We start from the raw sequence: 115,993 nt of genomic DNA on the forward strand, positions 1-115,993 counted from the left end.
CTGTGATGTGCCGTCTAGTAACTGGCTTTTAAATCTTTCGGATTTACATAAGATACACTGCGAGTGTGTGAACAATGCCGCTTGCATTACTTCTGCTTCTGCACCTGCACGCAAAATCATGCATCAGGCTATGCGTTGGGCCGTATATCACACCACCCCGGTGTGTATTATTTTCCAGTAACAACACAACACTTCCCATTAGACTGTCGGTGCAAGGAATATTCCTTTGGTTTTCAGTCACTTATGTTACACATACATGTGTTACTAACGTAATAAAATGTTCAAATGTTACTGTACTCCTTTATTTTAAATCTGGAATTTTAGAAAATGTAGGGTGTCAAAGGTTGGGGTCACTGGAAATTCATAATGTCTGTGTGGGGTCGTTTGTTCAAAAAGTTTGGGAACCCCTGGCTGACATAATATCCTTAGAGGCAGTGGTGTAAATTACGGGTAGATTTTCAGAGTGGTAGCAGCACCCTTATGTAGCAACTAGGATGCACTGATACACATAAAGAAAGTGAAAATTCATTTGTGGAAAAAAAAAAATTGTGTATCAGTAAGCCTGATTGTACAGAACTATATTATAGACTACACAGATTGGTTTGGCTCAAAAATACACAAATTAAATTTCAAAACAAAAGATTCCACAGCAGCATGTAGGTTTTTTTTTAAACAGTGCAAAAACCATGCAATTAAACTATAAATAATACAAAACCTAAATTGCCTCATGTAATTCCTCAAGCCTCAGGACAATTAGCACTGAAGTGCTCTTTTCCTCAACCACTTTGGCCTTTCTGTTCTTATATAGCAAGAATACAACTTTATTTCTGAAATGAGGTTTACGTGGCATCTCGTATTTTGGATTACACTAATTAGAAACCTTGTGTTCTTTACTACAGAAAACAGCTGGAGATTAGTAATGATATAAACACTGATTTGGGATTGGGCTTGCTTGAGCAGACCTGGCTGGCAGTTTTAGGATAAATGCAGCAGCTATATAAAGGTCTTCTTTGGCAGAGGATTTTGTGGTGCCCATGTATTTGTGTTAGAACATGTGTTGCCAGTTGTATATGGAAAGAGCATGTAGGACAGATGGCACACTTTTCTCTGAACTGACACTAGAAAAACATAAGACACTGGAAAAGCAAATACCAGAGACTCTAAAGTAGCCGAGGACTTTCTTGTGGGCTGGTCTTTGGCAGCCATTATAGCGCCGAAGTGAGAGAGTGATTTTGACCTTCTTTTACTTGAAAGATGGCATGGAACTGATGCAGAATTTTGAAGCACTGTTTAAATGTCTATTTGTTCTGGAGTCTGATAATGTATTGAAAGGTTTCAATAATCAGCAGGAAAATCACCAGTTTATGACATGATTTTAGTCTGCATTTTATAATATTTTTTTTTGTTAAGTTTACTTACCCTTGACAAACATTGTCATAAATATATGCAGCACAATGTCAAAACTATTTTTATTATGCCCCCCATGAAATTACTTCCACCTGTGTGCCTGTCCTGTTTGGCATTCTGTTTGAAGAACCTTAAATGAATAAGCCTCAAAAGAATAAACTGTTTTTCTCCCAGCATAAAGCCAGTCAATACATTTATAGAACAGCATTTTAAAGAAATTGCTGTTATGCTTTTCAGTCATTTATGCAAGTCATCATAGTTTTTCTAAGACCTCTTAATTTTTTCTAAGTATACTTAAGAAGCTTTTTGCATTTAAGACCATTGCTATTGATCACTGATGTATTAAATGATATATTAAAATGAGTCCAAGCCTTGGAGCTCCTGGTTTATGACCTGGTTTATGAAATGACTGTCTCATGTTTCACTGCGAAGAATGGATAAAAGAAGTGAAGTACTTACTTCACCATCGATCACTGCTTACTTTTGTGTGCTAACATGATACTGTGCCATTAGATATTAAAGCAAATGGTCAGAAATGACAAAAACATTGTAGTGTTTGGAGGGAATTTTGTATTTTTTACACATATTAAATGAGAAGATAACTTGTATCAGACCCCACCTTGCCAGAAATTATTATTATATGAAGTAATATCCAGCTGTAGCCTTGCACACCAAAACGTCAGCCAAAAGAAGCCTCTACACCATGCTGCCTAGATACAGTAACTCACATTAACTGAAACAGTTGAACAGTTATATAACACATAAAATTAAATATAGTTCTGTTCCACCAGGGCAGTGAGAATCACCTGAATATCTTCTTGTGCATGTGCACCATTACATTGATCTACAATGTAGTATTTACAATAAATATTGCACTTCACCCATTTTTCCCTTACTTCTTGCTTATACACTTCATATACATTTCTTCATTTTCTTTTGTTAGAGAAAGAGGGCAACAACGTTAATACCACTGTGTCATCTTTTCATCTCTGATGTTTATAGGCAAACTCAAGAACAAACCACTTTTGTGACTAGTGGACTACTAATTTCCTCAGTTTACCTTAATCATCTGATATAATATACTGTACAATATATTGGCATGAAGATCAGAATCCTATTCAGAGGCACCTATCTTTACAATCTGAGGCATGTAGGTCTGCATCCTCTTAAATTCCAATGCCTTTGTTTTCAGAGATGAGGGAAGAAAATTAATGAGTCTTCTGTTGACTGGACATCCTTGGAAAGTCCACACAGGGCTTCACACCTGCTGGCAATCCTGTGCGCGTGGCTCCGGAGGATGCATCGTTTGGAAAGTATGCATGCTGCTAAAGACTTAAGATACAGAATTCTTAGGGGATCTGCCAAGAATGTCAACTTCCATGTCCATCTACCAAGCCAAGAATGTGACTATTGTTTGTGCAGTTGAAGGCTTTCGGATTGGTATGAACATCTGTAGAGTTCAAGTGATTCCACAGGTCTATTGTGTCTAGTTTTCCTTTTATTATGACAGGCTCTTGGAGGTCACAAGGTGTGTGCAGTAATAACTGGACTGTGACACTCAGGTGGCTGCAGTTTATATATTATTCTGTTTATATTTCAGCTATTAAGAATGAAGACAGGGACACTGTAAGGGTCAGTGAGTAGAACAGGAGTGTGACGGCTACCTCTATTTGACAGGTAGAGGACTGGAAATGTCCTTGACAGTTAGACTTCTCTGCCCATGATACTGCACAGCACATTTAATTTGTACAAAATACAAAGAATAGAAAAAGCAAAAAGACTCTTCCCTCAAAAAAATGCAGCAATAATTCCAGTACCCTTGTCAGACACAGAGATTGCTGTTCAGCAAAGGGAGTTTTGCTGTGAATTTTAAACAATGAAGCTGTGCAGGAGCTGAATTTTTTAACCAAAGTGAATTGGTTTAAAAATCTGAAGGAAAACATCCTGCCTGTGTACATTCTGAAGGATTGTAGATGGAGCAGTATGTTAATTAATGTCTTTACTAACCAGACTATGATCACTCACTGCCAAGCCTTCATCTTTCCAAACTTTGGCCAGTTCTAGAAGTACTGTAAGTAGGTTGCCAGATTGATCTGGCAAAATGTTCATAAATACCAGGCAAAATGAAAGCAAAACCTAGTGCCAGACCAAGAAAAAAACAATGTATGAAAGAGTTGGAAACATGATTTTTGTAAAATTATTTTATTGTTTATTAAATCAGCTGCCTTTCAACTGTAAAAAAAAATCCATAATCTTAGCAACAACATAACGGCAGCATCGGACATTTTTAATTTTGTTGTCTTTGCTTTTAAGAGCTTAACATTGATCTGTTATCAAATAGTCTGAAGAGGGTCGCAAGGCTGAATCCAATATAGCTATACAAACTTTTCAATACATCTAATCTTATTTAACATAGTGGCCAGTTTGGGAGATCTGCCAGATAACTGGATCTTAGTCACAGAAAGTAGTTGTATCAACTGTTAAATTTTGCTTCCACCATGAAAAAGGCTTGTCTGTGTTTATCTTGCATATGCAGGTTCATAACGTGCACACATCCTTCAGGCCTGACAACTAGCTGTGGTCAGTGTGCAATATGGCACGTCTTTGTCCCCTGCAGGCAGCTCAGTGGCACACAGGAGGAGGTGCTGAAAGGTTAGATGTATAATCAGGAAATTCTCAGAGCTGGCCTCAAATGCTCTTCAACAGGCATTTGATTCCTATGAGAGGGGTCATCAAACCTTTTCTTTCCTACCACATCCCAGGGTCAATGTTGCACCCTATGGTGCTCTCACTGCATCCCATTATCTGATTTATGAGTGTGCTGCTTTGTTTGGCTTTGGGCTTACTCTTGTTTTGCTTTGCTTTTTAGAGACTGTGGGTTCAGATAATGAATCAACAAGTGGAAGGGAAAGTTCACATATCTTAGAGAGCCTTCTCTTGACCGGTCATCTGGTTTGACCGTTTGTCTGACGCCAGGAGACCTTTGAATGTTGATCCCTGCTGAGTCTTCTGTTTGATGAACTTGGTGAAACACTCTGGAAGCAGGGACGCACTCATTAACTTTTTCACCCCAGGTGTATGGGTCTGGAAATGTGTAGGACAGACACACACAAAGTGTTATTTAGAGAGTTCTGCAACTTTATTCTGAAAGGCTTTAATCATCTTTAATCAAAATTTAGCACTTACAACTCCCCAAGAATCACAGAAGGAGCAGAGCAGCAATTTCTCCATGCCCCATTTGTAGCACAGTTTTCTTTAGGCCAGCGAGTTCTGAGGAGGCCTTAAACCCACAAAGATAATGTATCATTTTGAAGTAAACACAACATACATGAGTATGGGATTGTTATATATATTTAAAATGGCAGTTTAAACTCTGGCTCCAATCCCAAAAATGTACACTGCTGGTTTGAAAATGTAAAAAAAAAAAAAAAAAATGCTATAACCACCACATCTGCATTCTGAGAAATGAGACAGCAGTTAGAAGAGATTGGGTGCTGATTTAATGCCTCTTCAAATGTTAAATGTGGGGGGACAGAGAAAGGTGATCTCAGAGGAATAAGTACTGCAAGGGATATAATGACCTAAAAATAGCAGGTGTCACTAGAGCAGTGAAAGGAACGTGTTTGCAGGGGTCAAAGCTAACAGCCTGCCTGTATGTTTGAGACGCAAGATAGGTGAGAAGGTACATGCCAACTATAGTAGGTCCTTTTTTCCACTGGTCAGCTGGAAGAGTCTGAAAAACTCAGCATATGACAGGACTGTATTGAAATTGGCTGCATGATAAAATCAATAAAGTCAAAGTCCCATTTGCCTCAGAGGTCTCAGCTTTACAAGAAACTGAGTGGAGAACGTGTGCATCTGCTGTATTGTATAATTGCACAGCACAAAGAATTTAATATTATTTAAGCCATGGCCACAAAATACTCATTTTTGATTGGCTGGCATGTATGCATTAATTACTTATATTGGGCCACCTCTTAAGTAGATCTTGTCAGGGTTTAATCAGAGTTCTAAATCAATGCCCATCATACAATAAGCATGTTGGAATGTAGCAATGACCATGACCATAAACAGTTTAGGCTATGTTTGTTCATTACACTACTGCCTTAATAAAAATGAATGACAGAAGAGGCAGCAGCACTAGAGAAGCCTGACAGATGGTCTGTCCACATCACATGAACCATGAAAGTTCTCTGTCTCTATCCTGATGCAGACAGAGATAACCCCCCCAAAAAATAAAAACATCATTTCCATGCTTTGTTATAGAATTTGAATGTCTATGGAAATCCTGAAATTGATTTTCTTTAATTGGGTATTTTAATGAAATGTGCAAGAGTTAATGTGCACATACAATTAAATGTATGTGACACTGATCGTAATGATGATTGTAGTCAGTAGCTTATTGTTTGTTTTTATTTTCTTTTTCCAATTCTTTTCTTTCATTGTTTATGTTATAGACCAATATTAATGTTGCAATTAAACAATTAACTTGCATCCATTGATGCACAGTCCCATCCATCCTGCTGCATTTTTTAAGGGCCAAAAAATGTTATGATTGTGCAACCAGTAGCTGCAAAACAAAGTGTTTTAGACAGCAATAGTCATAACACCAACACAGGGAACAGAAATATGTTGTGTATTGACGTATTGACAGTGACTGTCTCACTGTTTCATCTCCATTGGACTTTAGTTTCTCATAAAAGAAAAATCAGAGAGCAATCTCTTTTTGCCAAAATTGTACAATTTCTCTCTGCATCAGTGGGTAGCACTGAACAGGAGAAAAGTTCTGTGGTTCGTTGAATGTTTTGGATTTTGATTTTTCTGCATCTTAATTTTCTGGGTGGACATTTTTGCATGTGTGGTGCTGATACTGTCTGAAGTAACAGGCATTTCATTGGGAGTCAAATTACTGCTTTCACTGCTTTGTGATTGCTCTCCAACATACTTGACCTTACGGAAATGCAGGCACTTATTCAGGATTAGGACTTTGGGGGAAAAGAGGAATTTAGAAATATCCAGTTTTAATCAAGGTCCAATTGCCCATCTCGGCAGCATGACTCTCCATACACTCCAATTTATGTACGTGTGTGAGTGTGTGTGCGTGCATTTGAACACTTGGCCCGATCAGGTTCACTCTTTGGAATTCCTCTGCACTCAGTACAGTAACATCCTCCATGATTAAAGTGGAAAACTTCCAGCGGCAAATTAAGTCTCAATAATAGGCATCATTGAGCAAAACAAAGGCACAGACATACACAAACACTTAAACACACACATTCAAGCCAACAGACAGGATGCCAGGAAGAGAGAGGAAGCAGGCCAGTAGTCACAGAGACAGCAGTGACCGGAGTGAGGCCCTGTCCCTGAAACCAGTGTGCACTTCATTCTCTTTCTTCCTTTCTGTATGTTCCTGTTTATCACCAAACTCCACTGTGTGTTTTTCTTCACTTCCTAAAGTCTGTATCCTCCTGTGGCATGTGAGGTATTTCATTGAAACGCACATTGGATGTGAGACCTCATGAAACATGGACTATTTGTGGAGGTTCCAACAACCCCATCCATTACATTATTGCCTCATTTCCGCTTTCCACTGCCTGCAATTTCAAGTCTGGTTGAAGATATAAAGCATTGCTATTTCCTGGGGAACTGGATAATTCCTCTTGCAACTGACTTTGACAAAAATGTTTTTCACACTGTTGCAGATATAATAAAGTTACGACAAAATTCTATTCAAGTGCAGGCAGCATTTACCTTCTTTTTGAACATCCCTCTATTATGTGTGATCTTTATTCACAACATTCAGCCTGAGTACCCTTCAGACTGCTCACACCCATCCTCATGAATCGTCCTCCCCCCGGGATCACCTCCTGACCCCAGTGTCTGGGAGACAGCTCAGATATGCATTGGTTTAACCCTAAACAGGGTCAAGCATCAGTGGTCTCTCCATCTGAGTGTTTGATCTGAGCTTTTGCACATGCCATGGTCCTCAAAACTGTGAAGTATAAAGGGAAATAGAGCTTGCAGTCAAACAAAACAAAAAGTGTGCCCCCACTGCATGAGTGCCGTCTCCAGCTCTGACTCTCTATTTGTTGAAGGACCCCAGTTTCGTGCTTTTCACCCTGGCCCAAGATCAACCAACACATGCAGCATGTGCAAGCAAGGTTCATCCAAGGCAACAACCTGAATCCACTAAACAATCCTCTAAAGTCTAATGCACTGCAGTTGAAAAACTGTGACCAATATAAAGGCAAATTCATTTCATGCTTTAGACAAGGTGGCTCTCAATGTGGATAAAAAATATTTGAAAGCTAAGGAATGGAAATCCAAGTCAGTGTCTATAACCTAGCTGTTTTGCTAGCTATGTATTTCAGAAGATCACGCAGTGTTTTAATATCCTACTCCGGTCTTTTCTGTATTTTAAATAACGGGCTGGGAAGTTTGCAGTGGGTCCATTCAAAGTCCTTTCAAAAAGCGTAAACTGCACTATAAGTGCGTGTGTATATGGTCAGTGATACACATACAAAGGTCTTGTCTCCCTCTCAGTGTGCTGGAATGTGTCACTCTAAGTGTGACACAGAGACACTCACACACTTTGAGTTGTCAGTGCTGGACTGCAGTGGAACAGACATGAATAGACAGGAGGTAAAAGTCCACCATATTAACATGTTAATATACATTTAGACATAGACATTTAACATTGACGTCTGCCATCTAAACTGTGTGAATGTAAATAACTTACCACAGAGATTGCACAGATTTCCATCAGCTTGAACATTCATGTCTTCAAAGAAAACCTCTCATCTGTTTACCTTGAGCTTTTAACGATAGATAAATTACCGTAAAAGACAAAAAATTGGGAAATTCAGCTTAATTAGATTCTCAGAGAGCAAAAGCAGCTTCCTATCACCCAAAGCTAATATCCGGACTCTCCATCTGCCCCTGTTCCTGTGTTCACAGATCTACCAAAGTTCTGGTTTTCATTTGTTGGCTGATATTAGTCTCTGGCAGTCATAGTTTGGTCTTGGCTTATGCTGGAGAATTGGGAGGCTTTTTGAAATCATTGACCTTCATTCAGAATCTGGAAGCTTGAAGTGCTGAGTCTGCTGTCAAGCTCTCTGGTGTGAAAAAGTGACTCAATTCATATATATTTAATATAATATTCAGTTCCACCTATCCTACTACAGAGTACTATCTTACTACCTCTCTTTCTGTTATGTGAATGTTTAAAACGTATAAGAAACACTTCTACATTAATTAAAGCAGATTAGAGACATTAGTGAGTGGCAAAGAACGCAGTGAGTGGCACTGAGCCCAGAGTTCTTTATTATTCTGCAATATAATTCAGAGTATATAATTGCACACATCTTGATTAATTTGGTGGAATGGTACATGCCCAGTGTGATCTCTTCTTCAGGTGCAGGCAACATGGTGTTTATGAGAACTAGACTGTGAAAGTCTATCTGAAAGAGGGAGTGCTTTGTGTGTGTGTTTGTGTGTGAGTGCGCAAATGTGTGTGCTTTGTGACCACACACTGATTATGTAAAATTCCACCACCTCTGAGCATCTAAGCACTGCCGAGAGGGTTTAACATCGATCTCTTCTGACCCTGTCTGACCCACTTAATTCCACCATTTCTCAGGTTCTCATTATGCACCGCCTCTCATCGTCCGGCTGGGCAACACAAGCATCCACATCAAATACTGTGACTCACACAGAGACTGGAAGTTGATGGCACTCAGATTCTGCTGAATAACTCTCCTTATCCATGCTCCCTATACTCCTTATGTGGGAGAAACACTTCAAAGTCTCACATACAAGCTGTTACAGTCTCATCTCACTCCCTTAGAGCTGGCTTATCTGCTATTGTGTCAGGATTAATCAAGGTATTTGACCTGAGATAAGCCGTGATCAGATAATAGAGATCATATATGTTGTAGGATTTGTGCTATTGAGACACTTAGTGTAGAGAGGCATGAATATCTAAACTCTATCTTACACCAATCATGGAAGAGCTCAAACAAGTAAATTAGTGTAAAATGTAATGATTGATTGCATTCTCAGATTTCAAACCTTCAGGGAAGTCTGGTTTGAATTACAACAAAAATTATAATAGCTTTTGGCTACGCAGTTAGATTGTCCTGTCTAAAACTAACCTTCAAAAGTTCTGTATTATTTTGGGAAAAGATTTAACACAACTTGCTTTCCATTTTAATGTTATCACAAATGTAATCAGCTGGAAATATTTGAACAGTACAGAGCTACAGCCCAAGCCTTTGAGGCCTGTACTTCAAACATGGAAATGACCACATCTTTTAAATCAAACACTCAGCAATTAGATTGTAGAGAAAGAGAGAAACCAACCCATGCCTGTAACACATAATAATCACTCTAATCTGAAGGTAAATTGTTCATTCATACATCTGAGAGACTCAATAATGAAAGGGAAAACATTCAATATGCGAAAACATTCACATATTGGGTGCTACATGCAACAATATGTGACCCAACCCACAATACTTTCAGGCCAGTTTCAAACAGTACACAGAACAGAACAAACATGCAAGCCCAAAATGATTTAAGCAGTGGTCATATTCAAACCAGACATGACATTGTGGTGTTTACAGCAGGTGAATGAGTCATGTGATTATTTTTCAGCCATGTTGGTTGGTAGCAGTGCATTCTGGGAAATGGCATTCATGGCATTCAACTTCCCCTGAAGAGCTCATCCTAGGTGATGAATTCTTTCTTGGTCTACCTCTGGGAGGTGCACCTGGATGATTGGGATGTCTGGCATGGAATCCTTGTCATGGGTCGAGGACATCTTGGGCCAGAACTCAACTCTGTTCCTCTGGTCCATAGCCCTCCCAGTCAATGAGATTACCATCTCTTCGTCACAAGTCCAGGATTTCCCTGATAATGTACCACTGCTGGCCCTCCACCTCTAGAGGAGATAGGGGTTATATAGATAACTTTTAAGAGGCTTGTCTGGCTTGATAGCTCAGTGGATAAGACGTTGGACTTCTGATTGGAAGGTTGAGAGTCCAAATCCCAGTGCCACCAAGCTGCCACTGCTGGGCCCTTGAGCAAGGCCTTTAACCCTCAACTGCTCAGGTGTATAAATGGGATAATTGTAAGTCACTCTGGATAAGGGCGTCTGCCAAATGCCGTAAATGTTGTCTGAGGTCCCTGGTGGAGAGCCACACCGGCCTGCAACAGTTTTGTTGTGTTGAGCAGTTTGTTCCCACTGTTGCTGGGTGCTCAGACCTGTTTGCTCCTTTGGAAACACACATCTACTGCAGATGAGTATGTGATGTGAAAATGCATGCTTCCTTCAGTTGTTCAATTGACATTGGGAAGAGGGGCAATAGTATATTACAGTCATTTGACATAACCTCCAGTAATCAATGCAGGCTCTCAGTCCACCCCCTTTTTTTCTGAACAAAGAAGAACCCCACTGAGGCTGGTGAGGTGGACAGACAAACATAGCCCAGTGGGAATAAGGGAGACTGATAACTAAGAATGCACTGGAAGAGAGTGAGTTGAGTGCTAGAGGGAACAATTTTCAGGAGAAAAATGCTCCCGGGTGGCACTTCATTTTCTGACCCAGTCTCTGAGACAAGGTAGTCCCTACTCCAGTCTCTGATGCATCCACTTCAGAAAAACAATGAATAGTTTTGACGAGTTTGTGTGTTTCAGAATGGGAGCCATTGCAATGCCTCCTTCAGGCAGTTGAACACTTGCTGGGCTGATGTGTTCCATGCAAGATTTCATGAGCCCTTTTTAAGCAGAGGTGTGAGGGGAGCAGCTGTGGACTCTGTGGACTGAAGACTCTAATGAGCCTTCTATAAAAGTTTGCAAAGCCAAGATATTGTTGGAGCTCTTTGCTGGTGCTGGGGACAACTTACATTTTTTATCTTAAATATAAAGCTGATATAGTTTGGCCAGCACTTGTTTGACATGGGTCACATGACTTTCCAGAGAAGGGGATTAAATAAGGATATGGTCTATATGTGCAATATTGAATTTTCCCAGCAAGTGGCACAAGATCACTTATCAGTGACACAGGACACATTAGAGAGCCCACACAGCATGATGCAATACTCAAAGTGGCTCGAGGTGGTGCTAAAAACCCTTTACATTCATCGTCTTTGCCAGTGTGGATAAGGTTATACATGCTTCCTTCAGTTGTTTAAGTGACATTGGGACAAGGGGCTAGGGATAATGGTATATTACAGTCACTTGATTTAACCCCCAGTAATCAATGCAAGCTTTCAATCCACCCTTTTTTTCTGGACAAAGAAGAAGCCAGCTGAGGCTGGTGAGGTGGACAAACATAGCACAAGTTTTAGTGCTTCTCTAAAATCTTCTTCCAAATCATTGTGCTCCTTGGCTGAAAAAGAGTAGACACAATTGCATGGAGGTGTTGTGTCAGAGAGTAGGTCAATGGCACAGTCACAGGGATGATGTGGGGGTAAACCTGAGGCCTTGGTTTTGCTGAATACCTCCTAAAACTAGGCATAAATGGGAGGAATGGTTATCTTGACATTGGGTTCTGAGCTTTCTATGGTTGTGGCAACCACAATGGGACACTGATGACATGGTACGATTTGTGACAAAAGCGTGACCATTACATGACCTCAACCTGATTCCAGAAAATGTGGGAATTTTGAAGTTGGATCAAATGGAGGCTGAGGACAATGGGGAATTTAGCAAAGGACACTACAGAACAGTAGTGAGATCTGGTCTGAAAGCAATGTGCTGACTTGCAACATGATTTCTGAAGTGAGGTGAGTTATAGCTCCTCCTCCTCCTATGGGGCCCCATACAGCGCCTGCACTTGTAGAGGTGTGGGAAGTAGCTGGATTTTTATTTGGAGTTGCTCAATAAGGTCATAGTCAATGAAGTTCCCCATGGCTCAAGACTAGTTTCTAAAAAAAGGTGAAGGTGCTTGCATGGCCTAGCCAATCTCCTGACTTTATTTATGGGGAATTTTGAAATTGAGAGTAAATCAGAGGGATCCTTGTAACATTGGGGAATTGAAGATGATTTGCTAAGAGTAATGGGCCAAAACTGAACCACAATACTACAAAAGGCTAAATACTTCTACTGTAGCTGTAATTTCTTTGCAACAATGTACTAATGTTAATAATTTGTGGTGTCAGATTACTTTTTACCCCTATCAGTTTTCTTTTTTAAACATATCTTTGTTTATGCTTGTCAGTCCATACTTTTTGTTGATAAGTAAAAAGTCAAAAGACATTATGTGTTTAAATCTGAAGTGGGTATAAGCACTGGAAGTACTTATACATATACATATATATGTTTATATATGTGTGTGTATAATTGTATATATGTTGCATATATTGTATATATATGTACATAAAACATTAATTAACTTTTGCAGAAAAAAGTCACATAGAACCTAATAATTCCAAGATCTCTTCATACTGAATGGCATGGCATGGAATGGTATGGGCTCTGATTTATAATATGTTTTTCTGGCATTCTGTCTTAAATAAGGGACAGATTTTAGACTTTGCATTTTTCTATACTGCTGTCTGTTCTTTCTTTCTCTGCCTTTGCAACTCCCTGTCTGCCTGTGTCTCTGCTGTCTCTGTATGTCATGTTTTCAAGTGGCTGTGTTGAATAGTGCAGTCCAAGATGTCCTTGGTGTCTTCTATGGGATCTTAGTTTAAGTTTATGATTTATACAATACTTTCGCTATGGACTTCAGCAGGCAGAGCCATAAATATGCAGTCATAAACATGTAATTTCCTGAAATAAAGAAATCATTTCAGTAAAGTGATTTGGGGTGATGAGAATTTGTCCTTTGACATATCTAAGGGAGGTGGGAGTGGGATCTGTGTAAGACAATCCTGTCTAGATTCAGTCTGAAGTATTTATATCTAACTATGAAAAAGGCCCTGCGCAATCAGGCTTGTGTCTGTATCAGAGAAACTGCATTTCCACAGTTTCTGTGAGTGTGTGTGAGTGAGTTCACCATGATTAAGTCTACTCAGCTTATTGCAGTGTGGTCAGTGAACCTTATCAGTGATTGAGTGTCCACACTGGGCTTGGCTCCCTGGTGTCAGCCCCGGTGAAGCTAGTGGTTTTACAGGCTGCTCCACATTACCAGGAAACGGTTGCCAGGGCTACCACTTATTAATATCTATCATTAACTTTGAGCACTGGGCTCATTTGAGCAAATAATGAAGGCATACACTGGCTCCTGGGAAGAATATGCTGACATTTGAGCACTGGAGTATGTGTAGCCTGTGTGTGCATGTGTACTCTGTTTTGCTTCCTGGGACTGAAGGTCATCAATGTCATATCTCGGCATTATGTAAACATTTAACTGGTCTCCCTGAAAACGAAATATGCAAATTCTGTATTTATAGATAAACTAATTTACATTCAGGTGTATCGCAGAATCCAGCTACATACTATAGCAATACTTTCTAAAGATTCTACTTGGATCCATCTCTTATGGGGAAACATGGTCACTCCCATGTAGAGTTCTACATAGACCCTTAAGGTTGTTCCCAAAAACACAATGCTTATAGGTGCTAGATATAACAGTGTTGTTTTCTTCTAGGTGTAATGCTAATCTTATCCTCAGTTATGAAAGAAAGCTTTTGCCTCTCTTAGTTTTGCATGAAAGCTGCAGGGTGGCACGGTGGGTAGTGTAAGGTCCCCGGTTGGATCCTGACCTCAGGTTACTGTCTGTGTTGAGTTTTGCATGTTCTCCCCATGTCTGTGGTTCCTCTGCCCAAAAAGCAAAGCTGGTAGGTGGACTGGCAACTCTAGGTGTGAATGGTGCATGGTGCCCTGTGATGTGTCCAAGGGTGTGTTGCCAGGATAGGCTTTGGATCCACCCCAACCCTGACCCGGATAAAGTGGTTACTGAAGATGAATGAATGAATGAATGAATGAATGAATGAAAGCTGCATTCTCCTCATAGAAACACACAAAACATCCCTTGGGCAGAATTTTGCTGATTTCTTATGAATGGAGACAATGAGTCTCCCAAAATTTATAAAACACTGGGCACATACAAAGCCTTAGCAGCTACATTAAGACACAGGACAGTGGAGTGTACTATATCTCAGTGTAGACTGCCTTTAATGCCTTATTGAAAACATTGTCAATGTCTCTCCCTGTTGTTTCCCTGTGTGTACTGCACCTTCACCATTCCTCCTGTTATTGTATTTGCCCTAATGTCATCTTCCAAAACTCATGAAAATCAGACCACTACCCATGTTTATATCCTTATACATAACATTTTATAAACCTTTTCATGGTGTCTTTTTTTTTTATTTATTTATTTATAATACCTGACCGTATCCTTTCATTCTTGGTCAAGATTATGTACGTGACTATATAGACCATATTATAATCAGATGACAGACAAATACAGTGGAATATTTATGGAACAAGTCTGTCCCCTGCTGGTGGATCCATGACACATTTGTGATGAGAGTTTAAATCAGTTGTGTAATGTGATAAAACAGTCATAGGTGTTCAGTCTTAATGGTTTGTACAATAACTAAAGGGTAAAATGAATAGAGAGTGGTTTGTTTATTTGGTTAAGTTTCCTTCTGCAGATTTTAAGTAAACTGATAGATTAGTCAGATCATTCCAAGATTCGTCCCAACCTCCCGTAGGAAAATATTTACAGCAGGACCCAGTCCTGTCAGAGGTCACATGTTGAGTCATACAGAGAAATCTCCTAGTCACCTAGCAAAACTTTATAGAGAGGTGAATGCAACCTTAATGATCTCCTCTTAAGTTCCTGACTCAATAACAAGCCACTCTTCTCTGTGCTGGCACGACTCTGTTCAGCACTACTCTGAGTTATGGCTGTGGAAAACCCATACTTATGTCTCAGCTGTTCGGCAGCTATTATTGTAATCTGCTTGTGCCTCTCCAGTAATCTCTCCTGAGGCAATCATCTCTCAGCAAAATATAGAGTCTAGATGTATAGATGAAAAAAATTGTTATTGCACTGCCTTTCTTTTGACAGTAATCACAGATCCTCGGATACATTTTATATTCAATTAGCCTGTTAACAATAGGTCTGTAAGTGTTTCCTTTAGACTCTTACTGAGTGTGTTAGATAAGATAAGCACTGCATCTTATTTATCTAAGGCCACATCATGACACTTGCATCATGATCATCAAGATATAGCAGTTGTAGGTTCTGCAGTGGACGCAATAACACTGGTTTATTGCATCCTAGACCAAAGCCCGATGAAATATATGAGGCTATAGGGCAAATCTGGTACAGCGGGACAAAGTCCAGCATAATTTGGTGATTCAACATTTCAACGACTAGAGCAAAGAAGAGATTAAGGACATCACCAAACTACAGTGGACTGCAGACATGCAAGGCCACTGTTGGGCACTCCTTGTAGCATGAAATCATGAAACAAGAGTCTGAGTGAAAGTCACTGTGTTGCATGCAGATATTTTGCTACACCCTCAGGCACTGTTAAACCTGGCAGCAGAGTGAGAGAAAGAGAGAGAGAGAGAGAGAGAGAGAGAGAGAGCGCATGCTTTTATTGCAGAAGTGAAGAGACAAAGTTCCGCCCCCTCATCTATTACACATTATTCCTATCATAAGACTCCTCCGAGTACAGATAATGTGTGTGGTGTCAATAGTATATAAATATATACACACTCACACTCTCACACACAGAGACACTCCTGCCCCGCTGTCACTCTGTGTGTGGATTTGCTTGGAGCAGATGGTCAAATATGACATTCTCTGGGTGGATTCTGGCTTTATGTCTGGTGGCTTTAAAAGGTAAAAAAGAAAGTTTGGATGATTATAGTTTTTCAATGGTTTAGGAATGACTATTAATATTGCCACTAAGAAAAGAGTGATTTTGCACAGTATAGTTAATGCTTTCATTAAGGCATCATTTAAATTTGCCATCTGTTGTCTTATATTTTTTATTTATTCATGGAAACATATTTGCATGCCATTAGCTAGAGGTTTTGTTTTTTCACTACTTGAAGCTAAATGCTCAGCACAGTGATCAATGTTTATTAACAAATTCCACACATTTTCATCCAAGACAGCAGATTTTAAGACTTAAACTTAATTTGAAAATTGCAAATATGTAATATGAAGGCTTTTGAGATTTTCTGTTCTGCCATGACATGGTTTGTTCACTGAAAAGTGTCTTGTCTTTGTTTAATGAATAACGGTGTAACAGTGCAGCTGTCTGTATATGTCACTGTGCTTCACTACACTGCAGGCCACTGGAGGTCCCTACTGAACCAATCTGAGATCTTTTTGTGCATAAACCTGCAAAGGGAAAAGAAGAAAAAATAATTGAAAGGGTATAACTAATTACATTAGATGTCAGGATCATTTACATAATGATTTGACATAAAAGAGTGCAGCTGCTCAGAGGCGGACAGTGGAATGGACAAACTGGTGGGTGGAGCCCTCAAATGGCCTGGACAAAAAATTTGCATTTTTAAGAGATAGGAAGGGACTGTATTTGTACATTCCAGATGTTTGTGGAACCCCTTGATTATGGTAGGAAAAGTATGAAATTTTAATGAGAAATTGAGTTCACAGTGAAGTCCACTAAGTCTGTCATAAATCTACTTACATGTGCTGTAGGTTACAATCACTATACAGTACAAACCTTTTCTAAATACAGAGCTGTACTGACCCCACATTTCATTTTTGGTCAGCAGTTCCCAATCACTGTTTTTGCTATATCAATAAAGACACACTGACCACATCTATTCAACTATTATTTGATCCATCAGTAGGCTTTCAGCAATGATGAGTGCATCATTGCTGAAAGCCTACTGATGGATGAAGTAATGACTGAATAGATGAGTTGCAGGCAATAAATGCAATGCATTTCATTGTCATATTTTCATAAACATTAGGGGGAAAAAATGAAAACTTAGTTGTGTATTACAATTTAATTGCTTTTATGCACTACTGAAAAAAATCAATAGGCCTGTACAGAGTTACTGAAATGTTCTATGACGAGAGTGTTATATTTCCTTTTTTATCCTGTTGTTTTCTCCCCTAAAAACCTGAGAGTGAAAATATATACTGGACCAGCTGTCCAGACTAGAAAACCATTGCAGTCTCAATCGTCAAATATTGCATCAACTACAGGAAGTTATTCTTGAATTCCAGCTGTAGTACACTTCCATTTCTGTGGCTAAATATAGCAATACATTAAAGATCAGTTAAAAAGAGGGCACAGTACCTGATTATGTGTGAAGATTGTTAACTTTGTTGAAAAAACTAAGACCACTTACTAAATACTACTTAACTTACTAAAATACTAAAAAAAAATCCTCTAACATTATCCTAAACAAATAAAAGCAGTATTAAAAGATCTGAAACAGTCAACTGGACCGAGGTGCGTGTAACAGTGTAGGTTTTCACATGTGGATGCAGCTCATGATACTGGATAATAAGTTTGATGTTAACTACAGTGGTTATTCTGAACTGGCTCCGTATTCCACATAGTGCACTGTAAAAGGTGTACTGGTCAGTAATGTAGTTAATTGCAGTTTCTCTGATAATGTTATACTTTAACATTATATACAGTATTTAGTATATAATGTTCAGTAAATTTTTGAACCCCTGTCAGTCCTATTTTCACCTACATGATACAGACCATCAACAGTAGCATTTACACCAACCACTACAAGTCATTAGCACTTTTAGTTCAGATCAAATATCACTTTTATCCAGATCAGCAAACCTTAAAAACTTTACTGAATGGTCATCCAAGAATTATACATCTGTTAGGATCCAAACTTTTTTATTTATGGAGGGTGTTAGTGCTTTCTAAGTGTCAGTAAGTAACAGTCAGCGGACGATCCGCAACATTAAATGTAACTATTCATGGTCAAAAGTATGAAGTGTTGTTGTTGAATAAATTCAATATTGTAATCATCAACAAATTGCTGTGGTATAAGAGGAATAAAACACGAAGGGGCACGCTTTTATTAGAAAATAATCAACTTTGGAGTAGTAATGTCTCATAATCACCCAAGTGTTGATTATTTTCCTGCAACAGCTCTCATGTTTTATTCCTTACTTGCAAAGTACAAAAACCTGAAGTCAGAAATACTGCTGCATTTTTAAAACAGAGATTGACTAAAGGATACAGAAATTTGGTTAAATTATTTTTCCCAAATTTTGCCAAGCTTTAGAAAGTTACAATTTCAAGTTTATCTGGGAAGGTTTACTGGAATATTTGTTTATAGAAAAGAAACTAAAAATATCTGTTGTTGGTGTGTGTCCCTCTTCATCTCATCATAGGACAAAGCCATGCAACACAGGCAGAGGAAGGAGCAGGCAGCGAAAGAAATTGCACCATAGTGCCTCCAGTATGCTTTCTCTCTCTTTCTTCCCTAACCATCTATCATCACACCCTGTCTTTACCAGTGAAGCTGAATCTGACACAGTGAAGATCAGATCAATGCACAATTTAAGCATCCAGCTGTATGGTTTCTCGGCTGTCACTATAGTGTTTAGGGGTCTTCCTACACTGAAGCTCTGCATCCTACTGGCCATTGTCAGGCAATTCCTGACAACACATAGAAAACACATTTACACAATACTTATAATAAAATTTTAAGCGAAGTTCTGAATTCCAAACACTGTTTTTGGGGGAAAAAATATGGATGGATTTAGGGCACAAAAATATGTGTTCTACTTTACCCTTTCTAAATGCCAGGGCCATTGTTGTGCACTCCTTGTACACCTGAATACCTTCTTGTATGCATGCACACACATGTCGAGAACTTGTGACATGTGGTGATCATATTATAAAAAGCCATCAGTAATGGTAGCCATTCCCTCTACTCCCTCTTGCCTCATACACATCATGCATTTCAGGCTATCTGCATAACAGCTTCTGACTATGGTCAGAGCTCCAAGTGAACCTGTCCTCTAAAGCTGGACACCTCGCTCAGTGTCCCGGGCATGGCTGGTGAGGAAACTCGCAAAGTGTGGTTGAGTGGTGTTGCCCTTGCAATTCCACAGTCATAACACTGAGTTGTCATGAGTGGTTGACTAGGGTTCCCCTCGTAAGTCCACTTTCATAACACAGATTAGCCAAGCATGTTTGAGGGGGTTACCCTCATAATTCCATGGATTATCCTCAGTTTAGTGCTCCTAGTGGTGAGACATAATATAACCTTCCCCAGTGTATAGTGTAGTACACTGTAATGTTAGAGGTGGCTCAGCTAAAATCAGTGTGAAGCAGAATCTACGTAAAGTGAGAGATGATGCCTGTGAGAGAGGTTCTCAATATAGCAGGAGCCATTCTTTTACCTGTTCCTCATCCAATCATTCTGCTGAGCCATTCTTCTAGTGCAAGTGGGACTTGTACTCATCGTAGTTATCCACCAGATAAGGTGGTTTCCACTGTATACACAACTTTTGTTCTGAGTGATCATGAGCCACTCTACAGGATTGTGCTCAGGCAACAGATGTCTAGCCTCTGTGGAGACAGAGGATGGGCACCAGTGAGGTAACTTGGTACTGACCGTGGCAGATAAACTGTCTTCAGTCCGGACTTTTCCTGTGCTAATCATATAGCATTGCCGAGCTGAGAAAACTAGAGAAAACAAAGCCTTTCCCAAGGCACGTTATGTCAATAGCCGCTGTGCTCCATCATTATCTGGGAGCAAACTGCATTTAGCCTTTACCAGCCACAGAGGGTGCTGGCAGGCTCCAAACTGTCTATGATGCCCCCACCCTGCAAAGCCTTTAAGGAACAACAAAGACCTGCTGATGGGACACTTATGGTCAAAAAAAATTTTCTAGCAGTGTATGAATCAGACAGGGTTTCTGATGACTAAGCTGCAGGGAAATAAACTTCAATTCTGCCGTGGATCTAGCCTTTGGCTAGATGGACAAAAGTATGAGCAGAAAGATGGATCCCATGTTAAGAACAAGGAATTCTACTTCATATGCTTCCAGAAGGACAATGGGCCCCATCTGGCATCCCCATCTTTTAATTATGTGTGACCCCATGTGTTGCACCATTTGTGCACAAACTTCTCCAGAACAAAGTTCCATTGCAGCAGCCTTCTTCACCAACAGGCATTTCAAGTCAATGTCTTTCCCTCTACCTTCTCTCTAGGACAGAGGGTGTAGACAGACAGCAATATTTGGATGAGGGGTCCCAGTGGGCCTCCACTAAGAAGTAGGCTACCTAAGATGTGTCCACCTTCCTCACACACACAGTGGCTTACCCATTGGTTTTGCCCCTCGATGCAGCGGGCAGACTGGTGGCTATGGTATAGAACTTAAGGAGCGCTAGCATGACAGCTTTGCACACTGGAAATCTTAGGCGTATACCTTTGTTCTGGAAGGCTTTTGTGCACAGTGTTAAACTAGATAACTCTCTAACCCATTTCTTGTAGAATCCGGTGTTAGACAGGGATGCATACAATCTCCAATTCTGTTCTTGGTGGCCATAGACTGGACAATAGATCCATCAACGCCGTCTGAGTTGGTTGGGCCATGTCCTAAGGATGCCAACTGAGAGTATTCAAAAGGAGGCACTACGTTAGAGACCAGGCCACGCTGAACAACATGGAGAAGAACTGTGGTTAAAGTACTAGACGAAAGGGACTCTCAGGGAGCACAGAACAAGTAGCAGCCCAAGACAAAGATAGATGGTGATGTCTCACTGCAGCCTTATGTCTCAACAGGGACAGAGACAATAAGTAAGTGAGCATACACTGATGACCAGATAGTTGAGGGGTGACTGTGTGATGGAACAGATTCTCAACTAAGGTTAGGTGTCTCATACCTAAGAACCTGGTGATTGACTTCATAATGTGCTACAAGGGTTAAGCTGTAGAATGTTCCTTATCATGTCCAGTACATGTGAGCCACACAATAGCTAATTTGTCAAATAACCAATAGGAGAGCTGTAAGGTTATAAAAGGAATGTAAGATTAGAGATGTAGCCTTGTTTTATGAACACCAGATCACTCCTCATTTTTTATAGCATGATCACCACTTGACTTAGTATCAATGTCTTGGCACGTGTGCACAAAAAGGTACCCGGGTGTTAAAACACTGCCCCTGGTAGTAATCTGTTGTAAATAGAACAGAGTTACATCCATAGCCTTACGTTTTGTATGAAGGTTTATTGATGACCCCAAAACTGGCCTTATATTTATATTATAATTGATTTGTTCTTTTCTCAGTTAGTTTTTTTGGAAAAATGTCAAACTAGATGACAAAAAAAAGGCTGGAGTACTCCTTTCATGTACCTAAATGCAAGTTTACCATCTCTTTGGGGGCTCTCTAGATTTCTTACAAAACCTTATTTGTGATTAAAAATGAATATTTGTAGCATGTTTTTTAATCCCATATGTAAATCCATTTAATTTTTTTTGCAGTACTTGCCTCCAACAGCCATTAACACAACTAGGAGGCTGCATGAACTGAGAGCAGTCATGAAAACACACAGCATCTCTGCCTACATTATACCTGGAACAGATGCCCACCTGGTAGCCAAATTTCTCTCCTCCACTTTCCTCTCAACTCTTCTCCTCTGCTTTTCTTTCTCCTGCTCTTTCCTTCTTATCTGATCTCTCCTCTCTGTTCTTTAAAATTCCCATAATAATCTGTTCCTATAATAATCTGTTAATAATCAGTAACCTGCTCTTTGTTTTGTTTTTTCTTGTCAGAGTGAGTACATTGCCCCCCGAGATGCCAGGTTGGCCTGGATGTCTGGTTTCACTGGTTCTTCAGGTGTGTTCCTGTGCAAGAACTATTGTTATCACATTAAGAAAACTCTTACATAATTCCTCCTCCTTTGATCTTAGAGGAATAATAGAGGGAAGCATTTGTTCATGGACTGAATGGAGTGTCAATGCTGTAAGCAAGGGATGTATTCAGAGCTTTAAGTGTGCTTTATGACTGATAAATAGTGTTCTCCTTCATTCTCAAGGCACGGCAGTTGTGACCCAAGACAAAGCAGTGTTATGGACTGACAGTCGCTATTGGGTTCAGGCTGAGCGCCAGATGGACTGCAACTGGGAACTGGAAAAAGACAGTAAGTTAAAACACTCACAAAACACCAGGTATTACAAGAGTCTCTTTATCACCAAAATATGCTGTTCTACACTGTTATTAATTATAGCTTGATTTCAGTCTAACTGTCCTGGAATACAGTTTCTATCTCCAGCATCACCAAGTGGCTCATCAAAGAGCTCAATGAGGAAGATCAGGTGGGCTTTGATCCATTCCTGTTCTCTGTAGGTGAGTAACAATGAACATCTTCTTTCTTATACAATTTATATTCTTCCAAAGTGCACTAGATCCTTACATAACTATAATAAAAATAACTTACACTCAAGATTAAGTGATACAGTAACCAAGCACAATATACCATGAATTCAGTATTGCATCGTTGCTCTTCGTCAACACAGACACATTTGATGCCTACAACAACAACCTGGCTCCAGCTAAACGGAACCTCACATCTATTCCTGATAACCTGGTGGACCAAATATGGGCTACACGGCCATCTCTTCCTCCTGATAACCTCACGCGCCTGCCTGATGACTTCATTGGTGTGTGTGTGTGCTTACTATCATTGGCCCCTTATCAGTCCACTGATAAATACCTGCAAACATAAACGCATATGCTCATTGCAAACACAGCCATAAACCCTGGTGCACACAATTATTTAAAGTAACAATGTCAAATGGCTTTGATGATCAGGGCTGTTGTACTTGTGTATTGGCTCTGTCTGGACCTTTAATTCTGAACAGACAGGAAGGTAAGAAAAGTGGTTGTAAATCATTTTGCATGTTAAATGTGTTTGGACAGAGAGAACCTGGCAGATGAAGGTGGATCTGATACGGGCTCAAATGATGAACAATCCCTACAAGCCTACAGCTGTACTGCTCTCAGCTCTGGATGAAACAGCATGTAAGAGATGTGTCGTAATAGTTTGTCTTAGTTTTACACTCCTGTTGCTGCTTATGTGAACACTTGGTCTGAGTGTATGTTACTTTTTGTCTTTTCAGGGCTCTTAAACATGCGTGGCAATGACATCCCCTTCAACCCATTCTTCTACTCCTACACATTGCTGACTCTTGATGAGATATGGCAAGTTGATTTCTTTCCCATTGATATTCCTACTCAGACCTTCATATTTCCTTAGTAAATTATAATAATCATTGGCACTGCTGCTGCTCTTCTTTTCAAAGGCTCTTTGTGCACACTAAAAGGCTGACAGAAGAAATTAAGGTCTACCTGAACTCATCTTGCACCTTGTCTTACTGCGTACAGCTGTTTGAATACGAGACTGTCCGAGAGCATCTCAAGAAGTACCTCACGGAGCCCAGTGTGAGAGTGTGGGTGGGCACGGAGTACACTAACCAGGCCCTGTATGAGCTCATCACTCCAGAGGTGAGATCTGGCTCTGGATGTGTACAAGCCTATCCACAGCATTATCACATACACAGTTGGCCATCACATAATTTAGGGAGAATTTTATTAAAATCAGAATTAGAATCAGAAAGAATTTTATAGCCCATAGCCCAGCCAGAACGTATGATGGGGACCTGACCAAGTGCCAAGGTTTCTTATTGCAATGTTTTTTTCTTGCCATAAGATCAGTTATTCTCCCTGACCAATGAAAAAGCATTAACATGGGCTACAGTAGTGTGGTCTAGTGAAGGGTAGATCTTATGATCATTTTGTAACACTCTTTCGAAATGATTTTGATCATCCTCTTGAGGGTAAAAAAAAGAAGTTAGTGACTCCTGACCCTACAACAAGGCTACAGATCTGCAAATGAGTATATGCTCAAATTTTCTGAAGCTCACAGTGAGTGAAACCAGCACTCATAGCTTTTTGCAAGCAAGTCGAGACAGCCATTGGTCATTCTCAGTGACCAAGCATCTACTGTGCCTACAGCAGAGAACCTACACATCTCATCACACACTGTCCAACACAGCACAGGGATCAAGAGAGAGCAAAAGGGGGAAAGCAACAGGTGGATTCGCATCATTATCCATATGATTCCACAGTCAAACTCCTCCCTGATACTACTCCTCCTCACTCCCCTGTGTACTCATTATTACTGCTGGGAACACAGCTGTGGAGGAATACGTAGAGGCAGCTCTCAAACATTTACATTTAGAAAATCTCCAGCAGCAGGTTTCTTCTTCATGCAAAAGAAAGGAAGTGTCCACCTATTGGCTATCAAGGACTAAATCAAATCACTGAGCAACTCAATGAGCAGTTTTTTGTTTTTTTATCAAACTCGTCCTTAGACTTCCATATAATCTGACACATTAGCACTGCCTCAGGACATTACGAATACTTGATTATGCCATATGGCCTGGTCATGCCATCTTTTGGCACCTGCTTTGGAACATATCAGGCTCTACGCCATTTGCTATGATGAACACATGCAACATGTGAAAACAGTTATTGAGTATATATACACAGAAACCAGAAACGAATGAGGGAATTAAACTAGTACTTAGGAGATGGCGATTTCTGCGGACAGGGAGGACTAGTACCGCAATAATATGGTGGTATTTCTATTTTAGGATATCTATTAGGATATTCTCAGGCATTAAATAGAAGAAGATGATGATGATGATGATGATGAAGGACTTTGTCAGGCTTAATTATGCTTTACGTTATGTCATAATGTTTTGAACATGAAAGCTGTGCATACTCTTAGGCCTAGAAAGCTTTGAATCTTTGTTTTCACATACCTCACCATGATAAATACATTTAGATTTTTCACATGGTTTTGTCCTTAATGTAATAAAAAAAAAATTAATATATTCATTCATTTATTCATTCATCTTTAGTAATCCCTTCATCCTGATCCGGCTTACAGTTAATCCAGAACCTATCCTAAGAACAATGAATGTGAGGTGGGAATACACACAGAATGGTGTTGACAGTCCATCAGAGGACACCATTCACACATATTCACAAACTCATTCAAACCTAGAGGCAATTTAGTTTCGCCAATCCACCTATCAGTATGTTTTTGAACCTGGACGAAATCCACATAGACACAGGGAGAAAATGTGAAACTCTGCACAGACAGTAACTCGAGCTCAGAAAATAACGGAGGATACTGTAGGTTTGAGGTGGCAATGTTACCCGCTGTACACACCATCTGTCCACATTTAATATAGTTTTTTATATATATATATATATATATATATGGTCCTGGTCTACTGGTCCACTAGCATTGGTTTATAATGAGGGTGAGGCAAGAGGGTAAGTTCAGGAGAGTGCACAGAGGTTAGCCACGGCAGCTGAGCTCCTAGGCTCCCATGAACTGGGGACCATAAAACACGATCACATGAAACATATCAAGCTCTGTGGTAGCATCTGAGGTTTCATTTTTAGCCAAAGTTGGCTAAAATACCCAAATTCTGCAGCCTCTTTCTTGGCACTGTAGATTACAGAGGCACAGGGCTGGTGACGTTTGAAAACTACCTTTTCAATGGTTCTAAAATATTGGAATAATCTGGAGAAATTGGGCTATCTCTCACTTCACAGTGATTGTCAGAGATGTGAAAGTTAATGTGGTGTGCTAAACTCACAGCTAATGTAGCTAGCTAGTGGTATTTGTGGTTGGGACTAAATTTGGGTGGCAGAGGGACTGTCTCTGTTTTGACATGCATTCCCCTTGGGCTGTCAAAAAATGAGAAAAACACAATGTTGTTATGAAGTAAGGTATACCAGCGGCTGGTCCTAATTGCAGTGAAATCATCATCGACTTCTTTATACACATTTTTTGTATCTGCGTTGTATCTGTGTAAGTGCGTGACCATGCACACATGCAGTTTAGAAGGACTGTTTTTGTTCATTTTTAATGTCAGGTTGACTTATCAGGTTAATATTAACAGAGTTCTTTTACTTAACGTTCTTAAGCCACTAAAGTCCAGACTTCACTGCCTGGAAAGTGGCATTACCACTGTGTCAGCAAATATCTATGCTTATTGGTGTTATGGCAACGTAACACCTGTTGGAATAAGCCCTAAATAACTATTTATGCAAGTTTAAGACATTTGTCAAAGTACAGGTTTATGCTGGTAGTCCTGTTGCCCTATGAACACCACCATGTAAAATATTAATGTTGAATGGCAAGATTTAGCATTAGATTAACAGAGGCTGTCTTAAACCATTTGGTAAACCAAACTGGACTTTTTTTGGAGTCATTTTGCACCATTAATTTCCAGCAAGGCCTTTCAGTTACAGTGTGTGTGGCATGCATGTGTTTCATGATTAGGTGTACAATCTGACCCAACAATGTACCTACTTTTCTCTTCCAGGAGAAGCTCCTGCAAAGTGAATACTCTCCAGTGCTGACCACCAAAGCAATGAAAGACGAGACTGAGCAGAAAATCCTTAGAGCAGCTCATGTAAGAGCATACATACACTCTCCTTACATTTTCATACAGTTTACTCCTACATTGTACACACACACAACATCTGATGGGGTCCTGACCCATCACTGCCTATACATCACAAATAATGTTTTATTGTGCTATAAACCACAGCCGAATAGTGCTTTCAGACTGAACGCAGCAGAGTGGAGCCTCAATGAATGTGCTTCTTATCAAATATTTTCTATCTCGTGTGTTTTATAGCCATGTGCTGTGTTTTATATTCCATGTCTTTTATGAGTGTTTTATCTCATAAAGACAAAATTCCATTTGGCATTTTGAGATGACTGGCCATCTGTACACTATTACATTATAACTTGAAATCACTGACTGCATTCACATGAATCTCCTCAATCTAACTGCTGTGTGAGCTCGTGCTTGTACATTTCCTGGTGTATTTAGTGCAAACTGGTATCTTTTGAGAGCAGTAGGTGGTTGGGTGCACATTTGTGTTTTGTGCTCTGAGTGTGCTCACTGGCATGCCGTAGATAAGAGATGCTGTAGCAGTCATGCAGCTCCTATATCAACTTGAGAGAACTGTCCCTGAGGGCATGGAGACAGAGCTTACTGCAGCACAACTCGTCAATGAGTACCGCAGGTAGGGAACAGTTGACATCAGCAGAATATAAAAACATCATTACTCTGCCTTCAGTTTCACACTTCTCTTTCATTTACCAAAAAAGTACAGTTGAGGTCAAAAGTTTACATCCCCCTTTCAGAATCTGCAAAATGTTTATTATTTTACCAAAATAAGAGGGATCATACAAAATGCATGTTATTGTTTATTTAGTGCTGACCTGAATAAGATATTTCACATAAAAGATGTTTACATGTAGTCCACAAGAGAAACTAATAGTTGAATTTATAAAAATGACCCCGTTCAAAAGTTTACATCCCCTTGATTCTTAATACTGTGTTGTTACCTGAATGATCCACAGCTGTGTTTTTTTGTTTACTGATAGTTGTTCAAGAGTCCCTTGTTTGTCCTGAACAGTTAAACTGCCTGCTGTTCTTCAGAAAAATCCTTCAGGTCCCACAAATTCTTTGGTTTTCCAGCATTTTTTGTGTATCTGAACCCTTTCCAACAATGACTGTATGATTTTGAGATCCATCTTTTCACACTGGGGACAACTGAGGGACTCATATGCAACTATTACAGAAGGTTTAAACGCTCACTGATGCTCCAGAAGGAAAAAACATGCATTAAGAGCCGGGGGGTGAAAACTTTTTGAATTTGAAGATCAGGGTAAATTTAACTTATTTTGTCTTCTGGGAAACATGTAACTATCTTCTGTAGCCTCTGAAGGGCAGTACTAAATGAAAAAATACGATATTTAGGCAAAATAAGAAAAATGTACACATCTCCATTCTGTTCAAAAGTTTTCACCCCCCAGCTCTTAATGCATGGTTTTTCCTTCTGGAGCATCAGTGAGCGTTTGAACCTTCTGTAATTCAGGTAACAACACAGTATTAAGAATCAAGGGGATGTAAACTTATGAACGGGGTCATTTTTATAAATTCAACTATTAGTTTCTCTTGTGGACTACATGTAAACATCTTTTATGTGAAATATCTTATTCAGGTCAGCACTAAATAAACAATAACATGCATTTTGTATGATCCCTCTTATTTTGGTAAAATAATTAACGTTTTGCAGATTCTGAAATGGGATGTAAACTTTTGACCTCAACTGTATATATTGCCAACAAATAAAATTTCTATTATATTATAATTTCTATCTAGTACCAATTTATTCCCAATAATGAAATCAGCAATTAATAAATGCTATTTAGACTTTCCAGTGTCATTATAGTAATGTAAGTGATACTTAAATTGTTACAAAAATAAAATCTAATCCTATTAAGTTATTTTTAAATATATTATACTCTTGTTTTTATTCTAATTATAATTAAAAACATCCTTGTATATACTATATGGCCAAATGTTTGTGCACACCTGACCATCACAGCCATATGTGCTTGTTGAATGTCCCATTCCACAGTTAGTCCCCTCCTTTGCTGTTATAATAACCTCCACTCTTCTGGGAAGGCTGGATTTTTGAACATGGCATTGGGGATTTGTCCATTCAGACACAAGAGCATTATTGAGGTCATGTTGATCCCAACAGTGTTCATTGTGGTTGAGGTCAGGGCTCTGTGCAGGCCACTCGAGTTCTTCCATTCCAACCTTGTCAAACCATGTTTTCATAAAGATCGCTTTGTGCACAGGGGCATTGTCATGCTGGAACAGGTTTGGGCCTCTTAGTTCCAATGAAGGGAAATTGTAATCCTACAGCATATAAAAGACATCCTATACAATTGTGTGTTTCCTACTTTGTGGCAACAGTTTGAGGAGCACTCACATATGGGTGTGATGGTCAGATGTCCACAAACTTTCGGCCATATGCATATATATCAATATAAAAAAGGTGGAAGTGAAGTATTTCATTATTTATGATGCACACATTTATCTATGTTGTGTCAGTATGCAAAAATTCAGCAGGGGGCCAAGCTTTGAGACCATTTCTGCAAGTGGACCTAACGCAGCTCTTGCCCATTATAGGTACAGAAATCACTGGAATTTTTTCTTTTGCTTATTACATTTTTATTATTTATTTTTCATTATTAGATCCGCAAATGACCAATAATTACGCTGAGTAAAAATTTACATATGTTTATATTTCAGTCCATCTAATGAAACTGCAAGAAAGCTGACCACAGATGAGATGTATCTCGTTGATTCAGGAGGACAGTACCTGTGAGTAAGCCATAACATATTTTAATCCTGTAAGTTAGTGTTACCAAACATATTTCCATCAATCTACATAATGTGTCTTTACTGTATTATAGTGATGGTACAACTGACATTACTCGCACCGTGCACTGGGGTTCACCCACTGATTTTCAGAAGGTATTATTCTGTACCTGAGCATTAATGGGTTCAGTATAGTTTTAAACTATGATTTACATACAGAATAAACCTTTTTTTGTTTATTCTACTTTTAAAGGAAGCCTTCACAAGAGTGCTTATGGGAAACATTGAAATATCAAGGACTATCTTTCCAGCAGGAACTAGAGGCAAGATTATGTTTTTTTTTTATCTGTCCAGCTACCTGCTTTTCTCCCACAAGATGTCTCCATCTCTCCAGATGTTCTCACTGATCTCGGAGCATCATCAAAAGCATGTTCCTCATAAGTGCTTTCTTTTCAAGGTGTCAACATGGAGATGCTAGGGCGCAGAGCATTGTGGGAAGTCGGTCTGAATTATGGTCATGGTACAGGTCATGGTGTGGGAAACTACTTTGGAGTTCACGAATGTAAGACTTCTGCTTTAATATGTTCACCCTTGATAATGCTGATGGATGCAAGATTTTGGAATTTTCTGAATAATTTTTGGGCATTGAAATATCTGGAAAATGTAAGAGCATTTTGTAATGTGCGTTGTGCTACGCTTAATCTCACAGCTGCAAGTGCACATATTCGGAAAGAATTCAAGGCTACATCTCAAACTGCATAATGCACTGAGTACCAGGTGAAAAAGCTAAATCTATCAGTTGCTTTATTGCAATTTAATAGTGTACTGCTGTGTAGGCTTGACTCTACTTGCACTGGAGATGATTCTGTGTATCTCCGACGCTGATAGACACGAACTAGTCCACTATAGCTAGCTATGTAAAATACAGCACAAAAGAACAAAACTAATATTAGTTCTTTACCTAAATATTTCACAAATTCCACAACGAGGATATATCTACTGACTAACATACACATTCAGACTGAGTGAGAGAGTCCACATAATATTCCATTGTCACTCTCTCAATCCCATTCATATTCTCTCTCTTCCCTGTTTGGCTGCCATTCTGGCCTCTGTTCATGCCTAAATTTGGAGTATGATGATGTTTGACTTTCCCACCAATTTGGACCTGACATCCTGGACACAGTGCTGACTGTGAATTACTATTACAGATTGTCAGCTCAGTAACATCATATTATACATTACTTTTGTCCTGACTCAGTAATCATGTTTTTTAAAGCATGCTTTAACAAAAAAATCCTACGATCCATATGTTTAACTTTGTTTGTTTTGGTATGTTATTTCACTTCTCCAGTGATGCTGCAGCATCGTGGATGAGACCTATTCCTAATTCCTGCCTGCATTTTTATAAGCTTTTATATGCTTTCTTCTAGGGCCTGTTGGTTTTCAGTCCAATAATATTCCATTCCAGCAAGGCATGTTCACATCCATTGGTAAGGCATCAGATTGAACATCATCAGAGCTCTGATGAGAGTTAAAAATGAATTCATATCAGACACTGTAATAAAGCCAACAGACAGATTTCAAAAGCCCAAACAACAGGATGGCACAGTAACGTATAAGTAGCAAAATGCATCAAGGCAGTTAAGAAAACACATTCTGTGTTACTGAGTTGTCTTGTTTTACTGTGACTGATTAATTAAATTCAGTGAATATGTCCAGATCAAAACTGTTCATCTTTTTAATCTGTTGTAGAACCTGGCTACTACAGAGTGAATGAATTTGGAATAAGGATTGAGGATGTTGCTGTTATTGTTCCAGCTAAAACAATGGTACGTTTCATAGTCAAAATGCTAATCAGTTAAAGGTAGGACATAAACCAGAACTGCTTCTTCACATTTTAACTCCTTTGTTTATTTTCTTTGTTCTCTGTTTTTTTGTCCCTACTTTCCCAGTATGGCAATAATTATCTGACATTTGACACAGTGTCGCTGGTCCCCTATGACAGAAAATTGATTGACACTTCTCTTCTCAGCCCTGAACAGGTAACAAAACATTCTCCACTAATGATTATGTCGTGTCAGTCAGCTGTTTCTGTAGTTGTGAAGGTTGTTTGCTGCTAATTGGAGTTGGCTTCCTTTGAAAGTCCCTTCTGACATCCTTCCCCAGCAAAGCATCTCAAGCGTGACTGCAGAAAAGTGCATCTTCTTTCTTCTGACATGACACTGGTGCCAAATGATTTATATGAAATTATGTTACCTAATTTAGAATCTTATGAATAACTCATATAATATAATGAGGGAGGGATGATAAACATGTTAGAACCATGTTATGGGATATGTTGGTTTTTGTTTTTTAATTTACTGAGAGCTACAAATAAATACAGTACACCATGATGTTTGTAATGCTTATTCAGATGAACTATTCATTTATTAATATTATTAATGTTTTATTCATTAATTAAAATATTTCAGAATATTTCATATTTGTTCTGTATTCCTGTAGCTCCAATGGCTAGACACATACTATCTGACCATCCGGTCTACAATGGGTCCAGAGCTGAAGAGGCAGGGCCTGACAGAGATCTATAATTGGATGATGGACAATACAGAGCCGTTCCTGAAGACAGGGTCTTCAGCTGCCATCCCATCGATCTCACTACTGCTGCTACTTCTGCCTATAGCTTTACTGTAGAATCACCTTCGAATGTCCCACAGCATCACTGTAAAATCACCTAAGAATGTCCCACAGCTTTACTGTAGAATCTTGAAAAAAAAATTGTCCCACAGCTTTATTGTGCAATCTCCTAAGAATGTTACAAAGCTTTACTGTAGAATCTGTAGAAACCACATACAGCCACTAAATCATTCCTATCATTCTGTCCATAACACATCTGCCACCACTTCAGCACTACTCTCACAGTGCTGATCAAGCTCACTTAGGCCATTTCTGTCCATCTTTGCTCACTCCCACTTCTTCACCCCTTTTTGTAATATTATCAAACAGCCTAAATGAAACTGGTAATTAAAAATGTCCACTAAGGCTGAATGAAACAGACTTTTTTATGGCCTTCAACACAGGATAAAAGCACAGTAATTTAAATTCACTTCTGAGCAGTGAAAGGAGGCAAGAAAAACTGATGACTCATACCTGAAAAAGTCGATTCAATATCTCCTGAGTATTTTTAGCATTTAACTTACCATGATAATTAACAGAAATGTGTGTGCATGTTAGATTTTTTCCAGTTCAGCAGACCTAGGCTTTTTGTTGTTGCTGTTCCAACCTAAAATCAACTGCCGTTCTGTTTATGTGTGTGATGAAGTTGTTTGTAACGTATATGGACAGAGGGGTACATCTGCTAATCACTAATGATTTGATAATTTATTAAAATAAGCGTATTTAAAATCTGCCTTGTCTCCACACCTGGTGAATTGTCCATGTGCAGTCTTCATATACAGAGTAAATTGGGATTATACTCTACACTCATAGAATAAAGGTCCAATCTAGACCTTCTTTCATTGTCTCTCTGGGAGAACCTATGTATAACCCTACAACAGAGTGTTCCAAAGTAGAGTTCCAAATTAGAACCCATTCAATAAGCTAAGATTCATTAACTTTATAAACAAAACCCTCAAAGAACCCTTTTTGTATAATATAATTCATATCTGGAGATCTACTGACCTACAGTGTTTAGTAAAACACACCTGTGTTACTAAAGGCTCTGATTAACTGCATGGGATGCATTAGAATTAGATTAGGACTGAAATTAAACTGTGTATCTGCAGGAGAAATATCGAATCATGGGTTAGATATTGTAATGGGTGAGATCAGTAATGTGTGGGATCTAGTCAGCTTATCAACTCATTATTAAGCACATTATGAATTATATTCAGTGAGTTGAGTCAGGGAAATTTTTTAATTATTCATGGCAGTGCCTCCCCAGGACTGAGTTGAGAGTCCCTGCTGTAATGTACAGTATGTGTATCACACAGTGGGACCCAACAGTGATATTCAAATGTTTGTTAGGGCTCTAATTAATGGGATCAAGTGGATTAAAGTAATACTGGAACTAAACTTTGCAGGGCAGCAGATCCCCAGGAACAGGTAGAGACAACAATATTATATGGTGTTGAAGTATGGTGTTAATTATAATTGTGATGGAACACTTAAATTGTGCCTCTTTGGATGAAGATAATTAAAGCATTCTTGAAAATTAACAATTGCAATTAACCGCTAAACCCGAAATCTGCTAGAGTTACTGCTTATGGCGATTACATCTTTATCCTGGGTAATAATAAGAAAATCATTGAGATAGATACTATCTTGGATTTTCATTTAAGACTGCCAGGCCTTCTCCAAGGCTTACTGTAGTTCTTGAGAATATTTTTTTGCCTTTGCCACAAGTGAAGCACAAATACCACTGGAGGGCTTGTTGCTTGGCAACGTTTCTACCAGAGTTGCAGGAAGGTGTGAATGTGGTTTTGAGAACGTCCGCTCTACTCGCTTTCCTCTCTTGCTATCTTTCTTTATTCACTCCTTTGTGTATGCTTTGCTTGGCTTTGAACAACAGGATGAGATTGAAAGTCTTACATGTCTTACATAAAGGGCATTAAGGTCAACAGATGCAACTGTTGTCACTATGCTGTTGTTGTAATTTTTGTATGCTATACAAAAAGAGGAACTTTTGTTAACCAAAAGGAGATGTTGAGATCAATGAGGTCATCCTGTTGTGTGGAAAGCTGAAGCAAATTATCCACTCCACGACATAAGTCGTGTCATGTATTTTTTTTTTTGTGCTTATTTTTGTCCACAGTGAAGATATCTGCTTTTCTTGCCTATTCTGAAGGAGATTTACACTGGTTTACACTGGATGTGTATGTGGATGACAATGAACAAATATTCATCCTGACAGCATGTGGCCAGCCAGCACAAAAATAACTGTACCAACTCACACACACATGTACTTCCTCTGCAGTTCACTTACACAGTTCTGTTTACTATCTACCAAAAGATAAGGACCACATGGAAAGGAGAACATTCACAATAATTCTTTTGGATTAGATTGTTCTATGCTTCACTTTAAAAGCAGTTTTGGACTCACAATGGCCTGAGGTTCTCTCTCCTTATATATATTTGCCTAAAAAAAGGTGGTTTGTGATTGTAATGAGTCATACATTGTTCAGGTAACACTCATACCTCTTCAGTGGTGAAGCTTTTTCTCTTTGTGGATGTGGAGGACACCAAGTTTGGAGAGTTTTGAAAGGTAGTTTTCTACACACAGAATGACTCATCTCCAAACCTTTAGAGTTCCTTTTGCAAGATGAGCGCAACAGCCCTCTTGTTCTGCATTTATTTTTTTTTTTGTCACACTAAAAGAATCAGTATTTGTAAAGGGACTGAAAAGTTTGTTTAACTGGGCAAATTACCAGAAATCCTAATTATTTCTTATATTTTTACCAACATAGATAACAACTAAAAAAAATTTCACTGTATCAACAATCAAATTCCTACTTTAAAGACAATGTGCCCAAGCCCTTCCAAGTGCTGCTAAATAGATTAGAAAAAAAAAAACAGATATAAACAACTGGTTTAACCAAATCGAACCTGTAGAAAAAAGTAGTTCCTGTCTGGTCATGTGACTTCCTCTCATTCAGAGTTCTTCACTCAGCAGAGCAGAGAGAAAGAAGAGCTTTCTGGTTTTCTTCCTCCTCTTGGTTTTGTTAGTGTGTAGGGTACAGTGACAGTAGAACTGGCAGGCATTGGTGTAGCAGAGAAAAGTTTCTTACCGCTACAGTTAGAATTGTGTTCCTTGAGTAAAATCACCCCCTCTGAGCACAATGTTACGGCGGAGACCCTCAAATGCCTCAGAGAAGGAGCAGGGCCAGGTGCAGAAGAAGAAGGTAAGAATGTGTCTTTAAGTCATTTTGTTGAGTAGTGTATTTCTGCCGGAGACAGACAATAGTAACAATAGTAATAGGACAATAGTAAAGTGAAGATACAAGGAATCTTGGATCTTGGAGTTGAATTGAATAGGTGTATGATAACAGTACATGTTGCCTTATGGTGAAAAAGAAAAAAAAAAAAATCCCATGAATATGAAGTGATCTATACATGCAGCATCACATTAAGAGCCATTACGGTTTTGAATAGTCTGAATGTGCTTGAAGTGGCCTTTAAAATAATGACTCAATAGTTGACCATCTTGCATTGGTGGTGTATTGGGTCAAAGGACTAGAGAGACTAGAGAGTTCTTCTCATCATTGTATTATTGTTCAGGTTGAGTTGCATGGCTGTGCAGCATTTCCTGTAGAGACACAGACCGTCATCATACATCCTGAATTTATTCTTGTCTCATAAGCGTCAGAGACTCTTGAGTCTCTTATGAGCTTCATAAAAAGGCTTCAAAGTGACATTTACATTTGCGCTTAGAGCTTGCTTACTCTGATCCTTTTCATTTACAGGGAATCTTTACCTCCTACGCTTAGCTCCACTAACCCTATTTTTTACTTCATTGGCGTCTTTTGTTCATCAACCACAAGTTTCAGTCAAAAACGCCAACTGACAAAGCTTTGGCATATCTTGAAAAACAACACTAAGTGGATTTAATCTAAAAATCTAAAATCACAGTATTTCAGCATTGTATATACATTAAGTGGTTAGAAGCATTTTTATGCTTATAATAAAACCTCAAAACATAAATCTATTAGAGTTATGTTTAACCACAGAATTTTTAAAAAAATGACTGGGTCATCAGTTTGATTTAGTCATAATTCTAATTTTCTAAGTCCCACGCTATATTTTAGTGTGCACTAATATACACTATGTAGATTTTAGGAAAGAGGTTGATAGATTTAATATTTATATACATACATGCTAACACATGGCCTTCTCTAAAATCTACATAAAATATGTAGACACAAAAATAATCTTTAAACTAAGTATAGACAAAAAAGACAGAAAAGCTTTCTGATAAAGGGATTGGCAGTTGTTCTTGTTCAGCATTGCGCGGTTTGTTTGAGATGTGATAGTCTTAGTTTTCTCGGTACAATGTGACTTTGTTTCGTATCTCCACCTATCATTTGTGCCACTTTTTCTCAGTACAGGAAGTGAGTGTACGTCACTGCTTTTGCAAAACGTTTGCAGACCAATCCTGGAAACACATTGTTCTGTCTTGAGAGCAGGCTATTGCTTGCTTGCTTTCTTACTTGCTTGCTTACTTGCTTGCCTACTTACATACACATTGTACAGTACTGTGAATGATTCCAAATTATGCTGTGTAGAGAATATGGCCATAGCTATGTATTTGGTCAGAGGTTATTTAAGCTTATTTATCAACATTCTTAGCAATACACCTTACATGCATCACACTGATAAGCTCAGTGCTATGAAAAAGGAGTGAGCCCAAGCCTGAACGTTGCCATCATTAAAGTTATAGCTGTTTTGAGGGGAAAAGACCCTTGGCAGACCCACATGGCAGCAGTATGAATTCTTGAGTACCGTTATTACTGTCACTCTTGTCTGAGTAGATTTTGTGTGTGTCAACAGCTTACACTGCAGAGGTCCAGTAGCTTTAAAGACTTCATGAAGCCCAAGCCATCTTCACCTGTGGTGAATCCTGAGCTCACCCTGGAAGAGTCGGTAAGATTGCTGCATTTACATATGCTAGTCAGTGTTTCTGCACGCTGCAGATTAACCTTACAGAAAAGTCATATACATTTCCCATGTGATCATAAGTTTTTCATATATGATTATGTGAATTATATGTAATTGCATGTGAAAAACATGTGAAGGTGATATCATGTGAACAAAATTTGTTCACAGATTAAAAAGAGTTATTCTTGTGAGATAATCACATCCCTACATGTAAAAAAAATTATTATGTGAAAGTAATGAAAGGAAAAGAAAGGAAAAATGTGTGCAACAATATAAAAAACTGTGTAAAATTCTCATATAATTCATGGCATTATTTAAATGTGAAATTCATGTGACTTTTCTATGATGGTAGATTTATTTTTTTTTGTAGTTACTGTAAACTAAAATCAGCGCCAAACCTTTTTGAAATGTTTTTAGCTTTTTAGCCTAGAGTTAATCTGTTAAACCGAGTTAAACCGACTGTGTGTACAGACATCACAGACTCAATCACTGTCTTTTTTTCTACATACAAACGCAAATTCATTTATTGTTATTGTACAAGCACAAAAAGATTCGGTGAGCTCACAGCGATTTAAAAAGTTTAAAAGTTTTCCGAAAACAGTTTAGTTTTATACTGTAGACTTGTTCGTGTGTTAGGAGACTGAAACAGGAGGAAAGAAAGATCAGGGTGAACTTCAGCAGTGACCTATAAACCACAATGACTCTATTTAAGAGTACTTAAGAGTACCTAGTCAGGATATCATTCGCATTTGAGCTAGCCAAGCATAGAGCCTGAGCAAGCTTCTGAGAAAAGCATGCAAATCTAACACCCAATAGATAAATATGCATATTTGCATACTGAACTGTGAATATGCTAATATATGATTAATCCTCAATCAAAATGTCAGCTAGACTGGGCAAGAACAGTTTTTTTTTTTTTTTAAATACCTAGCAGCTGCAGCACTCAGTAACATCAGTAACACTGGTGGCCACTCCTCTTCTGCAGCCTCAGCAGCCTGTGCGTGCTGTAGCTCACGAAAGCAGGTGATATGCAGAAGAGCAGCATGGTTGTCACTGTGGTAATGACTTACTGGAAATTCGGCTCAGCTCTGACGCTGAAACTCTCTATAGCAGTCTGTATTACTCAGTGCTTACGAAAAGCCATGTTAACCGCATAAAACATTCATAAGGAAATGTTATTATTAAATTATATTATAAAATTCTATTATAAAATTGTAAATTCCACAAGGCTATTGAAATAGAGACTGAGCATAGAGAAAAGCAGGTAGAAATGAGAATGGTTGTTTTATTGGCTGGTCTGGGAGGCACCTTGCTGTATCCCAGAAATAAAAAGAAAACAGGGAGGAGGTGGAGGATTTGAGGAAGCATACCAAAAAAAAAACAATGTTTCAGTCAGTGAGTTTAGTATTGATGAAGAGCAAAGTATGAGTTGAACTTTTTTGCCCTATTACATTTCATATCTTCACTTATTAACATGATGCCAAAAGAGATATCAAAAGAGAAAAAAGTCTAAATTCAGGAAGCTGAGGATATAGTTGAGAAATGAAGAGATGAGTGTCCAGGAAGCGACTGCTGCGGAGCACTCATTACCTTGTGACCACACTGACAACAATATAATATTGTGCAATGTAAATGTAATGAAGGTTTTTGGCTTAACTCTCATGGCATGCTCACAATTGAACAATGGATTTTTCTTTTGCTCTTTTAACAAAATGTGTCTAACACCTTGTCACATATTTGGTGATTCTGCAGAAAAGATGGAAGAAATGTCATAATTACAAAGACCTGTCACTTTAACACCTTCATTTCACATTTTTGCACTTAGGCGAAATTGAACCAGAGAGAGAGAGAGAGAGAGAGAGAGAGAGAGAGAGAGATCTAAGATCTTCAGATTTTTTTATGCTCATTAGATAAATTGAGCCAAGTAAAAATCTTTTGTATGTGATGGACTGGCATCCCATCCAGTGTTCCCAGGATAGGCTCTGGATCCACCTTGACCACACCCAGGACAAAGTGGTTACTGAAAAATAATGAATGAAAGAAAATTTATTTGTGTCTTGAAAATATTTGTTAATATTCCTGTGCTTTATGTAACACTTCAAAAATAATACAAAACAGTACAAATTGTATCATTTATGTATCAAACCTGACAGCCTGACAGCCTATACTCATTCTAGTGCCTCACACACACACAAAACCACGTTACGACCGTGTCAGTTTCAATAGTGTGCTGAGAATAAAATACCACCCAAATAGTATCTGCTCAGAGGTCTTCCTGGAAATCCCTTTCCACTCAAAGTGTGCATAGATATATGCAGTAGATATATGCCTGATAAAATGATCAGTTAGTGTAGATACAAGGTTGCGTTACCTGACAACTACGATTATATGGTCTACAAATGTTCTAATTTTTAAGAGACTATGAAAAATAATTATTATTTACGGTTATAGACAGGTTATAGACAGGGTTAAAGTTAAGTTTACTTGTTAGGTTAGGTTAAACATCTACAAACTATGTGAAAGAACTACCCTAAATATGTGCTGCAAAATTCCCCTTAGCTGCCAGAGGGTGAAGTCCAAGAGAACACTGAAAAAAACAGTGGAAAGTTGGGGAAGAAATGGAGGAACGTCATTACTCGCACCATGACAAGGAAGACATCCAAGATGGTACAGAAAGTTCTTGCAGAGGAAGGGGTGAGTTTAGAAAATGCACAACACTGAAAAGCCTGAACAGGTAGATCTGCTCATGAAAAAGAGGAAACTCATTCTAGTAACTAACATACTGATGGACAGAGAACACAACTCACAAAAGATTGATTATGTCTCCCCCTTCTGGATGATCATGGCTAGTCTGAAACAGTCTGTATTAGATGTATTGTGTCAGAGGATGTGGTAACAAACTTTCAGATAGATGTGTAAACAAACCTTCAGATAATGTTAAGTGTTTTACAGAATTTTGAAATAATTTTTCATGGAAGATTAATGCTTTTTCTGCAGATTGAGAGTGGAGAGGATAGCTCAGTGTCTCCTGTATCCCCTAATGACTGGACACCAGACCTGAGTGCTGGAAACCGGGTATCTGTGTGTTCTAATAGTTCAGAAGACACCATACATTCGCCTCTGTGCCGCCAGTTCTCTGGATGTAAGCTCTCATATTACCCCGTTTTACTCAAACATTTCACTCCAAAATGTTAATGTATTGTTATATTTACAATGTAGTATGTCTAGTGGGCTTCCAGGGACTAATGAGCATCATGCTAATAAGAATATTCAAGGCAGCCCATCATTTTTGGCTGAAGTATTTCTTTCAGTATTTTAAAGACAGGATTGAATACTGTTGTTTTTTTACACAGGTGGGGACAGGCAAAGTCTGGACAGTGGCTTCAGTCAGAGGGACAGCATGGACAGCACTTATAATGGACCATTTTGTGGCAGGGCCCGTGTGCACACTGACTTCACCCCCAGCCCTTACGACATCGACTCCCTCAAACTGCAGGTTGTTTTCTCTCCAATGTCCCAATCAAATAAATGAATAACAAAACACTCCTTTTTTCTCTCTTCAAATTTGCAAAAAAGCATGTGAGGATTGTCTTTTGTGTGAAACAATACATTGTGAGTAAGTGAATGCACACATTGTAGTCTCAAAAGAGAGTTCCTCAAGGGTTCTTTGAATGGATAACACTTCTAGCTTTCTGAAAATTTGAAAGAGACCTTCTATTATAATGTTCATGGTGCACATAGAACCTTTAAGGGATGAAAGACCAAGAGAAGAACCAACCAAAAGAACCATCTAAAGTGATAGATGGGACATCTTTTTTCTAAGTGTATTAGAAGGAAGTGAAATTATTTTGTCCTTTTTTTTTTACCATCACAGAAAGGCGATATTATACAGATCATTGAGAAGCCACCAGTAGGCACTTGGACTGGTAAGCTCAACAACAAAGTGGGCTCCTTCAAGTTCATATACGTCACTGTGCTCCCAGAGGAGGACACACCACCGAGGAGGAAGCGATGCCATAGTCAGGGACGGTGCAATAAACCCAAACCGAAAACACTGGAGGAAGTTTTGGATAGGATTGGCCTAAAAGTAAGCTTCAACTGTGTGTGCACGTTCTGTCACAAATGCACTTATACTTGCTAACTTAAGATAAGCTTTCAAAGCAGTTTCAGAACCATTAATAGATAAAAAATAGAAAAATAGAAAAATAGAAACTGTCGTTTCGAAGTTTATTATGCATATTGTTGCAAACTACTAATAACACATAGTTTGATTCTTTTTTCTGCCTAGGACCTTGAACCTCTTCTCTCCATGCATGGTTTCCAAAGTTTGGAGGACTTTAGTGGACTGAAGGAATCCCACCTGAATGAGCTGAACATCACAGATCCTGAGCAGCGCACCAAGATACTGACAGCAGCCGAACTGTTTGTTGAACAAGATTGTACGTCATTTCTGTTTCTTACTGCCTGTTGTGTTTATTATAATCTAGAGGATTCAGTAGTCAAATAATTAGCTGTTAAACATTAGCAGTCTTTCTAAAGGTTTGTAATGACAGTAAAACCAGTCGAAGCTAATGTTCACATATGAGAGTGTAAATGCTGAAGACTTCAGCAGCATAAAGAAGGCAACGCCTGTTCCCTTTTCACAGATGTTCAGTTTTATAGCACTTCAAAGACACTCCCACAGAAATCTGCTTTAGTCCACACATATTTCAGCCTTCCCTTCAAGCAAATAATTAGCTGTAACTGAAATATCCACACTTTGTGCTTTCCTGATTAAGCACACATATGGCCTGAAGCCCAGTGGTCATGTACATCTTATCGCATTGCTAACTGCACAAGCATTGCTGTTGATAATGTCCCACCTAAGTAAGGAAGTACAGATATTCAGCATTCTGGAAATGTTTTTGTGTGGCTGTTTTAGTAATAATCTGAGTAAATCTGAAAGCAGTTAATGAAATCCTTCTTCTTTTCCTACAGCTGAAGGAGAGTCTGATGAAGAGAAGGAGAGAACTGAGGAGAAGGTTGATATGCCACGGGACTCAGGTTGCTATGAGAGCACAGAAAACCTGGTGAATGGGCGTGAGGAGGCCGAAACAGAGCCCAAAACAGAACCTGGTGCAGACGAAGATGTAAAAACAGACACACAGCTGGAAACGGTTCAGGAGAAGCTGCAAGACCTGACTGTGGAGGAGTCCTGAGAGCATTGAATCAACACTGGAAAACTCTACTGCTGTGCTTCAGTGCCTCCATTTCCTTCACTCATGGATCAGACGTGTTTGTAGCAGCCCAACTCCCATGACAAACCTACTTCAAATGTAAAGTCGTGAATGCTGAATTACAGTCAACATGAATATACAGCAATCAGATTTCTAATGGATGCAGCAGGGAGGTTTTATAATGTCTTCTCACTGAATGGACATTTTGTTTTTATCATTCTGAGAAAATCCTTCACAAGATTTCAATGGTTTTTACATGAATTACACTGTAAACGGAATAGAAATGGACAGTGACACTTGGTTTGGTTGAGGTCATAAATTTGTCTGGTCTTAATGACGCTATGTAGTAAAAATTGGATTACTATATAGTACTATATAATAATTTAATTTCTTTCTATATAGTTATGATGTAAATTGAAATATGAGAAATGTTTCATCTTTATAACTACTTAATGTAATATTTTAAAATGTGATTTCATTATGAATGTATAATGCAGTATGACGTATTGTTATATTTACATTTTTTAGGTTTTTTTACATATGTACAAGACAACCTGTATACATTGAGACTGTAAGAGTGCTGGCTGTAGTTATGCTTTATGACAGTCTTTGTTCTATACAAGTACCATCATGGATTGCTGTATGTATTTTTTCCATATTTTTGTCATTTCTACTGTAGTTCTTACCTTTCTGTCATATATTTGTTTGTGATGTCTTGTTTTTATAAATATTTTACAAACATTAGTAAAGAGTTTACCCAGAGGAGATACGTCCGGTATCAGTCGAAACTTCAGACACACCTCAGCGTTTTTTATGATCTATTGAGCTAAAGGCTTATTCATGAAATTGGTTTCTATTATAAATAAAAGTTGTGAAGTCAATGTCTATTGATGAATTCCATTTCCAAAACAAATAGGTTCTTTAGGTATGAAATAAATTTTCTTCTAAACTGTGGAAAAGCATCAATGCTACTTTAAGAATTTAAGTTTTGCGTCTTTCATTCATACATTCACCCACGACCGCTTCTAGCTGCAGTCGCTTAGTGTCCCCATGCAGGATATATGGTAAATATTAGGCATATACACACATATATGCAGTATATATATATATATATATATATATATATATATATATATATATATATATATATATATATATATATATATATATATACACACACACATATATACACACACACACACAGTTTACCACTGTACATTAAAGGTATCAAAGTGCAGACTTACACTTTTAATTTACGGGTGTTTACATCCAAATCGGGGAAACAGTGTAGGAATTACAGCACTATGACCACTGCAGACCACTGTGGTCTGCATGAATGAGAATGAAACACTGCCCAAATCATATCTGCTCCACTGTGGTTCTGTGGCTGTCTTTTTACACTGATAGATCAGGTATAGCAACAGATGGACAACAAAGTGCATCTGTATTGTTGGTGTTCCTGAAAAGTGGCCAATAAATATAGCTAGAAGCTAGGTGCACCTAGACAGACAACTGAGTGTTTTTATTAACACCCATCAGTTATGATACATAGACAAGTATAATATAGTAAGATATAGTATAATTTAATGAACATACATACACACACTAATCCAGCATGTAAAAAGAAGTGAAAATTATGAGATAATCACAGTGTTTATACAAAGAAAAATGAACAGAAACATAATTACCTTGCAATGCATTATAGTGTATATATTATACACTGTAAACATATATTTCGAGCACACCTTAATTTTTGCTAATATTCAGTACATATTAACTCCTACAATGACTTGGCATTAAGACTGATTGTAGATTGACATATCTCAAGTGGGTGATCACTTCAGCTGTACCTCAAAATAAGCACAGTGGGCCTAATTAAAAAAGCAGACCTTCCACAGACAGAGTGCAGTGCAATCATCTAACTAACTAATCCTTCATACAACTGTTCACAATAACATACTCACCAGAACATGCTGATTTGGTAAGAAGCAACTGATCTTACTACTTTGTACAGCAAATCAATAAGTTGAACCGAACTGAACAATCTTAAAGCCCAATCAGAAAATGGATCAACTGCCTCCATTAGCATGGAGTTTGCTAATAGAGATGTTAAATGTTCATATTACACATTTCAGCAGGTGCAGCATTGATGTTAAGAGTCAAAGGCCTCCACTAAAGTCCAACTAAATCCTGTTGCATCAATTGCTAACTGGAACTTCAAAGTACAAGGTTCTACACAAACGTTCCATATAAATGAAAGAGAAAAATCAAAGGCATATGAAACAGTTAGTGTTCTTAAAATCAGGCATTAACATTCAAATGTGTGCATAAAAAAAAAAAAATCATTTCTGTGATTGACTTGGCATCTCTAAATGGAGCTCAAGCTGTAGTCATCCCGTCATTTACAGTTTAACTCCAAGCCCTAACACAGGAAACATAAATACTGCACCCTTTATTCATTCCCTTTCCATTCATTTGACACTAAATAGCCTTGTTATAGTGGTCAGAAAAGTTCCAAGAGTCAATTACACATAATGTAATTATACATTAACCCCCCTCCCCTCCCAACCCCACAAACAAGACAAAAATGCTCTATATAGCAAAATATATTGCACAGAGTTGAAGATACTGTGAAAGTAGTAAATGGTATTTGAATTCGTTCATCATTGTACACCAGCAACATTCTTCCACTAGACAATAGCTTAAGCATACACAAAGGTGCCTACTCTACCCTACATACAAATAAATGTGTCAAAAGAAAAGACACTTGCACAGATCACAGAATAGCATGGGTTAAATATGTTGACCACCAAAATAATCTTGCATATTATATCCCTTTATCTCACTTCCCTAAGTCTGGCATTATAAACACCCTCTTCTAAGCATGGATGAGTATACTGTTTCTCAGCATGAAAATAACAAATGTGGAAAGATTATGAGAAATAAATTCCATCTACTCTGAGTTGGGGTTTTTTTAAGCAAATATACTGCTCACCCAAAACAAGTTGCCAACTCACGGCTGCAAGTGAAAGAAGAGAAGAGGATGATGATGGTGGCGATGGTGATGATGACAACAACGATGACTATGGAGGCAGTTCTGGGCTGACCTCACTCATTTCGTTTGTTGTGTTAGGAGGGAGAACAATCACCAGGAGAATGATGAGGCAATTTTTTCCACTTCATGTTCATTCAGGGACATTCTTTCACTTCTTGTATCCACAACCTCTCAATATTTTTTAAACTATGTACATTTATACCATGGCTTGTTTTGTTGATGTTCATATTTTTGCAGGTCAACATTACATTAGTGTTCTATTTTAAAAGCCATCACTTTAATACTCATTATACACTATTAGGTTTTATAATGAAATGGAAGTTGAAGAGTTTCTCTGCAAATGGCCTAATGTTGTCTGAGATAGTGCAGCTTCAGATAAGGCACTGTTACTAGTGTCTGTCAACAACAGGCCAACATGTATGTGCTGATACTTACACACACCTCACATACAGAAAGTGTATTCGGGTGTCCTTCATCACAGACTGATCTGAAACAATTTGTACATTGTTCGTGTCTGTGAAGCAATATTTAAGAAAACAAAAGACAGATTGTGTCACTGACCTAGTTAGAATAATGCAAATGACTATCATGGGTATTTGAAAATAGCATCCAGTTGGCCCCACTCTGCTGCTGGGAAATAAAATCACCTGTTTGCATGTGTAGTTTGAACATAGGTGGCTGGTTTATGTCTCTCTCTTTAAAAACAATCCTCCATATGTTTGTGTTGCATAGGACCTGTTTCACCAACCGCTGCACAAAGTTCTACAGATGTTATGCATCAGATCAGATGGAACGCTAATTAATGAAAAATGGCCATTAGGAAGTGCTGCATGAAGGAAAGCACTGCAAGTAGACGATCAGCAAAACGGTCCATTAGATGTTTTGTCTTTTGTGTGTTTTTGCCATGCAGCGTTTCAGAGAAAGAGGGAGAGTGCTGTGATACCACCAGAGGCCTTCAACAGTGAGGCAGCCAAAGTTGAAATGATCTTCACCTGAACATGGACAGTGAGGAACAGCTGCTGCTCTGAAAATCAGAGTCTCTCTGAGAGCCTGTGGCCCTTTGGATTGTTCAAATATGCATCTTCCTTAATGAATCACCATTCAGAGATTTGTAGCAGAGATCTAGTGGGCTGATTCTTTGACAACGATGGGGGCAGGGGCGATTTTAGGGGAAAAGTCTCTTGGGCTGGATGGCTTCTCCTCTTTCGGGTTGCTGGCCGTGGTTTTTTGGGCAGTGGCGATGCTGGGCTTGGCCTCATCAGGAGTGTGTTCGTTGGGAATCAGTGGAGCTGTGGTTTTCTGCCAGGGAGGGAATAGTACAGTTAAGATTGATTATGTGATAATCATTACATTTACATTAGACTGCCTCCATCTGTCTGACACACACAGCTAAGAATCTTGTGGTGAGTTTAGATTATGGCCATCATTTCTTCAATCACATTAACTCTGCAGATTTCTTCTTAACCACTATCTCATGTCACCCCTACAGAGGTCACACCACTGGCATTTTCTCTTCCAGCAAGAATCCAATTCCCTCACATTCCAGGCAGTAAACAGCTCTGCACTACATTATCTATTCACCTGTACACTAACTCCTGTATGTCAACTTCAGGGGGCCTGGTGTGTCCTTCCCATTTCTGTTACACAACACCTCACCACTTCAGTGTCCTGATTCCTCAGTGGTATAATGAGCTTCCCGTTTTATTCCGAGCAGTCCTGTGTACTCTACTCCTTCCACAAGGTCTAAAGACTTTTATTTCACACAGTTTCTAGGACACCAATAGTGCACTTTGCATTGACTGTCTTTTGTATTTTATTTACTTATTCGTATGGTTTATTTATGTATTTTATGCATTCAGTTTTGATATTTTCTTTTTATTACCAGGTAATTAGTCCACATGCACAATGAAACATTAGTCGCTACTCTCCAGTCTCTATCCTTGCAGATTCCCCAAGTGCTTTGTATTTCTTCACTTTCTCATACAAATGACTGAATGTATTAGAAATCAACACCACATTAAGGTACTCTGAATGTAAAGCTGAGAGAGCACTAATGCTTTTCATTTTCTTAAGTTCAAATTGGAGCACAATGCCAAAGCAAAAATGTCAGGGTTTGACTTGAGCTAAAAGGATACTCTAAACTGTAAAAGGTCACTGGAATAAATTTTCTGCCTCCCTAAGCACCAAAACCCCCGAAACAATGGATCCCAGTATGTCGGAAAAAAACACCCACACACCCTCAAAAATCTTAACAGTGTTCGGAAACTTCCGCTGTAGATCATACACAAAGCAATGCAAATACTTGAAATGCAGTAGAGTAGTAGATGCTGTGAAGCCTCGCTGTTGTGCACTCAGGCTGCCTTTTGTGTTAATACACACACACACTCACCACACACAAATACACACACTTACTGTGTTAGGTGGAACAGGAGTGTCTGTGGTGGCAGTGGCGTCAGAAGTACCAGAAGGAGTGGAGATAGAGGGTTCTTCAGGCATCACCCCTCTTCTGTCCAGAACACTGGAAAGACAGACAGAGAGAGAGAGAGAGCATGAGAGAAAGAGTCTGTGCACAACAAAATATTGTCAGAAGAAGCAAGTTAAGTGATTCAAATGGATACAGAGGCTCAATACATATTTAGACTTTTTTCTACATTACTATAAACAACGGCAGTAAAGTTCATACCTAGGGTAAGAGGGGCCACAGAGCACCTCACAGCAATTCTTGATAATGTTCTTGTGACTGTATGGGTTCTGGATACGGTTCTTTCCTGACCACGAGCCTTTTATCTGCACCACACAGAAACAAAACCTTCGTAAATTTTGGTTAAAAAAAAAAAAAGTCAAGTTGGCCACAATCCAACACCTTCACCACCTACAGTATAACTATTTACACAAGCTCAACATCTACTGTCAAATCTGCTACATCCACTGCCCTGAATTCAACAGGAGCATAAACAATTTGCATCTAATTCAACAGTGCATCTCAGCATTCTTTTCAATGCAATATCTAGCTTTTACATCTGTTGCATATGTGCAGTTACTACAGACAATAATTCTACTATTTCCTTGTACTAGGAATAGATTCAAGAACTTAATTGTCATATGCACAAGCTTCCTTTTTTTTCTTAGTTTGCATGTTCTCATGGAGGCTGCAGTAGAAAATAAAAGATAAATAAGAACAAATTAAACGATGACAAAGTTAAAAAAGAAAAAATATTAGAAAGTCATGAAAGTTGTCACCTATTTTACATAATCTTGGGTAAGGCATTTGTGTAAGATGTTGTGCAACACTGGAACAAAATAACAATATGGCAATATAAGTATAGGAAATATACAAACTATGATTCTGGTATACATGAGATGAGGTAAGTATATTATATTCAGGAACATCTTGTACATTGCATGGTGCAGCATTTTTATACATTCAGTGTGTCAGTGTGTGTAAGCGAAAGATGGAGGTGGAGGTGACAGCTGTTGATGTGCCTGACAGTCAGGGGGTACCGGCTGTCACGGTGTCTGGATGTTCTGGCTGTGATGCTTCAGTACCATTTACCAGACCAGAGTGTGAATAGTGAGTGGGCAGAAGGGGTGGGATCCCTGATGACACTGCTAGCCCAGAAAACACATTTAATGTTTATTTAGTGAAACAGCTGTTCTTCTGAATTCACCTTATATAATTACAGATTTTGAAACCATTTATCTGTGGAATTTATTATCTGCCCTTGGGCAATCATTGTAAGTGAGTTTGGAGTTAATGGGTTTTCCATTCTTTTCTCAGTAAGGGGGAAATTAGGCTTGTGAGATATAATGATTTAATCATCTCTACACAATTTTACATTGCCACGATATCCAGTGATGTGTACGGTGATTATATTACCAAACCTGATAACCTTTACACACTTTGTGTAGGAGGTCTGCAATTGAACACTGGAATATGTTAGTAAAAGTTATCACTCAAACACGGTCAGGTCCATAAGTATTTGGACAGCGACACCTTTTTCGTAATTTTGCCTCTGTACACCATCACAATGCATTTGAAATGAAGCAATCAAGATGTGATTGAAGTGTACTGTCAGCTTTAATTCAAGAGGTTTAACAAAAATATTGCATCATCCGTTCAGGAATTACAGCCATTTTTTTTTTTTTTTTTTTTTACAGAGTCCCTCCATTTTCACAGACTCAAAAGTAATTGGACAATTGACTGATTGTCAATTGTCAGTTTCATGGGCAGGAGTGGCCTGTGGCCTCATTACTTCATGACAAATGGAGTTGATTCCAAGTGTCGAATTTGCATTTGGTAGCTGTTCATGGGAACTCTAAATATGTCAATGCAAGTGAAGGAGGCCGTCATTAGGCTGAAAAAACAAAACAGAGGCACAATCACACATACACCCACATACCATGGATAATTTAGAGATGCCAATCAGCCTACAATGCATGTCTTTAGACTGCGGGAGGAAACCCCCAAGGCACAAGGAGAATATGCAAACTCCATGCACACAGGGCGGAGACAGGAACCGAACTCCCAACCCTGGAAGTGCAAGGCAGACATGCTAACCACTAAACCACTGTGCCCCCCATTGCTTACACTATTTATTAGTGATGCCACTAGAATATTTTGAAAATGAAGAACAAAGGATTAAAATTTTGCTCTAAAAATATTAGATAGGCCTAGAATACTACAAGTGTCAAAGTATCTAACACTTAATAATTTTAATGGTCAAGATAACTAGAATGTGATTTAAACACAGTTTTTTTTTAGCGCTCAGGCGCATTCAACGGTGATAAATATCAGCCATGTGGACATTATATAACTGATTTGCAAAAGGATTATATGTACCGTTATGGTCATTTTTTAAATTTTCTTTATTGTCCATTACTGCAGAATCACCCACACTCTACTATCCAGCCGAGCTTTTGCGATTGCCACTGCCAACAAGCAGTACCGACTGCACAGCTGATAATTTTATTAGGCCAAAAATGGTGGAAATGCTTGTTTTCCTGGGTTTTTTTTAGGATCTGGATGATCTGTTCTGAAAGATTAAATTGTTTATCATGGCTATCATGTTGTAAATTGTGAGCAGGGAAAAATCAATAGAGCACAAGGCTAGAGAAAATAATTAAAGTTACTGTCTGTGGTAATCACATATACCTTACATATGTGGTAGATATATTTAGGGATTGAAAGAATGTTCATCCCAAGGACTAAGAGAAGCTGCTCTGAAATTAGCAGGATGGAAATTATGAATGAAGCCAAAGGTTTGATAACAGGATGGGGCCTTAATGGCTTCTATTTTCTGCACAGCTGTGGTTAAATTAGGAACAGGAATTTCTTATGAACAGACTAAAAACTCCATTTGTCTGTCACTGATAATGAGTAATAAAAATAGGAGTTGCCCTGCGAGATGAATACTCAGACTCAGGTTTGAAGGTGCCCTCTGCATCCACCCTTCTTGTTGTGTGTGCTTGTGAGTCATCTGCGCCATCGAGAGTCTGTACTGATGTGTCTATTATTAGCAAGATCAAATCGACAAAAAAAGAGTGATATGAGCCAATGCATTAGGCAAGAGTGGCCCCTACTGACAATGATTTTGTCTCTTCCTTTGCCTCTTTTTCTTTTCCTGTCTCCCTCCATGACGCATTCTGAACAGTAGCAGTAACGAAAGCTGAAAAAATCATTATAAATGCATTATTGTACTAAAGTGTAAACACCCTGTTGACCCTTTGCAAAAGGAGTGAACATGTAAGGAAAGTGGATTCCTCACTGCTTCAGGCCATGGTGACAGCTTCAACATCTCTGAGAGTCTGCCACAATCCAACACACAACGGTATCCTTCCAGTCACGTGACAGGAAGCAAGAAGTCACACAAACATGTTCATGCAAATTCAATAGTTGCCACTCACATCTTCATTGGTGGTCTGGTTGAGGGAGATCAGGTACGTATGGAAGCCAGTCAGTCCCACTACAGACCACAGTGTGAAGAAGCACACCAGCACCTCCACCACAGTAGAGAAGACAGTTAAGGAAATAACAAACAGGAACACCAATATACTTTACTTCCTAGGCTGCAGTATATGGTCTAATTTGTTCACTAATGACTCATGCACAGTTATATGGTGTGTTCTGTTGACTCTATAGTTATCACTGTACTGCCAACAGCTATAAACAGAGCTTATCAGAGAATTTTCCATTTTACCCAGCATCTGGCAATCTCTCTGGACAGCAAAATAACCACTGAAGTCTGATCATTTATAGGCTTAATATCAGACTTGTGTTGTATGTGTAAAAGCTTTTATGGTGCTCTAAAAGTGCTGACGTTCAGGGTTGAATATCTGCACAACATAGTAATAAATCTGTTCAAAAGACCAAAGACAAGCAAATTATTCAAGAGGGTATGAACATTATATAAATGTGTCCTTTAGTTAATTGTTGCAAGCTTTCATAATATTCATAGCAGTACTGAGAGTTTATGTAAGAGTTTTAATGCACATTAAGGTGGGCTGCGGCTGAAAGGATATGTCCCAGGGGTTTCCTTGAGAGTGTTGACAAATCCCGAGTCCACCGATCCTGTGGAGTACATGACACAGGCACAAATAACTTTTGACATAAATAGATAAGTAAATTGTGACATACATCTCTTTTTGCTGCATAATTATGTATTTCCTTCACTTATAATATAGTATTATAAAGCCATGCTTTACAATTAGGGATGACATTCAAGCCACATTCTGTCTTAAACTGTGATCACTAGCTGTGGGCTAATTAGCCGACTACAGCACACTGTGGAATTCTCATGCTGCTTCTTGGCCCTTCTGAACTGTGCTCCCTCCCTCACCCTGTCTGCACACTTTTGTCTTTCAGCGGTAGTAATCTGATGGAAAGGAAGATGAAAGGTAGGTCATGTCAACCAGCTATTAACTGTAGCTCATTACAGCACAGCCTTTAGAAGATTCCCCTTCTTTCAGTAAAAAATCAACAGCCTGAAGCTTTCAAATGGTGGCATCCCCATTCCATTTTTCTTTTTTTCCCCCACTGTTTGCACTGAAATTTAATTCCATTCAAAATGGCCTATCTATAGATACGTTGGTTATGATGTATCCATAGACATGAAGGTGAGGATTCCCTTGGCTTTTGACACTCACGTAGTACGACATGGACGATGTCAAAGGTGAAGATGTAGATGGTAAGGAGGGAGAGAGAGAGTGTAAACAGGTAGAAGTAGCGGTAATTCCTCTTTCCCACACAGTTTCCAACCCATGGGCAGTGATGGTCGAAGCGATCTAGGAGATAAAGAGAGAGAGAGAATTCAGTCTCAGATGTGCTGCCTGAAGTAGGGATGTGCCTAATGCTGTGTATCAGTATCAAGTATCAAGCCAATATTCGCTCTAAATGTTGGACAGGTATTATAGTGAATTAGACATACAAACTGCTACAAATTAAAGGTAAATGAACAAAGTGTCTTAGTAAGATACTACAACTACATTATTTATTCCTTATTTACTCATGCAACTATTATTGTCTACGAATAGTACCACCTTATTAAAGCCATATTAAATATCAGAGACTATAGCTGTGTCAATGTATTTTAGGGAGGTCAGGTTACTAGCTGAGCGAATTTAGAGTGCATTGTCAAGAACATAAACACACAAATGTGGAAGAAAAAACCCTAAAATCATAGAGTCAAAATGTATCTATATGAAGTTTAGTGCTTTAGAGATAACCATCAACGAGCTCTAGTTCATATAGATAGTTGGCACAAAATTGTTAAAAGTGGCACAATGGAATAGGCACAGAACATAAAGCATAGCTGAAGCATTACAGTATTATTATTAATTGCTTTTTAGTAATCCTATAGCATTAATGTACTTTCAGATTGTGTGCAAAAAGCAGAATAGAACCAGAACAGACTCGCTGCTGCCAATTATTGATCACTGAACAGAAATCTGACAACAGGAACGCAACAATCTTTTGTGTGAGACACAAAAGCATGAAAGGCATCGACATATTACTATTCTGTCCCTAAACCCTAAAAAATCTTAAAAAAAAAAAAGAAAAAAAAGAAAAAAGAAAAGAAAGAAACAGTAAATGATAAAGTAGTAATATAAAGTTATTTTAATGTATTTTATTGACTCTAATGGACAGATTTTTTAAATAATAAAGATATTAAAGACCAAAAAATTGTGCAAAAAATATATATATATTTTAATCATTAGCTCTTCATGCTGGGGATTGCCTTTACTGAAATACAATACAGACAAAAAAGCTTAGCATCTGAAGTGAAAAAGTCATTATGAGTCAGATGAGTATCAGGTATCAGCCTATACTCAGAGCTCATATATCATCATCAAATCACAGATAGTAAAAAGGGATGAGTGCACTTCTAGCTCTGAGACTTACTGGAGATAGAGATGCAAATGGTTTCTCTAAAGACAATGAAAGATCACTTTCTTTGTGAAGATGCAAACCTGCTCATGTTATAGACAATCACAACTATAAAAGCTTTACAGAACTAGAAAATTTGTTGTACAAGATCAACCCTGCAGGAAGCACTTAACCTGAAAAAAAAAAACACTAAATACTTGTCTGCAGCTGGGAATGATTAAGAACAGGAACAAACAAAGAAATACCCTACGGATCCGAAAGAGAAACAAACCACTTCAGCTGAATAGCTTTGTACATTTCTGGTCTACATACTCATCAGCAGACCTGGCCCCTGGGCACCATCGATGGAAGATGGCTGGCTACTCTGCGTGTGTGTGTGTGTCAGACAGTGCAGCAGGTGCATACAGCCCAGACAGACGGCCCTGTGTTCACGATGACTGTGCAAAGAAAAAAAATGGTAGGCCTTCATGTATTTCTCCACCCACAGCTCATACCACAGCTCTCAGTATGAATACGTGCTGCCTCACCACTCATCAATGTTAGATTAAGTATAGCATGCTTGAGTACATTAGAGGTGGCACCATGTTCTACATTCCAGATATTTGCCACCCCAATCATACAATAATACAAATAAGAATGAATGAGCACTACACATCCATAAAAACTGTCCAATCCACATCACATGTTTCTTGCATGATACTTTCTATCGCTTTTACCACAAAAGCCCTGCATGTCACTGAATCAGCTCTGTTAGCCATAAAATACATTTACAATAAGAGATGCCCAAGGAGAGCTCTTAGCATCACCAGGGACCCCATGCATTCCAACTACCGTCTGTTTACTCCATGGCCATGTGGTAGGAGGTGACGGGTTATTCAGTCACGCACAACCAGACTGAGGGACAGCTTCTACACAAAAGCTGTCAAGCTGCTGGTTCCCACTCACTCACAGACACTGATCTTTAAAACTGTAAAGCTGCTGGTTCCCACTCACTCACGCATTGTCCTGGAATTGCTATAATACTGGAATATTGTTACCAACTCAATCAAGATTATGCAATATGACATTATACAATCAGGACTGGAATGTGCAATACCATGTCTGGCTATACAGTAACACATATAGTAAATAATAAATAAGTGGATTATAATAAAATAACCTCCACTCTTCTGAGAATGCTTTCCACTTTCCACTAGATTTTGGAGCATGGGTGTGGCGGGGGGGTTTGCCCATTCAGCCACTAGAGCTTCCAACTTTGTGTTTGGGGAAGACCCACATATGGGTGTGATGGTCAGGTGTCCACATACTTTTGGACATATAGTATTGTTAAAATAGTTAAACACATAATTAAAATCACTGAAGCTGTTATAATGTCCTTTTGCACTATGCGTACTGCCTTACTTCCTGTATTGTAGTATGTATTGTCTTGCACTCCTTGTCACAGCCAGAAAGGTTTTTCATTATGCTATAAGGTATTCGAATCAAACACACTGCTATACAATTACACATTGCATAGTAATGCCATTTTTGTAGATTATGATTTTAAATAGCGTTCAAAGAATTGTGGAAAGAATTTGAGATGTATTTGAGGCATGTAAGCTTAATTGGACTGCTTGAGTGTATCTGTCGTGTGTGACTCAGCTTCAAAAACACTTCATAAACGAGTTTGGCGTGAACTGACTTTAAAATAAATCTACAAAGAAAGTACAAACACTTCATAACTTTTAGTTTTATAACCATTATACTGCCATAAGAAAGCCACCCCAATCACAGACAGAGTAAAAACAGAACTACAGAACAAAATAATTCCTAAACAAATCAGCCAGATCGAATTTCCTTGTTTTTTTTTTTTTTTTTGATCAGTCAACCTCTAATCAAATCCAAATAACAAAACTCAATTTCTTTTAGATTTCTTACTTCTAAGCAATGTTCTTTGGAGAAACAAGCTGGCACAAAGAAAACAAATCCAGTTTGCTGGAAATTTTAATAAATTGCACACAAACATCCTAGTAATGTGGTTTAATTTTTCCAATTGTCATTCAGCAGCCATCTTGAGCACTAAAAATGTCTGCATATCTTTGTATGTTTGCACTCATACACTGGGGCCCCAGACTGCCCCGAGGGAGGGCACACACTCACGCGCACACTCACACACACGCACACACACACACATATATACATGCACGCAAAACTCACCCACACAGTTGTCACAGATGCTACAATGGGAAGCACGAGGAGGGCGGAAGATCTTGCAGGTGTAGCAGTACTTCAGCTTGACAATCTGGTTGTTGATCTGCACGTTCCTGATGCGGGGAGGAGGGCGCTGTCCAGCCGGTACACTGCCATTGGCTGCCTCTGTAAAACGAGGAGAAATTTGTGTTGCCCTGATACAGATGTAGTAAAAACTACACGGACATGTACAGTTAATGATATACACAAATAAACACAGATCTCACACAGGTTTAAGAATTTAGATCATGCATAATGAGCTTTATTTTAAATATGTACTACAGTATGTTAAAGAACAAGATAAGAGTAAAAACAACAACCTTTCATGCTTGAGAATGAAACGCACTATTCTGGGAGCAAAAAAGCTGCCAATTTTACAACAGCACATTAATGGTATAATCAATTCAATAAATCCCTGGTTATTTCATTACACATATAAGCTTTACTTGGTCTGCTGCTGCCTTCACAGTAGGCTTGGCAGAATAGTTTGTGCTTAAAGGACAGAACATTTTGATTAATGGTGCTTACTGGTTTTCCGATATTGCCCTTGCAAATAAAATGCTAACAGCCTAATATTCACTCAGGGGCCAAACTTAAATAGGTTGAGGGGACAAAACAACAGAGCTGTCTTTAGATCAACATGTCTGTAGCCTATAATATCTATAGCACATCTGTTCTCAGAACCAATGCGTACACACACTAGGGCTGCACAGTAAATATTGAAATTCACAATACTGAATTTGCAAAATCTTGTAATATGCAAGTGGTAAAAACTGACAGAGAGAACACCATTGATTATCTTGTTACAATGGCAGCTGTCAAGGGGTGGGATATATTAGGCAGCAAGTAAATAGTCAGTTTTTGAAGTTGATGTGTTGGAAGCAGGAAAAATGGGCAAGGATCTGAGCGATTTTGACAACGGCCAAATTTTGAAGGCTAGACGACTGGGTCAGAGCATCTCCATCTTGGTAGTAACTACCAAAACTGGTCCAAGGAAGGACAACCAGTGAACCAGCAACAGGGTCATGGGCCCCCAAGGCTCACTGATGCACGTGGGGAGTGAAGCCTAGCCCGTCTGGTCCGATCCTGCAGAAGAGCTACTGTAGCACAAACTGCTGAAAAAGTTAATGCTGGTTATGATGGAAAGGTGTCAGAACACACAGTGCATCGCAGCTTACTGCGGATGGGGCTGTGTAGCCACAGACTGGTCAGAGTGCCCATGCTGACCCATGTCCTCTGCCAAAAGCGCCTACAATGGGCACGTGAGCATCAGAACTGGACCACGGAACAATGGAAGAAGGTGGCCTGGTCTGATGAATCACGTTTTCTTTTGCATAATGTGGATGGCCAGGTGCGTGTGTGTCGCTTACCTGGGGAAGAAATGGCACCAGGATGCACTATGGGATGAAGACAAGCTGACAGTGTGATGTTCTGGGCAATGTTCTGTTCTGGGAAACCTTGGGTCCTGGCATTCATGTGAATGTTACTTTGACACGTATCTTCTACCTAAACATTGTTGAGATCAAGTACACCGCTTCATGGCAAGGTATTCACTAACAGCAGTGGCCTCCTTCAGCAGGATAATCCGCCTTGCCTCACTGCAAAATTGTTCAGGAATGGTTTGAGGAACATGACAAAGAGTTCAAGGTATTGATTTGGCTTCCAAATTCCCCAGATCTCAATATGAGTATCTGTGGGATGTGCTGGACAAACAAGTCCGATCCATGGAGTCCTCACCTCACAACTTACAGGACTTAAAGGATCTGCTGCTAATGTCTTGGTGCCAGATACCACAGTACACCTTCAGAGGTCTTGTGGAGTCCATGCCTTGACGGATCAGAGCTGTTTTGGCGGCACAAGGGCGACCTACACAATATTATTCAGCTGGTTTTAATGTTATGGCTGATCGGTGTAAGAAACAAGGAAAAGAAGACCTCACTGGAAACATGTAAAGAATGCATTTTATTGACTGATTAAAAAAATAAAGGCCTGTCAGATTCTAAAAAATTCTAGAAAGATGCTACGTACAGTAATTAATAAGAAACTGTGCCTGTTATTTTTTCTAGTGTCTACAACATAACTGAAACAAATAAGTGCCAGCTTTTTCCCCAAGTGCCTGCTGGTTACCATAAAACCCTATGTATACACACGCATACCAGTTTGGGGGCACAATACAAAGTTTCACGCTTTATTAAAATGTGGCCACACCTATCTATTTGGTTTGCTCACGTTACTAAGTCGTGGCCTAAGTGTAATTATCTCGTTCTGATGCCTTACAAAGTCATTGCCATACTTTATGATCCCGTTCTTATGTGTTATGACCATGCATTATTTTTATTAACAAGGGATGTCAAAACAGGAAAAATCCCATGGTCTTCACGTGTTAGAAGTCATGAACTATGGCATAACATAGACCAGTTTGTTCTAATGCAATGGAGGAGTAGCAATAAAACTGCAACCTTTGTTCTATTCTCCAACGCTAACAGACACAAACCAGTAGACCTACGAATATCATATTAAAGGCTGTAAATAGAACGGGAACAGAAAAGAAATTCGCTTCAAGTAATAAACCCCTGTGTTCTGCCGCAGCAGCACTCTAAAAAAAAAAGACCTGACTTCTTACGTCAGGCCATTAAAATGGGAAAATAAATATGATATAGAAAAGTGAGGCGGAAACTAGGATTCAGCTTCACAGTAAAATTACACAGTGAATAACAAGGCCAGATCCTACAAGGAACTCTTTAGTATATTACAGCTCTCTAAAAGTCCAGGTTTAGTGCACATAGATCACTACAATGGCGATAACTCCTGCTCCTAAATATAGCTGAACATTAGCAGGAGAGCTCATTTATCAGCTCTGCACTCTGCAATGTGAAGTGCTTCTGCCTTGTCACACCCACTCTTCCTCATGGTGCTGAGAGGCGAGAGGATGGAGGAGAGACGAAGAGAGAGCCGAGCATGTGCATCTTCAGCAGAGTCAGAGGCTCTGAGCCTATGAGGAAATGGCAGAGTGGGGGTGGGGAGGATATTCAACTGCAGACAGCCCTAGTGGAGATGGGTGAGGCACAACATAGCAATGCATGTGTATCACCAGCACAATTCATAAGGTCATGAAATTATGCAGTGTGCACCAACAGGTCCTCACTAATACATAGGTCATAGCTAAAACCCAATTTTATTTTGTAGCATCAACTAAAATTACACCAGTTTTAACTGTGTGTGCCCACAGTTGGGTTATAACCGTTGCTTAGCAGCTTATTACTAAGCAAAATAGCCAATTACCCATAGTTATCTTGCTTCTACCAGCATTACAAACTAAATTTGAGAAGACATTCAATGATACAGTTTGCATAAAGCCATACTGGCTGCTGAATACAATGTCACAGTCACTTGACATCAGTTCACAAAATAGTAAATAATGTAAATCATAAAACATGCCACAAATATATAAATTAGTAAAGACTGTCATAATACAGGTGTCGATATTGAAACCTTAAGTATCAGCCGATACTGATAACAATCCAATACTAAACAAAAAGAGTGATTTTTAAATGAAACACTTCAATGGTGCCATACGGTACTCTATAACTCTACAAGAAGAAACACTATAGAATGGGATTCATTCTTTCTTTATTTCCCCAGCATTTTTCTGCTGATATTAATCCAATGCGTATACTGGATATCCACTTAGTGCCAACTCTAGGACAATATACATAATAAAAAGAAAATCACACAATTTTTGTGTGAAAATAACAAAGAAGTATCAGCTCATAAATTAATATTCAGTGTCTGGCTATAGTAATATCATTGTTGTGTTGGGAGAGGATGCATCCTTTCCAGTCCAGTCATCTACAAGTTGGCTTGGTATAAACATGCCAGATCAGAAACATAAATGGTTGACTTGGCTAACGTTTAGAACAATGCTCACAAAACGGCTAGAATTTGACTATGTGCCTTCTACTTATTGGGCATAAATTTTATTTTATGTTCTTAAATTTAGACTAGGAAAGTCTGACTAGGTTGTTCTCTGTTGTTTTGTTCCACAGTATAAAATCCAATGTGTAATGCCCCTTCAGTAGTATCTCAATAAGAAAACAAAGATGCGCTGCTAGGTTCAAAAGCAGAGTGAATTTGGGCACATGAGCTCGACTAAATCTCCCTGATGACTAAATCATCACCATCCTGCTTATGTCCTGGGGCTTGCAGACATGCCACTTTTGACCTCATCATCCTCCCCTATGCCCTCTTATAATCATGAAATCCTGGAAACACACTCACCAATCTCCATTTCAATGAAGTTGGCTTCCTCAGGCAGGGCGCGGGGGAGCACGCCTGGGTCACTGAAGCTCGTCCTTAGCAGCATAGCCATGACAAAGAGGAAGAGAACCACGGCAAAGACTGGGATGGCTGCAGAAAGGTGGACAGCCAGGTATGGGCACCTGCAGGGGTCAAAACACAAGCACTGTGATCTCATATCTTTCACCCACGTTTGAGGTAATACAGGTTATACATAGATTCAATGTTAGAACATGCTGGAGAATCAAAAGATGACCTCAGATGCACTGAACACACAACAGGATGCCTTCTAGGCTCAACAATTCTGCAAAAGTAAACAGAGGAAATGTGTGCTGTATTTCTCATGAGATCAAATAAAACTGCACACACTGCCTCTATTTTCCCCACCTCACAGAACCATTTTAGAGTAGTAATATTACAACAAGCTAGAAAATAAACAGAATAATACATACACCAGCACTCCCAAAGAATTTTGCAGTAAGAGTGACAACAGAGAAACAGAAACAAGTCCTGTTTTACAGTGTGCTCTGGTAAAAATATTGACACCTCTAATCCAAAATGCTTTGTGAATTCCAATCTTTAAAAACATGGCTAATTTAATATACAGTTAATTGTCCTTAGGATATTAGTAATGTGCTGCATAGATATTAGAATTATTAATATATTTGATTTATTATATTTTTATTTGTTTCCATCTGTATCTGTCATTTTTGTATTTAATACATTTAGAAATATACATGGACAGTAATATGCTGAATCAGCTCATTCTGACATGTTATGTTGCTCTGTCTACAAAATGGTAAGGCCAAGCGTGTTTGTTCATCACAAAAACAAACATTTTGAATACTACGTTTGTTACAGTATCAATATTTTGACAGACCAGGGCCTGTATATATAGAGCTACTCGGGATAAAATTTTGAATTCTAAGATTCCTAAATTCTAAGATTCTTACAATCCAGAAATTCACCCTTACACTTAGGCCTAAGAATAAGAGCAATGTACAAAATTCTTAATAATATGAGTAACAAGTGTCTAGGAGTATTTCAGGGGTGCCTCAAACTGTTAAGAGTAGTGAAAGATGCCAGCACTCATAAAGAAAGCACATGCACACACAATCTTCTGCGTTCATAAATATGTAGGCTACTGCTGCAATTAATTAACAATGCAGAGTTTACAAAGATGTACTGGTTCAACCACGTGGTTATCCTTTTTTCATCACAAAAGTACCAATTGCAATGCAAACAACACAATATTGTCTGAGTGCGGCATTTGAAACACTTGATGCATGGAATATGGAATATAAATACACATACATTTCAGTTCTTAGCTAGAATATCTGCACTTACTCAGATGATAACCACATAACATATGAAACACTATTATTAGCTTTAGCACTTTCAGGGGCACTGGGTCTTTATATAAACTAAACGTATGGGTTTTAATACAGTCTACTATTTTATGTGGAAAGAACTGACCATATTCTGATATTTATTTATAGTATTTTGATAGCATGCACCATCTTTTCTCAAACTCATCTATAGTGAGCAAAACAGTTAGATATGAAGCTTTAATCACCTCTTTCATCTACTGGCAAACCATTAAATATACTAACTTGTCAGGTTGAGACATAATCTACCCTTATTCTACGGTTCTTATTTCTATTCTTATTCTACCCTTAGTCTTTCTTTCTTTCTTCCACCAGCATTTCATCTAGACCTCACAAGAACTTGCTGAGTTTGGCCGAGTTTTACATACTGCTTTGTGTGTGTGTGCGCGTGTGTGTGTGTTCACTGCTTGTCATCAGCAAAGAAAGAAGTAACCGACCAATTCTCACTCTTTTAGCCTGTCTTTTGCTCAAGATGAGGGCGTGAAACCTGTTTTCTTTATCGTGTTTCACCCATCCAACTCAAATTAGCACACACAACTTAAATCATCCATGGACAAAATAAAATGCTCAGCTTAGGGTTAGCGTATTTAAATACAGCACTGAAAGTATCTAACATTATAGAATTGAACCTTTCCCACATTATAGCATTAAAAATGTATGGACCTTTTAATACTACATGCAACTACAAATCCATGTCAAACCAGTGGAGATTTCAAGCAGCTCTACTAGGTATCAGGCCTATACTTGAACAACAAAATGTGGGGAAGATGGTGTCCTGCTTTGTAGCAGACAAACAGTGCCACTCTTTAGTCATAGCTGAGAGTGAGTCAAAGTCTAGGATAGTAAATGGTAAGGCCAAGTCTTACACAGAAGAATCTGGGCAGATCCCATCATTTTGTAGGCAACTTGGGTGCTCTAAAACTTCTTCATGCTCAGTACAGACTATCCACTGCACTGAGCTATTAATAGAGGAGGCTCGAGTCTCCTCCCACTCAGCTGCATGTGGTGTGCTCCTGTGCTACTAATGTATGGGTTATATATCACTGTTACCGTCCTTGCATTGTGACAATTTCTTTCAGATGCTGTGATAAATACATCAGCTTCGAACGCATTGGGAGTGGCCACCTAACCACCTAGATTTGATATAGATCCACACTGAACAACTGCACAAACAATGTGAAGGCTGACCATTTAAAGTCACGCCACACCATAAACCTTTGCAGCACTTTTCATCAATCCAATAGGAGCACTGGCAGCCACTTCCGCTCTGTGACGTTACGTTGCTGGGCAGGTTGCCTTTTTCAGCTGCTCTCTGACATGGTGCCAGGTCCAGTAGATCAATTCTGCTGGGTTTCAGCACAGCAACAGAGCAACAGGGGCAGAATAGCAAGCCCATTATCATAATTTCCCCACAGACACGTGGAAATGAGTTTAACAATAAGTTGTCCCGAAACTGGGTAGACAAGTGTGGCTCGTCAGCATAAACGATCTACAGCACTCAACCAGTGGGACAGGTATGGTCTGTTTGGCTAGTGTTGCTTTGTCACCAGGAAAGAATTAAAGGAGCAGAAAAAAACAATATATCCAGTCAACAAAATATTCCACTGCCATAAGCCAGCATGCAAAGAAAGGGATGACAGTGAGGCAAGTTCACTGTGTGAGGTGTGTGTGTGTGTGTGTGTGTGTGTGTGTGGCTTTCTGCTACATCATCATCATCCTGATGACTACTATATACCTCAGACCAGCTTCATCATTACTTCCCATCACAGCTCTAAGCTTCCTGCACCATCACACTGCAGTGCATATGATCTCTGCTCCAGTAATCAATAAAAAACTATTGACTATTAGATTAGAACTTCGTTTTTCTCCATATAAATCTCATGAATCACAGTCAACCCTGATAGCCATCTCTTGCAACTGCAGTGTAACATAAACTTGCTTTCATTTTTAAATCACAATACAGTGGAATAGATTTGGAGATTGTTGTCTTAAAAAAATTAATAATAATGAATTAACATAAACTCCTTATCACAGCTTCCCACCAGCACAGTCAGGTCACTTGTCTCCCTATTAGTGGTGCCTTTCCTTCTCGAGTTGCTCTTTATAAGCCAATAGATTTGATTTAGGGTGTGTACACATCCACACGCGTGCACACACACGTCTTTATACCCATGTGTTGTGATGGTGCACAGAGAAAGAGAGAGAGAGAGAGAGAGACAAGGGAAGGAAGGAAATCAATACTACTGCATTATCAGGCTAGTCTCTGGGTGGTTCAGTACAGATGCTTGGGGTGGGGGTACTTAGCCTTCATTACTAATAGCCTTCTAGAATAGCATCCGCTATTGCACTAGGGAGCAGAGGAAGGGTGGGCAGGGAAACGGCTGTCTGACGCACAAAGAATAAGTACGATTCTTAAGCATTGGGGCACATACATGGGGTAACTAAAGAGACAGGTGACAGCTACCTACTATCAATAAACCATAAAGACACTATTAAGAGTAAAAGAACAATATTCAGTCTGCATATTGCCAGAATGACATTTTTACAGCAATTATTCAGGTTATAGACAGTTTTACAGGTTTCAAAAACACCAAAAATACATAAAGTAGTGTGAGAAATATGGCAAAATTTATTTTTAAAAAATCAGATTGTATTCAAGTGATATCTTTTGATATTGTAACAATACACTATTCATATTATTATATTTAGTTTAGATACCAAATTACCACAGTGGAGACAAACTATAACACTGTCAATAGAGTCCAAATTGTCCTTTCAAACTTATGGCCTTCATCCAAACCCCTCTTCAAAGCCCAACCCTCCAAAGTCATGCACACACAGTGCAACATACTGGAGCAGCAGGGTTTTGTTCAGTGCAAACAGAGCAAACAATCACACACCCGATTTCAGATTGAGAAACTTGCACTTCCTACACTGATTGAATCTGTAGAACTGACCCTTTGCTATGCCCCACCCATTTGGTTAAGGTTGTTATGTTCAACAAGCTTTGGAGTCCAGAATGCCTACTATGAATTTTTAAAGTGAATAAAGTGAATTTACTGTAATTTTGTGGAACAATGCATCCAAAATGTTTAGTATGCATTTTAAAAAACATATCCTATAACCAGAAAAACTAAAGCAAGTAGCACAACTGTGCAGAAGATAGTGTAGGTGCATCACAGCCCCAGGGTTCTGGGTTTCAATCCTGAGCTCACGTTACTGCAGAATTTTGTGTGGGTTTCCTCCAGGTTCTCCAGGGCCACTTTCCTCTCATTCCCCCACCCCCCCCAAAAATGTGGTGGATTGGCTACTCTAAACTGCCTCTAGGTGTGAGCAAGAGATGCCTTGTGATGCATTGGCGTCCTGTCTAGGATGTACCCTTGCCCGATGCCCTCTATTTCTGGACTCTAGATTCAAGGTCACCCTGACCAGAATAAAGTGCATACTGAAGAGGAAAGAATGACTGAATGAATGAAGCTAAAGCCTACAGACTCCAGTCAAAAGCTCATCAACTAGTCATCCAGGTAGATATGGAAATAAAAGGGCAGCACTGTTCCTACACAGCAGGGAGGCAATTGAATGATTATATGCATTTTAAGGGTAGCACTTAGTGTTAAACCCCCACTAGTTCTTGTTAAACATTCCCAGTGTCAGCTAGCCAACACTGAATAGTCTGATGGCATTCTCCATTTCATACTTGCAATCATAATAATAATAATAATAATAATAATAATAATAATAATGCAACAATTTTATTGTATTTTAGCTTTACATGGTCCTAAACAGAGTGTTAACAATAACAAACAAATGCTTTGTTAGCCATGCTAGCTATCACATATTTTAGAGCAGACGTTTGTGTTGCGTGTGATTTTTGACAGGCTTAAACTGGTAATGCAGGGTTTCACAATGTCCAGTTCCTACACCTCTCCTCTTATGCTCCCCCACACACGCATGTACACAGAGAAACACACATACTGTAGTGCAATATTATAAAGCCCTGAAAGCTTATATTGAGTTTCCAATTAGCTTATAGTACAAGCAGTTGAATTGGCCAGCTAGCTACATGATTTTCAGCATAATGTTACACTCTGGTAGGATTATTTTTGGAAGGGTATCAACTTACACCAAAACCTACCAAGCAAAATAATGACTTGCTTAGACACAAATCAAGTTCTGCATCAGTTTTCAAGCCCTTTAAATCTCTCAGGCCTTAACAACCATTAACCATTGTTATTTCTTTTCTTCACTTTTGTTTGGTCCCACACCTTTTCTCGACGCCTTCCTTTCAGCTCCACTTCATTTTCTTGGTATCATGACCTGGCTGTTTGGTATCATGAGCCATTGTCAACAAAAACTACTGGTCAATTTCCAGGCCACTGCATCCATAAGATACATCAATATCTCGGAATCCTATGCTGATCTCTTATGACACCATGCCAGCGCTTCACCTCCTGTTTCGTATATAGCATTTTCTTATCTGCAGATATACAACCCAAAAACCACACAGGGAGGACCAGCTGCTTGCAGAAAAGTCATAGCCACAGTCAGAGAGAAAAGTTCTTCTCAGAGCCTCTACTTTAGCGAGAGCCGTTGGCCAAAATGTTTGCTGCTTTAATATAATATGTTCTGTACATTCAGGGGCTAACATATGGGGAGCTGTACTGTAACGGCTTGGGACTGTGGTTGCTGTGGTGGCTTTGGGGCTGCAGTTGCCATGAGCAGCTTCGTACTCAGGACTCCATCAGTGGACAGTGGATAGATTTTAACCAACCAGACTTCTTGCGAAAACTGTGATGAATTTACTGGTTGTTTCTCATTTGCACTATTTGTCCATATAGTACACAATAATAGAAGGGATTTATTTATAATTGCACTATCCGTTGCACCCAGATGAGGAAGGGTTCCCTTTTGAGCCTGGTTCCTCTCAAGGTTTCTTCCTCATATTGTCTCAGGGAGTGTTTCCTTGCCACAGTCACCTGTTGCTTACTCAATAGGGATAAATTCACATATTTACAATATATTTTTTGAATTATTTCTGTAACGCTGCTTTGTGACAATGTCCATTGTCAAATGCGCTATACAAATAAAATTTAAACTGAATTGAATTGAAATTAACATGACATACTTGACATGATCATGGCTGCAATAATACAGTGATTCCTGCAGGAGTAAGTAACGTTTTGTGATACATTCTGTGAGAAAGTTCCTCACAATACAGCAACACATGACTCCCTGTATTGCATTTATGATACCAAATAGCAAAGATATGCCTAAAACACAACTGCAGTGTATATCTTGATTATATAATGTTTCTGATATTAAATATGTACTACTACCAACAATTTGGTTATTACTGAGGAATTGTATGATTCTGTACAAAAGACTTTCTATTTCTATACTGATCTTAGTATGTATAGATTAAAAATGCTGTCCTAATAGACATTGTGATCTTTAATAAAGATCTTTGCCAATATCTTGTCTGTGTTATGAAAAAAGCCTATTAAAATGATAAAGACACAATGCACCTCACAACAGATGCAAAGGACATCTATGCACTGTGTAAATGAAGTGTGTATTCATGTTAAAGTCTGTCTGCAGTCCAGTCTCTTACAAAAAGGGAAGATTTTTATGACAAAGATAAGTGAATTATTTTAGCATCCCCTTTATTGTAAGAAGTTATTTTTTTATTTTTTTATTTATTTTATTTTATTTTATTTTTTTTTTGGAAACCTAAAATGTAAATTGAATCTAGTATTGGTGTAGCTTAGGTGTCACTGAGAAGGAGAATGCCATGTCAATGTTTAATCCTTAATAAAGACTTTAGTACTTCAGGAATTTAATTATTTACAGAGTAATTTATTTATATATAACAAGGGTTGAAGACTAACCAGGTAAAATTCATGGTAATTATGTGAAACAAGGCATCTAAGATTTCAGAAAGGAGTAAACCAAAAGGTCTCTGGTATGCATTAGTCATAGTAGAGCTGGCAGTAGAACTTACATTGCTTTATAACGAGTCAAATCTGCCATGAAAGAGCAGCAAGTATACCTGCCACTTATAGCACTACAGTATTGCATAGTGCAGTACAAACATTTCACTCAAATGCACTTGCCTTTGCGTACAAATCCAATGCAGATGATGCTGCTGGTGTACAGTATGCCAGTACAAATGGATTTTGTAAACCTGTAAATATTTTTCAAATACTGTTTCTATAATGAATTACAAAAATTCAGTGGATATACTTATTTGTTCCAGAACTACTGCAATTATAACCACAGGGCATGCAAAGGTATGCCTACGGTTTTATGGAGGGTTACAGTTTCAGCATTTGGTGTTGTATGACCAACATGAACTGCTAGACAATTGATATGATCATGTAATAATTTTAAGAAATGTGCTTAATGGATGTCCTAGTCCACCCCTGATAAAAACTGTGTATGTGGTTTGTGAAAGTAAAAAACACAATTTTGTTCTACTATGTCATCCTTATTATAATTCATATTCAATTCAGGGAGAGAGAGGTCATCAAAAAAAGCTGCCTTCTGTAAAATCATTTTATACTACTCAGACTGAAGGGTATTACTGCTGGGTGGAAGAGGAAGTATTTAGCCTAAATTTCTTCCACAGAAGTACAGTTTGAAACAAATGCCCTGCCATGAACGGATAATATTTCACCTCCAAAGGCCTAAATTATTTGACACAGACATGCCCTATTCACTGCAAAACTCAACATTGCACCAAATAGCAATTTTCAAAACCAGTAGAAAGAGGGAAAGAACGGCCAGAGTGAAAAGGCGGAGTGTTTGAGAAATGTTCTGGCCCAGGACACAGAAATGCAGTTTGAGGGAGAGTCGGACTGATACCTCTGCTGTGGGGAGCAACAGAATGAGAAGTATAATGAGTAATAGGATCCTGGATAGTGAAGAACCTTCACGAGAATATACAAGAGCACATATTTTTTAATTTGACTATGTTTTCTATCTGAGAGCAGAAGCAGAGAGAAACAGAGAGACTAATTGGTGCTTTGCTCTTCAATCTGTCCCACTGGACTGCTTTGCTATGGAACATCCCAGGCACGTAACCCAGTCAGATGGGAAATGGCCTAGCTGGGTTCAGGAACAGACAAACTCACACTGGGACGCTCAGCCTTAAATTTTTAGTTTGGACTTTTTTTTCTGTGATAAAGATTAAATTCCATTAAGACCATGATTAAGGTCAACTAATTTAAGCAGCTGGAAGCATTTTCTGGGAATATATTCCTGTTTTAGGCTGCTGTCAATCTTTCTGGGCAATGTTGATGGGTAATGGTATCCACCCAGCACTTCTTGGACCTTATCCAGCCAACACACAAGAACATCAACTCTCTGTTCCCAAGTCTCCCTCTCTGTTAACTCGAAGACAAATACTACATAAACAGGCATACACCAATCAGTCAAATAACAATAGCGGTGCACTCAGTTCCAGAGTGCTCAAACTAGACTGTTGGCTAATCTGTTGAGCTCATTGAACTCCTGCAAGTCAAAAACCTGAATACTGATTTCATATATGACAAACAGTGAGCATAATCATCATCTCAAACAACTAACACTGTCATTCATCAACAAAAATGTACAGATTCTAAAAATGTCATTTTTGAATGGCCCAAGTAATCTATAAGTGCTTCTTAGGCTTTACATAGTGTCCAAAAGCTGACACTTATTCTGTTTACAATGTGCTAAACCTATATTTTTCTCTGGCCATTACCATTAGTCCACCTTAAGGAGGCAGCACATTCGAGTCAAATAGCTACATAATGGCACGTATAAAGTTACACTTTGCTCTGAAGATTAATTTCTGTTATCTCTCCCCATGAGGCATAGTTAACAGCAACTCCAATGTGAACACTGTGTACAGTAAACACCCCATCAGCCATCAGCAAATCCTTCCTGAAGCATGCCCGTAAGCTATATATCACAGGCACAGAGTACACAATCATTTCCTGTATACTGCGGAACAATCACAGGGAGTCCTTAATGACGCGTGCAAGGCTTAATATTCCCTTTTTGGCATTCTTTTAGCTTGTTATGAAAAATCTTCAGTTCAATTAGAAAATAGGCATGTACATTCAAATCTCAGCAAGATTTGTTTCTCAAATATGTGTCTCTCTAGAGGTGGATAGTTTGAACCACAGTCTTGCAAGTCAAGACAGCATGATGGAAGTCCTTGACCATATCATTTCATATGCCCAAGTGTTGCAGATGGCTCAAGAGCAAGCCCATAAAACCTGGTTGGGTTAAGTATTGTACAGGGATACTTTACATTGCACTGGAAAAAAGTGTCGTGGACAGAGTTACATAGGGATGTCCTGAATATACTCAATAAAGAGTATCAGCATTGTGGTCAATACTGGTCTGAACATTGGATTTGATATCAGCACTGGGTTGGTGATCTTTTACAACCCAATCCACTGACACATTTTATTTAATTTTGTTACGTTGTCTGTCACAACACCGGCCTTGCACATTAACACAGGAGACAATTTGTATTAAAATCACCCCACCATCATGCAGCTAAGGTTTCACACAACTTGACACCAGAAGCTTGTGTAGAATTTTTAGGATAACAGTATCAGATCAGAGCTCTGACATCAGTAGAGTATCGAAAGTAGAAAAAGCAAGGTCTGTGCATCTGTAGTGACAAGAGCAGCCTGATGTCTAGTAATCCGATGCAACCTTTAATATCTGCTAGAAGAGTAGTGATGCAAAAATGATCAAGCTAATGAATGCGGCATGCATACGTTTCTATCTGGCTGGGAAAAACTAATATATGCTACACAATACACAACACTTCTCAGAAGGCTTTAGGTTGGCAATAAACTTGTTTTATCTCCTGGAATAAGGCAGGACAAAGGAAGCAACATTCCAGGCCTTGGTGCTGATTTTACTGTAAAGCATATGCAGCAACCTGACTTCTTCAGGAAGCTCAGATCAGGCCACACCATGCTGACTCTCCAACATGCAGGGACAAATGTCTTAGGAGAGAACTTACTCGAATCCAAAGAAGAGAGAGCAGGTCCCGATGATGAGAAAGAGTGTGAGGTAAAACACTCCCTTCTGTCTGGCCATCATCACCCGGCCATCACAGCAGAAAGTGTTCTTTCCTGGCAGCTTTTCCCATTTTCTGGTGACCTTTTTCGGAATCATTACCGCCGACATGGTGACGCTTTTTATTTCAGAGCAATGATTTCGAGATGCTGGGGTCACTTGGGTTTCTCACTGATCACTGCGGATTGCGAGTGACACAGGATCAGTCAGTGTAAAGGAAACAAAGCGATGACAGACTCTCAAGACTGAAATGTGGAAGCTTTTGGCACAAATCCAAAATGTTCCTGGATTCCCATGTTCACAATGCTTCTGGACATCCGAACAGATGTTTGGGAGGGTGGTAAGACATGAGTGGATCAGGCTGTAGGCTGTGGATACAGTCTGCCTATGAGTCCTCAGTGATTAGTGTTAGGATATGGTTTCACGCAAAGCAGTCCTTTTCCAGAGACGCAGATTTCCCATGCCAAGGTGTCCAAGCGCATAACCGTGCAAAAGCCTTAAGAAATCACACCCACACACACACACACACCCTCACACACACACACACACGCGCGCGCACAAAAAAGGAAGAATCTCGTCTAGAATTGGTTTAGGTTAAACAAAGAAAGGTGGAATAATCAAACCGGATCCTGCAGCCACAGCTGGAGACTGGACCTTGACCGACTGACATTCATGTCATGTCATTTAGTAGCGCAGTAAACAGGCGTTATCCCATACAGACACATTTACAGATCTTTTTCCTTTCCTGGGGCGTGGAACAGACTCCAGAAACACTGAACGAAAATCGTTTCGGTTTAACAAAACGTAATAATAATAATAATACTAAATTGGAGATTGAGCTGTACTCGCGGAATTTTCTGCGCCAGACGGAAAGCTGGATTGTGAATGGGAGCAGGAAACACGCCTAGATTAAAACGACTCATCTTAAAGGGCCAGCGCTTTCCCGAGCATCCACAAACAAAGGAACATTCATTTCACATCCATGCTGTCACAGAGACATGCAAACCTGCAGCAGACTCTTGCCTGTTGGGTAATACCATCAGCACACTCCACTGTTGTTGTTGTTGTGGTCGTTGTTGGATTTTTTATTTTGTTGTTGTTGTGGTTGTTTGTTTTTTTTATTTTGTTGTTGTTGTTGTGGTTTTTGTTGGGTTTTTTAGCTTGCTGTTGTTGTGGTTGTTGTAGTTGTTGGGTTTTTTATTTTGTTGTTGTTGCTGTTGCTAGGTTTTTTTATTTTGTTGTCGTTGTGGTTGTTGTAGTTGTTGTTGGGTTTTTTTTACCTTGTTGTTGTGGTTGTTGTAGTTGTTGGGTATTTTTATTTTGTTGTGGTGGTTGTTGTTGGGTTTTTAATTTTTGTTGTTGTTGTTATGATTGTTGTTGGGTTTTTTATTTTTTATTGTTGTGGTTGTTGATGGGTTTTTTATTTTTGTTGTTGTTGTTATTGTTGTTGTGGTTTTTTTATTGTTGTTGTTGTTGATGTTGTTGGGTTTTTTATTTTTGTTGTTGTGGTTGTTGTTTTTACCAATATAAGAGATAAACGGTGCTTCATATACTGTACACACACCTATTCAAATAGTCATTTAGATCTTTCAAGTACTTAATGCGTATCTTAATGCATATTTCACTATAATCTTAGGCTTAGGCAAAAGAAAATGCAGATCTGCTATGTTAGATGTTATACCACAGAAGATTCATTTTCTATAACATAGAAAATCTGATAGTAGTTCCAGCTACTAGGCAAATACAGGTATATATTAATGCACTCGTTCATTAATCACAGATTACGTACATCCCAACTCCTGGGTCCTGCACATTTTAGTGTTTTCCTTTCTCTGATACAGCCACTGGGTACTCCATGACCAGGGTTGGGAACTTGTGTAACACGTTATTGTTTCTATCATTTCTATCATTTCTTTAGTAAAAAATAAACACAGGGACTTGTATGGTAGATGCACCATATAATCAAAGGCTAATAATAAATAGAAAACATTTTATTTAACAAGGAAAAACATATCATCGTTGCTATGGTGCAGCTTTCAATAAAAAGACGTTTATTTATTTACGGGGTTACGTGCAAATGGGGTTTAAAATGATAACAGGGTTGAATGGACACTGTGATATAAGCTTTATTTTATATTTGTGGCTGAATACAAATTCATAATTTGGATTGAACAGATAATGTGTCTAAACGGTCGCAAATACAGATACAAATAGGATAGCACTATTCTTTTGTGTGTGTGTGTGTGTGTGTGTGTGTGTGTGTGTGTGTGTGTGTGTGTTTTAGAAAGCTCGTCTAGAGGCTAGAGGTGGGTATAAGGACTGGAATCCTGTGGAATGTGACAAAAAAGTCATTTAAGCAGAAGGTTTTACCTTTTGACAAACAAAGTCAGGCATGGTGCGGTGTGATGCACTTACAGCATTCATTCATGCATCCTTAGTAACCGCCTGGTCAGGGTTGCAGAATCAACTAAATTCACTGGTCGAAAATATCATGGCCAGGTACAAAAATAATAACTCTTCATTCTCATAGTGACACTGTGTTACACCCCTAATTTACAGGTTATTAAATGGCAGCATCGTATATTTTCAGTTCACTTTACTTGTATTGAGTACACTCTTTTCTATTAGCATTATCATATTTAAAAACCACTCATCCAGTTTTCCCCCCAAAGAATTAAAAAAAAAAGTGACAATCATTCAACTCTGTAACAACCATCCAAGTCAAAAATGTTATGGGGTTCAACTTTTGTCCAAAAATGGCTAAAACTTTCTAAGCTGGCAAGCAAGAAACAACACTTTGTACAACACTGTGTAATTCACATCAGATATATTTTATACTTGGCACTATGTCAAAAAAAATTTTGCATGAAAAGTTTTTATCTACCTCGTTTTTCATCCATAGTCAAATAGATTTTGATGATGCACTTTCCTTAAAATAATGTCAAAAATATCTAACCATTATTTAGGGGAAGAAATAGTGTTATCTAATATTAGTATATAGCATCTATAGTCATACTCTCTCATAGTGTTAAAGGGTTGAAAGCAATTGAAGGATGACAGAAAATTCTGCAGTGTATTAGAAAAATAATACATCCTTTCAGGAAAAAAATATATAACTGGAGATAGATTCATTTTCAATTCGATAAAATAAAATGTTTCATATTATTTGAACTTCAAATAATCCACACTTTAAATAATCACAAGAAATGTAATGGTGATCAATGGGGACATGGCAAAATTCTGATATTTCCATGAAATACAAACTTTTAAATAGGAATTAATTTTGTATAAATTCTTTTGAAGTGACTGGTGGCCAAGTATGGTGACCCATACTCAGAATTTGTGCTCTGCATTTAACCCATCCAAGTGCACACACACAGAAGTGAACACACACACGGAGCAGTGAGCAGCCTTTTTTTTTTTTGCTGCGGCGCCCGGGGAGCAGTTGGGGGTTCGGTGCTTTGCTCAAGGGTCTCACCTCAGTCGTGGTATTGAGGGTGGAAGAGAGCGCTGGTCATTCACTCCCCCCACCTACAATCCCTGCCGGACCCGAGACTCGAACCCACAACCTTCAGGTTCACCTTCGGGTTGCAAGTCCGACTTTCTATCCATTAGGCCACGACTGCCCCCAACACAAGCCAGTCCTTCTTTTGGATTACATAGTAAAAACATGTAAATCAATTTATTCATTTCAGTCAGTTATACTGTAGTGAATTTCCTTATTAGTATTATTAACAGAGGTCTGGGGGGCATAAAGGACACCAAATCCTGAGAATGGCCCAATGAGGGAGACTCCTGGTAACATAGGGCTAAGAGAGTTATTTTAGATTAAAATATTTGTCTAAAAATGGAAATTCTACATGAATCGTAGCCATTGATTATTCCGAAATAATAGAGTCAACATAATACACTATATGGCCAAAAACTTGATAGACACCTGACCGTCACACACATATGTGTGTCTTCCCCAAACTGTTGCCACAAAGTTGACAGTAAACAATTGTATAGGATGTCTTTGTATGCTGCAGCATTACAATTTCCCTTCACTGAAACTAAGGTGCCCAAACCTGTTTCAGCATGATAATACCCCTGTGCACAAAGGGAGCTCCATGAAGACATGGTTTGCCAAGGCTGGAGTTGAAGAACTCGAGTGACCTGCACAGAGCCCTGACCTCAACCCCACTGAACACCTTCGGGATGAACTGGAACGCTAACTGTACCCCAGGTCTCCTCACCTAACATCAGTGCCTGACCTCACGAATGATCTTGTAACTGAATGAGCAAATCCCCTCAGCCACGCTCCAAAATCTAGCGGAAAGCCTTCCCAGAAGAGTGGAGGTTATTATAACAGCAACATGAGCGTTATTGTCAGGTGTCCATAAACATTTGGCCATATAGTGTATCTGTGTTCATGTAGAACTGGAATGTATTCTGCTTTATTAATTTCTGTTCTGTGTTAGTGATATTCACATAAGTACATTTAATCAGGACCCATTTAACAGAAGAGACTCTTGGGTCCATTAAATGATGTAAACTTTTATTGATCAGCCAATTTGAACTCACTAGACTCTGCTGATGTGTTATAATTCCACATCAAGTGTGAACAAACTCACCTTTCTGACCTGACGTATGTAAAAAAATGAAAATAAAAAAAATAAAAACACGTCACTATATAATGCCTACCAGTAGATGGCAGCAGCACTGTACGTTTACTGCTCGACTTCCGGTTATGTTGAAAGGTTTACTTTGTTCTCTTTCTTATTTTTTTTAATATATAAGAATATATCATACATCAGAATATTTATTATTATTTTCCGAACTTGTCCTATTTGTTTAGTGAACTCGGCTCTCTAGTCTTTCGGCTTGTATGAATGTCTTTTATACTATATAGCCTGTGATAACTAGTGACGTCACGAGTGAGCTGTCATCTCCTTTTCTACATCCGGCTGCACTGGATCACGGATCTAGAGCCAGATAATGTCTGCAGTTTAAGCTGTTCCTAAGGAGACCAATGAAATAAACTGTTATCAAAACTCAGGAAATCATTCAGTTGTGCGTTTAGCTTTCCGGCTAACTGGGCGGCAACTTGAGAGAGGTAACTTGTTTACATTCTTTTTCTTTTTTTTTAGGATTGTGTTGCTAGTTTAGTACTGTAACTCCCTCTCCTCTGTGTCAAAAACTAAAATTCTATGTCAGAAACTAAAACTAAAATAAATTTGGAGCTATATATACATTATCTGTCATATTCCTATGGCGTCGTGTTTGTATGAACTAGCAGTGAGCTCCTGAAAGTAAGCGCATACAGAATAAAGTGCTCCAGGCATAATAATATACTGTTTCCTTTTTGAGGTGATGCGGAAATGCTAGTGTTTTTTGTTTTTTGGGTTTTTTTTAAGCACTTACCCTGAATTTGTTAAAGTGTCGGTTTGTATCTTTAAAAAAAAATAATAAAAATTACAATTAAAACAATTTTTAAAAAACAAAGGTACCGTGGAGCTATAGAAGGTAAACAAAATGTCTTCGTTTGTATCACATGTTTTTAAAGTGTTACACTTTGGGATGTCTGAATACTCGATTCTGATTGGCTGGAAGGTGTGCATTCGAACCGTTGAGTGCGCAGGTAGTTCTAGTCAGTTTAATCACCGCCTCTATATCAATGCGCTGCCTAGAAACAATTACAGAAACAAAACAGTTACAGCTGCATACAGTAGTTAAACACAGCTTAATTATTACTAGAGACGCAGATAACTCACACAATCTCTCTCTCTCTCTCTCTCTCTCTCTTTCTCTCTCTTTCTCTCACTCTCTCTAATAACTATTTATTATAATTCATTCAAATGAATATAATCTTATCGCACTACTTTATCTCTGCAGAATTCTAGATCTAACGACCTGTATACAAAATAACAATCAAAAATTAACCATTATTTTTATCCTTTCAGTCAAATTTTGTGCTGCAAACATCAATGACAGCTTTAACCTGTCAATGCTGGCAAGTGCCCATGGTATAAGTGGGATAATCCACAGCTAGGTGTGCATTACACGATTTTAAAGCATCTTTTCATGCCTTTTAAATGTTCTTTGCCTCCAGGTCGTGCATTAAAATCGTGTAATCCACACCTAGCCATGGATTATCCTTTACATGCCCAATGCTCTTTTGCACTAACCCTGTCTTATGTGTCTTCAGTATCATCTGGTAAAATGTTGTCGGAAGGCAGTTCGTTTTTCAAGGGCATGGTCCTGGGAGGAGTCTTCTGTTTGGTATTGTCACTTTTTGGAACCTTCAGTCCAACAATTCCCTTTCACCCAGAAGAACACCATGACCACCACCATCTCAAACCCATCGGCAAAGACGAGATGCAAAAGTTAAGCGAAGCTCAGGTGTCTGAACTCACCAAGCGGGTGCGAGTGTATTGTATCATTATGGTGACACCTAAGGATTTAATGTACTGGGTCACTGCCAACAACACTTGGAGCAAACACTGCGATAAGTCTGTTTTCTACACCTCTGAATCAGCCAAAGTAGTAGAGGCTGTTGATCTGCAGGAAAAGGACGAGTGGGTTAGATTGCGTAAAGCAATCAAGCATGCATATGAGCATGCAGGTGGCCTCCACTGGTTCTTCATCGCCCGGCCTACAACTTTCGCCATCATTGAGAACCTTAAATATCTGGTTCTGGTTAAGGATCCCAGTCAGCCCTTTTACATTGGCCATGTGGAAAAGTCTGGTGAGCTGGAGTACGTGGAGTATGACAGTGGCATTGTGCTTAGCTATGAGGCCATGAAGAGACTCATTGAAAGGTTTAATGATGAGAATAATTGCCCTGAGCATGGTAATAGCTTGTGGAAGGTGAAGGAAGAGAAGCAGCTTGCTATATGCCTGAAGTTCAGCGGTGTGTTCGCTGAAAATGGAGAAGATATTCATGGCAAGGGGCTCTTTAACAAAAAGAGTGTGAACACACTCATTTCTGAAAGTATAAGCCAGAACACAGACGATGTTGTGGAGACATGTTGCTCTGACATGGCCATCACATATGGTGGCATGTCCCCCAGCCAGATGCAGGTCATGATGTACGGAGTTTATAGGCTGAGGGCGTATGGACACAACTTTCATGATTCCTTGCTGTTTTTACCTCCAAAGGACTCAGACAATGACTAATCACTAACACTGTCCCTACTGATGTACCAAAAATGTTGTATAAGTTGTTGACAATGTTGACAGTGCTAAAGCTCACATTGCCAGAGGATCAATGCACCACTGTAAACTGTTAGTTTAAAGAAATGTGGTAAAGGAATTTTTGTCAAATAAAGTTTAATAATGCTCTTAGTTAGCATTATTCAACTTTGTTATGGCTCCGAGAGAGTGCTGAACATGCTGGAATGTACAGTCTAACATTTAGAATCCAATGTATTTAGGACACATTTTTCTTTCTCAACTTAACCTGGTGAAATGTTTCTTCTTTTCCTCTTTGACAAATTTTGGGGGAATTTTTTAATCCACTGATATGCTCTGGACACACTGCATCACTGACCAGGATAAAGCGGTTACTGAAAATGAATGAATATTTTAAAAAGTATTTTTATAGCCAGAGATAGGAAATGAATCTGCACACAAGATCAGAAACCCAAAGACATGTTACAGCATATCTTGGGCTCATATACTTGAGCACCTAGAAATAATCTTTATAACTGTGTTATTTCTAAATTGTTTACATTAATATTGTACAGTAAATAATAGTGGGTGAATGAATGAATGAATGAATATTAATGAATATTAATTAATACTATTGTCTTAATGAAGTACTGTTTATGGTAATGATTAACCTGACTTCATTGTTCCTGCATTGGTTACATTCATAGGACCATCAGAATCAGAAATCTTTTTAATCTTTTTTTTTTTTTTTTTTTTAAGTTTTAAAAGATTAAATGCTGTTTTAGCAGTGCTGAACCAGGCTGTAATGAAGGGTATTACTTTGTAATTATGTTTTTGTTTTTATGTGACTGTAGTTTGGCAGAGGTTTATTCTATATGTGGGTAAAGAGATGTGAATTCATGGGGTATTTGTTTCTTTTCAAAACTAGATTAATTTGTTCATTGCTTTATGATTATCAGTGAAAACTGCTGATTAGTTTAAAGTTGTGGGTATTGGATATTGATTAAAATAAAACTTTCACATTCTCATACTTACTTTACGAAAATCCTAAATATTTTGTGGGGAAAAAAGAATGTGCTAATCTGTTCGGTTAGTTTCAGAATATAACTAATTTGAAAGGCAGATGGCAGATTGGATCATAACATGAGCAACACTTGTGAAGTATTTTGTCTTAAAACATGGTAGGAAAATCTGGAAAGATTTTTATTTCTATCATCAGTAATGACTGCTACCTGAAGGAGTTTAAAATAAAACTTGAGGATCCTTTTTATCTGTTTATAAACCATTTGTAAATCAGTAGTACATTTTAAAACAGTACCATTAAGCAATTATTGCAAAGTAATATTTAGTATAGAGATGAACATTTACATTTTCTTAAGTCCCAGTCTAACAAAATCTTAATATTGCAGAGTTGCCACATTACTATATAAAAAGCATTGGCCATATTATCACCTATGAAACAGGTGCACAATTACTGTTCATGAAGTGTAAGGGATTCCCATAGGACTGCCACTGCCTGGATGTTATTATGGTGGTGTTTCATTCTCAACACACCACTGACAATGACGTAGTGTATTAGCAGTATACATAGTAGTGTACTTAGTAGTATGGGTGTGAGTGTACACTATATGGACAAACATTTGTGGACACTTGACCACCATACCCATATGTGGGCCTTTCCTAAACTGTTGCCACAAAGGTGGAAGCACACACTTGTCTGGAATTATCTAATGCTGTAGCCTTTCAATTTCCCTTGACTGGAAGTAAGTGGTCCAAATCTGTTCCAGCATGACATTGCCCCTGTGCACAAAGGGAGGTCAATAATGACATGGTTTGCTGAGGTTGGTGTGGACGAACTCGAGTGACCTGCACAGAGCCCGGACCTCAACCCCACTGAACACCTTTGGGATGAACCCAGGCCTCCTCTCCCGACATCAGTGCCTGACCTCACTACTGCTCTTGTGGCTGAATGAGCAAATCCCCACAGCCATGTGCCAGGATATAGCGGAAAGCCTTCCCAGAAGAGTGAACAGCAAAGGGGAACTAAAGCTGGAATTGGATGTTCCAAAAGCACAAATGGGTGTGAGGTTAGGTGTCCACAAACTTCTGACCATATAGTATATCAGTTAGAGTACTGGAGGCTTTAAACGCTTCATTGTTAAGGTGTTTTAAACCACTGCTGCACTGAGAATAATTAGAAAACCAAAAATATCTGATGTGATCAAGGTCCTGTGGTCAGAAATTGACCATGATAATGGTTAATAGGAAGATTCACACACACTGTGAATGGAAAAAGATGGGCTGTAGTCACATCTTATTCAACCGATTTAGGAACAATTTTATTAATTTAACTTTTTTTAATTTCATTGTTTAACAATTATAATAAAACTGATCCCTGTAGATTCAAAGTCTCAAACTGTACACCTACACAGTGCACTAGAAAGGAACGTGTGTCTAACCTGATACGTTTACGCTGCCATTTAGACTCTGGAGAAGAACAGCTTGTTGTACAATAGAACACCCTGATCTATAAAAACGCCAGTTCAGATTGGCTTGAATGCAGGTTTTATTAGTGCATTGGGTTCATAATCTTCAGTGTGGTTTGCCGTTGATGTATAGCAGACAGGCAGAGAGTGGTGTCTGGCAGTTCAGAGATTTTATTAACATACAGATGTTTTATGGTGTTATTACTTATATGTCTTCATGTGCCACAGTCCGTCATTGAGATAATGAACGTTCTCGATCCCAATCCCCTTGTTGACCTTCTCTCTGTTTTTAGACATAATAAGAATTATGGTTATTATGAGGAGATGAAACTCAATATTAAAACTTTCAGGCAGAACACATTTCATGTTAAAAGCACAGCAAACAATCCAAGTTACCATCATCTTCAGAGATGTATCATCTTGCTTTCTGCCATGAATTTCATGTGTGTGTAAAACAGAGCAAGGCCACTTACATGTTCTCTGCAGACATCTTCATCACACCCACGGAGAGCGCATGCTGCTTGCCTTCTGCCATTATCGCCTGACACAGTGACTCAAGGACAAAAATAACCTGTCTTTTATTCTGTGACAAAGTAGAACATTTATTTCTAGTGAAATATTTTGCATGGCATCTCAGAGGATACAACTACTGTGTCCACATCAGCAGGGTAGAGTTTGGCTCCAGGTGACGTCAGCCCGGGGCACATGATATTTGCTCCACTGAGAACAAACTTGATAGCTCCTTTATCAACTTGTTGGTGTGGAAGAATGAAAGGATCTGTAAAATAACAGATTAAATCAAGAAAATCCAGAGAAATGTGTCAAATATTTGATCCTGGGTTAAGCAGTTTTTCTTTTTTTTTTTTTTACCATAACACATAAATCACCTCTTATATTTTACGTTTCACTAGAAAACAGACATACATTAAAAAAATATGTAAGATACATTGTTTTTTCTGTAAATTATTAAAATTTGCTTTTCTATTAATACACTTTAAATCATCTTAGTCTATTATGTCAAAATCATACCAGAATTTTGATTCTGATCTAAATAGTGCTGTGTAAGGAATAAAATATGACAGGACATATAGGAAAACAATCAGGGTCTTGTGATGCGGCACGACATAAAGCACAGTTATTGCTACCACCCAAGAGTTGATTATTTGTCTTATAAGAGCATGACGCATTCTGTTCCTTTGATACCAGAGTAACTTGCCAAAACTAACAATTTTTATTTATTAAAGAATGATATGCATATTTTATCATTTTCTAATTACATTTAATGCTGTGGAATGTCCCAAAACAAGTGAATTCCTCTTATCATGTATACCCCTGAGCGCAAAAAAAAAAAAAGGGCCAAGCCCAAAATGGCAAATATTAAGCTTTTAATGGTCTTATCAACAAATCATTGGTCAGAAAATTAGCGAGAATTAAACAAATGCATTCCTGAGATCTCCTGTGCCATTGTGGGTGCAGGTTTTCATTCCAATTAACCATTTGCAGGTTTACTTTTGCTGCAGTGAACTGTTTGGGGAAAAGTTAAAAACTGGGAAATTCACTTATATATCTTCTTGTATGCAAGGTAAGGTAAAATCATGATAATGATTAAAATGTTTGATGTAAAATTCAAACTAACATGTCTGTGTGTACAAAATTTTCTTCTGGGATGTTTTTTTTTCTTAAAAGATTAGTCATTATTTGGTTATCTGCCACACCTGATGCAGCCCATCAAGGGCCACAAGGCTTAAACATTTAAAGAAATCAGAGGGAAAAGCTCCCATACTAAGCTCCTTTATCTATTTGCTTAATTCTTGAACAATGATTTGTTGGTAAGACCATTAAAAGCTTTATATTTTGCCATTCTGGGCTTGGCCCATTTTTTTCGCCCAGTAGCAGCTATAAAAAAGTGGTCCCTCACCAGCATCTTTTTTTTCCTCTCTCTTGAAGTTAATAATACAAAAATACACCTTGCCATTTTACCAAGAAACCAGAAAGTGCAATAATTCCTCTGTCCTGAAGACTCTCCAGTGACAGAAAACTCACTGCCTGTTACAAAGTGCTGACACTGGAGGCTCATTCCAAAAATGCAAATTAAACATCTCATTACAGAAAACTTCACCATAAACTTCAACAATTATACGTTTCCTTTGTTCAACAGCACATTTTTTAATCCACTTATTATTAGATTTAGTTCATGTAGAGCAGGAATGTGTAATCTTATCCACAAATGGGCCATTGTGGGTGCAGGTTTTCATTACAGTTACAGCAGGAGCCACGCCTGATTCCACCCACTGAATTAGTTGATCTTGTATGGCTTGTTCTTGGTTAAAATGAAAACATGCAACCACACCAGCCCTTTATGAATAAGACGGGACACCCCTGATGTAGAGAATCCACCATACAAGTCCCTGTCACCTTCTGGATAATCAGAATTGAGAATTCAGCAGCGCTGTGGTATAACAGAAAAATCATAAACATGGATATGCCTATTCTCTACATATTAATCTGTACTGATGCAAGTTAGGGTATTTGATGTTTTCCAAGATTTACATTTGTGAAGGAGTCGCAGGGTTGGGTAAAAAGGTCCTTCTCTCTGCCTGAAGAAGAGCAGTTCACCGTTTACTGTCAGAATTTCAATGTGCTCATGACTGCAATAAACAGTAAACAGACAAGAATCAATAATATATAATTAAGACATCATCTTAAGCAAGACATATGAATTCAGAAAAGTAAGTAAATATAATTGACAAGCATTTCATATCTCATACCATCTGACAATTTTGACTGGATCCTTTTTGGGCATGATCTGATTGAGCCATGGGTCAATGTCAGGAAACTGCTCAACAAGCTGATTCTTAATGCCTTTGATTACAGACGTCTTTAGCTGAATACAGTTTGAGACATTTTCCTTTTCATCAAACCTGGATGAGCAAACAGGGAAAAAGGAACAACTGGATTATTAAAATGAATGAATAAAATAATTTTTTTTAAAAATGAACATGGGGGAGTGAGCGAATGCTCAGACAGAGATTATTAGACCCTAATACTAGTCCTTTAGTTATGACCCTTTTTAGTCTTGACTGTCAGGAGTTGCTATGGATGAATGCGTCAGTTGTTATGAGGCTGAGCTACTGTTTATCTCTAAGGAGTCTCTGGAGCAGAGCAGGTTGTTAGTGAGCTGTGAGCTGGGCGTGAACTTGGTGCCAAACATTAACATGATACACAGCAGAAAACGGAGTAAGGTGCTTATTCTTGGCAAGTGTTCTACAGCACGTGAACAGAAGTAAAGTGCCTGTTTGAGTTTCCATTCTGGTTTGAGGCTGAATGAAAAATCCTACCATTTTTTTAACACATCTTTGTCTGCACAATTCTAGTTCAAGCTGATTCATATGATTTTTTTTAACTTACAGTGCAACAGTTATATATAGTATGCACTTCTGCTCTCAGCAGATGTGTGTTATATTACTGTTGTCTATGTCCTTGTCTTATTGTAAGGCGTAATGTCTATAAGCACAACAAGAGAGCAACAACCGAGACTAATTCCTTGAATACTTTAGTGCGCATGTTCCCAACCATGGTCCTGGAATACCTCCATGGTCTTGTCCTGTACATTTTGGTGTTTTCCCTGCTCTATCACATTCTAATTCAACTCAGAAATAACTGCTAATTATCTGATTAGTTGAAACTGGTGTGTTAGAGCAGGAAAAGCACTAAAACCTGCACGACAAGGAGGTGTCCAGGACCAGGGTTGGGAACTCATTGCCCAGTGTACTTGGCCAATAAAGCACGATCCAAATGATTCACAGGGCTCTCTGATCGAAACCTGATTCACAGGGCTCTCTGATCAAAACCTGATTCACAGGGCTCTCTGATCGAAACCTGATTCACAGGGCTCTTTGATTGATACCTGATGGTAGATGAGTAGAGAAAGATTAGAGCACTGATCACATTGTATAAGCATTCACTGCCTGATAATCCTTCACACTTTAGTTAAAATCTCTGACATAAAACGTTACTAACCTATCAGTAGGTAATGTCTCTTTACTACTAATCACTACCACACACAAATAACCGGCTCTCCGTGGAACACATGCACACACAGATACATTTAGCCATGTAATAACCCGAATATTAAGCAGCATGTAACACAGCACTGTCAGTGAACTTCCTGGCTAGCTAGCATGCAGACTGGCTTTATAAACTGAGAGCAGGTTAGTAAGCTGTTAGCCTAAAAATACTAAGCGAAACAGATTGTTCTGGTTTCACAAGTGGGATCCATCTCATCATCAATACATTAATGAAAACATTAACTTAATTTACATGCACATGTTGGTAAGCTAACAGTTAAATGGGTTACTCCTAGTATTAAAAAAGTCTAATCAGGCACAGCCCATCCTTACTTTTTAAACATTTTGCTGGTCGTACTATCCTCTTTGCTGTGTGACGTGACGTTTAAAAAAATGGTTAGGACTCAATAATTAATAAAGAACATATAACAGACGTTCAGTGAAATAAACGATTAGCAACACAGCGCAGCAGTCTCTACAGCAGACGACACCTTTTTTGCGACAGTCTTCCACTCTTTACGGCAACGCAAACTCTGAGCAGCAAGGCTTGGTGTAATGAAGAGTACTGTTACTAAGCAGGGCTTCTCAAACTTTATGCAGTCAGAGATCCCTTTAACTATTAAAATAAACCATTTTCACATTTATTTCATGAACCGAATCCAACTATTCAAACATTAGGCTCAGTATTTAATTTTGTACAATAATATTCTGCTTATTTATTACAGCCATAATAGAGCTTTTTACTCTGGAACCTTCCAGTGACAAAACATTATGTCATAAAAAGATGATGTTAATATTAATGTAATTAATAAGCCTATTTGTGTTTATGTTATTGAGGTTAGGATTAAACCCATTCAATTCAATGACCGAACAGGATAATAAGGCCTCAAATATATATATATATGTGTGTGTGTGTGTGTGTGTGTGAAGAATATGGAAAGAAATGCTGTAGAACAAAGATGCCTTCAAAAATAATGAAATTAAATGTTTCTATATTTTTAAAAAAAGCTATAAAGAGCAGTTAGCAGTGATAAATGAAACAAAGTCAACATGTGGTGTGACGATCCTTCGCTTTAAAAAAAAAATAGTAGTCTCAGGTACAATGTGTGCAGTTCTATAAGGAAATGAGCTGTAAGTGTTACTGAGCATCTTGCAGAAGCAGCCGCAGTTCTTCTGGAGACTTTGACTGTCACACTTACTTCTTATTTTTGCAGCAAAACCCAGCAGCCTTCATTGTGTTTTTTTGTCTGAAAAGTGTCTCTTTTCAGTAATGTAATATGCTGCTTTCTTTACTGACATACAAACATTTTTCTGTAACATTTAATTTTGTTCTGGAAAACTAATGTTTGGAAATCTAAAATGTTTTTATACTGAATCAATAATGTAGAAGTCATAAAATAAAAATCTATAAGTTTGTACTAAAAAAATAGGGTGCCTAAGACTTTTGCACAGTACTGCACATATATATATATATATATATATATATATATATATATATATAAACTGTGCAAAAGGCACATGCAAAGAAATGCTGTAAAGCACTATCAAAAGCAGTAAACAGTAATTTTAACTAAAAAAAACTAAACAATGTCAACATTAAGTGTAAAAACCTTCTCTCTTTGTGCAATTTTATAAGGAAATTAGATGGTAAGTTTTTCTGAGACTCTGCCACAGTTCTTCTGGAGACTCTGACTGTCATACCTGTTTCTGGTTTTGCAGATAAAACCGGATAGACTTCATTATGTTGTTGTTGGTCTGAAAAGTAGTGTATTATGTAATATGTTGCTTTCTTTACTGCCATACACACATTTTCCTGTAACATTTAATTTTTTGTTAGAAAAGTAATTTGTGGAATCAAAACATTTTTCATTGACACAATAATGCAGAATAATTATATATATATATATATATATATATATATATATATAGAGAGAGAGAGAGAGAGAGAGAGAGAGAGAGAGAGAATGTTCCCATTCTCATTTCCACCACTGTACCAAATTAAAAAAAATAAATAAATCAATGATCCTTGACAGTCCATGGATCCCTCTTTCAGAACCATTGCTTTAGTGGTACTAGCTCAGTGGCTACAAATCCGAAAAATATGTGACGCACTCTTTCTCCAATTAGTACAATTACAGGAATATCTTTCCATAATGCCCCCACCCAAGACTCTTACTGATAACATACGCTTAATGAAACCATTGTTCATAGGTCTTTTATAAATCTGCCTTCTCAAATTTGTCAAATAAAACTCCTCAAAAAAATTAATGATTAAAAAACGGTAGTGGAATAGAAAAAGGACATGATCATGGAAACACAGCTGTTTAATCTGAAGCAATAAAAACAAGAAGACATATTCAGACAAGGGATAATTGTCCACTTATGATTTATCGAAACACTATAATCATACAACTCGATTCATCCAGTGATGCCATACAGGAGCTTCTCAGTGTAATATGCCAATGATATACAAATCTTGGAGTTACTAGGATAATGTAATTATGACACTTCTGTGCTTTTATACTGTTCAGTTTCTGAAAATATTGTTCATTTGCATGAACCCTCCAACTGCAACAAAACAGGATAAACCATCTTTAACATTTTTGTAATTTTGTCCAAGGCTCGATTAAATCTGCAGTAATAAATCCATGCCTAAGTTGGGTTGCAAGGTGGGTGTGGCCTGACACTATATATATATATATATATATATATATATATATATATAAAAACACAAAATAAACAAACAAAAACAAAAAAAAAAAAAGCTGGGTAGAAAGGACTAGATGTTTTGACAAGTTTAGCAGCATGAATTAGTCCTATGACATAATGAGTGCTTGGTTTTATCTATTTTGGCACACAATTTTAGTACTTCCAATTTGGCCTCTGCCACTTAATGTCTCAAGCCTTTTTGTCCATTTTCAAATAACCTGTGACCTTCTGGAGCCTCCACTAGTGAAGCTTTGTTTCATTCTGTATAGATTTCCCATTAAAAATGTGAAATCCTATTTTTAACGTTATACACTCATGTTGCTACAGCACTGAACAAATGTCTCATTTTATTAGTAATATCTTTTTTCCATTTTTCCTCCACACGCAATAACATTTTGCACAGGATACACAGTGAATTAAAAGGAAATGTGACTTAAAAATAAACAGAAAAGGATGTCCTAAACAAAATGGACTTGGAACCAATTCTGAAAAATAAATACACTTTTTCTTTATGTAAATAAAAAAGTGAGGGTGGGAATCATGTATCTGGGATTGTCCAATTCAAAGAGAGAAGCTCTGACACTGAAGAATATATTTCTTTTAATGGGCATGCAATCCAGCCGAGAACATACCCCAGAGAACAATTTCCATTCAGTTGTCGGTCACTGGGTTAAAGAGGGTAAAGATAACTGGAGGATTCTATTCCACATGTTTACTGAGAAGAGCCTCCTCTTTCTTGTTATTCTTCACTCTTTCCTTAAGCCACTCTCTAAGCCACATAGTTGTACTGATTGGAGTTCTCCTTGTCTCTTTCCATGTAGTCCCTATCAATGAGCGACTCTATCCTCTTCTTTAAATCAGCAGGCTGCAAGGTAAAGACAAACACATGGCATGAATTTGCATTTATATGTTGGCTTTTGCTTAATAAATTTTGTGCTTCTTTGTACATCACCTTGTATTTGCTTTGTCTTTACTATTATTGCATGTAAAAAAAAAAAATCAAGACAATCTAATCAATTTAAAGCACATGATTAAAACTGAACAAACATTTGAATTCACCTTTACAGGGAATTTTAGTTGGTTGTAAACCTCAGACACTAGGAGGTTATGGCTCAAAGTCTTCCTCATCTTCATAATGCGGACAATGGCGGCATCTATCTGGTATTGCCGGTCCTGGAAAACTCGTTCTGTAGTGCTAGCTTGCTCCTCCACCTGTAAGCCGCAAAAATAAAATGTTTAGTAACCTCCAAGGCAAGAGCTTATTTTCGATGAAATAAGAGCCACTATCAGGTGTGTACCGTTTCTTTCATCTGGATCTGGTTGATCTTAATCCTGAAGAGCTTGTGCTTGAAATCGTCATTGCAAGAAAACTTGTCTCCATCTTCCACATCTTTGCTTTTGGGGGTTTTGGTGAGAACTCTTGCCTTGCCACAAGCCAGGGACTGGAGAGTCCGCCTCAGCTCACTGTCCTCTGTACACATTTGAAATCCTAATAATTAGCCTTATTTTCAGTGAAATATTTTGCATTACTTTCCTAATAGATGTATTTAAACAAATCTGAAACACAGGTTTGTATTTTGTATAATATGTGTACATAAAACTGTTTATTGTATAAAACTACAGGCCTTCTTGAACTGAAATATGTTTCTCTTTTGCACATAACTCAATCATATTTATAGCATTTTAAAGTCCGGTTACGAAAAGTGAAAAGGAAAGAAAATGCATTTAAGGGTTCCAATCTAACTGCAGCATGACAGTTGGAAGTGAACTCAATAGGCTTATACCCATTTTGCTATGGCATGTTGTTGTTTCTCTTTTGGCTGCTCCCACAGGGGTCATATTTCATTTGGCACAGTTTTTATGCTGGATGCCCTTCCCAACGCAACCCTCCCCAATTTTATCGGGACCGGCACTGAGAGTGCACTGTTACACGTTCCCTGGCCAGGAATCAACCCCGGGCGGCAGCGGTGAGAGCGCTGTGGCCTAACCACTAGTCCTCCATGGACCTCATTTTGCTATGGCATGTAAGTATCCAAAAACTTCAAACTTCATCATATTGTAACATTCACGATGTGAGAAATTCACACTTAGCCAGAAAGGTTTTAAACATCTTTAACAAACACCGTGTTAAAAACAGTCAGTCTGCCTAAACTGGCTCCTTAGCCAATGTGATCCTTGCAGGCAGACTGCCTAGGCCCCGATTTAAAACATTCCATGCTGTTTTGGTGAAATGTATTTATGTTTTCTTAAAGTTGAGTTATCACAGATTATTAATGGCAGATATTTGTGATGTTTCACAATTTTTGGCTGCAATTTTTGGGTTTTCCCAGATCACCACACATTAGATTTCATCATTCCCAGTGAGAAAACAAAATCAGTGATTTTAAAATCACTGTGAGAATAGGATGGTATATTGAAAAGAATTCTATAATTACACATACCTATTCCTGTGGCCAGTTTGATCTCTTCCAGTGAAAATTCTTCTCCTTCATTAAACATCAGCAGAACTAATGTCTGAAACAGTGACACTTGAAGCTCTTTCTTCCCCTTTAGAAAGTCAGAAATAAGGTTAAGTTGTCTCAGGGCTTCTTTTGGTTCCGAGGATGCAGTTTATTAATCATAAATTTCAATCTACAAGCTAAAGGCTTCTGTTGCATTGCATGTCTCACTGAATGATTTACATGAGGTTTGGATTCACTGCAAGGCTTTCCCTCCCTCCCCCCCGATATGTGCCTCAAAACTGGCATACCTCTTTGAATTCAGCTTTTAATACACAATGTCCTAATGTCGATTGCCACTGTAGTTTTCTTCCGCTGTGCTTCCCAAGATAAAAGGTCTTAAAGATTTCTTGTAGCCTCACCATCTTGAAGAATAAAAACAAAACACTAAAAATGACCTTAATTGTAATTATTTATAATATTATTTTTATTAATTTGCCAAACAAACCTCTGGAGGCAGATGAACTTCCATGGGGACATACGTTGGCCAATAACCCATAGTGAGAATGTTCACAGTCAGCTCAATGTTACCTGGGATATTTTGGCATTGCATGTACTGAGGTGAGAGATCAAAAGATAAAGAGATGTTCAGATGCCACATGAGCACTCAACCAGTCGACTGGACAATTAAAAAACTATTACCTGTTTGAATTGCACCATGATATCTTTTGAGAGCTCCATGTCCTTGAACATTCCTTCCAATTTACTGGTAAAAGCTGCTCCACATTCTAAATCAACAACAAAAAGGCAATCTGTAATCACTCTGTTCAGATGATTCATAGTGAAACAGTGACACAAGGTCCTGTGTCACTAAACAATTTGCTTAATTGAATTATAGCCATACAGCAATCTACAGACATGTGCCGCAATTACCATGTTTCAGTTTTGAGAGCATTGACTTCTCAGCATCAACGGAGGCACTTTTTCCGACCAGCAACCTCTTTGCCAGGTCTTTTTTGTAGAAGGCCTCAAACACATCTTTGCCTATTAAACAAAAAAAGCTCAGATGTAATAACGAAACATGTTCCTTGTCAGTTTTTTTGGGGGAAAAGGGTGACATACAAAACAAAGATCTCACCATAAATAAACCTGAATATGATCATAATCTTGTCCAGCATCTTCTCGAGTTCTTCATCTGTGGCTTCCTTATTTCCTGCCCGCAGTTTTGAATCCACATATTTTGCTAAAAAGAAAATTATGGTTATATTCACACAGGAATGTTCTAATATAATATCTAATGTGTTTAAATCTTGCAGTAAAGCAGTATGAACTCAAGCGTACAAGAGATTTCAAGCGGTACTCACCTATGAGCTCTGCAGGTTTGTTCGGCCGCTTGTTGATGAAGGTCTCAAAAGCTTCCTTCATGGCATTTACAAATTTTTCATTCTTCATGAAGCATATATCAATGATGGAATCCACTTTATCCTTGAAGTCCAGCAGCTCCTGCACCATTGTCTTGTCTTTCTCAGGATTGATAACTATTGTGCTACCAAAGGCCTGTAGCATAACAGAAAATATCAGCACAAGCAAGAAGGAGTTTTTTTTTTTACTCAGTAGTTTGTTTTTAATTAAAGCACAATAAAGATTTATAGATATCCAGTTTACCTTGATATACTCAATCCAGTGCTGCAGAAGGACCTGCACCCCACCTCGAACTCGACTGAACAGCTGATACAGCAAAGACAATTCCTGGATACGGTTCTCATCCAGCAGATGATTCAACCCTAGCACACCATGACAAACATTTGGCAAAAAAAAATTGAACTGTTTCTCTACAAAAAAAAATAATAAAAAAATATTTATGTCGAACTGAAAAAATGAGTTCTTTCATGAGTTATCGTCCAGGCTAGTACCTTTCTGAAGTGTTGCGGTCAGATGTTCACCAAGTAATTGTTTCTCCACAGTGGCAATGAGGGGTTTTCTAAGACAGATCACACAGAAAGTCAGTCACATTTCCAATCTCCATAATAAAAATCAGTTTTCTGAAGGCTGATTATGAGTTTAAGCATTACTGTGTGCTCTGGTCCAAGTATGTGATGACCCTGTCTGCTTCCTCCTCCAAGCGTTTGTTTACATGATGGAGATACTCAGGCACCTTCAGGAGAAAAATTTCCTTTACTTATAGTTGCCAGTTTTATATAGAATATACTGTTGAGTTTAAATTGCTTATTTTTATTACATGTGCAGCATTTAGCAGATGCCCTCACTAGGACAGGGATTAACAATGCCATCAAGAAAATTTTACTGGCACGAATTAAAGAATATGAAAAACAAAAAAAGCGAACCAACATAAATTAAGACAAATAAAAGTAATCATTCAATTATGACAAAAGAAATGGTGCCATATAAATGGAGGAAGGGCTGCTCTGTCTGTGCATAGCAATTTAGCACTCGCTTATTATTATTATTTATATTAATTAATATTGTATATTAGTAAATATTTTCATTTCATGCTCCCAGCTGTCTGTGCTCTTGAACTTTTATGGAGTTTTGTGGGTGTCAGTAAATGCAGCTGTGTCAGGAACACCCTTTGTACTTTACTGGTGATCAACATACACACGTGAGTATGAAGAAAATTAGCCTTTCCAAAACTTTTGCCAATCTGGCAGAAAATTTTACTTCGCAAACATTTACACACAACTTTACTAAAAAGTTGATAAATGTGGTCCAGTGTGTGTCCCATAACCACGTAGCTTTAGCATGTATATACTGAGCTTTCTGAGCTGCACAATACAGACAAGACAAATATTTGTGCCAATATACAAACTAATCCTCCAAAAGCAGACACTGTAAACAGATACATCACCTCTCTTTCTTGCATCAGCCTCTGACCTTCTGCAGCATACAGCCGATTTGTCTCCTCCAGAAAGCGTTGTTCAAATGAATCTTGATAAATCTGTCCAAAAAAAAAAAAAAAAAAAAAAAAAACATAAAAAAAAAAAAATTATTTCCAGAACAACAGCCACAAATTACAATAAAATGAATTGTATGAGCCATGTGATGACCTGAAGGATCATAAGGATTAATTTAATTAAGAAAGCATTCGGGATGAGGTTTGAATTAAAGATGACAATACTGGTAATGATAAAGATTAGGATATGAATAGAGATAAACAGACATAAAGAAAGATAGAATGATATAAGGTCAGGGATTGGGTTAGCTGAGACATGGATAGGAATAGGGATCGTAATAGAAATAGGTTTGGGATATAGACAGGGTCAAAAACAGGTATACAGTTATATATAATGTTAATATTATAGATAATATATTAGAAATAATAATGAGAAGTAGACAGTTGCAGTTACAATGGTCTTAGATAGATAGATAGATAAATAGATAGATAGATAGATAGATATACTTTACAATATCCCATGAGGGAAATTCTTGTGTTACAGCAGCATGGTCAGTAGCATGTACACATACAAAATATAAAATATAAAATACAATAAGTTAAATTAAATGTAGTAGTGCAGGTATGGAACACAACTGTAGATTTGACCAACTGTGTTCCATATCTGCACTACTAATTTTATTTTGTTAAATTTAATTTAACAGCTGCTGTAACACAAGAATTTCCCTCATGGGATCAATAAAGTATATCTATCTATCTATCTATCTATCTAAGACCATTGTAACTGCAACTGTCAATGATGAGAAGTAGACAGTTGCAGGTACAATGGTCTTAGATAGATAGATAGATAGATATACTTTATTGCTCTTGATGGTTCATAGATGATAATATATACATAGACCATAATATGAAAAATGGTTCACAGATCATAATATACGCAGCAACATTTCTACGGCTGCAGAAAAGAAAAATTTCAACATGAAATTATTTTGTGTGAATTAATCAAAAAAATAAATAAATAAATAAAAATCGATTGATCAGTTTAAATATGGCTTGTGCTGATCTCTAATAATTATTCATTAGAGTTTCAATAGCAATCAATTTAAATGAAAATAACGCATTTGTTAAGAAATTTATTTTAAATAACAACACAGGAAATGTGAAATCTGTGGATTTAAATAGATCTTTCGCTCTACCTCTTTATCTAATCTGTACTAAATCACATAGACATAAACTTGGGGCGAAACAACATCAAACCTTTTTTCCATATTTAGTCTGATGGCTCCATTTGGCTTCTTGTTATCTAAGCAAGTAGCCTGTATGATGCAAGTGAAAACTGTCAGTTTTTGTGTTTTTTAAAACTGACTCAACAGGGTTGAGCCTGAAATCAGCTTTGCTCACAGCCCTGCTACCACCCCCAGGGATTTCCCTATGGTATTACATTCTACCATAGGAATGGAGGTCTGTGCGCTCTTACGTTTCTGTTATTGGTTTAGTATACAACTAAACAAATATAAAAATTAATGGCGATAATATTTAATAAGCCCTACACATTTCTCAAAAATTGAATTTAGTTGTGTCCATGACTTAAAAGATTTCAAAAGTTTCAACAGTACTAAGAGTGCGCGTTAGTCCACAGCACAGGCCCATAATGCAGCAGCCAGGACAACTGATATAAACTGATAGCTTATACCACAGCACTGTTGAAGTCTCTCTCTTAAAGTCATTAATTTTATATAACAGCATGGCTCTGATAGTAGAGCCGGCTGCAAGGCAAATCACATGTTTATATTAATGCGCTTGTTCTATTACGTTACAGTTTCTATAGTAACAACTTACACAGAGATTTGTATGGCAGATGCACCACATAATCTGATTTTACATGTTTAAATGTTGATATGGTGAAGGTTTTTGTGAGGACACATGTATTTAGCATTTTCAAGGAGACAAGGAGTCTCCAGTCTCAGCATTTTGTACCAGTTAAAGATAAAGCTGTAACTTTAAGTTTTCTGACACTGGAAAGCTTTCAGGATGGAGGGCTTTGCAGTTCCTCGCTGCATCAAAAAGAGAGGCTGGTGAGAGAACGCCTGTTTATAGCTGCTATAATGTAAGTGATAACCAAAACTAACTTGTTCCTTGGACATTCCACAGCATTAAAAGTAACAGTAAACAGACCAAACGTATGAAATTTCATTCTTTAATGAATATAAAATGTAGGCACAAACTAAACAAATTGCAAACTGCTGTGGTATTAGAGGAATAAAGCACTTCAGGATATGTTGTTATAGGAAAAGAATCAATTCTGCTTGACATTATCCTGTCGTTGATTGTCTGCCTACAACAGTACACCCTGTCATGTTTTATTCCTTATCTAAGACATATGGAATGTGGTTTAGTAGTACCTGTAGGTCAGAGAGCATGCTCAGCAGACTCCTCAGGAGAGAGCGGTCTATAGCCTCCCCGTTGCGTTCTCTCTCTATGAGGAGCAGGATCCCATCAATTGTTTTGCTCTGTACTTTCCAATCACTGATGATGTAGAAACGAAACAACTCCAGTCCCATGTCCCTGAAAATATAAAAATGTGAACTTTTACTCATCACACACACACAAAAAAAGAACATCTGTAGTGATTATTTAAACTTCCAGCAAATAAGGATACATACCAAATTGATGGCAGCATTGAATTTTGTAAAACATATGTGCGGTCCAAAAACAAAAATATACTCCTAATCATGATCTAGTAAAACAAAATAAAAGAGAAGAAGAGAAAGAGTTACTTAGTTTAAATGTTAAAATGCAATATAAAACATGTCTGAAATACATGCAAGGAAAAAAAAAAATCCCAAATTTCTAATAGTACACAAAAAAGAACAACTGTAACTCAGAACAACATTCTACATACAAATGCTGAAGAAAAATAGGGAATTTAATATCACTATGATGAAACAACACATGCTAATGTCCTACAATAACATACAGCTAGAGAGAAAGATCAGGATAAAACCATTGCAAGTAAAGCAACAAAATCCCTGCTTTATATATTTGACCATCTAGAAACATCATGTTGTTCTCTTTTTAACTAGGTTTACAGTAATATAAAAATGTATTACATGTATTATTTAATAATGTATTATTAAATGTCTAAAAAATAAATATAGTGACTAAATTTAGTCTGACTAAATAATGAAAGCTACCGTTATACACCAATGTCATACATTTCCCATAAAAGCCAATATAATAAAAATATTCTTTCCAAGGGGCATCACAGAGTCGTGGTTAATCAGTACAGAAACCCAAACAGTGCTGCCATGTCAAACATGTTTCTCATATGATGGAGAACAGCAATATTATATTTAAAATATTTAAAATATTTACAGAAGAATCATTAAACTCAGTGGTTTAGTTTCAAGGTAATTCTCCTACCATCTGTCTGCAGTGGTCTTGCCAACATTTGTCTATTTTCTTCAAGAAAAGCACACTGTCCAGAGAGTCCGTAACAACAGGGTTAAGAAAAAAAATCATGTCATCATCATCATGTCAGGTCAGTCACAATTTCCCTAACTCTGGTTTCATATCAGAGCTTGTGTGTCACAGACTTCACATTGATGTGCAAACACGAGGCTTTTAACACAAACAAAAGGCGCAAGATCAACATGCTGAAAAGGATATTCTCGAAACTCATCGATCTGTGCCTTGATGTGGTCTTCGCATACCACTCTTAGCTGCTTATACAGCTTGGCAGATATCTTATGAGAGCACAAATTCTCGACAGCCTGAAAATAAGAAGAATATGGATTTAGTAACACGTGTGTATATAGAAACCATACTGCATAGTGTTATTGGTATGCACAAACAAATATGCACAAACTTTGCAGAAACAGTCATGCCAGAGGAGGAAATCCAGTAGCCCGACTGAACAAGGATATCACTACCAGGCGGTGTTGTAACAGTAACTATACGTACACAGGTAATAACGTCTACAATACTGAGCTCTTCTTTTCCCACCTGATAGAGCTCCTCCAGATTGTACTTTATTGACGTGCTATTCTGTATGGCCTCCACTGCTTCCTTCAACTTCTGCCATGTCTCACGTGTGTAGTTTTCTGGCAATTTTGGCTTTTCTGTCAAAATATAGAATATAGAATAGAATACAATATATATTATAAAACAGTGACACATGGCATTAAAGTATTACTAAATAATAATATGTTCTGGACTCAGGAAAAGTTATTTATACAGGAATCTGTGTAGCTCAAAGTTTGTTAACCCTTTAAGGATTACGAGAAGCCGAAATCGTTACCGCACTCCGTATCTAATATATTTAATAGTGTGTATAACAATGATATAAGAAATCCAGTCCTGGGTATGGGAGTGATTTTTATAATTAAGCTGCAATGTGGATTTCTAATGAAGAGATACTGTTTCGTTGTCATCTCAATAATTCATATTACAGCACGTTTGGCTCTTAGAGGCCCTAATACTCATAACTGAGGTACTAGGAGAATTTATCTGGTATACAATAGCCTAGATGGAGTATTAGAAACCATCCAGTTTAAATGTTTGTAGATGGACACAGCTTGAGACCCAGTGTTCACGCTTTAGATGATAAACTGTTCTGTTCTTATGTGACAACAAACTGTCCATTCATGTTAAGGTCTAGTATCCTAAGTGTGAATAAGTAAATGTACATTTTTCAAAGCGTAAAGGGAAAAACAGACATTGATGTAGAGGCCAGTGGTTTGGGCTGTTTTACCCTTAAAGTTTTTGATCACAAGTTTCTTAGCAGCTCCGGGTTTGCTGTTGGTGAATGTCGCAGATCCGGCGGATTTGGTGAGTCCGTTAGCGTGACCGGAGAAAAACGCGCTTTTCGCCTTGGAGCACGATGCTGTGGGAGACTCCTCTGCCATCTTCACATCCAGCCCTGTGCACTCCGAGCGCTCCTCGAACCGCAACTTCTTCTGGATGTGCTGCGAGGAGGAGGAAGAGGAGGAAGAGCAGGACGCAGAGGAATTGCACGCGGCTTTAGGGGATTTGGGAGACGCAGAGACGGAATCAGTGTCCTCCCTGTCGGAGCTGTGAATCTTCCTCTTCCTGCAAGGCGTGAGACTGCTGTCGCTGTTCACATCCGAAGCTGCCGCTCTGGCCTCTTGGCTTGGCGCTGGGGGATTAGGGGAAGGTAAACCTGTTGGAAACATGAAAAAAAGAAATACCAAAAAAAATCAAGTAGGTGATCTGCTAAACGCTACGCTCCTGGATGTGCCGGTGGAGGGGTTTCTATATTCCTCTGGCCCTTAGTGTGCGGCAACAAAAAAAAAACCCCGAAACCCAACGTCCAGCCTCTGTTTAGTATTAAACAGACAATAAATTGAGAACTGTAGCCCTACTTAGAGCCTCTCTTTTCTTGTTATTGCTGGCAGAGGAAAGATGGTTGATTATTGCTTCCTCTTGGACACACGCGCGTGAGATTGTTAATAAGTCTCCGTCCACAAACCACGACAGCTGTACGCTCTATTAGTTTTATTAGTATTTATATTTAGTTTCATAACTATATTACTGTATAATCTTTAATGTAATTCCGAGGATAAATAGTTATGATAAACTTTACAGGCCGATACGTTGACCTACCGGAAGTACTTCCTATGCTGTTGTGGTTAGCCTGTTAGCTCCGTCGGTTAGCTCAGCCGCTGCTCTGTGCGCGTGGGTTTTCCCTGACATGGGCCTGCCGCCAGGGGGCGCAGCGGACCTGCTTCAACTGCACGCACAGGCACAACAACAACAACAGCTAAGCGTCATCAAAAGTGGCGAATTAATTAAAGGACAAGTAAATATCAAAACAGGAGTTTCGTCTGTTTACTCACAGCACCTTTCACAGGCTTTTACTAGTCTGTGTTATGACAAAATGCTATCAAGAGTCTCTCTCTCTCTCTCTCTCACACACACACACACACACACACACATACTTTGGAAGTACATATGCAGAGGAAGGAGAATATCTCACTGATGTGCGCCTTTTACACAAAATGAATTTTTTTTTTTTTAATTGATTGGTCTAAAGCTAAATGTCACATCATTCTTTCTTAAATATTATTCTTTAAGCAGTTTAGACCACTTTTCTGTAGTGCTCAAAAAAATAAGAAACAATTTTTTTCTTTTTTTTTTTCGTATCGCTATCTGAGCTAAATTAGAAAATGAATCAATTAATTGGCTTAATTGGATTATCTAGTAAAATATACCAGTGTAATATTTTGTATTTTATAGACTGGATTGAGTGTTTTAGTTGCTTTAGGCTAACCAATGTGAAATTATGATCATAACCATCTGTGACTTCACCAAATGGTACAGACCTGTAACACTGAGTTGTGGTCACTAGTGTCATTTAGGTTTTTACACTTTACTAAGCTATTCAAACCTTGCTGATCATGTTATACAAACTTAACATGAAAAAAAAATGTTTTGGCATTGCAACATTGCACGACTGTATTCTAGATTCATATATTTCTTTTTATCTATTTATATATCTATCTATCTATCTATCTATATATCTATCTATATATCTATATCTATATCTATATATATATATATATATATATATATATATATATATATATATGAAAACACATGCAGAAGCAGTATGAAAGCCCAGTGTAGAATCATGGACTCTCACACAGCTCATTTTTTTCCCCCATCCCCTCCAACAAACATGTCTGAAGCATCACTGCACACTGCACCTCTCAGCTCAGAGACAGCTTCTTTCCTCAGGCAGTAACAATAACAGCAGGCATTAACTGATGCTTACCTTTCATAACTCACTACACTGAACTTCTACACTGAACCCCCAGCACCTCTGGGGTTGGGGGTTTGATTCCTGCCTCTGCTCTGTGTGCGTGGAGTTTGCATGTTCTCCATCATGCTTCGGGGGTTTCCTCCGGGTACTCTGGTTTCCTCCTCTAGTCCAAAGACATGTAGTAGGTTGACTGGCATCTCTAAATTGTCTGTAGTGAGTGAATGGTTGTGTGTGTGTGAGTGTGTGCCCTGTGATGGTTTGGCACCCCCTGTCCAGGCTGTCCCCCGCTTTTGCCCCGAGTCCTCTGGGATAGGCTCCCCGTGACCCTGTGTAGGATAAGCTGTACAGAGTATGGATGGATGGATATCTTACTGTTCAACATAGCCTATTATTTGCATCTTTTTCCAGTGTTTACATTCATCCTTGTACCATTGTAACACTACTTGCACTACACTGTATGTTCAATATCATATTGCATAATTTTGTATTGTTCATATTTATGTGCAATCTCACACTTGCATTTTCCCCATGTATGTGAAATTGTCTCCTTACGTTGTTGTCTTGTATGTTGCCTCCCTACCTAATGTCATATGATAGCTGTAGCATAACTGTTTTGTATACTGTGTATTCTGAAAACATATGCCAGTAGAGTTGAATTGAATTGACACATTCGTCTCTCCTATTATACTTGTTGAGGTACAGACAGACAGACAGATAGATAGATAGATAGATAGATAGATTTCTATAGCTAAACCTGACACGTCAACTTCAAAAATCCCTCCTGTGGGGGATTTGTTGTGAAACATGGCAACACTGCGGTGCAGCCCGCGTGTCATGTGACTTCCTATCAGCTGGGCTGCTTTTCAGCCTTTTATACCGCCAGCTTCAGCCGCTCACTCAGGTGCAACTCTTTTTATTTCACACACGTCGGAGTCTCGGTTTTCTGGGAGCTGTGTAGCGAAGTAACCGTGGATATGTTTCGCTGTGTTTGCCTGTTCGTTTTGCTTCCTTTGTGTGGTAAGTATACATACCTCTTAATTTGAGTGCGCCATTCTAGCAACTTTTTTATTCACCGAAATTTGAGGCCCGGATGCTAACACTGGCTAGCGGAACAGCTTCCCAGTGTCTTGGCAAAGTAGGTAACTTGCAGTTAGTTCGCGTAGGCTGTGTCTTTAATCTCTGAATATAATTGAAATATTTAGTTAAAGAGTGTTATTTTACAAGTTTTGCCACATTGTTTACTTGCAGAGTGCGGTTATATTTGCTAGCTGAAGTCTGACGCATTTTGATGACTCGCTAGTTAAGTAACGGTTTCTACTACCTAGCTGTCTGTAGTCTCAACAGCTGTAATAATAATAATAATAATAATAATAATAATAAATATTTGCTAAAGAGTTAATGAATTTACTGTTCAATTTTACTAAACAGTATGATTATAGTAATGAATCAGTAACTTTAGGCTTTAACTTTGGGTTTAATGTCTCACTGTTTTATTGGGTCGAATGAAGTGCTTTGTGGTAATTTGAGCTGAATGCCATCTCGTTAAAGTGTTATCGTTAAATGGACATGTGACTGCTGCACCTTTTCCCTGCCAGTCTTTATTCGACACCTTGTGACCAGGAGCGCTTGTCATACGAGACACCTCTGTAAAATGCCTCAAGCTAATGATTATATTCTGAGCTGGTTTTCGTGTCAGTCTAAACTCAAATCACGTGGTCTTCGTGGTGTCCACTTTACTGCCTATAAAATGCTGAGATGGTCCTTGCTACAGAACCAAAAGTCCAGGGGGTGGTGCTAGATCTGATCCAACTCATCCTATAAGCCTGAACCTATCATCTAACCCTAATCCACACAATGCTGTGCAACATGAAACACATTAAACAACCTCATCCAGCCTGAAACGCGCTCTACCAGCGATGCCAAGGTAAGACTTCCTGGTTTAGGTCTGACCCCACCCCATGGACTTTTTGTTCTGCACCAAGGGGTATTTGGGGTTTCTCTGAGCTCATGGCCTAGTTTAGAGGACCCAAATCATGAGATCATTATTACTGCCGATCATAATTCCTGTCTTAATCTAAAGCACCTGATCCTAATAATCAAGGTCTTTAAGGTTGTCCGAGTATCGATGCCAGGTAGGTTGCCTGGGGAGTTAATAACTCTCTGATCTTCAGAAATCAATGGCCCTTATTCACAAGCTGGTTTTAATAATACATGAGCTTCTGCGCATGTTGGTTGGGTTGGTGGTTCTGCCTTTTTGTTTGGGGCAGAACAAGGTTCTTCAGCTTGATAAAATGGGTCATATGAGTGAATCAAGTACAAGCATGCCATAGCTGATCAAAGTTGGGTATTGTGTGTATATATGGCTGATATGTGAGTTCAATAACTAAATGTCTCTTCTCTTTTGTAGTTCTTGGGCAGGCTGATGTGCTCCTGTCAACACCTTCCAAGAGCTTCATATTTCCCACCGATCAGCCAAATTGGGAAGAAACCCATGCACCTACAGTCCCACCTACCACAGAAGGCCCTGCCAATGCTGTAACAGAGGTTGTTAATACCACAACTGTTGCACCAACCACTCTTCCAACTACTCAGCCCACCAACTCTACTACGGCTCCTCCAACTACTCAGCCCACCAACTCTACTACGGCTCCTCCAACTACTCAGCCCACCAACTCTACAACGGCTCCTCCAACTACTCAGCCCACCAACTCTACTACGGCTCCTCCAACTACTCAGCCCGCCAACTCTACTACGGCTCCTCCAACTACTCAGCCCGCCAACTCTACTACGGCTCCTCCAACTACTCAGCCCGCCAACTCTACAACGGCTCCTCCAACCACTCTGCCCACCAACTTTACAACCGCCTCCACTCCTGCTCCTACAACTCCACCACTGCCTGAGGTTGGAGATTATGTTGTCCGGGCTGAGTGGAACTCCTCTGCATGTCTGATGGCAAGGATGGGTTTGCAGTTTAGCTTCAGAATGGTATGTGTATATAGGGCACAGTTATGAGCTGTCACAAGCTAGTATAGTATAGAGGTTGTCATTATTTTTTTTTTATGAATGTTGCTTTTGTTTGTAAATGTCTATAAATGTTACCATGTGTATTGTCTTCCCTCAGGGAGACAGCTTTCAGACAATAAATCTTGACCCAAATGTGACTGTAACCAATGGAACTTGTGGAAACAATGGCAGTGACTCTGCACTTATGCTGACATCAGACAAAATTAGTGTCCACTTTACCTTTTCCAATGTAAGTATATTTGTTTATATACATCTGGATCAGTGTACATTTGGCTACTGAATTTTGTAAACCCTAAGTAGTGCTCCAGATGTTGTACATTCACATTACTATCCCTTTGGGCTTAATGAAGCTTGTTTACCATTCCTGACACTTTGAAGAACATTGGTGTCCCATTGATCCACCCAAATCTTACTGATATTTATGACCTCTTACAGCAAACGAGCAAATTCTTCTTGAGTGCTTTGAATTTGACTGTGGTAGCTGGAAGTGGTAAGTAATTTTTCAATATGCAATTATTGGTATATTTTCCTCCAGTTGCTCTGTCAATGATTATCTTGTAAATCTGCCTTTTGTCACAGGCACCAGCTTCACTGCTGCCAGTACTAACTTATCTCTGTGGGAGGCATCACTGGGGAGCTCATACATGTGCAGAAAGGAGCAGAGCTTCAACATCACAGATGCCCTTATTTTGAATACGTTTGAGCTCCATGTTCAGCCATTTGGAGTCACAAATGACAAATTCAGCACAGGTAAGATTTGGCCACTTTTACAACTTATTTAAATCTCTTAAAAAAAAAAAAAAAAAAAAAAAAAAAACACTCCAAATCATGTATCTGTGCAGAGATATCCCATTTTAATCAAGTTTACCATGCTTGTTGGTTTGTGATACAATGTTTGTCAATCTATGGTAATGTGAAATTTCAGCCTCATTGTGTTCATCTTTTCTCTGCCTGCAGCCCATGAATGCTCAGTGGATGACACCAGCCTCTTAATCCCAATCATTGTTGGTGCAGCTCTGGCTGTCTTGATTCTCATTGTAGTGATTGCATACGTGATTGGTCGACGAAAGACCTATGTTGGATATCAGACCCTGTAATGACATCCCTGAATCACAAATTATACTCCATTAATTCAGGTTCTCTAACGTGATCCTGGGCCACTGCAACTGTTACCCTTTTCAATTGGCTAGTGCCTCATTGTCAATTTTCCATTGTTTAAGGTAATGACTAATTTGGCAGCTCCTTGGATTCTGTGCACTCAAATCTGAAGTGTGATCTCTGCATCTGTTCCAGAATCATGGGCCCTGGTGATGCTGTGTGTATTAGTTATTCCCCTGTTTTCTTGTGTATCCCCATCTTTCCATTTCCTTAGTATGTAGAAGCAAGTGAAAGGTTGTTTGTACTTTTCCACTTTCTGCAACTCGATCTCTTAAGTCCTATGACTATTGACACTTTGCCCTATTTGTGTAGGGAGATTGGTCAATATACTGATATTTTCCTAGCTTTATATTAGACCTTGCACTTGCTTCTGCTGCGGTGGCTAACTTTAATTATGCTTTGTTTCTTATTGCCCACACCAGAAAGCTCTTGAGATCTAAATTTAGTTTTGGGTGGATTGGGAGAAGTTTGTCGTTTGATTGTGTGATTGGTGCAGTGGGAGATTAAATTGCACAGTTCAATTTCACTGTCATTACCTTTTCAAAGAAATTGCTCTCCTATCAGTTTTAGAGTAAGGGTTTAAAAAAAGGGATGACATTGCTTAGAAACAAGCCTTTGTCAGTTGCTCTCTGTACATAAAAGAATCAAACTGAGTGGAGAGGAATACATGCTGCCTGTTGCACATCTGAACTGCCTTGGCTGCAGGATCAATTCTTAATATTGTGTTGCTTGACTTTTTTTTCCAACCTAAAGCTCTGTAGTAGTTCCAATATTTGACTGTTTGCTGAATAGCTGCTTAGTTGAAACCTGAAGTGCAGTCTTTTTCCATTGGATTTACTGAAAGGAAATTATTTAAAACTATAATTGCATGCACTCGTTTGTTGACTGGCTGCGTCTACACATGCGACTTTTATACAGTAGAGGGGTTTTTGGTGAAGAGTGTTCAAAGTAATTTTCAGACTTTTGGGAATAACTACCAACAAGATGTGCATGAGATCAACATCTGTGTAGATATTTGGACTGTAGAAATACATAGTTCAGGACTCGAATAAAAACCATCACTTTATGTACAACTAGAACTTTGGGTTGGAACATTGTAAAGCATCACTTTGAAAAACGGCATGCTATGGAGCTTTGTCGTACATGACAACAACATAAGCAAAGGTGAATGGGTGTCATTTTGAATGCTTATGTATGTTCATGTCTTGTCTATATCCAATGTAGCACAGCTTTTTAAAACCTGATTGCCTTCATGTTGCTCATTCTGTCTGTTTTGATCTGCATTAGATTCTGTGTTGCTGAGAATCATTTTGTTTTTGTATGTTCTTTCCCCACCTCTGACCTGTAAACTGCTGTTTTATGCTAAACTAATTCACATGTTGCTGTCTGATCAGTTTGGACTTGTTGGAGATCGGTCACAGTCAGATTCATGCCTTGCTTAATGACGGTGCAGTTGAATTCAATAAAGATGGATGGATGTCAAATTTCCAGCTTGCTTATTTTATGCAATGTAACTTAATGAAAAGGGAATTCTGACTCATGGCGTAAAATATTTAATAAATTCTGGCACTCTGTCAGTGAAATGGCTGGTCTTTTTTATTTTTAAGTGACTTCATAGCATGTTATGCATCTGTATGTTTGTTAAAAACATGTTGCAGTCTAAATGCTGATGTCAGTGTGTAAGTATAGATTAACCCTTTTGTAAATAAGTTCTTGTGGTCTCTGTTATTCATCAATTTTTTTTCACACATGCATGCTCTCTTTCTCAGCTGAGGATTGCAAGGCTGATGAGGCAGGAAATTTCATCGTGCCTATTGCAGTCGGAGTCGCCCTCATTGTTCTTGTCCTTCTTGTCTTGGTGGCCTATTTTATTGGACGGCAGAGAAGCAGAGTCACTTCCTATGAGCAATTCAGATAAATAATGCTCCTTTGATTTAACTGCTAGCAGTATACTACATTTTGATGCATGTTGGACATGATTGTGGATTTCAAAATTCTCTTAGCTCTGTTCGTCCCACCTATAATGTGAAAACCTCATTCTAATGTATGGCATTTAAGTGCGTACAGAAGAGCTCTTAATTTTCCTTCCTTAAGCCAGCTCTCTGCTACTGAGATTTTTTTGTTTGTTTGTTTTTTTGTGCATCTTTTTTTCTGTAATACCCTAACCTTTTATCTCTTCTTTCCTCGGCAGTGGAGGAGTGCTTTCTGGATACTGATTTAAGCTTTGTTGTGCCGATTGCTGTCGGCGTGGCTCTTGGCTTCCTAATCATCCTTGTGCTCATCTCTTACCTGATTGGTCAGCGGAAGAGCCGCACTGGCTACCAGTCTGTATAACTCCTTCCCCAAAACCACTGTGTTCAGCACTTGCTTATAATCTTGAGCTCATCCCATGCTCTGCTACGTGTTCTTTCTCCACTCTGTCCTATCTCTAATTTTAGTCCTCTTACTTCTCCTCTTATCTACTCAATTACTTACTGCTTCTGTGAAGTCCTCACTTGTTTGTTTGCTGCCTGTGTTAAATTACTTATGTTTTGCTGACGGTTCTTCCCATTCAGAAGAGGCAGCGTGCCAAGCTGCTACAGCATTGCTGAGTTGCACAGTCAAATTAATCCCTGGCCTTGCACTGAATTTTTAAAATGCATGGAAAAAATGATGGCTCCCTTAAAAGGTTATCTATTTTTATTCTCACGTCAAAGATCCAAATGATTATTCTGTGCTGTATCCATGTGCTTAATTTTTTTTTTTTTTTTGCTCATCCCTTCAATGTAACTGGGCAATTTAATTCCTGTACAACTTGGACATGGATCACTTGGTTGTTGAAATGAATTATATATTTAAAATAATAATAATAATAATAATCTGGCACTTCTTGCACTTGGCACATTGTATGAAAAAGGGACACTAATATTTGCAGTGAGTATTTGTAACTTATTTCTCAACCCACTGGCTTCCCTCTTGGAACAGTCAGAAGCACTGGCTGACTTTATTTGACCAGTATAGGCTTTATACAAAGTCAAAATACTTGCTCCATCTGACAGTGGGCCTATTATTTGCTCCATTCTGTTGATGCAGACTGTCAAATTTGTGATTTTATGAATTTAAATACCAACAAGAACAACACTGGAGAGCAGTCACCCCTTAAATATTGTGTGCCTTTTTCACTTTGTTGTTCTCTAGCTTCACTGTTAAAGTTTCAATAAAATGCCTGATTTTGGTATCTTGGTCTATGGTGTGTTTTGCATCATAAACACTGTTAATCCAAATTAAGGAGATGATCACAACCAGTATCATGATTTTTTTTTTTTTTACAGTTACAGCTCCTGTAAATTGACCTAGAATGATTGTGTTGTAGAAACTGGGTAATGCCTTTTGCCAGCATAAGTTTGAAACATCTGCATGCTTAGCTTTGCTTTGCAGCTGGCATTTAAACAAGAGAGGAACATTTTCTAAAGCTCAAGTAGCCAAGCTTTTGCTGCCACATTGGGTTTTTTTTTTTCTGCTATATCAAATAAACACACACTTCATTTGGTTAAATCTGGTCCATCTTTATTTTTTATGTCTAGAACATTAGGAGTGCTTTTTTTAAAAACATGAGGTGGAAACACTCGTGTGCTGTTTTTCACTGCGCTCCAAGAACCACCAACAAAGAATTTACACTCTCCATCTAGCCATCACAGTTAATAACTAATTGTACCATGTCAATTATGCAAATACAATTAATAAATAATACTGTTGATATCCTTCTCACAGAGAACCAAACAAGTATAGTATTTTTCACCTTAAAATGAGTTTGTAGTGTGATTCTGGATATGGAATCATGTAAAATGCTGTGAAGAGGTTTCATATTATGTTTCAGTGTGAATCCAACAAGAAAATAATTTTGTATAGTATCTGATAAACATTCCACATTTTAGGAAAATACATGTTTACTAATAGACAAAATCTGTTTAGTTCCTGACGTGTAAAGAAATCTGTTAAAATATAAAATGATTTAATGGAATTAAAAATTTTTTTTTTCAAATTAAGGCCATTCAAGCTTGAATAATTGTTTAACACACATAACTGAAGAGAAAAAAAAATCATCTTGACTATACTGTATAATCGATCTAGATATTCTACAAGAAGCCTTTTGCAGTTAAAATGGGTTCAAACTGGCTGCCAATTGTATAAATAACATTTTTAATACTCATTTGATGTTCTTTCTTGGACTACAACATATGTGCGTATTTGTCACACAAAATGATTTTTAATGAGAATAATTGGCCATATTGGAATTTTGCAATTGATCAGTAACCCACATCTTCATATAGTAAAAAAAAAAAAAAAACCACCTATTTTGCCTCTTGTTTGTTTGTTTATTTATTTATTCATAAAAGTGATTGTTAAACAATTAATCACTTGTATGGCTTAAGAGCTAAACACCTCTTGATTTGTACAAAAAAAGCAAACATATAATTGACTTTAGATAGAGATGTTTTAGTAAACTGACCCAAAACCCAATACTGACCCTCTTTACTGTACAGTGTATATCTACATTTGAACAAGTTTGGCTCAGAATCTAATTTTGTGATTTTTTTTTTCCCATTTAAAGTAGCAAATATTAATGAAAATAACAAAATTTATGCTCCTACACTATTCTAAATATTATATACTGCAATATTTGCTCTTCTTAGTAGCCTACTGGGGCATTTTGTTTGTAAGCATGTATGTGCTAAACAGAGGTGAAAGGCACAGTGGCAGGAAAATGGGTAAAGACGGTACATTTGACTATTTTAACCATAATGTACACTGAGAAGTTTGTTTAGCCCCGCTGCATTCCTACGTCCACACTACGCACCAACTTGTAGACTAAAAGACACACTACCGAGGAAGCGGTCGGTTGGTGAATCATTGATTATCCCCTTGCCATTTAGCTTACATTGCACGTGTAGATGAGCGTCGAACTGGAGATTGGGAAAGCGAACAGCCACCAGAGGAGAAGTGTAGTTTACCTGTACACAGCAATTTAAAAGAGGTTAAAAATCATATTATTACATTTTGAAATCATTATATTCATAATCATGAGGTTATTTTTTCTGGACACTGTTAATTAAATTTAAAGCTGAAAATGACTTGCCTTAAATTTATTAATTTAATAATTAGGTTAATTAAGTATTGTGTGTGTACTTACATGCCTGAGCTTCCCATAATAAGGATAGTACATCAAGTCAAAAATATTTTTTGGATAGAATTCTACTTCTCCAAGCTCCTCAGGTGTCCCTTTCTAGACAGACAGTAGGAAATGACCTGAGACTCTTCACATTTAAAGATTAGGACCAAATGCACACAAACCAGCGCTTGCTCTCAATGCATACTGACTGCTCAAGAGCTAAGATGCACAAATTCACACCAACAATGCAGCTCACTATAATCTTAGTAATACATTACTTACTTTAACAGCACATGTCACATTGACTGGAGTACCCTGACCTGGTAGGTAGCCAAGAATCTATAAGATTATAGCAGTGAATAAAAGCAAACAAAAAAAAGACATATTTTAAATAGATGTCAATCATCTACTTATTCAAATTGGTAAACTAATCACAATAGTATGAATCATTTTTAGTAGTTATTCGTTTTAAGAACAAGATGTAGCTCAAGGTGCAAGAAATAATTATAATTAGTCTAGTTATTTCTTACATATTTTTCCATTCACTTAATTTCTTTCATGATTATCATTTCTTTCTTTAATGATGCACTCACTCGGTTCATTTTGAGGAGGATGCAGGGCTTTCCATCAGAGTAGCCAAAGTCTTTTTGCTCCATGCCTGAGCATGGCCCCAGTGAGGACCTCTTAAACTGGCATGCTTTTCTCTCAGCACTCTCCTCCAGGTTGTCCTGTATGAAGTATGTACCCTGCTTGCATTCAATGTTACGCCTCTTCTGAAGTGTGTCATCGTAGGCTGGAGAGATGCAGTACAGGAAGCAAGGAGGGGGAAGAGAGAGAGAGAAGCATTAAATAAACCACACAATGACTAAACACCCTATCAGGCCTCTCGGTCTAAAGGATCAGCACAAAAGTGGGGCCCGAGTAGCACAGTGTGACTGTGCTTAGCGTACAAAAGGGATTCCCCTTCCTCTGTTTCTCTGAGCAAAGTTGCCACAATAAAGAATAGCGTAGAGGGAGGGAGATTTGTACATGCATACTTTAAAGAAGACAAGGCAAACAACTTCTCTTCAACAGAAGCACCTTTTAGACAACACTCACGTTTAAGTTGAGCCTCCAGTGCTCTTGCATATTTCTTCCAAGAGCTGCGATCAGAGGCATTGAAGGTGATTTCAAATCCATGGACAACATCTACATGTGGTGACATCGTCATACCTGTCAGTTTGGACAAAAAAGTATTGAATTAAATTAAATTAATTTCAAGAACAAGCATATTTTATCCAAACAAAAATATAAAAGACTTGGGGAAGCTGATAAGATTTTCGCAAAAGAGAATAAAGTATTGATGCACCAACACCGGAGATCATTAGCCACCAAGTTTTGATAGTCTTTCTCTATGTACAGATATTATTATTATCATTATTATTATTATTATTATTAAATTAATTATATTAATAATACACTGGCAGTTTATTTGATAAATTGTTATAATAATAAATCCAATTATTTTGTTCATGTTGTGCATCTTTAGAGCAAAACATTTATCAACAAAGCAAAGGTGTGTGTCTGGTTATCTAAGGCAGTAGTCTCAAAATTATGTCTCTTTCAATAATGTGATGATAGTAAAGATCACAATCAACTGCTATTAAGTTATAATTTAGTTATTTAGATTATTATTTTGTTATAAGCCTATTTTTTGTCTTATTTGTAGGTTTCTGTAATATGAATTTCCCTTCTGAGGTCAATAAAGTGATTAGTATTAACTTACTTGAGTGGTCACTTAAATTGGATTAAAATTATGCATGTAAACCTGTAGTATTTCTTCCTACTGCCTAACGTAAGGTTCAGTAACTTTCAGGTATGTATAATGATATCTATTTTAATGCATTTTAATACATCTTTAAAAGGTTTAAAATCTGTGCTTTAAAACAGTGAGCAGGTTTGGGTTCTTTGGACCCAAAGTTCAGGGATAAAGAATTATAATTAATCCAAAAAATATAATGGTACATATTTGCCTAATGTACTTATATTATGTTAATAAAATAATTATTTTATGGATATTATTGTTTATTTCTGATGAATGTTTTGCATCCGTCTATTTCTTTGCACCCAAATGGGTCCCTGGCTGTAAATTTAAACTCCTGATCTGAAGTCATACTTGGGTTCATATGGATCTGCTTTTCAAGAATTTTCAAAGTGCAAGATTTATACCTGGAGGCATCACCCGGTCATTGTAGGTTGGGACATAAGGACTGATGGACCACATGAGACAGCACATACAGCCGGCAAACATGGCGGCCAGGAAAATGTACAACGCAGAGTAGAAAAAAAGAATGAGGCCTAAGATGAAACAAAAAAGAAGAGAAAACACTTGTTATCAATAAGTTCATCGTCAGTACGATGGAATTTTAAGAGTTAATAATACATATTTAATTAAAATAGTTAGAAATTTGTTGGATTTATATAGAGGTTTATTTTTGTGTATGCAATCACCTGAATCAGGTTAAGCAGAAACAGAATTAAACAAATTAGCCATCTCCTTGACTGTGCACTATTTTCATTCATGCTGCTTGCATGTCTGAAGCTTGGGCTGTATTTGCATACTGAGCAAATGAGTTTGAATGGAAACAGACTGTGGCTATTTTGTTTATTTTTAATTTCCAATTAAGGGTCTCAACAGGATCAAACGAAGACTAAATGAAATGGCTTTTGCTGCACAGGCATTTTTGCAAAGCCTAACTGCAGCCAGCCTTGTGTCCCTGAGCCACAATGGCCTTTCTGTTCAAGCTCAGTGAGAATTCTCCCAGCTGTCCTCTTACTCAGGAACACAGTGAACCTCCGGTTGCCATCAGAGTGACGCTCTTTAGCCACCGTCCAGAGCCACCAGCGGCTCCAAGGAGCCCGATCACCCCACTCTGGCATTGTGAGGCCTCTACACACTCTTCTACACTCTCCTTTCACAAGATTCACATCATAGACTGAGGGGGCCCCTCCCCTGCTCACACAGCTTGCCAGACCAGTCCATTTTATCTGGCCCTGAAATGCTCTGCTAATGAAACCGAGCCTATTTCAGTCAGATCAGTATGGTTTAAAAGATATTATACTACATCGGCACTAGACAGGAGCATTCCTGTGATTATTCACTTTCTCTCTGGGAATTTCATGCCATTTGGACTTCCAAACCAACAGGGATTTGGTGTGCTATTGGTCTACCATCACTGTCTCGGCAAACCTCCACAGGAAGTGACAGTTGCCAAAAAAGTCTGCTTTAAGCTTCTTCATAGGCGCGGCAGAGTTCCTGGGAGACAAGCACAATGCAAAGCTATGGTGCACTAGGGACGTGAGAGTGTATTCTTTTCTAGAGTTTGATGGGTTTTTGAGAATAGGAATGTGATTCCTGGCCAGCAAACGGACTGCGACAGTCGCTCTCCCGTTGCGAACCATTCCCCAGGCAGTCTGTTTTTGTCCAGATTTCTCCAAGCTATCTGTGCACCTATGTAAACACTTAGTTCAGACCCACACAGTGACACATGCACACACATATGCACTTGCTTTCCCAGCAGAGTGTGCAGTGGCATGGATGAGAGAGGCATAGTTCAAAGCCCCCTCTTGTCTCATCCTGACCCGAAAGCCAGTGCAAAAATAAGGAGCAAAAATAATAAGCTGTGCACTCACTTGCCTTTGCTTGTTAGATATAGACAGAACTTTGCTAATTAAAGCCTTTTGTTTCCAACCCATGCTTAATCTGGAAGTGAGCTCCAAACACACTCACTAAAACAAGTGCTCATTGTATTACCCCTTGGGTCATTAAACAGATTCACACACTCATTCACACACTTCTACATTTTACTCACTCCAGCTCTTTCCTGATCGCCCCATAAACTCCTTGGTTTCAGGGTTCCACAGGTATGTTTTCAGGTCATCGATCTTTTCATGGAGTGTCCTCTTGGGCTTTGGCTTGGGCTTCCATCTCTCAAAGTTGAGGTCGTCCTGCTCCAGAGGCTGGTGCTCCACCAGCCCTTCTTGCTCAACCTCCAAGGATTCAGCCAGCCCATGGCAATGTTTGTGCAGTGACCCAGCACGCTAATGTGAGAATAAAAGTACAAAACATTTGTTTTGTTTTTTTTTTTTACAAATTAACCAGCATTTTGGCAGAATTCTTAAGCACAAGAATCAAGCCCCAGAAATATAAATCCAAACCAATATTACACATCATGTTGTTGCATGGACCTGCACTAAATTAAATCCTTGCAAAGGCCTGAGGAAAGAGTGAATAGGGCAGTTGAGTAATAAAGCAAAGCGAGCGGGCACTTTCTTTTCACGGTGTGAAAGTTTCATTCACGATCTCAGTGCAGAGTTCTTGTGAATGCAACTGAAAGCAGAAAAGAGAAGCACCGCTGACCCCTAAGACCCTCGTTCGGGGTGGGAGGATGGGGGGTTAACGTCCCCCCAGCTGCAAAGGAGAGCAGGGTCATTCTCTGTCCAGATGTTCTCAGCACTTTCGTTCTCAGAACAGAGTCACAGCACACACTGAGACCTCCATCTGACCACTGCAAAGGAGCCTCAAACCCCCATGGAGCAACTCTGGCTTTCTTTTTCCTCTCTTGTCTTATCAATCAAGTACAACTTATGACAAGTAGGCTAGAGCAGCTGGAAATGATGGATGCTGGTGCTATAAACTATCCTTATCAAACTGATTAAGGGAAAAGGGAGGACCCTTTAGAGGTCATTCTAAAAAAGCATTTGACTGCTTGTCTTCTGTCAGAGACACACAGAACCTGGCTCAGACTGCATGTAAAATAAAGGATGAACGTTTTTCCACAGCACTTCTCATGACCCAAAATGGCAAAGATGCAGCATGTTGGTGGAGTGTGTTTGCTTACCGCTTTTGGTGCTGAAGGTTCGAGCTGCAGCTCCTCAGCTCCTCCCGCAGTGTTCTCAGCTTCCATGCTCCCTTCGCTGGAGAATAAAGGCACTTGTTAAACCAATCACATACACGAGCGGCCCAAAGCCACTAACGCGATGTTCAAACCCGCCGAAATAAAGTGTGGACCAAGCCAAAGAAGTGAAGGAAAAAAAAAGGTTACAACTTTCACAGTGGAAGAAAACACGATTTAAAGTCTTAAAAGATATTTAAGTCCACCAAAATAAAGTCTGAGCCAAGGCAAAAAAAAAAAAAAAGCCAAATTTTTACTTATTTTACAATGGAAAATAATTTACAAAAAAAAAAAGCAAATGTTACAATTAATCTTCACGGTACCCAAAAGTAGTTCTTGTACGCTGGAAACCGAAACGTCGCATTGACACTGAACGGCGGAATAATTTGGTTCAGATTAAACGTTAAAGGTTTTCTTTGATCTCATGAGTTTGTGCTCTGACGGCGGACGCGCACACGGACAAGCTCCCTGCTACAGGGCCAGCATCCTAGTGAATGAGCTCCACTCTGCAGACAGCAAGTGGGGGGTGGGATAGAAGGTGGAGGGTTTTTTTTTTTTTTTTTTTTTTAATCCCCAGAACAGCTTTTTGGCTGAAGTGAGAGCCACTCTGTTGTATATATGGTATTCTGCACACGCACAGTGCACTCTCAGTCTGAAATGAGACACAGCCACGTTAAGACTTGATTCTGTCCTCATCTAAACGCGTGGCTTGACAATCTGCACAACATCGAGCTGCTCTTAAAGCGGCTTGATATTTACTTTTGCCAGGAACATTTCCATAATGAACCTCTAAATGATTTTTGTCGCCTTTTCTCAGTCATGCATTCACACGCACACACACACACACACACACACACACGCACACACACACACAAGCCTCCAGGATGTCCCCATTCTAGACTGAGAAAAGTTGTGGCCCCTGCTGCTTATAATAAATTGCGCTACTTGTCAACGGTTTAAATATTTGTATCCCAGTCACGTTGTACTCTGTTAGCTTGTGTGAACCCACTGTTTTTTCTTTTTTTTTACATGAATGGAAATGTCGTCATGGAAAATTCGTTCTTCTTTTCTTTTTTTTTTTTTATTTTTTATTTATGAAGAGCACGTAGAACCGTGCACACACACTGAACTTTCACGAAATGAGGAATGGACTCAATGCATAAACTCTCTCTCTCTCTCTCTCTCTCTCTCTATATATATATATATATATATATATATATATATATATATATACCTTCTTGTGTATACATTTATAATAATTTTTATAACAATACTACACTTATAGACATTTCTAAAGTATGAATATATTTGCTAGAGCACAGTTGTGTCAATTTGTCAGTGCAATCTGATAAACAGTAAGCCCAAGCTCCATTTAGGACTATACAACTCTACCTTACTGTTCCATACTGGAATTAAACACAACAGTGTAGGGTTGTAGAGTCCTAAATCAGGAGCTTGGGTTTACTGTTTATTTGATTGCACTGACAAATTGACACATTGGAGTTGCCAATACTCCAGCTGACCACTGTGTGTCGCTCTTGAATAATGCTCACAAACCTGAGAAGCCTATTGCGCCTGTTCCCTGCTACTAAATAGCTGCAAAAATTTGCATTAAATGAAATTAAGACAAACTTAATGACAGCTAATAAAATAAAGTACTATTTCATCTGCCCAGCTGCAATCTCCTTGCCAGAACCAAACCGAATTTGTCATTGTCATCAAGTGTATTGAGTTTTCACTGACACATTATTTCAGAGTCAGTGGTTTAGCATCAGATTCTGTTTAAGGTCTATATTAGGGTTGCAGCCATGTTCAGAATATGATGTTTATATGTGTACAGGCACTGCAATATTCCTCTATACACTGATCTGCCATAACATTAAAACCACTGACAGGTGAAGTGAATAACATGGATTATCTCATTACAGTGGCACCTGTCAGGGGGTGGGATATATTAGGCAGCAAGTGAACGGTAAAGTCTCTAAGTTGATGTGTTGGAAGCAGGAAAAATGGGCAAGCGTAAGAATTTGAGTGACTTTGACAAAAACAAAATTGTGAAGGCTAGACGACGACATCAGAGCTTCTCCAAATCAGCAGGTCTTGTGGGGTCTTTCTGATATGCAGTGGTTAGTACCTACCAAAAGTGGTCCAAGGAAGGACAACCGGTGAACCAGTGACAGGGTCATGGGCGCCCAAGGCTCACTGATGCGCGTGGGGAGAGAAGGCTAGCCCGTCTGGTCCAAACCCACGGAAAAGCT

General features: G+C 38.5%; 8 protein-coding genes across 10 annotated transcripts; 4 read left to right on the top strand and 4 right to left on the bottom strand.

Annotated features, from left to right (window-relative positions):
* The first annotated feature begins 16,059 nt into the window (after positions 1-16,059).
* On the top strand, positions 16,060-33,028 carry xpnpep2 (X-prolyl aminopeptidase (aminopeptidase P) 2, membrane-bound). The gene is made up of 21 exons (XM_034306235.2): positions 16,060-16,213; positions 18,722-18,789; positions 21,826-21,936; positions 22,117-22,180; positions 22,380-22,484; positions 22,604-22,690; positions 22,861-23,004; positions 23,264-23,365; positions 23,464-23,545; positions 23,647-23,848; positions 26,752-26,841; positions 27,354-27,463; positions 29,350-29,427; positions 29,551-29,622; positions 29,715-29,775; positions 29,873-29,942; positions 30,077-30,181; positions 31,053-31,112; positions 31,375-31,451; positions 31,575-31,664; positions 32,125-33,028. The coding sequence occupies exons 1-21, from the start codon at positions 16,165-16,167 to the stop codon at positions 32,311-32,313; spliced, it is 2,016 nt and encodes a 671-aa protein (XP_034162126.1). The 5' UTR covers positions 16,060-16,164; the 3' UTR covers positions 32,314-33,028.
* A 2,239-nt stretch (positions 33,029-35,267) lies between these two features.
* On the top strand, positions 35,268-43,369 carry sash3 (SAM and SH3 domain containing 3). The gene is made up of 8 exons (XM_026918572.3): positions 35,268-35,519; positions 37,165-37,257; positions 39,832-39,966; positions 40,270-40,414; positions 40,626-40,768; positions 41,147-41,359; positions 41,561-41,711; positions 42,250-43,369. The coding sequence occupies exons 1-8, from the start codon at positions 35,457-35,459 to the stop codon at positions 42,468-42,470; spliced, it is 1,164 nt and encodes a 387-aa protein (XP_026774373.3). The 5' UTR covers positions 35,268-35,456; the 3' UTR covers positions 42,471-43,369.
* Positions 43,370-44,050: 681 nt separating this feature from the next.
* Positions 44,051-71,904, bottom strand: zdhhc9 (zinc finger DHHC-type palmitoyltransferase 9). Of its 2 annotated transcripts, none has more exons than XM_026917739.3 (9): positions 70,868-71,904; positions 60,434-60,594; positions 56,123-56,281; positions 52,687-52,824; positions 52,063-52,111; positions 51,448-51,550; positions 48,227-48,330; positions 47,956-48,061; positions 44,051-46,842 (listed from the first exon to the last, which is right to left on the bottom strand). In XM_026917739.3, exons 1-9 carry the CDS (start codon positions 71,032-71,034, stop codon positions 46,666-46,668), a joined length of 1,164 nt encoding a protein of 387 aa, XP_026773540.1. In that variant the 5' UTR covers positions 71,035-71,904; the 3' UTR covers positions 44,051-46,665. The 2 variants fall into 2 exon arrangements, with proteins under 2 accessions (XP_026773540.1, XP_053091357.1); XM_053235382.1 differs by lacking the exon at positions 70,868-71,904 and adding an exon at positions 62,706-64,251.
* A 3,923-nt stretch (positions 71,905-75,827) lies between these two features.
* Positions 75,828-79,109, top strand: c1galt1c1 (C1GALT1-specific chaperone 1). The gene is made up of 2 exons (XM_026917368.3): positions 75,828-76,018; positions 77,111-79,109. Exon 2 carries the CDS (start codon positions 77,125-77,127, stop codon positions 78,079-78,081), a length of 957 nt encoding a protein of 318 aa, XP_026773169.3. The 5' UTR covers positions 75,828-76,018; positions 77,111-77,124; the 3' UTR covers positions 78,082-79,109.
* Positions 79,110-80,623: 1,514 nt separating this feature from the next.
* Positions 80,624-85,152, bottom strand: mcts1 (MCTS1 re-initiation and release factor). Its single transcript, XM_026918174.3, has 6 exons — positions 84,962-85,152; positions 83,330-83,482; positions 83,112-83,209; positions 81,206-81,339; positions 81,035-81,102; positions 80,624-80,844 (listed from the first exon to the last, which is right to left on the bottom strand). Exons 1-6 carry the CDS (start codon positions 84,970-84,972, stop codon positions 80,763-80,765), a joined length of 546 nt encoding a protein of 181 aa, XP_026773975.1. The 5' UTR covers positions 84,973-85,152; the 3' UTR covers positions 80,624-80,762.
* Positions 85,153-86,934: 1,782 nt separating this feature from the next.
* Positions 86,935-98,298, bottom strand: cul4b (cullin 4B). The gene is made up of 20 exons (XM_026918472.3): positions 97,440-98,298; positions 96,692-96,807; positions 96,356-96,459; positions 96,110-96,179; positions 95,350-95,423; positions 95,089-95,251; positions 92,642-92,731; positions 91,848-91,930; positions 91,689-91,756; positions 91,441-91,559; positions 91,140-91,332; positions 90,914-91,018; positions 90,709-90,819; positions 90,478-90,563; positions 90,284-90,391; positions 90,087-90,200; positions 89,779-89,884; positions 88,636-88,808; positions 88,397-88,549; positions 86,935-88,202 (listed from the first exon to the last, which is right to left on the bottom strand). Exons 1-20 carry the CDS (start codon positions 97,879-97,881, stop codon positions 88,107-88,109), a joined length of 2,574 nt encoding a protein of 857 aa, XP_026774273.1. The 5' UTR covers positions 97,882-98,298; the 3' UTR covers positions 86,935-88,106.
* A 2,029-nt stretch (positions 98,299-100,327) lies between these two features.
* lamp2 (lysosomal-associated membrane protein 2) lies at positions 100,328-106,869 on the top strand. Of its 2 annotated transcripts, none has more exons than XM_034306178.2 (6): positions 100,328-100,487; positions 101,878-102,455; positions 102,592-102,723; positions 102,930-102,984; positions 103,074-103,244; positions 105,422-106,869. In XM_034306178.2, the coding sequence occupies exons 1-6, from the start codon at positions 100,445-100,447 to the stop codon at positions 105,568-105,570; spliced, it is 1,128 nt and encodes a 375-aa protein (XP_034162069.2). In that variant the 5' UTR covers positions 100,328-100,444; the 3' UTR covers positions 105,571-106,869. The 2 variants fall into 2 exon arrangements, with proteins under 2 accessions (XP_034162069.2, XP_034162070.2); XM_034306179.2 differs by lacking the exon at positions 105,422-106,869 and adding an exon at positions 103,452-105,229.
* Positions 106,870-107,176: 307 nt separating this feature from the next.
* atp1b4 (ATPase Na+/K+ transporting subunit beta 4) lies at positions 107,177-114,238 on the bottom strand. The gene is made up of 9 exons (XM_026918477.3): positions 114,059-114,238; positions 113,682-113,757; positions 112,653-112,881; positions 111,010-111,138; positions 109,900-110,013; positions 109,395-109,594; positions 109,084-109,140; positions 108,823-108,915; positions 107,177-108,643 (listed from the first exon to the last, which is right to left on the bottom strand). Exons 1-9 carry the CDS (start codon positions 114,097-114,099, stop codon positions 108,482-108,484), a joined length of 1,101 nt encoding a protein of 366 aa, XP_026774278.1. The 5' UTR covers positions 114,100-114,238; the 3' UTR covers positions 107,177-108,481.
* Positions 114,239-115,993: the final 1,755 nt, after the last annotated feature.

This window comes from Pangasianodon hypophthalmus, chromosome 7, assembly GCF_027358585.1.
Source record: "Pangasianodon hypophthalmus isolate fPanHyp1 chromosome 7, fPanHyp1.pri, whole genome shotgun sequence".
Taxonomy (NCBI): Eukaryota; Metazoa; Chordata; class Actinopteri; order Siluriformes; family Pangasiidae; genus Pangasianodon; species Pangasianodon hypophthalmus.

Excerpts from the sequence above, each read along its gene's own strand:
- xpnpep2 (XM_034306235.2), top strand. The coding sequence starts at position 16,165 with ATGACATTCTCTGGGTGGATTCTGGCTTTATGTCTGGTGGCTTTAAAA. Across the intron at positions 23,849-26,751 it reads ATGAGCTCATCACTCCAGAG|GAGAAGCTCCTGCAAAGTGA; the intron begins GTGAGATCTGGC and ends TTTCTCTTCCAG. Across the intron at positions 29,776-29,872 it reads CACCCACTGATTTTCAGAAG|GAAGCCTTCACAAGAGTGCT; the intron begins GTATTATTCTGT and ends CTACTTTTAAAG.
- cul4b (XM_026918472.3), bottom strand. The coding sequence starts at position 97,881 with ATGTTTCCAACAGGTTTACCTTCCCCTAATCCCCCAGCGCCAAGCCAA. Across the intron at positions 91,019-91,139 it reads CAAACCTGCAGAGCTCATAG|CAAAATATGTGGATTCAAAA; the intron begins GTGAGTACCGCT and ends TTTTCTTTTTAG. Across the intron at positions 88,550-88,635 it reads AGATCCAGATGAAAGAAACG|GTGGAGGAGCAAGCTAGCAC; the intron begins GTACACACCTGA and ends TGCGGCTTACAG.
- zdhhc9 (XM_026917739.3), bottom strand. The coding sequence starts at position 71,034 with ATGTCGGCGGTAATGATTCCGAAAAAGGTCACCAGAAAATGGGAAAAG. Across the intron at positions 56,282-60,433 it reads CTTCATTGAAATGGAGATTG|AGGCAGCCAATGGCAGTGTA; the intron begins GTGAGTGTGTTT and ends CTCGTTTTACAG. Across the intron at positions 48,062-48,226 it reads TGTGGCCCCTCTTACCCTAG|TGTTCTGGACAGAAGAGGGG; the intron begins GTATGAACTTTA and ends CTGTCTTTCCAG.
- mcts1 (XM_026918174.3), bottom strand. Across the intron at positions 83,210-83,329 it reads CCAGTCAAAATTGTCAGATG|TCATGAGCACATTGAAATTC; the intron begins GTATGAGATATG and ends TGTTTATTGCAG. Across the intron at positions 81,340-83,111 it reads CCTGCGACTCCTTCACAAAT|ATCCTTTCATTCTTCCACAC; the intron begins GTAAATCTTGGA and ends GTTATTTTACAG.
- sash3 (XM_026918572.3), top strand. The coding sequence starts at position 35,457 with ATGTTACGGCGGAGACCCTCAAATGCCTCAGAGAAGGAGCAGGGCCAG. Across the intron at positions 40,415-40,625 it reads GTGCCGCCAGTTCTCTGGAT|GTGGGGACAGGCAAAGTCTG; the intron begins GTAAGCTCTCAT and ends TTTTTTACACAG. Across the intron at positions 40,769-41,146 it reads TCGACTCCCTCAAACTGCAG|AAAGGCGATATTATACAGAT; the intron begins GTTGTTTTCTCT and ends TTACCATCACAG.
- lamp2 (XM_034306178.2), top strand. The coding sequence starts at position 100,445 with ATGTTTCGCTGTGTTTGCCTGTTCGTTTTGCTTCCTTTGTGTG. Across the intron at positions 100,488-101,877 it reads CGTTTTGCTTCCTTTGTGTG|TTCTTGGGCAGGCTGATGTG; the intron begins GTAAGTATACAT and ends TCTCTTTTGTAG. Across the intron at positions 102,456-102,591 it reads TGCAGTTTAGCTTCAGAATG|GGAGACAGCTTTCAGACAAT; the intron begins GTATGTGTATAT and ends GTCTTCCCTCAG.
- atp1b4 (XM_026918477.3), bottom strand. The coding sequence starts at position 114,099 with ATGCGACGTTTCGGTTTCCAGCGTACAAGAACTACTTTTGG. Across the intron at positions 111,139-112,652 it reads GCGATCAGGAAAGAGCTGGA|GCCTCATTCTTTTTTTCTAC; the intron begins GTGAGTAAAATG and ends GTTTCATCTTAG. Across the intron at positions 108,644-108,822 it reads ATTATGGGAAGCTCAGGCAT|GTAAACTACACTTCTCCTCT; the intron begins GTAAGTACACAC and ends TGCTGTGTACAG.
- c1galt1c1 (XM_026917368.3), top strand. The coding sequence starts at position 77,125 with ATGTTGTCGGAAGGCAGTTCGTTTTTCAAGGGCATGGTCCTGGGAGGA.